The following is a 144,179-nucleotide window of genomic DNA, read 5'->3' as shown; positions in this document are numbered from 1 at the left end:
CATCTTAGTTCTAAATGGCCTACCCCTTATTCTTAAACTGTGGCCTCTGGTTCTGGACTCACCCATCAGCGGGAACATGCGTCCTGCCTCTAGCGTGTCCAATCCCTTAATAATCTTATTATTAAGGCGAGACAAGGCGAGGAGAAGCAAGGCTCCAGGCACAGTTTGCAGGGCAGGGCTTCAAGCGTAGGGAAGGAAGGGAACAGTTCTGCCTTAGGGTAACGGCAATGATGGCCTGACTTGCCCAACGGAGGCAAGGACCGGGAGGGACAGATCCCATCGTAGGGTAACGGCAAGGACGGCCTGACGTACCCCACGAAACCCTCACAGAGGCAAGGACAGGATACCGACGGCACGAAACCCACACAAAGGCAAGGACAGGATATTGACGACAGAAACCCCACAGAGAAAAGGACAGGATACTGACAAGACGAACCAGCCACCCGCCTCGAACCCAGGGCCACTTAAATTCCCGGCCACAAGACGAGAATCAGGTGCCTATGATGAAGCCCAAATGAGACAAGGGACAGCCGGAAGACGCGGAGTCTGGAGTCCACGGACCGTGCTGTGTGCCGGAACGCGAATTTCACGGACCGGACCATGACAGTTACAAAGTAGTGGGGCAGCTTTTTTTCCAGTAATCTGAATTCGTTTACCAGAATTTGATCAGGATTGGTCGTTGTCCCCCTATCCAGATACTTCTGACAGACTGTAAGGCTGCTTAGCTTCGCTAGGTGCTGAAAGGTTTATATGTTGAAAGGTCCAATTCAATTAAAAAATTGTATGCAATATACATCCTGAAACGTATTTCCTTCTCAAACATCCACAAAAACAGAGAAGTGCCCCAAAGAGTGAACGACGGTTAAACGTGAGAACTCCAAATCCCCCCTCCCCAGCTCCCCTCTCCCCGAGTGCGGCAGCGAGCAACAATCCCGGCAAAATGCGTCAACACCACCACCGAGCACAAACGTGAGGTAGGCAACACCAAAGACACAGACTTGCAGTTACCCCAAAGACTTCTCGTTACATCTGGCATTCGACAAACCACAGGTTATCTCTCCCCCTAATAAGGGAGAGGGAGGTGTCCCCCATTTTCACGGCGAGTGGGAGACATAACAGCAACCGAGATCCGTGCCTGAAAACAGTAAAGCTCTCGGGTCTTCTGGCCCACAGCAAAAGTGTTTCCGGCCTCACCGGTGACACACGGGTCTCTTGCCGTGACACCGACCCTCGACCCGGCCATCTCCAGAGCCCCGAGATCTCAGGCTTCCAAGTGCGGCCGAGACTCTCAGGCCGAACCCTTGGCATATCGGATAACGGACAGTTCTGATACTCCAGTCCCATTCCCGCAAAGAACCGAAGTCAGCGTGTAACTCCAGGTCAAGGTCTTCGAAAGAACCCTGAAAAAGAAAAATGAAAACATGAAAGATGTTAATAGAGCTGTTTCCGAAGATGCGTGCGAAGGAGTCATTTAGTGGCATCTTAACTCTGCCTCCACATCCGTGCATCTTGTTTCCGATCTGTGACCACTCTCCCTCTGAGGGGTAAATGCACATTTCCCACCCGATCACGGTGCTCTTCATAATAACACATGTCGGGCAAACGAATTTAGACCACAGCCTTTCCAGCAAAAAAATGGCTGCCTATCATTGGCTGATATTCGTGTCTCTCTGAGCCACAGTGTTCTGTTCTTGTTCCGTGCTGGGTCCTCTTTTGCAGCCCCTGTTATCATCTAGCATCTCAGAATTGTTCCCCAAAATGTCATAAACTTGGACAAAGTATTCTCTCCTCTTTCAGTCCACAAGCCTCACTCAGCCCCGCAGTTATTCTCATTTAAGTCCATTAGGATATCGGCTACATTTCTGGTGAGTCGCAGCAGAATTTTACCTTGCCTTTTTGAATCCGCCACTGCAAACCCCTTTTCGAATATGAATACCGGCGAAAATTATTAATTGGTGTCTCTACTATACATTCTTTCTCGCCGTCTACTTTATCTCGATTGTTCCTCTTAGTCCAAGCACTTTCTACGACAGGTCGATTGACCTCAGTATGTTCAGTGTCTGATAGTCGCTTGAACCAGTTTCAACCAAGTTGACCAGTGAACTGTCTTGATCACCTCTCTCCATCCTCATTCATTATTGAACATTCCTCTCAAATTTTAAATACACTTGACAGACCCCTATGACATATAACCCAGGAATTCTCTACTGAGGCGAAAGTTTCGAGACATTGGAAAAGTTTATCAACTTCTGCACTCAAAATTCTATCCTGAATTGTTACAGAATTTCAAATCTAGACAGACCTCCCCTCTTATCGGTGCATTAACATACCGCGTCAAAAAAACAGCAATTCACTAACATAATGAACTCACTTCCCTGTAATCCATTTGCCACTTGGTTCTCTCACTCAATATTTGGGAAATAAAAGCCCCCTGTACCTATAGCATCAATCTCAGAACTTGCCTGTTTTGTAATTGAGAAGAGGGTAACGCAAAGTCTCAGTGTGGAGACTCCACTGGTCATGGTGAATGAAGGAAAATAAAGAAGCTGTGATAAAGATTTGGATGATTATCCATGGGACAATGTGAGGCAAGGAGGGTAAACGAAACCAGAGAGAAAGGATGCTTAATTGAGAATTGGGTAGAATAGCGGCAGTAAACTGAAGTGCAGCGGGACCGATTATAAGAAGCAATAATGTTTTCCATGACGTGGAGACTCTTCTTGAAGAGAGGTTGTCCACCTTAAGGAGAGGGCAACATATTTGCGAGGAGGGCGGGTGCGAGGAGCGAGAAAATAATGCATTTGAATCAGTTTCTGATGGTTTGTGAAAGAAGAGTGAGTGATAAGAGGCAAATCAGCTTGTAGCGATGTGGAAGGATTGAGTGCAATGTATACTGATTTAAATCAGGAGTGGTGCAATTCCTCATGGTTATGACTATGATCGGCAGCCCACTTCCAAACATCTCCCGCCAGTACCCAGACAGGACTATGCTACCTTCTTCCATCCCCTTCCCCACATGCGACCAGTGAGAAAGTCGCAACGGAAGGAGACAGAGGCAGGAATCTGAAAGCAGAATATACCATGCAATGCACCCTTTCTGCCTCACCCAGAAGCTTTTGTGCCAGAACACTTAGCTGCCTTTTAAAGTCTCAGAATTACATTCTCCACACTGGACTGTGCGAAAATACATGGATAGGTGAGCAAGTGAAGAATTAAATAATCCGTTAAGTCACTTCTAGGTATTAACAGAGGATACCGCTAGACGTGCAAACCAGACAAGCGCCAAGCACCTGACCACATTTACGTCAGATCCATGAATGGTGGTCCAAGCGCTATAATTATTCAACATTACATCGAGAAATTTTAGAGCCAGAGGTCACATAAATTTCGTTCGGAACTTTACTGTGTCGCAGCACTGACAACATAGAAAATCCATGGTAATGTTTCATCGGTCTGTCATTACACCCACGGAGTGGAGACTCAGTATGGAGTATGGAGTACTCAGCATGGGGACTCAGTATGGAGTATGGAGTACTCAGCATGGAGACTCAGTATGGAGTATGGAGTACTCAGCATGGAGACTCAGTATGGAGTATGGAGTACTCAGCATGGAGACTCAGTATGGAGTATGGAGTACTCAGCATGGAGATTCAGTATGGAGTATGGAGTACTCAGCATTGAGACTCAGTATGGAGTATGGAGTACTCATCATGGAGACTCAGTATGGAGTATGGAGTACTCAGCATGGAGACTCAGTATGGAGTATGGAGTACTCAGCATGGACACTCAGTATGGAGTATGGAGTACTCAGCATGGAGACTCAGTATGGAGTATGGAGTACTCAGTATGGAGTATGGAGTACTCAGCATGGGGACTCAGTATGGAGTATGGAGCACTCAGCATGGAGACTCAGTATGGAGTATGGAGTACTCAGCATGGACACTCAGTATGGAGTATGGAGTACTCAGCATGGGGACTCAGTATGGAGTATGGAGTACTCAGCATGGAGACTCAGTATGGAGTATGGAGTACTCAGCATGGAGACTCAGAATGGAGTATGGAGTACTCAGCATGGAGACAGTATGGAGTATGGAGTACTCAGCATGGAGACTCAGTATGGAGTATGGAGTACTCAGCATGGAGATTCAGTATGGAGTATGGAGTACTCATCATGGAGACTCAGAATGGAGTATGGAGAACTCAGCATGGAGACAGTATGGAGTATGGAGTACTCAGCATGGAGACTCAGTATGGAGTATGGAGTACTCAGCATGGAGACTCAGTACAAAGTTATCGGCTGTGAATAAGTAAGTGCAGGAGTGAGTATATTAGGCAGGACACACACTAAAGTAATATACCTTTAATTAGGTGATAAAGGCGATAGTTCCGGACTGGATTTGGTAGGCAAATGTTCCCAGTAACACACACAAAATGCTGGTGGAACGCGGCCGGCCATGCAGCATCTATAGGGAGATGCGCTGTCGACGTTTCGGGCCGAGACCAGTACCCTGTTAAATATATATTCATTCAGCGGTGGTTATGGGGATTACTAAACATGCTTCTATACAGCAAAACTTTCAATTAAATTACATCCTATGTTTGAGCGGAATTTAGAGGCCAGAAAACGTGGAAGCCGCTAGGGATTCGGTGACGCGATGACTGCATGTTTTAAATTGTTGAATATCAACTTGAGACGATACATAGCCTCCAGCGTCCATATGCTTGAAACTCGAAAGGATTTCTTAAATGTTTGAATGATTCTAATTATTGCTTAGCTGTGAACTGTTCAACACTTAATAGTACGACGTGTTCTGCAAAAGTTTATAATGTGAATGCATTGAGATTGTAAAATATTGCACGAGGACAGGACGTTTGCGGGTCCCCTTGAAAAACAAGGAGAGGTAATTCGGTCGTAAATGAATGGAAAGCAGTCGTGTCTTTGTTAGGTTTGTATTGACAGGATGTTTTAATTAATCCTCTGTTTCATCACAGGATATGACTGTCTGGAAAAGTCTAGTTCGTTGAGTGAAATGCATTTCCAGGTATATGAGTTGAATTTCAGAGAGTGGGTCTTTCCGAAATTACATGAAGTGTTAGTGTATGTGGGCCGCAACCACCCCGATCTTTCTTTCCTCTGGTCCTTGGAATATCTGATAAGGGATTACAATCTGGTATTTAACTGTTTATTCTGTATGCGCCAATTATCTACAACGGGTTTGAACGCAGAAAAGGACATGCTTTCACTTTGTTTTGCATGTACCTGTGTACTTATATTGTGTTCTTTTACTTGTCTACCTTGTTATTGATTTCAGAGGGAGTCGCCGATTTCACACCGGCCAGGTGGAATCGTGGTAAAAAGGTATCCATGTATGATAAACCCACTGTTCAAAGGGAAATTGGTATTAGGATAAATGCATTTGTACTCGAATTAGAAATTTGATTTTGGCATGTTGGAATGCTGGTTCACTTGCCTGGTCAGACTTTAATTTGACCATCCTGCAGCACTTAGATAAACGCTGAGTCTCAGAATGCAACTGCACGTTATACTGTATCATCCGATATATTTGGATAGCACCACAAGATGCTGCTAAATGTCGACTTTGGGGCCTCCATTGGAAAAGGTTGTTCCGATGTTAATGTAGCATCCGCCCTGTTCTATGTAACGGGTGTTCAGATTATACAGTATAACGTGCGGTTCCATCCTGAAATTCACCATTTTGCTGACATCGGTAAATTATCCAAGTGCTGCAGGATGGTCAGATTACAGTCTGCCTCTCAGAGCACTGTAACAGCAGAGTCGAGACAAACTAGTATACTGTACTAAACTTTATACCCTCTTGCAGAACATCACTGGTCCCTGTCCTCCAGGCAGAATTCCCTCCAATTACTATCTAATCTGCCAATTTGCTAATTCTGAGTCCACGAAACCAGGTTTCCCGAGATGGAATGCCGTCTAGCTTTCTGAACGTGCCTACCATGCCTAGCCTGGTGAAACACATGACCAAGTTAATACATCCCACATCGGTATTTGTGGGACTTAAGCGGTATTTTTTTTTACAATTTCAAAGAAATCAGTCATGGGCATAAAGGATGACCATCCATTACAAAACCACGCTGCCTATCCCCAACTAGAATACGTTTCTCGAGATACTCAAACATTTCCACCTTAAAAATCCTCTCCAATAGCTTGCCAACAACTCACGGAAGACTCATTGGCCTGTAACACTCAGGACAATCCTCACGGAATTCTTAGAACAAAGAAAAAAACATTTGCCACCCTCCAATCCTCCGGTACTACTTCTGTGGATAGTGAGACCACAAATATCATGCCCAAATTCGCAGCAATATCTTCGCCCGCTTTCAACAGCGTATCTCCCTTCTAGAAAAGGCGAATGATTATTTTAATATTTTATAAGTTTCCAGCGCGTAATTGTTACCGTCGGTATATCTGTGTTTTGTTACGCTTAATCCTAATTAATCAAGGTCCCGCTCACTGTTGAATGTATAAGCAAAGTATCATTAAGGACCTTCACTGCTTCCTTGCACTTCAGACGAATGCTTACCATTTTATCTCTCAGCTCTCCCACCCTCTGTCTCGTCACCCTCCTGTTCTTCTCGTACCTTAATGCGATTTTCCAAAGTCGCCTCATGTCCCTTTCTAAGTTCATTGTTCGTTTCCGTCCAGGCTACATTGTGACATTCCACAGCCCTGCCTGATCGTTTCTTCCTGACCCTCAAATATCTTTCTTTCTTCTTCTTGACGAGGTGTTCAATATCGTTGTCAATCAGGTTTACTTTACACTACCGTCCTTACCTCGCCTCAATGAGACAAGTCTATACTGAACCCCAATGCAAGTCGATAAAGAATCACCTGTTGTGCAGATCAAGGAGCAAACCCTCTCCCGAATTCGGCTCCCAAGCTGTTACCCATTAGCACCAATTAAATACAGTCTGCATCTATCCCGGTGTATTTATCGGACATTTCGAATAGTTGACCCGCGAAGAGATCTATTACCTGATCCTTCTCCTTTTCTGGTGCAGGATCCAGGAGGGCCTGTTCTCCATTCCACCTGTCCGATAATTGTGCCAGGACTCATTTCTGGACACAAATGCGAAATTCAGTCATATCTATACCCTTTAACGCGAGGAAGTCCCGAAGAATTTTATTGAAATTTAAGCTGCCTGTGACAACAGCTTGTTAATATGGCACCTGTCCAAAATATATCTACGCATCTCCGCGCTGTTTCTGTATCTGTGTGTGTGTACACACACCACACACACACACACACACACACACACACACACACACACACACACACACACACACACACACACACACACCACACCATACACACACACACACACCACACACACACCTCCCGCACACACACGCACACATCACACTCAACACCCACACACACACACACCACCCACACAGACACACACACACACACACAAACACCACCCACACACACACACCCACACACACATACACCACCCCCCACACACGCACACACCACCCACACACACTCACACACACACAGCACACACACACACACACACCACCCACACACACACATACACACACACCACACATACCCACACACACACACACACACACATATATATTTTATTTTATTTATTTATTTATTTATTTATTTATTTATTTATAATTTTTGGTGATGGGGTGCGGGTCTGCGGTCTGTACAGAATGCTCACAAACTAGTGATTGCTCCCTTTCTGCTCTGAGATCTACTCCCAGTCTATCAATAGACAGTCACTCCACGGTTCCTTCCCTTTCGGACTCTGCGTGCTATCATACTCTCCCCGTGTTTCAGTGGGACTTCCTTTACTTTCTTTTACCTGATTCCATTTTGAAATATATGAACCCGGGAAAGTCCAGCAGCCATTCCTGCCCTTGCGGTCTGGCATAATCTCTCAGTTGTGTGCTGGAAGGATTCATGTCAATATAAAAAAGAAAGACAATCTATCGAACAGTCCATACCGGATCTAAAATTAGAATAGGGAACGGATGAGGTGATAGATCTCTCCGCAGGTCACATTTTTAGAACGACAGGACAAAGCTCCCCTCCATTTACCGTACACGGGGTTATGACCAGGGAGCATGAGATGTATTGAACTGGAGATCTGCGATGTGTGGTGCTAACTGGCCAGAACATGGAATGGTAAATAAGGAAATGATGTACTGAAGGAAATGCACAACAGATATGTGGAGATTATTCACTAAACACTTACATGGGTTCAGTATAGGCTTGTCTCATTGAGGCAAAGGATGATAGCGTAAAATAACCCTTGCTGACAAGAAATATGGAACAGCTCGTCAAGAAGAAGAAAGGAAGATACTTAAGGTTTAGGATCAGATAGGGTTATGGCGAGTCACAATGTAGACAGAAAAGAATTTAACAATGGACTTCAAAGTTAGAAGCGGAGTAAAGATGCACTAAGATAAGTAAAGAACAGGAGGAAACCTGATAGAGTGTAGGCAGATCAGAGGTAAAAGAGGAAAACTTGTGTCTGGAGTCCAAGGAGGCAGTGAAGCTCCTCACTGAATACATTGATCAATGTGAACACAGCTTAAAAAGACAGATATGCTCGAACATGCCGACGCTGAAAAGAGGATGCGATAGAAACTTGGAAAACATGATAGATGATTCCCCGATACCGGAAGGGATATACTCCAGGTAATAGATGATTCCCCGATACCGGAAGGGATATACCCCAGGTGATAGATGATTCCCCGATAGCGGAAGGGATATACTCCAGGTAATAGATGATTCCCCGATACCGGAAGGGATATATTCCAGGTGATAGATGATTCCCAGATACCGGAAGGGATATACTCCAGGTAATTTTGGAAGGCGAGCTCAGATATTGTTGTGCTTTTGGGCAGGATATTTGTGTCTTCGCAGGCCATGGAAGTAGAACTAGAAAATTGGAGGGTGGAAAATGTTATTCATTTGTTGACGAAAAATAATAGGGATACTTCTTGGAATTATTGACCAGGGAGTCTTACATCAGTAGTGGGTAAACTACTGGAGGGTATTATTGAAGAAGGAATTTATGAGTATTTAGAGAAACGTAGTCTGGTTAAGGACAGACAACATGATATGTTGTCCTTTATGAGTCAGATTGAATTATTTGAAAAAGTGAAAATAAAACAAACAGAAGAATCAGAACAGTCGATGTGGGTGCATTAATTACGGTCAAGTATTTGATCAGCTCCCCAAAGTGGACGCATTCAGAAAGTCAGAGGCATGGAATCGAGGGAAACCTGGTTGTGTTGATTCAGGATTGGCTTCCTAACAGAAGGCAGATGATGTCGTAGACAGAATGAATTCTGGATGGAAGACAGCGAGCAGCCGTGTTCCGCATGCAGAGTCGAAATTTCGGTACACTTCATAACTTTCTTTCGAGTTTGCAGTTAAACTGCTGAAATAGGGCTGACGGAAATAGTCGATTTAATCTGAACACAGAGCAGCAGCTGGATAATTTATGGAGTTAAGACTGACGACGTAAGCAAATCGCTGAACGATTGACTGGACCGGCACGTTGTCTAAACTGACCTGTCATTTACGTATTACAGGGCAAATGCAACATTGACTTCAAAGCACTACAACTCAAAACCAGCATTTCAATGTGTCCAGCAGCAGCTTTTGCTGCTCATTAAAATAACCAGCCTTTGCAAAATGCCAATTTCAAATTCCCAATTGAAGTACACACCATTTTATCATAATGCCAATTTACCTCTGAATCGTGGTTTTATCGCATCCAGTGCAGATACGCTCATATTTCGATCTATTTAACCCTGAATCCACATGGCCGGTGTGGAATCCGTGTCTCCATCTAAAATCATTAATATATGAAACACACAAATCTACACAAACTAAAATCGCAGCGAAAGCAAAGCAAATATCCAGGCTTACACTTGTCTTCCTTCAAAACCATCACAGGCAATTGGGGAATGCAGAATAAACAACTTCAAAAGTTTCCATCTTCTCATGCAATAACCATCCATTAACTCAGTCTCCATGCTTCAGTGTGTGCGAGGCCAGAGGGATCGAACAGTATCAAAGACTGTCTAGATGGTTCGGTGCTGTGAGACACTGAAGTTCTAACCCAGACATACAGTCAGTCAGCCATAGGAAACCACTGCACAGAAACAGGGTCTCCAGCCCGTCAGGACCGGGAGGAATTGTTTAAACTGCCTACTGCCATCGACCTCACCCGGACCGTGGCCATCCATATCCCTCTCATCCGTGGACTTCTCCAATCAACTCCTAAACGTTGACATCGGAATCTCAATTATCATTTGTGTTGGCAACACTCTGACCACCCTCTGAGTGAAGAGGTTTTCACTCATGTTTCCCTTAAACATTTCATATTTCACCCTTCACCTATGATTTCCAGTTGTATTCTCGCCCAACATCAGTGGATAAACCCCTCTTGCATTTACACTCTCTATACGCCTCATAATGTTGTATACCTCTATCAAATCTCCCATCTGTCTTCTACCCGCTCGGGAATAAAATGCTGACATATGTAATCTTTCCTTTTAATTAAAAAATATTCAGTCCGTCAAGGCACTAGCCGTGTAATTTTTTTTCTGCATTATTTTAAATTTATTTTCATTTTTCGCGCACACAGTATTCCAAATTAGGCCCCGATAAAGCCTTAAACAACAGCAAGGTAACGTCACAACTCCTGCACTCAGTACTTTGGTCTATGAAAGCCAATGTGCGAAAATCTTTTTTTTTATGACCCTGTCTTACTCTGGTGTAACTTTCATTGAATTATGGACCTGCATTCCCAGATTCGTTTGTCCTATCGTATTCCTCAGTGCCCTATTTCTCATTGTGTCAGACCAACCCTGACTGGTCCGCCAAAGTGCAAGATCTAACTCTTGTCTGTGTTAAATGCGATCTGACATTTTTCAACCCATTTTTCCAGCTGGTCCAGATTCCGTTTCATGCTCCGGTACTCTTCCTCGCTGTCGACTACACCCGCAATGTTGCTGTCATCGGCAAATTTGCTGATCTTGTTAACGACATTATCATCCAGATAGTTGATATAGATTACAAATAACAACGGGCACAAGAACGATCCCTGGGGCACTCCACTCATCACAGGTCCGCAGTCAGAGAGACAACCATCCATTACCACACTCTAGCTTCCCCAACGTATCCAATGGCGAATCCAATTTGCTACCTCATCGTAAAAGCCAAACGACTGATCCTTCTCGAACATCCTCCCATACGGAACCTTGAGAAATTCCTTGCTGAAGTCCCTGTTAGACGGCATCCACTGACTTGCCTTCCACACCATTCCTGGTAACTACCTCTTAAAGCTCTGTGAGATTGGTTAGACATGACCTACTACGCACGGGCCCATTCTGACTATCGCTAATGTTCTTGTTTGTCCAGTTACTTCCCTTCATACTCCATGACCAGCGTAGTCTGAACAACAAGGACAATTCATCATTACATAATACTGAGCGAGTCCCTTCCAAGCAAAGCTATCGAGATCATCCAGCGGTCGGGACTGATATTTATGGCCTAATATTTTTTTAATTCTCCTGCACTTTATTATCCGACGCATTGAGAGTAGTCTGGAAGAGCTAGGCGTTGTAGCTTTAAATAATTAATCGATTTACTTAACTATAGCAAGATACGGTACGCTCGGTCGAACGCAGAACATAGAATATTACAGCACAATACACAAGGTTCTGATAGGCTTTCAACTAATGTAAGTTCGATCTAACACATCCCCCCTGCATCTCCATCAGAATCAAAGGTTTCAAAGGTACATTTAAAGAATCAGAACAGATTTAATATCACAGACATACGTCGCGAAATTGTTAACTTTACGGTAGCAGTACAAAGAAATACTGGATAAATAAATATAGAGAAAACAAAACTGAGATACAGGTGGCGGCGGGGAAAAAAGCTGTTCCTGAATCGCTGAGCATGAGCTTTCAGGCTTCTGTATCTCCTTCCAACAAGTATTTTTTATTATTTCTACTAAAAGCACGTAGATTTACACACTGTCGCTGACAGCAACATTGCGGGTGTAGTCGACAGTGATGAAGAGTACAGAAGCATGAAGCGGAATCTGGACCAGCTGGAAAAATGGGTTGGAAACACTTGTCTTAACAAGTAGCTACTCTTCTGAGCATGGTCTCGGGTTTATTGCTCTGATTAGATTGTCCCAGAGTCAAGAATCAGTTCAGAGTCCACGCCCTTCACATAACAAATGGCGACTTGTTTGAGAATGGTCTCAGGTTTAGCAGATCATTACCTGAAGCTTCCTGTGTCCACATTCAGCTCCTGTGATTAAATTATTCCAGTGCAAGAATCAGTTCATAGCCAACAAAATGGGGGAAAACAGAGAGAACTGGTTTGTATGCTTCCCTGTCCTTGATCAGTCTGTAGTTTCTTCTGGCCAACAGTGATTTATGAGCCATTCAATCTGACACGACGGTATCTTTCTCGGGTCTGCTGTCGTCTGAATGCACAGGGGTGGATGATGGAGGTTTTGCAGAGATGCCGAGTGCTGTAGGGGTCGAAGGGGTTTACAGAAATGCGGTGTGATGTAGGGGTTTGAACGGTTTTGTTACGTACCCTGTAACGGGTTAAAAGAACCAGCAGAAATGGAACACACCTGGAGTCTGGTATTGTTACAAATAAAACACTACTTATCTGTATCCACGTAATCTCGTAATATAAAACCAGATAAATCAAACAGGTTAGCAGAGTTTATGCATATATAAGTGTGTAAATATAAAACCCCAAACTTCTTCAATCTTAGGTGGTAAATGATACAGTCTTACGATGGTATAGGCATGACGTCAGTTCAGTTCGTGATATTAAGTTGAGTAGAATTGAGGAGAGAAAGAGAGAGGTGATTGTTTTCCAAGTAAGCTGATGTCGTCGATCTTTCCGTTGCCTTCCAAAGTCCTGTTAAAGTTTTGTGATCACACAAAAGAGTACCGCCTTCACGCAGTAAAGCTATCAAAGGTTAAACACACCGATAACATTCCACCGGTCACCCCTTTGCCACACTGCGATCAAAACCCACACTTTCGTGGGCACTGAATGTTCATCCAGTGTCTATTTCTTCTGCATTTCTGTCCGTGTCTGTGTGTCTGTCTGAAAAGTCAGCTGACCTTGAATATATCCCAAACATGCTGAACGCCAGCTGCCCATTTATAGCTCCGCCCTTCCGTAACCATGGAGACTCACGGCCTGCTCGGTGCTCTCTCGCTGTCTCTCTCTCTCTCTCTCTCTCTCTCTCTCTCTGAATCGGTGTACACCAAATTTCTCTCTTTTTAAAGGCACAGTCCATATTGAATACACCTTAGCATCTCGTCACAGTTTTTACAGATAGTGAGGTGTGTCAGCACACTTCTCCACCAATGTGGAAATGCAGTTTACTTGTAGTACCAAACTGGCATTCCTGTCTGTAACAAAATGAAACGCGTCTTGTGTCGGAGTGTTTTGCTAATAATGTTCGTGCAACATTATGCTGAGTGATCCTGAGTACCTGACTGCAGACCGCAGTCCCTACACTATAATGGCAGAATATGGCATTAAAGGCAAAACTTTTGGCAGTGCGTAGGATCAGAGGGATCTTGGGGTCCGAGTCCACAGAACACACAAAGCTGCTACAAAGGTTGACTCTGTGGTTAAGATGGCATATAGTGCATTGGCCTTCATCAATTGTGGGATAGAGTTTAAGAGCTGAGAGGTAATGTTGCAGCTATATAGGACACTGGTCGGATCCCACTTGGAGTACTGTGCTCAATTATCGTTGCCTCACTACAGGAACGACATGGAAACCATAGAAAGGGTGCCGAGGAGATTTACAAGGATGTTGTCTGAATTGGGGAGCATGCCTTATGAGAATAGGTTGAGTGAACTCGGCCTTTTCTCCTTGGAGCGATGGAGGATGAGAGGTCGCCTGATAGAGGTGTACAAGATAATGAGAGGCATTGATCGTGTGGACAGTCAGAGGCTTTCCCCAGGGCTGAAATGGCTGGCATGAGAGGGCATAGTTTAAGGTGCTTGGAAGTAGGTACAGAGGAGATGTCAGGGGTAAGATTTTTTTACACAGAGAGAGGTGAGTGCGTGGAATGGACTGCCGGCGGCGGTGGTGGAGGCGGAAACGATACGGTCTTTTAAGAGACTCCTGGATGGTTACATGGAGCTTAGAAAAAGAGGGCTATGGGTAAAGCCTAGGTAGGTCTAAAGTAGGGACATGTTCGGCACAGCTCTGTGGGCCGAGGGGCCCATATTGGGCTGTAGGTTTTCTATGTTTCTACTCAGACGACGGCAAAAGGGTTTGTCCCACCTTCCTTTAATTTGCTCTTACTAATCAATCCCAAATGCCGATTGGCCACTAGTTGATTGGTCACCGATTGCTCTATTGCACTGCCGTGAGCTGCCCCTCGGACAATGAGCCTTATTGAAGTCCCCTCCTCTCCAGATTTCCGATGTCCTGGTTGGCCACTAGTCAAAGCTACCGGACTTACCTCTCAGTGATGGCCATGGCAATGACAGCAACATGACACTGGCAACCGAGTACATTGTCTCGGACAAGACACCTGCCAAATCTAATGCCACTCCCCTTCGCACTACATATGGACTGCCGTCTATGTATGCATATTGACCTGTTGTCCGCACATGTTCATTGATCTCTTTCCCTCTCTGCAATGTGAATACTCCAGTTAAAGCCATCTCCTGCGTGTGTGCTTCTATTTGATATGTAGTTACACAGACACAATGCAGGCTGACATTTGACTACAGAAGTGATGACCATAAGTTTCTCTATTCCTCCAACCCTGAGACAATTTTAGATCTAGATTCTTTGTTGTCCTCACAGTTCCAGTCCAAGAAACACATTTGTGTCTTTCATATTTTGCAAGGGACATGTAAGAAACGGCAAGAAAAAAATACACAGATATAACTGCTACTAAAAATTTTATTGGTGGCTTATTATACAAATGCCCCAAGTGAACATGCTGTACCTATCTGCACGCAATGCAACAAGGACTGCTCACTTGGAATAACTTTACAATTGACTTAAATTGTGGTGCGCCTATCAATATTGTAATGTCATTATGGGTGCAGTAAGAATTAGGCTGAGTGATGACACCTGACAGCTTTACAAACATTTGTGGAATGTAGAAAGGCACCAACCCTATGAATTAATGTATCCTCCAATATAATTTAGGAATTAACCTTCTTACATTGCATAAACAACTGATTAACACATGTTTACAAACTGCATTACATTCCAACAGTTGCTACATTCTCTCATGACTCATGCGGTCCTTTTCGTGGATGCAGACTTCTGGGCAGCATGAGCACAATTCAGATTAGCATCATGCACCGCATCCCACATCAGTAGCAGTTTGAAAGGCTGAAAACGGTGCACTAGCAGTAACTCACGGTAATAGCAAGGATTGAAAGAGTCCTCTTGGGTTGAAGGAACACTGATACCAGCTGCCCTGAATCCACTATGGGAGCGTGGGGCTAGTCCAGCCTTGGCCAGGCACATCCCCAAAAATACATCATCAATGGGGTATAGTTCAAGGTCTTGGGCTATGTGGTAAATGATATGAGCTGTATACACAGACATAAGTATGCCCCCTCCATTAACGTATGGTGGGTAAGACTTGATAGTGGTCACTATTTCTGGCACATAATACTTGCTCGACTTCTGGCGTTTGGGCCCAAACCCATAAATGAGACGGCCCACAAACAGGTGTTGGTGAACCTTCATGCCTAGCAAGTAATCAACCATGTTATCGGTGTTGGCAAAGACATCTTCATCTCCATTGAAGATGAATTTAGCACTGGGGCAAAATTCACAGACCCACTGCAGCAACTTGTATTGTTTGAGGGTGAGGTTGAAAAAGGTATCCAAGAAATCCCATTGTAGGACATCTCTGTGTTCTCTGTTTTCCATTGCTAACAGCTGATTCAATTTCCTACTTTCTTTTTGGTCAGGAGAGACACCAGAGATAAAGACTCTCTTAATTAGGACCCCATTGAATTCGCGTTCTTTGCCCCAGGTCTTCCTTACCACTTCCCGCCGATCCTGGTTGAAAGGGTGAGATTTGATCACCAGGAGCAGGAAGACATTCTGAGATCCTTCTCGACCACCACATTTGTCTGGGACATTTTGAATCATGTTAAATTCTCGACAGTGTTTATACATCAAGAAGTTTTTTATGTGCTCTTTCTCTTGATGAAATGAGGACAGGTGCAACAATGTCCTGTTCGCGTGGCACTTTGGCTTGAGCACTGATTTAGTTGCATCAGCAGTAACAACCTTGGGCAGATCTTTGCGATGAACAGTTTCTGCAACATCATCAGTCTCTCGACGTTTGTCATTATTCCAGAACATGAAGAACAATCCCAGAGTAATCAAAACACCCAGCAGTACTTTCACATAGAATTGCTGATGTCTTCTCATCTTTCACCTGAAATAGAGAAAAAATATGGAGTAATTCAAAGAAAACTTTACATTTACATGATGCTTGAGAAGAATGAGAAGTTTAAACTGTAATGAGGTTCACTAATGCTTTGTAATATTAACCTCAAAATGGTGGTGAGGTAAGGAATAGGCAAGGCCCTACAGAAAGTTTAATTGACCTGAAGCATTCCATCCCAGCAGAAAAACAAATCTACCTATAGGATACCATCTGTCATTAAACTGAAAATCGTATAGTTTCTTTCGGTGCATTAAAGATATATTATTCCAAAGGCTTTATTCCACCTCGCTTCAGAGCTTTCATCACTCCTCTCGGGGCTTAAACTGAGCTGGGCCAGACATAGAGCAATATAGCACAATGCAGGCATTTTGGCCCATGATGTTGCACCAACCTTTTAATCTGCTCCAAGATCAATGTACCCCTACTCTCTCAAATAGCTCTCCATTTTTTTATTTCATTCATGTGTCTATCTGGAAGCCTCTTAAATCTCAGTAATGCATCGACCCTTATCACCACCCAGGCTGTGCATTCCATACACCCACCATTTTCTTTTAAAAATTACTACTTCTGACAATCCCCTAAACTTTTCTCTAATCACCTTAACATTATGCCCCATCTTATTAGTCATTTCTGCTCTGGGAAAATGTTGCTGGCTGTCCACTCTATCTATGCATCTTATCAACTTATACGCCTCTATCAAATCACATCTCCTCCCCCTTTGCTCTAAAGAGGAAGGCCCCATCTCGGTCAACATTCAGTTTAAGTTCACAGGTTATTGATACTATGGAAGATGATCTATTATTGACCATTGATTAGTAACTGAATATATGGCAGTGCAGGGAAGGTAACGTGTTAGTACAGCTACTGAAAGCATCTGATTTTCAGGGCATTTCAACCTGGTCTATGTATGCCTACAATAGGAGAAACAAAGAGAAGTATACTCAAGGACCTTGGCTTTTTGCTTCTATTTTAACCAGAGAAGTGTATTCAAAGTTAAATTAGCAGTGGCCCACCCACCCTGCCATCCATTGGTCAAACCACTTTATGAAAGGCTACAACTAAGGCATAACTAGTCCCAATGGCAAGGCTGATTCCACCCAGACATTCAGTAGTAAGCAATTGTGACAAGACAGCGAAGCCATCGCAGGCCCATATCTATTGAAGGAAAACGGCACCAGCATCACCTATGGCAGGAATTTACGCTTCATGAAGAGCAGTGAACCTTGTAATCCAGGAGCCCAGAGAAAGCACAAGTAACTGATAGCAGAACAAGGCAGATAGATAGCATGATCCACAATGTGTATGAGTAAAACCTTGGATGCCAGGAGCCGTGGAAAGACACCAGTGACTGATAGCAGAACGATGTGTACAAGTAAAACTATTTGCACAGGGATGCAACTTGTGTCACTTTAGAATTATGGAATCCTAGAGTAATGCGATCTAAACAAGCCCTTCGGCTCAACTGGTCCATACCAACCACAGCATCCTCCCTGCTAGTCCCAGTTTTCTAGTTTGGCCCATAACTCTCCAAGCCTCTCCCTTCCATGTACCCGTCCAAATGCCTGTTAAATGTGGCAGTGGAACCCACTTCAACCACTTCCTCTGGTAGCTTCTTCCAGGTATTCACAATCCTCTGTGTACTGAAGTTAACCCATTGATCTCTTTTCAATTTTTTCCCTCCTCTCTTCTATCTGTGACCTCTCATTTCGGACTCTCCAACTCTCCAATAATGACAATCCACCTTATCAATACCCCTTATGATTTTAGACTTCTGAGGTCACCTCTCATTCTCCAAGGAATAAAGGTCCAGCATGGCTAACCTCTGTGTAATCCATGCCCTGTAGTCCAAAGAAACATCCTCCTAAATCTCTTCTGCACCCTCTCCAACTTGGCAGTGTCTTTCCTATAACAGGGTAACCAAAATTGTAGATAATATTCCAAAAGTGGTCTCAACAACAAATTATGTAACTGCAAATAATTCGCCGCTCCTGAACTGTACACCATAACTGATGAAGGCTAGCATGCTAAACGAGTTTTTTCACCATCCTGCCTTTCAGTGAACTGACTTGTCAGCGCCTTGCCATTCATTGTACAAGTTCTACTTCATTTGAATGTCCATCACCTCACAAATAACCATATAACAATTACAGCACGGAAACAGGCCATCTCAGCCCTTCTAGTCCGTGTCGAATGCTTACTCTCACGTAGTCCCACCGACCTGCTCTCAGCCCAGAACCCTCCATTCCTTTCCTCTCCATATACCTATCCAATTTTTTAAAAATAACAATATCGAACCTGCCTCTACCACTTCTACTGGAACCTTGTTCCACACAGCTACTACTCTCCGAGTAAAGAAGTTCCCCTTCGTGTTACCCCTAAACTTTTACTCTCTGTCTCTCAACTCATGTCCTGTTGTTTGAATCTCCCCTACTCTCAATGGAAAAAAGCCTATCCCCGTCAACTCTATCTATCCCCCTCATAATTTTAAATACCTCTATCAAGTCCCCCCTCAACCTTCTACGCTCCAAAGAATAAAGATCTAACTTGTTCAACCTTTCTCTGTTACTTAGGTGCTGAAACCCAGGTAACATTCTAGTAAATCTTCTCTGTACTCTCTCTATTTTGTTGACCTCTTTCCTATAAATCGGCGACCAGAACTGTACGCAATACTCCAAATTTGGCCTCAGCAATGCCTTGTACAATTTTAACATTACACCCCAAGTCGTATACTCAATGCTCTTATTTATAAAAGCCAGCATACCAAAAGCTTTCTTCACCACCCTATCCACGAGATTCCACCTTCAGGGAACTATGTACCATTATTCCCAGATCACTCTGTTCTACTGCATTCCTCAATGCCCTACCATTTAACATGATTGTCTTATTATGAATAGTTCTACCAAAATGTAGCCCCTCACACTTATCAGCATTAAACTCCATCTGCCATCTTTCAGTCTACTCTTCTAAATGGCCTAAATCTCTCTGTAAGCTTTGAAAATCTGCTTCATTATCCACAACGACACCTATCTTAGTATCATCAGCATACTTATTATTCCAATTTACCACCCCATCATCCAGATCATTAATGTATATGACAAATAACACTGGTCCCAGTACAGATCCCCGAGGCGCACCACTAGTCACCGGCTTCCAACGTGACAAACAGTTATCCACCACTACTCTCTGGCATCTCCCATCCAGCCACTGTCGAATCAATTTTACTACTTCAATATTAATACCTAACAGTTGAACCTTCCTAACTAACCAACCGTGTGGAACCTTGGCAAAGGCCTTACTGAACTCCATATAGACAACATCCACTGCTTTACCTTCGTCAACTTTCCTGGTAACCTCTTCAAAAATTCAATAAGATCTGTCAAACATGACCTTCTTCGCACAAATCCATGTTAACTGTTCTATCTAGATAATTATATAAACCATCTCTAAGAATACTTTCCATTAATTTACCCACCACTGACGTCAAACTGACTGGCCTATAATTGCTCGGTTTACCCTTAGAACTCTTTTTAAACAATGAAACCACATGAGCAATACGCCAATCCTCCGGCACAACCCCCTTTTCTAATGACATTTGAAATATTTCTGTCAGAGCCCCTGCTATTTCTACGCTAACTTCCCTCAAGGTCCTAGCAGATATCCTGTCAGGTCCCGGAGACTTATCCACTTTTATATTCCTTAATAGTGCCAGTACTTCTTCTTCTTTAAACAGCTAAGGTATTTGTAAAGTAAAGGAGATAGCGGGGTAACACACCGACGGGAGTAACTTAAATAGACCTTTTAGTCAGGAAAGTCATCTGATTGATAAGGTTATTTATTTCCAGTAAGTGAGCACTAATCTGATGGTGAAATATGTTGTATTCTTTTGGACGTGGTTATCTCCAGTTTGCAATCTCCACATAGTTGTTGCCCTTCAGTGTAATGGTCCAATTGTGGACAAATATTTAAGATTGCAGTATGAAGTTGTCTCTGAGATCAGTGCTGTTCCAGGTTGCCGGGGCACAGTTAAATCTGGCGAAAGGGAATGTCCAGTGTTCAAAAGAAAAGATTATTTCAAAATCATAACTTTTCACCAGAGTTCAGAAGTCCCATCCTGACTGCGTCTTTCCTACAAGCCCACAGCGATTTCTGCCCTCAGCTGTCACTGAAGTAAATTGGTCCCAAAGTAAAGAATAATTTCATGCGATGACACCACCCGATCTGAACCAGGATGCGGGTCGCGGTTGCTCCCTGGAGCAGATCGATTTGTCGTGAGATACTGTATGTAATCTTTGTCACCGTCTACTGAGGTGCAAAATTAAGCCTGGATCGAACAGCACATCAGAACCATTGGCTCGAAGGAGTTTTTGTGTCGTTTAGTTCTTGCGCTGTGGAGCAGGGTGTGGAGTTACGTGCTGATGAGTGTGACGTGCAGGCTTATGTGTGTGTTGTCAACTGAACATTACTCTGATTGTGTTCACTTACTGTTTGGTCCCACGGAACTCCGGTGCTCGGATTCGCTGGTAACAGAATCAGGAGCTCAGCACAGAGTAAACACAGAGACTGTAGTGGGTGGGCAACGTTACGATGAGTTAATACGCCCACTTGTGACGGCAGGTTTTCTAGTGTTTCTTGTTATGGTCCGGTCCGGAGCCCCTATTCCGGGTCTTGATCTGGTCCGCGGACTCCTGACTCCGGGTCTTGTAGCCGTCCCTCCTTTCACCCTTGAGCTAATTAGTCACACCTGTGGATCATTCTGGCTTGTTTGGACTCAAGGAGGCGCAACTGTTGCCCATCGGCTGGTAGGTGGATATAAGGGGCTCTGAGACTGAGTCTAGTTGGGGGTCGTCCTGCTCTGAACCTGTTTTGTCCTGCTTCCCTGGTAGGTGCTCGTCCCGCGGTTCCGTTCGGTTTGCCTTGCTCGCGCTGTCCGACTGTCCGACTGTCCATCCCGTTTTGACCTCCTCGTCCTGTGTTGCGCTGGTCGCCCTGTTTTCCCTGTGCAGACCCGTGCGTCATGTTTGTCCTGCTGGTGCTGTTCGCCTGGTCTTCGTTCCTGTTCGCCCCGGCTTGGTGTACCCATCGCTAATCAACTAGTTCTGTGAGTCAGTTTCAGAGTCACCCTGGACTTAGTCCCCTTCCTATCCCTTGCCTCCGTCGGGTAAGCCAGGCCAGATTGCCGTTGCCCGTCGGAGGACTTTGCTTCTTTCTTACCCCTCGCCTCCGTCGGGTAGGTCAGGCCAGATTGCCGTTACCTGGCGGAGGGCTCTGCCACTTTCCTACCCCTCGGTCCCGACGGGTGGTACCCCGCACCTGCCCAGTTTACCGCGTCTTGCCCAGGCCTCTGTGTTCACGCCTGGGAGGCGGCAGTGCCAATGAGTCATCCAAAGGTCTCTGCCCCTTACTTACCCCTCGCCTCCGTCGGGTAGGTCAGGTCAGATTGCCGTTACCTGGCGGAGGACTCTGCCTTGCCATGAACCCCAAGATCCTGCCTTGCCATGAACCCCAAGATCCTGCCTTGCCATGAACCCCAAGATCCTGCCTTGCCAGAATCCTCAGGATCCTCCTGCCTTGCCTGAGCTATCTCTGAACACCAGGATCACCTTTGAATGCCACGTTCCTCACGCCACGGTCACCCCAACTTGTTCTATCCTTTAGTTGTCCCTGTCCTGCCCCTAGTACTTCAGTGCCTGCGTCCTGCATTTGGGTCCATTCCATGTCCCCTTATGACATTTCTACCATTTCAATACTGTCTTTAACATTGAGTGGCTTTGCGGATCCGTCTGATTTTTTTGCAGGAGTGAGTGTGCTATTTTAGCAAAGACAACAAGTATGTGTCAGTGATATTAAAAATTAAACTTTATGAGTTAAATCTCATTGCTGATAACAAATATCGATGTGCACTGTGTTATGCTCCTCCGGTACCTAATAATACGGCCACTGATTGTATATCCATGGTCTTCTACTGCCGTTGCTCATTCAGTCCAATGTTCGACATGTTTCGCGTCCAGTGATGCCTCTCTGCACAGTGCAGTAGTTCGTGATTATTTGAGTTACTGTCTTCCTGGCAGATTGAATCAGTCCGCCTTTAACCACCGATCTCTCTCATTACCAAGGCGATTTTTCTCTCTCAGAATTGCCGCTACCTGATTTTTTTCACAGCATCATTCTCCGCAAACTGAGACTGTTGAACTTGACAATCCCAGGAGTTCAGCAGTTCCTGAGATATTCAAACTGCACCGTCTGGCAACGACAAACATTCCACTCTCAAAATCACTGAGATCACATTTCATCTCCATGGTGATGTTTGTTTGGAGACAGAACGTACCCTGTGCTAAGGAACAGGTCACGGAGTGACCCACTGATAATGCTGTGAGTTTAGTTAATGATTATCACCAGGAGCTGACTGAGCATTAACCAGCGTGTGTTCATTACTTACAGAACCCGTAACACAGCCTCACTGGGACAGGGTGGTAACAGAACCTGGAGCCGCGGTACACGGTAAGAAGCAGTATATACTGATATATAAACATCACAAAGGCAGTCAGCCACTTTTATGAACACGAATGGAATTGATAACGTTGATCGACATTAGAACTGTAGCGAATCGCTTTTAAGTAAATTAATAATTCCTTTCGTCTAATTGAATGCATCGACTTCCTGTGTATTTCCCGCGGGAAACCGGGGCAGTTGACAGTGTTATCGGAAACGCCGCACTTTCAACCCGGCTCCGAATCATCAGCAAAGACTCGGGAGCTGCGAGTTCCCCGCACCTCGGAACTGTCCGCGGGCTACTGCTTGCAGTAACAGGAAGACAGATCCGTCCATACTCGGGGCTTTACCGATCCCCGACCGAGGGAACTGAGGATTCGCTTTGTTTATTCCTTCACTGGCGGGATTGATACTATCTGTCCATCCTAAACGGCATTTCGGTTGGTGGACAAAAGTATGGAAACACCCACACTGGAGATTACAGCCGGGCGGGGGGTGGTCGTGGGGGGAGGCGGTGTAAGGAGTTGATGGTTCCATTATATAGTCGGTTGGTGAGATCTGTTGTGGATCACCGTCTGCAGTGTTGTTTCCCTTCTGTCAGATGTGAGTGGGTAGGTGGGAAACCAGAGGAAGGTTTACCAGACAGATATCTGCCCCTGCGAGTTTTTCTATGAGGAATATGTTGTGATCTTGACTTGTGGTGTTACATAAAACAGGGGAGACATGCTTATATACAGTACAGTTTTTTAAAAAAAAATAACAATGCATTGGATTTTATCCGCGGATATTTAATTTCATTGGCATCTTGCATTCACTGTGACCCACCCAGATCAGACTGTGATCTCGGCGCATCAATCCTGCCTCTCACCTGTAACATCTCACTCATTTGTGTATCACTACACTGCAGGATTACAATATTAAATGAAAGACTCTCCTTCTGCTGAATATTGAGGACGGTGATTACCATGACACACTAGACCCGGAGAGGGAGAGAGAAAAACATCTCGGCTGTCTTCAGCTGGCGGTGCTTGGTTTCAGACCCTCACAAAACAGGAACTATTTAGTCCACGTCCCTGTCAAACTCCGCAGCATACTTTATGTCTCATCGAAGTTCCCATTCATTTTACAAAATTTCCGCAGATACAATCAAGTAAATTGTTATAAAAAAATGTATACAAGCAGGTATACATTCCATCACCAACTACTGCTCTATACATGCTGGAATCTTTCCTGCCACACCCTGGGCTCGTAGCTTGTAACTCTTACCTCACCAGGTGTTGCATTCAACTAAACCTCTGGTAGTTCTACTAACAAAAATAAACAATTCCTGGGAAAACTCAGTGCAGGATAATACTTCACAATGATGTCAAATGTTACAGGAAACTTTACTGATATACTGTACATCATTGAGGTGGGTACACTGGGGCTGGAGAGAGGTTGCTCGAGATGTGAGTGAATGAGGAGATGGAACATTTGGGTGAGGGATCAAGGACAGTCACTGGTGGTCATTCAGCAATACACAGGGACTGAATAAAACGTTAGAAAAAGATTCTAAAATGACAAGCCTAGATCAAACAACAATGACTTTGGCTTAGGCACATTGCCCCTCCCCAAACCTTATCAAAGCGCCATAGAAAGTATCCCATCCGGATACATAACGCCTTCATAAGTCTACCGCTCTACCCTTGACTGCAAGGAACTGCAGGGAAATGTGGGCACAGCTGAGGACATGACAGAAACCAGACTCCCCTCCCTGGACTGTGACTGCACTTCCCATTGCATCAGTAAAGCAGGCAGCATCAAAGATCCTCAAAACCCTCGCTATTCTCTCTTCTCAGCCGGATCGAAGATTTAAAAAAAAAACATTGAAAACACACAGCACCAGGCTCCAGGAAACCGTCCAGGCTGCTGTTGTAAGCACATTGAATGTTCCCCGGTGATAAGTTGGACTCTTGATCTCCCAGTCTAACTCGATGTTCACTGCCCTCTCTCTGTAACCATAAGGATTTGTAACAATATGTTATCACCTCAATGTGCTGTTGTAATGTGCTGTACAAGTTTGAGAAACCCAGATCACTGGAAAAGGCTTATTTGTTGCATTTATTGGGGTTATAAAACCGGAAACATTGGCTGCGCTTCAGCAAGTCGGAACAGTGGCATGGATTCAACAAAAATAAACACAACGATGGCCACCCAAAACGAGAGGCCGTGAGAGATCTGGATCTCTCTGCCTTGTCTGAACGGGCGAAAGATGTATCTACTCAGACTGATGGAGCAGTGTCCCGAAGGTGCGATTACTCGGTTTAACCTTCTCTGTCTGCAAGAACACAACAGGGGGAAGGGCCGCTTCCCGTGCCCTGGAATAATGTAAAACAATTGTAGACACCGGCTATCGATCCAGGTGAAGTTTGGACCCGATGCGGGACTGGGTGACGAAGGTAAAGTTCCCGGGATAAACCTCAATGGATGAGTGCAGTCTCGGTATCACCACCCCATCACGCTCCTAGGACCAGGGCAAGAGGGACTGAGCGGCGGCTCATCTCAGTCGGTTTGTTGTGAAGGTCCCACAACACAGACCGACCCCGGCAGGTTCTGTCCAGCAAGCGCAGGGAGGCCACCAGATCGGGGAAGTTAACCTGGTGCATTACCTTACATCAGACGTCCACACTCGGGACTCACCGATGAGAACTTGTTTTCACGCCCGGACGGTGAACCCTCCCCCGGATTCCCGACTCTGGGGGTGATGGTCGTCTCCCAATCCGGATCCTACAGACGATCCGCCGCCGCCGCCGACCCGCTTCAACACAGAACTGAAGGAAGGCAGGACTGTAATTTATGTCATCAGAGCTGGGGGCGGAGCCTCGGAAACAAGGCAGATCTGCGGTAAAATGGGAGCGGGGAAAAGGTTCACGTGACTTACACATGCATGTACGTCCATGAAATGTTGCAAGGTTTTGAAATTTCCGCCATCAGCTGAGATTCAATCAATAAAGCTTTCTTAAAAAATATGCGAATATATCACAGATCTTGTAGCTATGTTTAGATTGTGACGAGATCCGAAAGATTATTGTAAAGTGGACTGTTCCTTTAAAAGAGAGAGGGGGGAGCGAACAGCTTGTGTGCTAAATCAGCAGCAGGGAGACAGAAAGTCTGTGAGTTGCCTTGGAAACTGAAAGGCGGAACTATGTGATGGACAGCTCGTGTTCAGCACTTGGAGATATATACAAGGTCAGTTGACTTTTTAATCAGACACACACCAGAGACACACAAGACACACCACAGGAGACACACACCAGAGACACACAAGACACACCACAGGAGACACACACCAGAGACACACAAGACACACCACAGGAGACACACACCAGAGACGCACAAGACACACCACAGGAGACACACACCAGAGACGCACAAGACACACCACAGGAGACACACACCAGAGACACACAAGACACACCACAGGAGACACACGACCCCTGAGGCAAGGAGGACACTGGTGAGCTTTGTGTGCCCACGACAAGGGTGGGGTTTTTGCTCGCAGTGTGGACAGAGGGGTGACGGGTCGGGAGCTATCAGTGTGTTTAACCCTGGTCTGGGGTTGATAAATTCACCACAGAAGACGGCAACCCTTTCTTGCGGTCACAGTCGGTGACTGTAAGCTTCGGGAGCAGGAGGAGGACGTGAGGATCGACATCGGCATTGGAAGACAAACCAACACCCTAACTCTCTCTCTCCAACTCTACTCAAACCAAATTCCTGAAATGAACTGATTACTTACCATCCCACCGTGAGACTGTATCACCCAATCACCTGAGCTGGGGAAGCTTATTTACTCACCTGTATATGTGCATAAGCTCTGCTAACATGTTTAATTTATCTCGTTTTATATTCCTTTATTCACGTACTTACTAATAAAATAGAGTTTATAACGGCAGACTCAGACTCCGTGTAGGCCCATTTCTGCTGGCTCTTTAACCCGTTACGGGGTACGTAACAGGCGTCCAAACCCAAAGGCAGTATTCCAAGTTCGGGCTCACCGACCTCGTCAATACCTGCTGCCTCCCGTCTGAGGTGTCTGACTTTGTCTGACTCGGTGGAAAAGGAATGCCGTCTTTTTCAGCCGGATGGTCTTGGTTCAGTGAATAAAGGGTTAACCTAGGTGCCGGTGGAAATTGAGGATTCTCAGTTATTTGTGTTGGACGGTGTTCTAAAAGTTGGTGATGAGTTGAAAGTTGGTGATGCGAATTTTATTGGAAATATGTAGAATGGCTGTTTCTGGATTTTTGAATAAAGAACTTGGGAGGTTTGGACCGGTTTCGCGACCTTTGTCCCTGCTTGCAGGGCAATGGCCTGTAAATTATGTGAATCTCTGTTGAATTTTGTTTTCGCAATAGGAAGTAAACACCTTCAAGGTTGTGGAGTTGTTTTTCACGATTGCAATATAGAGAGAAAGGATTGTTTTGGTTTTGAGAGACCACCTGACTGGGTTACTATGGAGACGAGTAAAGCTGAAAGTCGAAAGATCGGAATGGATGGGTTGTTTGGGAATTTTCATAATGTAAACATGATCTTCGTAAGCTTAGTAATGTTGCTGGGTTTGGTAAATATTAGGTTGGCACCTATCCAGGGTGAAGTTTATTCAACAATACAGCTAACAAGCAAGCTTGTGTCTGACGACACACGCACAGATACTGATGTGAACCTCACATGCGCAGTAGCCCGAACCCTGTCTAAAAAAGCTGCTGATGCAATTAGATAGATAGATAGATAGATAGATAGATAGATAGATAGATAGATAGATAGATAGATAGATAGATACTTTATTCATCCCCATGGGGAAATTCAACTTTTTTCCAGTGTCCCATACACTTGCTGTAGCAAAACTAATTACATACAATACTTAACTCAGTAAAAAAATATGATATGCATCTAAATCACCGTCTCAAAAAGCATTTAATAGCTTTTAAAAAGTTCTTAAGTCCTGGAGGTAGAATTGTAAAGCCTAATGGCATTGGGGAGTATTGACCTCTTCATCCTGTCTGAGGAGCATTGCATCGACAGTAACCTGTCGCTGAAACTGCTTCTCTGTCTCTGGATGGTGCTATGTAGAGGATGTTCAGAGTTATCCATTATTGACCGTAGCCTACTCAGCGCCCTTCGCTCAGCTACCGATGTTAAACTCTCCAGTCCTTTGCCCACGACAGAGCCCGCCTTCCTTACCAGCTTATTAAGACGTGAGGCGTCCCTCTTCTTAATGCTTCCTCCCCAACATGCCACCACAAAGAAGAGGGCGCTCTCCGCAACTGACCTATAGAACATCTTCAGCATCTCACTGCAGACATTGAATAACGCCAACCTTCTTAGGAAGTACATTCGACTCTGTGCCTTCCTGCACAAGGCATCTGTGTTGGCAGTCCAGTCAAGCTTCTCGTCTAACTGTACTCCCAGATACTTGTAGGTCTTAACCTGCTCCACACGTTCTCCATTAATGATCACTGGCTCCATATGGGGCCTAGACCTCCTAAATTCCACCACCATCTCCTTGGTCTGACAGTGGTTTAATTTATGAGAATTTTGTCAGAGACTTTTCTGCCTTCCACATTGCATCAGAATGTGGGTAGTAAGGAGGAGGAGAAAGGTTTGTCCTTGTCCTGGGATGAATTTTTAGCGGAACAAAGTCGAGATTCTGAAATTGCTGCGTTAAGGGAGACAGCTCTCACAGGAGAGGAGGTTCAGAGAGAGTCAGTAGGATATTATCTTAAGGATGGGGTGTTACTGAGAAAGCGGAGATCACCTACTGTGCCTGCAAGTGAGAATTGGGCCATTGAACATCAAGTTGGGGTCCCGAAAGACTACAGGGCTGAGATTTTAAACATGGCTCATAGCATGCCTTTAGGTGGACACTTTGGAGTGAGGAAGACAGTAAACAGCATTATGAAGGAATCCGACTGGCCTAATTTAAGGAAGCATGTTGTGAACATTTGCAGGACTTGCCATACCTGTCAGGCTGCGGGAAAACCTGATCAGGTGATCCCAGCGGCACCACTTAGACCAACACCTGCTTTTGGTGAACCTTTTTCTAGGGTCATAGTGGATTGTGTTGGCCCATTGCCAAGGACTGCAGCTGGTTATGAGTGTGTGTTAACCATCATGTGTGCGATGTCTAGGTTCCATGAAGCTGTGCCTCTCGGGACCGTCAAGGCCAAGACTGTGGTAAAAGCACTTATCAAACTTTTCACACTGGTATGTCTACCTAAAGAAATCCAATCTGAAGTAACTTTACTTCGAAAACATTCCAGGGGGTAGTTAAAGAATTGAGAGCTAAGCACATTATGTCACCTTTGACCCTACTCAGAGAGCATTGATCAGATCAGAATGTGAGTAGGAGCGGGCTCAGTTACGTTTCCGAATTCAGAGACAGACTTAACAAGGCTTGTGACCTTGTGAAGCAGAATTTACAGCACTCTCAGATAAACATGAAACAGAGGTATGACAGAAGAGCGAGGGAGCAGAAATATCGTGCTGAAGAAAGGGTCCTGATGCTGTTCCCTCTCCTTACCAACCCCCTTCAAGCGAGAGTTAGTGGACCATATGAAATAATTAAGAAAATTGATCCTTTAAATTATGTTATTAGGACCCCTGAGCGATGAAAGGCTACCAAGCTCGTCCACGTAAAAATGATCAAACGTTATCATGACCCCGACCCTGCACCAGTGAGTACGGCCGGTGTGTTTAACCCTGGTCTGGGGTTGATAAATCCACCACAGAAGATGGCATCCCCTTTTCTGTGGTCACAAGTTGGTGACTTTTAAATAGGTTTCGGAAGCAAGGAGGATGACTTGGAGGATCGGCATCGGCACTGGAAGATAAACCAACACTCTAACTCTCTCTCTCCAACTCTACTCAAACCAAATTCCAGAACTGAACTGATTACTTACCATCCCACCGTGAGACTGTATCACCCAATCACCTGAGCTGGGGAAGCTTGGGCACACACACACACACACACACACACACACACACACACACACACACACTCACACACACAAACACTCACACACACAAACACACACACACACACACACACAAACACACACACACACTCACACACACACACTCACACACACAAACACACACACACACACACAAACACACACACACACACGCACACACACACACACACAAACACGCACACACACACACACAAACACACACACACACACACACGCACACACACACGCACACACACACACACTCACACACACAAACACACACACACACACAAACACACACACACACACACACACACACACACACACACACACACACACACACACATATATATATAGATAGGTATGCGCACATATAAACTCTGCTAACCTGTTTACTTTATTTCCTTCTATATCACTTTATTCACGTAGTTACTAATAAAATAGAGTTTATAACGGAAGACTCAGACTCCAGGTGAATCTGCTGGTACTTTTTAACCCTGCCGGGTGATTGACTGGGTGAAGGAGGAGGTTAAACGCCGGAGTGGAAACATGAGGAGTGAAGCTGGTAAAAGGAGCCTCCTGAACACATTGCACTACCTGTTTGAGTCTCAGAATCGTGGACTGGCTCAGGCCGCACTGGGATCTGTGGAAACACTTTCATTCAGTGGAATGACACTGACTCCGATTGACTGCGCGGTCCTGTCTCATGTCATCGGACTCTGTGATACAATATAACATTTCGACCTGGGACACTGCCTCATTCAGTGTGAAGGAATCCTGCGGCTGGGACCCGGGCTGCACAAGTGCCAGGAGTTGAGGTAACTTGACTTGTCTCTTCCTTTGAACTGTGAAACCGTTCCATTGTGTTGGTTCAATGTAAAGGAATTTGGATAAAACTGTAGAAAATCAGATTAAGAAGAATTGTGACAAATGCCCAGGGGATCGATCAGTAAATCTCCAAGGCGGGAGGGTTCTGTGGTTCCTTGTGAAGGGATGTTGGAGACTTCATCAGATCAGTGAACAACGGCCATTGGTTTAATGGTAGTAAATCACAGGAATTACCGTGTTTCTCACTGCCTGTGACACTTCCATTGACAATATTCTTTCTCACTGTTACTGACACCCAGACCGACACTGACTGCAGCAGGTGGGTCAGAGATTCACACTCCCTTCCCGGTGAGGGACAAGAGACCGTCAGCAAACTGTCCCAGTGAGAAGGAAAGAAATAGCATTGTGAGATTGTACTCTCCTGCCCTTCCCCATGTGTGACTATCACCATCAGTCCACCTGTGTGACTGTGCTCACTACGAGATACCCAGAACCCATGCGCGCATCTCCTCTCCCGATTGTGGGACTTAAGTCACACCCACCCCTCCAGAAAAATCGGTTTCTGCGTCATCCGGTCTGTTGGATTAACTTCTCCCATCGGTTTACTGCTGTGGGACCGCTCTTCCCCATCCCCCTTCATCCTGCGGGATCTCTTTTCCCCATCCCCTTGCTCCTCTGTGGTCTCTCTTCCACTTCCCCCTTCCTGCTTTGGGATCTCTCTTCCCCATCCCGTTTCTCCTGTGGGATCTCTCTTCCCCATCTCCTATCCTCATGTGGAATATCTTGTCCGCATTTCCGTCCCACGTTCTTGTTCTGTCTTCCCCTATCTTTTCCTCAGATGTAGTCTTTTCTCATCGACAGTTCCACATTCATAAATCTTCCTCACTGTGGGCCTGCCCTTTTGACCATTTCACATCAGGAACACTTTTGTAACCATCGGGAAATGAGACAGAACATGAGGAGTTTACAAAATCACATTTGCCGACTAAATTGCTGCATTCGGTGAATAACCTGGATATGGACAGTGAGGGACATTGAGAGTGATGGGAACTCCGAATAGTGATTTACTGAAGTGCTTAACGTTCTTGAACTATCCGAATGAGAGAAATTCCCTCCGATGTACGGTTTGAATCACTTTGTTCTTCAATTTGTCTGTTTGTGTTTAGATTCGGAAAGAATGGACTGGGAGATTCAGGAGTGAAACTGGTGTCTGCGGCTCTGATAAACCCGGAGTGTAAAATACAGCAACTGTGCTAAGTACCAGACTGTGAGAGATTGTGTTTATGGTGACCGTCAGTTCCATAGTAACAAGATGAAAACACGGCGACCGCCTCTGAGAAGATCTTAGAAATTCTGTTCATTAATCAGTTGAATAATTGAAGTGAGCGGGTATTTCGCTGCGCTAATGAACTGCTCTCTGAACTTGGACTGAGTTACCCCATAAATAAACGTGTTTGTGCAGCAACTTAATATCATCAGCATGATTCCAGCGTGTTGAAGTATGTATTCCGAATCGTTGTAATTATATGGATCCAACCCGGCAATGATGTAATAAAGGAATTCGGCAACATACACCGACCACAGGATGATGAAGCTCCCGGAGATGGTGAGAAGTAAGATCACAGACCTCCTCCTGCTCTGCATCTCCGGGTCACTGCGGTTCTCCGCCTGGTTCAGACCCCTCAGACCCTTACGAACGCGACTGTTCACTAAAATATATCTGACTGTCAGAGCGTTGAACAGTAGTATTAACAGGAAAGGGAGTAATGGCGTTAGAACTGTGGCAAACCAGTCATATCCCACCCACCCGGGATCCGTATAGTAGCCCGGCTTTATAATACAGTCCCAGGGTATATTGTCAATCACTTTCACTGAGTGATATATGAAGAAGTCGGGCACATTTTTAACACAGATCAGGACGCCGGTTGTTGTCAGAACCACAGCCGCAGTTTTCCCGGTGCAATACTTCGCTTTCCGCTTCTGACAACAGATGGCGACAAACCGATCAAATGAAAACATGACGGTGAACCAGACAGAGCAGTCAGTGGCTGCCTGTCCCAGGGCACCGATCACACTGCACACGGGGGTGATGTCCAGGAAAGTCCCGGGGAAGTAGTAATAACTGAGCCGCCACAGTATGACATCAAAGATGATGGTTAGGAGATCCGCCGTTGCCATGGCCACCAGATAGCGAGTGGTGCAGGTGGAGAGGCCGCACTTTCCCCGGGACAGGATCACAATCGCCACTAAATTCACTTGGGGAACAGCAAACAGAATGAGTGAATTACTGGCTCACCGATCAGTGGGTCTCAGGGCAGAGACAAGCTGGAAATTGAGAACAATCAAACTGTGCAGACAACTCATTTCTGTGGGTTTAAAAGGAGTAATGCGGGAATCTCAGATCCCTCTCACGAATGTATGCGGGGTGAACGGAGAAGGTACTCGATACTGGAAAAGGAACAGGGTTTGGGAAGGAGGCGTTATCAACGGATCGCCGAGAACGCTTGAGAGAAATCAATATAAATCTCCCCCCGTCAGGTTTTGGACTAATGTGAAAACCTGGGTACCTCGGCAACTTTCTCAGCGATGCTGATTACCGCGTTCCTGTCACCTATGTCCTGGCACTCTCACTGTGCAGCGAAGTCCCGCTCCCTCCACCTCTGTCCATCCACAAAGTTCAAAGCAAATTCATTTCCACCGTTCCAATGCCTGCGTCTCCTTCTTGACTCCCGTTTATCACCCGCACACAGCACCCCCACCCCCCCACCCCCCACCTCCGCTTGGATGGCTTCTTTTAAAATCCGCAACTACCCTTGGCCGGGGCTCCTTCACACGCTCTCAACGAATCCGATCAGAAAGTTTCAATTTTCGTTTTTGAGGTTTATGCTTGACCCGCTGAACTTTAAAGTATTTTCACTTCATAAGCTAGTGCTTATGTAATCAACGACAGTGTAGGTACTCCAAAAGATCTGTCTCCTTTGGGGCCGCTCCGAATTACTTCAGCATTACTCTAAATGTTCCGAAGCATATTGTACAAGAACGGAGTATCGCGTGCACCTTACCCCATCTGACCCCTAACGGACACCGCTGGGCTTGCTCTTAACTCCTGTTTTACTTCACGGATAACAGGGCGTGGTAATAAACCCTGGCACAAAACACGCACACAGGTCCTTACTTAACTTATATTCGGAGTCTGACTTACAAATGAAATCGACCACGCTCCCCTGAATTTCAAAGTCCGTTCGCTTCCCGCGCTCCCTTCAAATTTGCAAGTATTTCTTTAATAGGAGCGCAATACCTTGAATTTTGAATTTAAAGCACGTTGCTCTAATGAAACGGTATAAAAGCAAATAGCCGTAAAGGTGGCCAGCGCGCTGGATTATCTGGGTTTACTTGACAGCGGCTTTGCATTGATAAATCACAACTGCCTGCTATGAATCTACAAAATGAATCCATCTACCCGATCTTCCTCTCTACGGCCGCTTCAGCTGCCGGTTTACTTCCAGCAGAAGCCATGAATTAAAAAGGAAGGGAACTTCTGAACGAACGCAGAGATTGGTCGCAATGTGAACACCGCACTCTCTGACACTCCGACATCGCAGCGCTGTCGGTCACTGAACGAGTCCACGGACCGCGCACACAATACTTAAAATGTTAATTTGCTTGTGTTCTTACCAGGAACACCGATCACGGCAATGACCAAGTACCATATCTTCCTCACACGGTAAAAGGTTTCACGCATGCTGTCTGAGATTCACCCTGTCTTCTAGCTGTCCGCGATCTGGCTGGAGAAACTTTGAGCTGACGAATCTCCACGCTCATTCATTTATACTCGCTCCATCACACGAACTATTTAATATCACACAAGGCTGACGTGTTTTCCAACAGCTGGGGTTAAAATAAACATGAAGAAGAGGGCCTTTAAAGATGGTGATCGGTTGGAGCTTAAAAGAGTTCAGAAGGAACTCAGAGTACAGGTAAGGGGGGCAAAGGAGCAGTATAGGAGGAAGCTAGAACAAAAGCTGCAGAAAAAAAGCATGAAGGAGGTGTGGGATGGGATGAAGATCATCACCAGATGCGGTGCAAAGCGGGGGGCAAACATAAGTGGAGATGTGGAGAAAGCGAACCAGCTGAATAACTTCTTCAATAGGTTCGACAGCACAATCTCATCCTCACCGCAGAACTCCACACCAGGCTTACTTCCCTCACAGGAAAATAGCCACTCACAGGAGACCTTGCCCACGCCCAGGATTACGGTTGCACAGGTGGAAGGTCAACTGAGGAAGATCTGTACCAGCAAGGCGGCTGGACCGGATGGAGTTTCCCCACGATTACTGAGGGTCTGTGCGACTGAGCTGGGAGAACCACTACAACGCATCTTCAACATGAGCCTAGATCAGAGAAGAGTACCCAGACAGTGGAAAACATCCTGTATTGTCCCGGTCCGAAGAAACCACAACCAAAGGAGTTGAATGACTTCAGACCTGTTGCCTTGACGTCGCACGTGATGAAGACCATGGAGCGGCTGATAATACAGAATCTGAGGCCACAAACCAGGCACGCCCGGGATCCGCTTCAGTTTGCGTATAAGGAGAAGGTGGGAGTGGAGGATGCTATCACGTATTTGCTGCACAAATCACTCTCTCACCTAGATGGGGTCAGTTGTGCTGTGAGGATCACATTCCTTGACTTCTCTAGTGCCTTTAACACCATCCAGCCCAAGATCGTAAGGCACAAACTAACGGATATGGGAGTAGACTCTCACATGGTGGATTGGATAGTGGACTACTTGACAGATAGACCTCAGTATGTGCGGTTGGGAGACTGTAGGTCTGACACGGTGGTCAGCAGCACAGGAGCGCCGCAGGGAACCGTACTCTCTCCGGTCCTGTTCACCCTGTACACATCAGACTTCCAATATAACTCGGAGTCCTGCCATGTGCAGAAGTTCGCTGATGACACGGCCATAGTGGGGTGTGTAAGGAATGGACAGGAGGAGGAGTATAGGAAACTGATACAGGACTTTGTGATATGGTGCAACTCAAACTACCTGCGTCTCAATATCACCAAGACCAAGGAGATGGTGGTGGACTTTAGGAGATCTAGGCCTCATATGGAGCCAGTGATCATTAATGGAGAATGTGTGGAGCAGGTTAAGACCTACAAGTATCTGGGAGTACAGTTAGACGAGAAGCTAGACTGGACTGCCAACACAGATGCCTTGTGCAGGAAGGCACAGAGTCGACTGTACTTCCTTAGAAGGTTGGCATCATTCAATGTCTGCAGTGAGATGCTGAAGATGTTCTATAGGTCAGTTGTGGAGAGCGCCCTCTTCTTTGTGGTGGCGTGTTGGGGAGGAAGCATTAAGAAGAGGGACGCCTCACGTCTTAATAAGCTGGTAAGGAAGGCGGGCTCTGTCGTGGGAAAAGTACTGGAGAGTTTAACATCGGTGGCTGAGCGAAGGGCGCTGAGTAGGCTACGGTCAATTATGGAAATCCCTGAACATCCTCTACATAGCACCATCCAGAGACAGAGAAGCAGTTTCAGCGACAGGTTACTATCGATGCAATGCTTCTCAGACAGGATGAAGAGGTCAATACTCCCCAATGCCATTAGGCTTTACAATTCAACTGCCAGGACTTAAGAACTTTTTAAAGCTATTATTAATGCTTTTCGAGTTAGTTCTTACTGAGTTAAGTATTGTATGTAATTAGTTTTTGCTACACCAAGTGTATGGGACATTGGAAAAAAGGTTGAATTTCCCCATGGGGATGAATAAAGTATCTATCTATCTATCTATCTATCTATCTATCTATCTATCTATCTATCTATCTATCTATCTATCTATCTATCTATCTATCTATCTATCTATCTATCTATCTATCTATCTATCTATCTATCTATCTTTCTATCTATCTATCTATCTATCTATCGTGAAGGGCCACCAGAAATGTCTCTTCAGAAGGGATAGAGTTCGATCGATCCCGGGATGGCAGGCGAAACGAGAAGTGCCCCCACTGGAGAACCTGAGACCGAACAGCGTCGGGCAGGAAGAGACGACCGGCGGGTCCATTCCCTGGGTCAGGATGAGTCCGTTGCGACTCGCTGACTATGGATTCCATCTCCCAGGTGAGGGCAGCCACCACACCGGATGGTGGAAGGATGGTCTCGGGGTTCGGAAGGCCCTACTCGGAGAAGATTGACGAGAGAGAGCTTCGGGCTTCCCGTTCTTGGACCTGGACGATAGGCGAGTGTGAATCTGAAACGGCCAAAAAGTAATGCTCAAATGGCTTGGCGGGAGGTCAGGCGTTTAGCGGTTTGGATGTATGCGAGGTTCCGGTGTTCCGTCCAGACGATGAATGGATGTTCCGTTCCCTCCAGTCAGCGTCTCCACTCCTCCAAAGCGAGTTTGACGGCCAGTGACTCCCGGTTCCCTACGTCGTAGTTCCGTTCTGCGGGGTTTAGGCGGCGAGAGAAGGAGGCGCAGGGATGGAGCTCTTGGTCTGGGCTGGAGCGATGAAAGAGGACCACTCCCACCCCAGAGTCGGAGGCGTCGACTTCCACAATGAATTGACCAGACGGGTCAGGTTGGACCAGGATGGGAGCGGAGGTGAAAGCATCTTTAGCTCCGAGAAGGCCGAGACGGCTTCGGGGGTCCAGTTTAAAGGTGTCGCAGGAGAGGTGAATCGAGTAAGGAGCGCTGCCACCCGGCTGTAATCCCTGATGAAGCGACGGTAGAAGTTTGCGAACCCCAGAAATCGCTGGAGTTGCTTAAGCGTCGTGGGGTTTGGCCACTCGGCCACCGCCCGGGTCTTTTCGGGATCCGCCCTCACTTGGCCGCCCTCAATGATGTACTCCAGCAAACTGACGGAACGGGCATGAAACTCGCACTTCTCTGCCTTAACGAATAGCTTGTTCTCCAAAAGCCTCTGAAGAACCTGACGGACATGGTGCGTGTGTTCCTGAAGACTGCGGGAGAAGATTGAGATGTCGTCCAAATAAAAGAAAACGAAACGGTTAATAAATTTCGTAAGGACATAGTTTATCAGGGCTTGGAAGACAGCGGGGGCATTGATGAGGCCGAATGGCATGATCAGGTATTCGAAATGACCAAGAGGGGTGTTACAAGCTGTTTTCCCACTCATCTCCCTCCCTTATCCTGACCAGGTGATAGGCACTCCGCAGGTCCAACTTAGAGAAAATTGTGGCTCCGTGAAGGGGCTCGAAGGCAGAGGTGATAAGGGGCAGTGGAGACTTATTCTTTATGGTGATGTTGTTCAGGCCACGGTAGACAATGCAGGGGCTCAGGGAGCTGTCCTTCTTCCGCACGAAGAAGAATCCTGCCTCTACAGGGGAAGATGAGGGTCGGATAATGCCCGCCGCGAAAGAGTCATTTAGGTAAGCCTCCATTGCTTCCCTTTCTGGTCGGGCAGGTTATACAGCCGACAGATGGGTAGAGGGGCGCCGGGGAGAAGGACCCACTTGTAAATTGTCCAGAATGTCCCGTTACTAACATGACTCAGTGTGTTTCATCATATTACTTTGCGGCGTTCGTAACAGGAGCCACCGGATGTGATCACAGAAACGGAGAGAAAGGGTGAAGACCGCGAAGACCAGTTTAGGAAAGCGAGATCGAGGATATGGTGTGGGAAGGAGAGTGGTTAAGCAGGCGGGGTGAGAGAGGTCAGCGAGATTACACGAGTTGCTTGTTTCTGAAGGACTTTAGAATGGAAGCGCTGTAATCCCAGAATTCCCTGCAGGACGAAAAGTCCTCTAATCGCTCAGTGCATTTATGGACAGTATTCTCTGACTCACACTTTCCGACCTAATCCCAGTCTCTCTCTCAACCCATAGTGTCTATTTCCCTCCCAAGTATTTTAATTTCGCGTCTCTCTGTATCCAGCAGTCTCCCCAACCCACCTTCCCCCCGGCCAATTTCTCTCCCTACCCGCTTTCACTCATATCTTACACCCCCCACCGCTGTCTTGGGCTCTCCCTTTCCGAGTTCTCTTCCAATCTTCCTCCTCACATTGATTTTTCCACATCACAAATTTCTGTTCTCACTCCAGATCTCTCGAGTTCCCCGGTCTCCCTCCCCCTGGTCTTTCTCTAAGCCCTCGGTCTCTCCCTCTACCCCGCCCCACCCGGTCTCGCTCAGTTTCTCTCCCCCACTGCCGTTTCTCCTCTCCTAAAATCTCGGCTGCGTCTCTCTCCCTCCCGTCCTTCTCAGATTCTCGCCACCGTCTCTTTACATTCCCCAGTCTCTTTCTCCTCAGTGAGGAAGACTAACGGAGCATTAAGCGGGATCTGGACCAATTTGAACAACGGGCTGAAAAATGGCGGGACGCATGTAACACATACACAAGTGTCAGATGTTGCACTTTGGGAAGACCAGCCAGGGTTGATCTGACACACTGAGAAACAGGGCACTGAGGAGTACGACAGAACAAATGAATCTGGGAATGCAGGTCCATATTCAATGGAAGTTGTGGCGCAGTTAGAAAGCTTTTCGTACATTGGCCCTCATAGACGAAAGTACTGAGTACAGGATTTGGGCTGTTATGTCGATGCTGCTTAAAAAATTATTGAGGCCTAATTTGGAATAATGTTGTGTTTTTGCTCAACTACCAACAGGGCAGAAATAAATACGTTTGAACGAATACAGAACAAAGTTACAAGGCTATTGCCGGGACAGGATGTTTTGAATTAAAAGGAACGATTAGGTATGTTAGCACTTTATTCCCGAGCGGGTGGAAGACTGAGGGGAGATTAAGATAGAGGTATACAACATTAAGACGCGTATAGAGAGTATAAATGCAAGCGGGCTTTCTCCACTGATGTTGGGCGAGAATACAACTAGAGATCATGGGTGAAGGGTGAAATGTGAAATGTTTAAGGAAAATAGGAGGGGAAGCTTCTTCACCCAGATGGACTCCAAAGTGTAGACAGTGCTGCCTACGTAAATGGTTATTGAGATTCCGATGTGAACGTTTAAGAGATGACTGGATAGGTACTGGTATATGAATGGCCACGGTCCGGGTGAGGTCGATGGCAGTAGGCAGTTTAAATAATTCCTCACTGACCGGACGGGCTGAAGACCCTGTTTCTGTGCAGTGGTTTCCTCTGGGTATCTCACTGGATATCTGGGTTAGAGCTTCAGTGTCTCACAGCACCGACCAATCTAGAAAGTCGTTGATACTGTTCGATTCCTCTGTCCTTGCACACACTGAAGCATGGAGACTGAGTTAATGGATGGTTACAGCATGAGAAGATGGAAGCGCAGATGTGAGATGATGATGGATGGAAGCTTTGGAAGTTGCTTATTCTGTATTCTCCAATAGCCTGCGATGGTTTTGAAGGAAGGCAAGTGTCAGCCCGAATATTTGCTTTGCCTTCGCTGCGTTTTTAGTTTGTGTAGTTTTGTGTGTTTCATTTATTATTGATTTCAGAGGGAGACACGGATTCCACACCGGCCATGTGGATTCAGGGTTAAATAGATCGAAATATGAGCGTATCTACACTCGATATGATAAAACCACGATTCAGAGGTAAATTTGCATTAGGATAAATTGATGCGTACTTGAACTGGGAATTTGGAATTGGAATTTTGGAAGGCTAGTTATTAAAACCTGCTGAACACTTTGAAATGCTGTTTTTAAGTTGTAGGGCTCCACTGTAAATGATTGCTTTGAAGTCATTGTAGCATCTGCCCTGTAATATGTAAATGACGGGTCAGATTAGATAACGTGGCGGTTCAGTCAATAGCTGAGCGATCTGTTTACGTCTTCGGCCTTATTTCCATAAATTAGCATCGTTACTGTAATATGTAAATGACGGGATAGTTAAGATAACGTGCCGGTGCCGTCAATAGTTCAGCGATTTGCTTACATCGTCACCCCTAATTCCATTAACTTTCCAGCTGTTGCTGGGTGGTCAAGTTAAATCGGTTATTTCACTCAGCCCTGTTTCGCGGAACACTGTAACTGCAGAGTCCAAAATAGAGTTGTAACTTGTACCACAATTTCGACCCTCCGTGCGGAACACGGTTGTCCGCTGTCTTCCAGCAGGAAGTCACCCTATCTACTACATGATCTACATTCTGTTAGGAAGCCAAATCTGAAGCAACGCAACCAGGTTTCCTTCGATCCCATGCCTCTGACTTTCTGAATGAGTCCACTATGGGGAACTGATCCAACATCTGACCAGAATTAATGCCCCCACATCGACTGTCCTGCGTCATCTGTTGGTATTATTTTCATTTTTTTTCCAAATAATTCAATCTGGCTCATAGAGGACAACATGCCATGTTGTCTCTCCGTAGCCAGACAACATTTCTCTAAATATTCATAATTTCCTTCTTCAATAATCCTCTCCAGTAGTTTACCCACTACTGATGTAAGGCTCCCTGGTCTGTAATTCCAAGAAGTATCCCTATTATCTTTCGTTAACAAATGAATAATATTCCCCCTCCCCAAGTCATCCAGTTCTACTTTCGTGGCCAGCGAAGACACAAAGATTCTGTCCAAAAGCTCACTAATATCTTCTCTCGCTTTCCCAAATTACCTGGACTATATCCCTTCTGGCACCGGGGAATCATCTATCATAATGTTTTCGAAGTTTCCCCCGAATCCTCTTTCTGAGCGTCTGCCGTTTTACGCTGTGTTCACATTCATCAATGTATTCAGTGAGGAGCTGCACTGCCTTTTGGGACTCCAGACACAAGTTGTCCTCTGATCTGCCCAGACTCTCTCCAGTCTCCGCCTGTTCTTCACAGTGCAATTCGCAAAAAACTTCTCAAGTCCCCTTCTACCTCTTCTAACTCGATTGTTTATTTTTTCCTTTCTACATTTTGACCCGTTATAGCCTTACCTGATTCTTTCTTCCTAATTTTTTACTATCGTTCTTTCTTCCTCTTGAAGAGTTGTTCCAACTTTCTTGTCACCCAGAGTTACTTTACGCTATCATCCTTTCCCTGCTTCAGGGAGACAAGCCTATACTGAACCCTATGTCAGTACTCCCAATAAAATCCCCTCATATTTGTTGCGCATTTCCCTGAGTGCATCATTTCCCAATTTACCTTCCCAAGTTGCTGTCAGGTCGCACCATAATTCGCTGATCCCCAATTAAATAGATCCCATGCTCCCTGATCAAGGTAAATGGAGGGGAGTTGTGCCCTGTTGTTCTGTAGTGCTGAGCCGCGGAAAGATCTGTCACCTGATCCGTTTCCTTTTCTAATATTAGATCCGGTACGAATTGTTCGCTAGACCACCTGTCTTCTTATAGTGACATTAATCCTTCCTGGTCACAACTGAGAAATTATGCTATAACGAAACATTTTTCCTTAGGGAGTTTCCAAAGAATATTATGGAAGTTTAAGTTACCCGTGCCAATAACATGACAAATGTCCATGTCCCGCTTCCTGATCGGTTCCTCACTGTTCCCGTTGCAGTTTTTTTTCTTTTGTTAGAGGGGCTGCTGTATAGAATAGTCCAAGTGAGCTGATCACATACCTCTGTTTGTCTCACTGCTGCCGTCCGTATCTGCAGCTGCGATACTATCCCTGGTTTCCCATCGCACTCACTTTCCACTTTGTTACCCGAACCTGCCCATTTTGAAACATCTAAACCCCGGAAATTCCTGAAGCCATCCCTGCCCTTGTGACAGTCGAGTGTCTGTGATAGTTTGGAAAATACTTCAACAAGTATAACAATCACGCCAGTAGCATTGAACGTTTGTATTGCTACCTACCTGAACTGTATGAAGTCAGCAATACTCCGCCAATTCTGCATTTTCCGGAACCCCAGGCATAAGATTGTTTGAATTAATGACATATTTGCCAAGCCTGTTCACTATAAAACGGCTTTATTTGAAAACTCCGCTGAATCGTCAGTAGACACGGGCATTATCTACACAGATGGCCATTTAAAGTAAACACATACTTCATTCCATTCCTCAGCTCCTCTCTGAATTTCCTCTGTGTTAGTGTATAGATACAAGTATTGGTGCACATGCTGAGCATTTGAAACATGAACCCAAATTGCTGTAGGATGTATACCGGGGAACTCAAATATCTGTCCTGGTAATAATAGTTTTGCGCTTGCCATTTCAGAGAATAGGCTACAGAGGGCATCGAAAATAATATGAAATTAACTGATATAGAAAACAACAAAATCATCGATTTTCTGCGTTTTTCCACCTCGGCATCTTTCTGATTGTCGCTGCTGTGCCGAAGCCTTCTGCGGACTCTATTTGCCACAACGATATGCCTTACGGTTAACCCGTTAAACACCAGGATTAAGCCTATTGGTATCAATGGCGTTAAAATACGGTCCAGTAATGCGTATCCTCTCCACACGGGTGAAGTAGCGTACTTATATGTAAGGGCGCAACGCCAGGGCATGTTATCAATGATGACGTAAGGTTCAATGGCAAAGTAAAAGGGGGCACATTTCCCGCAGCTCACTATAACAACGGTCACGATCACCAGCGTTGCTGTTCTGTCGTGCAGTATCTCTCCCGCAGCTTTCGGCAACATATTGCGATGAAGCGATCGAAGGTAAAACTGACCGTGAACCAGACAGAACAGTCCCTCGTTACAACCCGAAATACAAGTGTCAGTGCGCATACAGGAGTGATGAGCAGGGTTCTGGAATACATGTGGATATTGTTGGTTTGTTCCACTAAAGCAACAACGATAACCACCATTAGATCCGCTGCTGCCATTCCAACCAGGTAACGGGTGATGCATTTGGAGAGTCCGCATTTTCCTCGAGAAAGGATCACAATCGCCGTTAAATTAACTGCAAGAAATTTGGAAACAAAATAGAAATTTGATCAGCTCCCTGAATGCCCCCATTCTACCGATGCTATGCAGGTTATGGTCTGTTTGGAAGTGGAAAGCGGGAATCCAGTGTGTGCGGTCTCGGTCGCTGCACTCCGGCTGGAGGACAGTGACGGATGTGAGTGTCAGTGGATTGGCGACATTCCCACAGTTTCGAGCGAGGCATCCGAGTTCCACGACTCACGTACCGGTGAGCAGTCGATCGCTCCTGTAAACAACACCATTTCCATTATTAGAGGCGAAATAGCTGAAGGGATTGTTTGTAGCGGTGACAACGTGGCATCATGGAGATATAAAGCACGAGTGCTCCTTTACTGACTCACGGAAGAACAGTCTTACATGTTGGAAATATACTGGACCTTCATTTAAATAAACTCCCACGTTGTTATATGGTCGAAGAGTCTGCACTGATAGAGACTCGGACCTAGAAAAGCAGAGACCAGCATCACTTAAGAAAGCCTAGGATGGTTAAATTATGAAACTGTGGCAATGTCGGCACCAACATAATTGACAGAAGAAGAAAACACTTCGATCGAAGTACGGAAAATGGAAATAAAACCATTAGATGCCTGAATCCTCCATTCCGGAAACACGTTTCAGACGACGGTAGAAACTGTGCTCAGTAACAGTGCGGATACCGCAGCAGAGTAACGACGGCACCATACATAAAGTAACCAGCTCCGGCATCTTACCGGGGACACCAACCGCTACAAGTGTGGGATAGAAAATGGCCGCGATGTAGTAAATCGCCGCATATCCCATATTCCGTCAGAAGCAGCGTTCAGTTGTACGGAGCGTTTCAGCTGCTCAGATGGACTGGTGATCGGTTTAGCAGACTTTTATTGAGGAGAGAGCAATTCCACTGAGGCAATTAGCGTGGCGATCACGTCAGGGACATTAGTGTAAACCAACTGCAAAAATAATAACGTTAAACTATTTTTACTCAATGTCCCTGTGTCATTAATTTTACTCCTCAAGGGATATTGCAATCTATTTACTTTAAAACAAAATATGATGTGAATTTTCCATGTTAATTTCCATGATACATGGCTTCAGCTATTTAAATAGGACGTTTTTTGTATCTGTGTTACTTTTAAAGTCGGCATGCATATTGAAGTCGATTTATTTTGTAATATTTGACCGTGCACATTCGCTTCTGAAATTGAGGGAAGGAGTTTGTTCTGGCGGGTGAACTGGAGAACACTTCTTTATTAAAGGGGAACATCCGTTCATTCTTTTCTTTCGTTCATTCCGTCATTCCGGGCGGTGTGAGTGATGGAATTGACAATGCCAGCTGACATGTATTACAATAACACTGCACTTCTATTCCTCCAAATAATTCAAAAGATCGACAGCGATATTCCAGAGGCCTGTGATCAAAAAGGGAACGTGTCCTGGGAAATTAGCGAGGGCTGAGGACAGTTTGAAGAACAATGTTTTCCAGCGCACACATGGGCGGTTTGGCAGGAACCTGACCTCTGCCAGTGAATGACCTGACCACCACATACCCGTGACGTGCGATGCATTCTATTTAACTTTAAAGATATGCTCAAACCAGCTACAATTCTACCAGTATTTTGTCATCCATTCTATGTTTGAACAAAAGTAACAGGTAAAATCTGTGAACATTCCGCAGGTTTTCAGGATATTAATTGCCACGAAGTTGTCTGTTTTTCTCCTGATCTGCTTTCCGGTATATTGTCTTTCATACAAACATAGAAAACCTACAACACAATATAGGCTCTTCGGCCCACAACGTTGTGCCGAACATGTCCCTACCTTAGAAATTACTAGGTTTACCCATAGCTCTCCATTTTTCAAAGCTCGATGTACCTATGCAAAAGTATCTTAAAAGACCCTATCGTATCCGCCTCCACCACCGTTGTTGGCAGCCCATTCCACGCACTCGCCACTCTCTGCGTAAAAACACATACCCCTGACATCTCTGTACATACACCCAAGCACCTTAAACCTGTGTCCTCTTGCGTCAGCCATTTCAGCCCTGGGAAAAAGCCTTGAAACTTGGTTCGAAAAAAGAGGGATGTCTACAATAGATATAGGCAGCATGGAGTAAAGGAATTGCTCGAGGAATATAAAGAATGTAAAAGGAAACTTAAGAAAGAGATTAGAAAAGCTAAAAGAAGTTACGAGTTTGGTTTGGCAAATAAGGTGGAAGTAAATCCGAAAGGCTTCTACAGTTATATTAAAAGCAAGAGGATAGTGAGGGATAAAATTGGTCCCTTAGAGAATCAGGGTGGTCAGCTATGTGTGGAGCCGAGGGAGATGGGAGAGATTTTGAACGATTTCTTCTCTTCGGTATTCATTAAGGAGAAGGATATTGAATGGTGTAAGGTGTGGGTAACAAGTAAGGAAGTTATGGAACCTATGACAATTAAAGAGGTGGAAGTACTGGCGCTTTTAAGAAATTTAAAAGTGGATAAATCTCCAGGTCCTGACCGGATATTCCCCAGGACCTTGAGGGAAGTTTGTGTAGAGATAGCAGGAGCTCTGACGGAGATCTTTCAGATGTCATTAGAAACGGGGATTGTGCCGGAGGATTGGCGTATTGCTCATGTGGTTCCATTGTTTAAAAAGGGTTCTAGAAGTAAGCCTGGCAATTATAGACCTGTCAGTTTGACATCAGTGGTGGGTAAATTAATGGAAAGTATTCTTAGAGATAGTATTTATAATTATCTGGATAGACAGGATCTGATTAGGAGTAGCCAGCATGGATTTGTGCGTGGAAGGTCATGTTTGACAAAACTTATTGAATTTTTTGAAGTAGTTACGAGGAATGTTGACGAGGGTAAGGCAGTGGATGTAGTCTATATGGACTTCAGCAAGGCCTTTGACAAAGTTCCACATGGAAGGTTAGTTAAGAAGGTTCAGTCGTTAGGTATTAATGCTGGAGTAATAAAATGGATTCAACAGTGGCTAGATGGGAGATGCCAGAGAGTAGTGATGGATAATTGTTTATCGGGATGGAGGCCGGTGACTAGCGGGGTGCCTCAGGGATCTGTTTTGGACCCAATGTTGTTTGTAATATACATAAATGATCTGGATGATGGGGTGGTAAATTGGATTAGTAAGTATGTTGATGATACTAAGGTAGGAGGTGTTGTGGATAATGAGGTGGGTTTTCAAAGCTTGCAGGGAGATTTATGCCGGTTATAAGAATGGGCTGAACGTTAGCAGATGGAGTTTAATGCTGAGAAGTGTGAGGTTCTACATTTTGGCAGGAATAATCCAAATAGAACATACAGGGTAAATGGTAGGGCATTGAGGAATGCAGTGGAACAGAGAGATCTAGGAATAACTGTGCATAGTTCCCTGAAGGTGGAGTCTCATGTAGATAGGGTGGTGAAGAAGGCTTTTGGAACGCTGGCCTTTATAAATCAGAGCATTGAGTACAGAAGTTGGGATGTAATGTTAAAATTGTACAAGGCATTGGTAAGGCCAAATTTGGAATATTGTGTACAGTTCTGGTCACCGAATTATAGGAAAAATATCATTAAATTAGAGAGAGTGCAGAGACGATTTACTAGGATGTTACCTGGGTTTCAGCACTTAAGTTACAGAGAAAGGTTGAACAAGTTAGGTCTCTATTCATTGGAGCGTAGAAGGTTGAGGGGGGATTTGATCGAGGTATTTAAAATGTTGAGAGGGATAGATAGAGTTGACGTGAATAGGCTGTTTCCATTGAGAGTAGGGGAGATTCAAACGAGAGGACATGATTTGAGAGTTAGGGGGCAAAAGTTTCAGGGAAACACGAGGGGGTATTTCTTTACTCAGAGAGTGATAGCTGTGTGGAATGAGCTTCCTGTAGAAGTAGTAGAGGCCAGTTCAGTTGTGTCATTTAAGGTAAAATTGGATAGGTATATGGACAGGAAAGGAGTGGAGGGTTATGGGCTGAGTGCGGGTAGGTGGGACTAGGTGAGATTAAGAGTTCGGCACGGGCTAGGAGCGCCGGAATGGCCTGTTTCCGTGCTGTGATTGTTATATGGTTATATATGGTTATCCACACGATCAATGCCTCTCATTACCTTATACACCTGAATCAGCTCACATCTCATCCTCCGTCGCTCCTAGGATAAAAGGCCGAGTTCACTCAACTGTTTTCATAAAACAATCGTCACTATGAGTATGTACAGAACAGCGGATGTGTTCAAGCTCGCCTGTCAATCACACTTCCTTCTGCTCCTGCAGTGCACCGCTCCGTGCCGATTGTGGTTCTCGTACCGGTGAGCCACCCTCGGCTTATTGGAGAGAGTCTCACCACTCTGTTTCCATTGTGGAACTCGCACTAATGTGCGGCCGTCGGTGGATTCGAGCAAGTAGTACCTCTGCCTTCAAATGTATTCTCCCAAAGAGAAACACCTCGTAACATTCGGATTGAGCTCCATCTGTAATTTCTCAGGGCTGCTCTGCGTCCTGTCACTGTCCTGTTGAAATCGGTGACAACCTTCTAAAATCATTCATAAAAACCCAAAAGCCGGGGGTCTGAAACTGATCCGTGCAGGACACCACTGGTTACCGACATCCAGGGAGAAAACGCTTGATCTACAACTACAGTCTGCCTTCTGTGGGCGTCAGTCCTGAATCCACCAGCCAACTCTCCCTGGATAACAAGCCTTCTGACGCTATGAACGGTCCTACCATGTTTAACCGTTTCAAATGCCTTATTAAGATCTATTTATACCAGATAAAGTTTTCTACCTTTACCAATGTGTTTTGTTACATCCTCACCGAATTGAACCAGGCAGTGAGCTATGACCTGCCTCTCCCAAAGCCATTCTGATTCTCCGAAATCAAGTTCTCCCAAACCTTGCAAATTAGGTTTCTTGGAATGTTCTCCAATAATTTGCCCGTCACTGAAGTAGGATGCACTGGGCTATGATATACAATGGTATCTTTACTCCCTTTCCCGAGCAAAGAGATAATATTTCCATCTCCAATCCCCTGATAGTGCATGTGCGGCAGTGATAACGCAAAGGTAATCGCCAAGGGCGCAGCAATCTCTTCCTCCGCTTCCCACAGTAACCTGGGGTTTCTCGCAACTTCACAAGAGGACTTATCTATCCGAATGTTTTTCAATCGTTCCTGTGCATCCTCTTTTCTAACCTCGTCCAGTTGTCGCACGTAAGCCCGTTTGACGGTTCCTCACAAACGCCAGGATCTCTCACTGGTGAAAATTGAAGTGAAGTCCTCATTAAGGACCTGTCCCACCTCCACCAACTCCAGTCGTATCTTTCATCATTATCCCAGACCGGTCCTACTCTCACTCTACTCATCCACTTCTTCGCACACATCTAGAATGTCGCGGGATTTTCATTAATCCCGCTGTAGGCCTTCTGTAGAGGTTTCAAGTTCTCCTCATTCCATTCTTCAGTTCGTCCCTGGCTGCCTTGCAACTCTACAGCCGTGTCCGATCCTAGCTTTCTAAACCTGGTTAGTTTAATTCTTTCTCTTAACTAGATGAACATCTCTGTCAAACATAGTGGATTCACCTACCCAGAACCGTATGTATGTGCTGCCTAAAGTACCTCCTCATTTCTGTTGTGCATTTTCCAGGGTACATCCATTCCCAGTTTTAGCTCTGAGATTCCAGCCTAAACCATCGTAATTCCATTTAGCTAATTCATTAATTTGGAAATTTCGGTCCTGTGGAGAGATAGCAGGACAGTGTCGTCAGTTCGGGGACTGACATAGGTTCGTAGGGAGAGATCGTGGTAACGGGATTTGTTTGGGGACTGACAGGCGGGTGCGGGGACAGAGCTGGGCAGTGTGATTAATTCGGGGACTGACATAGGTTCGGGGGAGAGATCGCGGTAAGGGGATGCGATTGGGGACTGACACGCGGGTGTGGGGAGAGAGCAGGGCAGCGGGTTGGTTTGAGGACTGACTCAGGACTGTGGAGAATAAGCTGGGACTGAACGGGGCATTGGGGTTAGTTTGGGGTGACACGAGGCTGGGGAGATAGCGAGATGGTGGCATTATTTTGGTACTGGCACAGGTCTCTGGGATTAGTGTTGGTTTGTCCTTCAATGCCAATGCCAGTTCTCCACGCCGTCCTCCTTTATTTCGAAACTTATTTAAAGTCAACATCTTGTGGCCACAGAAAGGCGACCATTTCCACCGTAACGCTATCAACCCCGGCCAGGGTTTAACACACCGATAGCGTTCCACCGGTCACTCCTCTGTCCACACTGTGAGCAAAAGCCCCACCCTCGTCGTGGGCCCTCAAAGCTCACCAGTGTCCTTCTTTCCTCTGGCGTCGTGTGTCTCCTGTGTGTCCCGTGTGTCTGAGTAAAAAGTCGACTGACCTGGCATATATCTCCAAGTGCTGAACACCAGCTCTCCATCACATAACTCCGCCTTTCGTTGTCCAAGGCAACTCATAGACTTTCTCCCTGCTGCTGAAATAGCGCACAAACTGTTCTCTCTCTCTCTCTCTCTCTCTCTCTCTCTCTCTCTCTCTCTCTCTCTCTCTCTCTCTCGTTTAAAGGAAAAGTCCACTTTAGAATAATCCTTCAGGTCTCGTCACACCTCTCTTCTGTCAGGAAGAATTTTGATGAAACAGCAAAATTTGCGTCTTAACTATCGATTATGCAGCTTAAAGCAATACATGTGTAATTATTAGGTAACAGCAAAGCATTACAAACTTTAACTTCGCATCTAGTCAAACAATCTGCTGTATCACTGTCAGTGCCTTTCACGTGTTTTACTTACATGTCATACTCTTACAAGATCAGACTCCAGTTAAGCAACCTTCTATTCTTATCCTTCATTTTACACAGAAACACGAATGAATTATGGTCCGTGTAAACCACATGTGGTTTCCGCGCAGGACATATGTAGACATCGAAGCATTGCAATGCTAACATGAGCGCTAGCAACTCTTTTTCAACAGTGGAGTAATTTTCCTGATGCACATTAAATTTCTTTGAGAAATGAACTACGGGATGTTCAATTTCATCATCATGCTTTAACCATATAACAACTACAGCACGGAAACAGGCCATCGCGGCCCTTCTAGACCGTGCCGAACACTGACTCTCACCTAGTCCCACCGACCTGCACTTTTGCAACAATACCGCCCCAGCAGCTTCACCAAGAGCGTCTACCGCCATTGGAAATGGTTTAGTGAAATCAGGTGCTTTCAGTACAGGGTGACAACACAGAATGGTTTTCAGGAGGTCAAATGCCTCTTGGCAGAGGTCATTCCACACAAATCTTTCACTCTTCCCTAGGAGTTTCGTTAGAGGGAGAGCAATGTCTGCGAAGTTCTTACAAAACTTACGGTAATACCCAACCATTCCTAAAATCCTTCATAACGCTTTCCTGCCTGTCGGAACGGGAACCTCAGGAATAGTCTGAACCTTGGCCTGCATAGGTGTCAGCTGGCCCTGGCCTATTACATATCCAAGATACGTGACAGTGGCGCGGCCAAATTCACTTTCAGCGAGGTTTACAGTGCGATTTCCCTTTGACAGCCTTTCAAACAGTTTCTCTACTGCTGAGATATGCTCCTCCCAGGTGTTATTCCATACAGCCAAGTCATCAATATAAATCACTGTATTCTTTAAATCCTGAATCACTGAATTCATCATCCTTTGCATCATCCCTGGAGCAATTTTCATCCCACACGGTAAAACATTGTACTCATACAATCCAGATGGTGTCACAAATACAGATATTTCTTTCGCCCTTTCAGTTAATGGAACACACCAGTAACATTTCAACTGGTCAATCTTCGTAAGGTATTTAGCCTTCCCCACTCTGTCAATACAGTCATCCGCTCTTGGAATGGGATAAGCATCTGCCTTAGTTACTGCATTAACTTTCCTGTAATCAGTACAGAATCTCATACTCCCATCCGACGTAGGGACAATCACGCACGGTAACGCCCAGTCTGAAGTGGATGGCATAATTATGCCGGCTGTTAACATATATTCAATTCCTTGTTTAACCATTTTATTTTTGTCTTGGTTCATTCTGTAAGGGTGCTGCTTAATCGGATTAACTTCATCTACAATTACGTCATGCACCACAGCCGTACAGGGCCTTGGAATGTCAGGGAATAAATCTTTATACTTGGTAATTAAACTCTTCAGTTGTTTACGTTGCTTTGACTGCAAATGCTGAGTCTTTCCATCAAGATTTTTCAAAACATCAGAAGTTCTGAGTCTTGTGGAAACTACGCGGAGCTCTGGTATCCCAGTACCAGACACCACAATCTCCTCCGTTGTTATAACGGTACTCACTGGTGCAGGGTCTGGGTCATGATAACCCTTGATGATATTTACGTGGACGATCTGCGTAGCCTTTCATTGGTCAGGAGTTCTAATAACATAATTTAAAGAATCAATTTTCTTAATTATTTCACATGGTTCACTAAATCTCGCTAGCAGGGGGTTGGTAAGGAGAGGGAACATGATCAGGACCCTTTCTCCAGAACGATATCTCTGCTCCCTCGGTCTTCTGTCATAGCCCTGTTTCATGTTTATCTGGGAGTGTTGTAAATTCTGCTTCACAAAGTCACAAGCCTTGTTAAGTCTGTCTCTGAATTCCTAAACATAACTCAGCACGCACCTACACACATTCTGATCTGACCATTGCTGTCTGAGTAGGGTCGATGGTGACACAATGTGCTTATCTCTCAATTCTTTAACCAACCCCCGGAATGTTTTTGAAGTAACGTTACTTCAGATTGGATTTCTTTAGGTAGACATATCAGTGTGAAAAAATTTGATAAGTGATTTTACCACAGTCTTGGCCTTGATGTTCCCGAGAGGCACCGCTTCATGGAACCTAGACATCGCACACATGATGGTTAACAAATCCTCATAACCAGCTGCAGTCCTTGGCAATGGGTCAACACAATCCACTATGATCCCAGAAAAAGGTTCACCAAAAGCAGTTATTGGTCTAAGTGGTGACGCTGGGATCACCTGATTAGGTTTTCCTGCACCCTGACAGGTATGGCAAGTCCTGCAAAAGTTCACAACATGCTTCCTTAAATTAGGCCAGTAGAATTCCTTCCTAATGCTGTTTACTGTCTTCCTCACTCCAAAGTGTCCACCTAAAGACATACTATGAGCCATGTTTAAAATCTCAGCCCTGTAAACTTTCGGGACCACAACTTGATGTTCAATGTCACAATCCTCACTTGCAGGCACAGTAGGGGATCTCCACTTCCTCAGTGACACCCCATCCTTAAGATAATATTCTACTGACTCCTCTCTCTCTGAACCTACACTTCTGTGAGAGCTATCTCCTTTAAAGCAGCAGCTGATTTTTAGACATGCTTCGGGTCACTGCGCATGTGAGGTTCACATCAGTATCTGTGCGTGTGTCGTCAGACACAAGCTTGCTTGTTAGCTGTACTGCTGAATAAACTTCACCCTGGATAGGTGCCAACCTAATATTTACCAAACCCAGTACCATTACTAAGCTTGCGAAGACCACGTTTACATTATGAAAATTCCCAAACAACCCATCCATTCTGTTCTTTCGACTTTCAGCTTTACTCGTCTCTATAGCAACCCAGTCAGGTGGTCTCTCAAAACCAAAACAATCCTTTCTCTCCGCATTACAATCGTGAAAAACAACTCCACAACCTTGAATGTGTTTACTTCCTATTGCGAAAACAAAATTCAACAGAGATTCACATAATTTACAGGCCATTGCCCTGCAAGCAGGGACAAAGGTCGCGAAACCAGTCCAAACCTCCCAAGTTCTTTATTCAAAAATCCAGAAACAGCACCTTTCTCCATATTTCCAATAAGATTCACATCACCAACTTTCAACTCATCACCAACTTTTAGAACACCGTGTAACACAAATAACTGAGAATCCTCAATTTCCACTGGCACCTAGGTTAACCCTTTATTCGCTGAACCAAGTCCATCCGGCTGAAAAAGACGGCATTCCTTTTCCACCGCGTCAGACAAAGTCAGACACCTCAGACGGGAGGCAGCAGGTATTGAAGAGGTCGGTGAGCCCGAACTTGGAATACTGCCTTTGGGTTTGGACGCCTGTTAAGTACCTCGTAACGGGTTAAAGAGCCAGCAGAAATGGGCACACACGGAGTCTGTGTCTGCCGTTATAAACTCTATTTTATTAGTAACTACGTGAGTAAAGTAATATAAAACGAGATAAAGTAAACAGTTTAGCAGAGTTTATGCACATATATAGGTGAGTAAATAAGCTTCCCCAGCTCAGGTGATTGGGTGATACAGTCTCACGGTGGGATGGTAAGTAATCAGTTCAGTTCTGGAATTTGGTTTGAGTAGAGTTGGAGAGAGAGAGTTAGAGTGTTGGTTTGTCTTCCAATGCCGATGCCGATCCTCCACGTCGTCCTCCTGTTCCCGAAAGTTATTTAAAAGTCACCAACTTGTGACCACAGAAAAGGGGATGCCGTCTTCTGTGGTGGAGTTATCAACCCCAGACCAGGGTTAAACACACCGATATCTCCGCACCGGTCACCCCTCTGTCCTCACTGTGAGAAAAAACCCCACCCTTGTCGTGGGCACACAAAGCTCACCAGTGTCCTCCTTGCCTCAGGAGTCGTGTGTCTCCTGTGGTGTGTCTTGTGTGTCTCTGGTGTGTGTCTGCTGTGGTGTGTCTTGTGTGTCTCTGGTGTGTGTCTGATTAAAACGTCAACTGACCTTATATATATCTCCAAGTGCTGAACACGAGCTGTCCGTCATATAGCTCTGCCTCTCAGTTTCCAAGGCAACTCACAGACTTTCTGTCTCCCTGCTGCTGAATTAGTACACAAGCTGTTCGCTCCCTCTCTCTCTAGTTTAAAGGAACAGTCCACTTTAGAATAATCCTTCAAATCTCGTCACGATCTAAACATAGCTACAAGACCTGTGATATATTCGCATATTCTTAAGAAAGTTTTGTTGTTAGAATCTCAGCTGACGGCGGAAATTGCAAAATTTTGCACAATTTCATGGACGTACATGAATGTGTAAGTCACGTGAGTCCTTTTCCTGCTCCCATTTTACCGCAGATCTGCCTTGTTTTCGAGGCTCCGCCCCCAGCTCTGATGACATAAATTACAGTCCTGACTTCCCTTCAGTTCTGTTTTGAAGCGGGTCGGCGGCGGCGGCGGATCGTCTGTAGGATCCGGATTAGGGGACGACCATCACCGCCAGAATCGGGAATCCGGGGGAGAGTTCACTATCCCGGCGTGAAAACAAGTTCTCATCGGTGAGTACTGAGGCTGGTCCCGAGTGTGGACGTCTGATGTAAGGTAATGCACCCAGTTAACTTCCCCGATCTGGCGGCCTCTCTGCGCTTGCTGGACAGAACCTGCCGGGGTCGGTCTGTGTTGTGGGACCTTCACTACATACCGAATGAGATGAGCCGCCGCTCAGCCCCTCTTGCCCTGGTCCTGGGAGCGTGATGGGGTGGTGATACCGAGGCTGCACTCATCCATTGAGGTTTATCCCGCAAACTTTACCTTCGTCACCCAGTCCCGCATCGGGTCCAAACTTCACCTGGATCGATAGTCGGTGTCTACAATTGTTTTACATCATTCCAGGGCGCGGGAAGCGACCCTTCCACCTGTTGTGTCCTTGCAGACAAAGAAGGTTAAACCGAGTAATCGCACCTTCGGGACACTGCTCCATCTGTCTGAGTAGATCCATCTTTCACCCGTTCAGACAAGGCAGTGAGATCCAGATTTCTCACGGCCTCTCGTTCAGGGTGGCCATCGTTGTGTTTTCTGTTTTCTCTGCATGAGCTCTCTCTCTCTCTCTCTCTCTCTCTCTCTCTCTCTCTCTCTCCTCTCTCTCTCTCTCTCTCTCTCTCTCTCTCTCTCTCCTCTCTCTCTCTCTCTCTCTCTCTCTCTCTCTCTCTCTCTCTCTCTCTCTCTCTCTCACTGTAAAGATCAAAAATGGACTAAGCAATAACATGGATGGGAAGAAGGAGGAGGTCCTGCAAGGAGAGTTTAGGGAGTAAGGTGCAAAGTTGAAGAACAGGACCTCCAGGGTTGTAATCTCAGGATTTCTACCAGTGCCACGTGCTAGTGAGGCTAGAAATAAGGAGATAATGAAGCTAAATATGTGGCTAAGGAGCTGGTGTAGGAGGGACGGCTTCATGTTTCTGGACAATTGGGCCTCGTTCCAGGGAAGGTGGGACCTGTTCAGACGAGACAGGTTGCAACTGAACTGGAAGGGGACTAATATCCTTGCAGGAAGGTTGGCTAGGGCTGTTCCGGAGGTTTGAACTAGATTTGCAGGGGGAGGGGAGCCAGAGTATTAGGGCAGATAGTGAGGTGTAGAAGGATAAAGGTCATGCGAGAACTGCAAGCATAGTTCACGTAGTAAAGCCAGATCTAACATTTAAAAACATTTTGAGGAAAGAGAAGCAGAATAAAGGGTGTAAAGGTAGAAGGGCTTAAGTGAGTGTACTTCAATGCAAAAAGTATCAGCAACAAAGGTGATGAACTGAGAGCTTGGATACATGAATTATTACGGAGACCCGGCTGGCACCAGGGCAGGAATGGATTCTCAATATTTCTGGATTTCAGTGTTTTAAAAGGGATAGAGAGGGCGGAAAAAGGGCAGGACGGTAGCATTACAGGTCAGGGATATTATTAGAGCTAGAGAAAGGCTGGGTAATGTAGCAGGATCCTCTTCTGAGTCAGCATGGGTGGGTCAGGAACAGGAAGGGAGCAGTCACTCTATTTCGAGTATTCTATAGGCCCCCTGGTAGCAGCAAAGATACTGAGGAGCAGATTGGGGGGCAGATTTTGGAAAGGTGTTAAAATAATGGGTGACTTTAACTTCCCTAATACTGATTGGCACTTGATTAGTTCAATGGTTTGGATGGGGCAGAGTTTGCTAAGTGTGTCCAGGACGGATTCCTGTCACAGTATGTTGACAGGCCGACTAGGGGGAATGCCATACTGGATCTAGTATTAGGTACGAACCGGGTCAATCACAGATAACTCAGTGGGTGAGAATCTGCGGACAGCGACAACCGCTCCCTGGCCTTTAGCATTATCATGGAAAAGGACAGAATCAGAGAGGACAGGATTTTTTTTTTAATTGGGGAAGGGCAAATTGTGAGGCTATAAGGCTAGAACTTGCGGGTGTGAATTGGGATGATGTTTTTGCAGGGAAATGTACTATCGACATGTGGTCGATGTTTAGGGATCTCTTGTAGGATGTTAGGGATAAATTTGTCCCAGTGAGGAAGGTAAAGAATGGTAGGGTGAAGGAACTATGGGTGACAAGTGAGGTGGAAAATCTAGTCAGGTGGAAGAAGGCAGCATACATGAGGTTCAGTAAGCAAGGATCAGATGGTTCTACTGAATATAGGGTAGTAAGAAAGGAGCTGAAGAAGGGGCTGAGGAGAACAAGAAGGGGATATGAGAAAGCCTTGGCGAGTAGGGTAAAGGAAAACCCCAAGGCATTCTTCAACTATGAGAAGAGCAAAAGGATGACAGGAGGGAAGGTAGGACAGATTAGAGATAAAGGTGGGAAATGTGCCTGGAGGCTGTGGAAATGAGCAAGGTCCTCAATGAATACTTCTCTTCAGTATTCACCAATGAGAGGGAATGTGAAGACGGTGAGGACAATATGAGTGAGGTTCAAGATCTGGAACATGTTGATATTAAGGGAGAGGAGGTGTTGGAGTTGTTAAAATACATTAGGACGGATAAGTCCCCGGGGTCTCACGGAATATTCCCCAGGTTGCTCCACGAAGCGAAGGAAGAGATTGCTGAGGATCTTTCTGTCCTCGTTGTCCACGGGAATAGTAGCGGAGGATTGGAGGGAGGCGAATGTTGTCCCCTTCTTCAAAAAAGGTAGTAGGGATAGTCCGGGTAATTATAGACCAGTGAGCCTTACGTCTGTGGTGGGAAAGCTATTGGAAAAGATTCTTAGAGATAGCAGCTATCGGCATTTAGAGTATCATGATCTGATCAGGGACAGTCAGCATGTCTCTGTGAAGGATCGTGTCTAACAAGCCTGATAGAGTTTTTTTTCAGGAGATAATCAGGCATATAGATGAGGGTAGTGTAGTGGATGCGATCTACATGGACTTTAGTAAGGCATTTGACAAGGTACCACAAGGTAGGCTCATACAGAAAGTCAAAAGGGAGGTGATCCAGGGAAGGTTGGCCGGTTGGATTCAGAATTGGCTTCCCTGCAGAAAGCAGAGTGCCGTGGTGGAGTAAGTACATTCGGAATGGAGGGTTGTGACTTCTGGTGTCCCGCAAGAATCGGTTCTGGGACCTCTAATTTTCGTGATTTTTATTAACGACCTGGATGTAGGAGTTAAAGGGTGATTTGGCAAGTTTACAGACAACATAAAATCTGGTGGTGTTGTGGATAGTTTTGAGGATTGTCGAAGACTGCAGAGAGACATTGTTAGGATGCAGAACTGGGCTGAGAAGTGGCAGACGGAGTTCAACCCGGAGAAGTGTGAGGTGGTTCATTTTGGAAGGACAAACTCCAAGGCAGAGTACAAAGTAAAGGGCAGGATACTTGGGAGTGTGGAGGAGCAGGGAGATCTGTGGGTACATGTCCACAAATCCTTGAAAGTTGCCTCACAGCTAGATAGGGTAGTTAAGAAAGCTTATGGGGTGTTAGCTTTCATAGGTCGAGGGATAGAGTTTAAGAGTTGCGGAGTAATGATGCAGCTCTATAAAGCTCTGGTTAGGCCACACTTAGAGTACTGTGTCCAGTTGTGGTCGCCTCACTATAGGAAGGATGTGGAAGCATTGGAAAGGGTACAGAGGAGATTTTACAGGATGCTGCCTGGTTTAGAGAGTATGCATTATTATCAGAGATTAAGGGATCTAGGTATTTACTCTCTGGAGAGAAGTAGGATGAGAGGAGACATGATAGAGATTTTAAGAGGAATAGATAGAGTGGATAACCAGCGCCTCTTCCCCAGGACACCACTGCTCAATACAAGAGGCTGTGGCTTTAAGGTAAGGCGAGGACACTTCAACGAGAATATTAGGAGGTTTTTTACTCAGAGAGTGGTTGGTGCGTGGAATGCACCGACTGAGTCAGTGGTGGAGGCAGATACACTATTGAAATTTACGAGACGACTAGACAGGTATATGAAGGAATTTAAGGTGGAGGGTATTATGGGGGCAGGGCTTAAAGGTCGGCACAACATTGTGGGCTGAATGACCTGTACTGTGCAGTATTGTTCTATGTTCTATTATCAAACCTTTCCCACAAAAATGAGAATATTTAGTTCTCCTCTGGTCGGCTGGCACATCACCTATAACTATGACCGTTTTGTATGTCTCTGCCAGCGTTCGCGCAGTTTCAACACTAGCGTCCCAAATGTTTCCAGGGAATATGTTGTCAGGCCTGGCGATTTATCCATCTATACTCACTTCAAGCGAGCAAGCACATGTTTCGTAAACTGGACATAACCCATGACCTGACGAACGTTTCCTCATTTCTATGTCTCTATATCTGTCTCTCAAGTACATGCACACCCAGATAAATCATTGAAGATCTCCCCTATTTCTTTCGGCTCCATGCGTACATGAGCACGCTGATCTTCAGAAGTTCGTATAACCAGTTAACGGGCCAGTAAGGAAACAACGGGTTTTCTTAAATAAATATACTGCCACCAAAGAGTTTGTTATTCGTGGAAATGTGCTTACCACAGTAATTGTTTATAATAACGATTCCTGGAATGAGAAGCCTTATGTATTTGGAGCATTCGCTGTCCCTGGGCCTGTTCTCAAATGGCTGATGGGGGCACGCTGGGACGGGGAAACTCACTGAAACGTGGCAAATACTGACGTCTGCATCTAGTGGACGGATAAAGATGTTTTCATCAGGAGAGATGTCTTGGAACAGATAGCACAACCTCACAAATCACTGCGATGTATCTACAAACCTTCTCCTCCATCATTCTATCCATTAGTAGGGTCAGAAACTTGCCTGTATTGTCAACTGTACTTTTACGTTATTCGAAGCTACAAAAATTTGATTGAAAACTTTTAATCGCTTAACTAAGCAAAGAAGGAAATTTCATGACTATCACCACAATGTATTGTGTAATGTATTTTGTAAATAACAGATAACCGACTTTTGAAGCAGACTGACCGTATTTAATGACCAGCTTCAGCACTGCTGCAAGTGTTGTGGAGAAGGAACTGACAGCAGATTTACTTGATACTGGTATTTTAGTTTGAGCATTTCAACATTTCTGAGTGTTCAGTATTCATTCTGTTCATAAGCAAACTCAAAACATGTGAGGTTGAGACAGTTACTTCCTTTTTGCTTTGCTTCTGGTGAGCCTCTTCCTCAGTCACCGGGGTAACAGGACACCAGAACTTCAAGGAGGGAAGATTTTATCCAACTGTAATTACTGTGGAGGCACAGTGACCTCAGGAACCGGTGTGGATTCCAGGATGCTTTGAGCATTTACTGTATGGAATATATGACGCCTGTATTGCAATGAAGAGATGAGCAATGAATGTTGGGATTGCATCTTGCAACCAGTCAACATTTGTGCATTAAAAGAAAAGAAAAATCTACTCTACTCAGCTTCCAGGACTATAATAACTATTTAATATTTAAACAGATTGTTCCTGTTCCACTACAGGAAATAAGGCTAACTAACTAACCTGGTCTAGGTCTCACTCAACGATAAAATAATCACCAAGTATGCTCAGTTTAGATTAGTTGAAATATATCCGCGTCCGCGTTGTGACACAAGACCCGGAATTCAACACCGATCCCCGTCCAGACAAAGCTTCCTCTATGTTACTATTCCGTCATGGGTTGGTTCAGGAGTGTTATATTTGAACTGGGAATAGCTGAGACACTGCAGCACGTTACTGGGCAGTAAAGAATCCTGGGCCATGGGTTATAAGGCTAGGATGGGGAGACAAGGAATATAGTATTTGCAGTGTTTGGGCTTCGCCCGAGCTTATTGCTTCAACAGATGGGACTGACCGTTCCTCCTTCCGCAATGAAGCAAAAGTTTCGGTCAGATTGACATGGGTTGCGGGGCAATTTAATTACACTGTCTTGTGTGAGACGTCGGGAAGATGTGCGAATGTTTTGGCATGGATTAGGACCCCGTGAGGTTGGGTCCTGGGCTATCACAGAGGTTTTGACCTATATATAATGGACCCGTCGATCAAGCTGCTCGGGCACATAAAGTGATGAGTTAGTAGTTATGTTCTGTGCTCAGATGTTTTCTTCTGGAGGTCCTTTGGAATCAGTGAAGAAAATGAGTTACCCTTCCTTCCCTCACAGTGAGAGGCTGTGAATTAATGGGCTGCTCCATGTTTGCCAGTAAACACGATCCGGTGTTTAGTGTTCAATCCGTGTTTGGAAAGTCCCTCTCACTGTTCCCTGCGGTCAGCTAGTGCGAGTCAAATAGAAACTCCAGAGGGAGAAGCTAAAGACAGGCGCATCGATATTGCAGAAGTACTATCATTGCAGTGGTGTACAGGGAATTACCGAGGCAGGAGAGGGGAATTGGCCAGAATCACTCGCAGGGATGGCAGCAGAGCAGCAATTTGTGGGAAGATGGAGGACTGGTGAGGTTGTAAAAACAAACAAAAAGTCATTGGGAAGGTAAAGGTGAAATAACAAAGATAACGAACCAATATTAAAGATGTTACTAAACGTTTCTTCAGATTTATGAAGTGTAAAAGAGAGGCTCGACTGGATATCAGAACGCTGGAAAAGGACACAGGAGTGGTAGTAAAGGGGGGGGGGGCAGCAATGGCGGCCGAACTGAAGATACATTTTACACCAGTCTTCATAGAGGAAGACACTAGGACTGTATTGGAAGCTCCTGGTGTCAGGGGGCATGAAGTGTGTGAAGTTAGCATATTTAGAGAGAGAGATTTCTTGGGAAACTGAAAGGTCTGAAGTTAGATATGTCACCTGGACTAGATGGTGTGTACCCCAGAGTTCTAAAAGTGGTGGCTGAATGGATCGTGAGACATTAATAATGTTCTTTCAAGAATCACTAGCTTCTGTAATGGTTCCGGAAGACTTAAAAATTGCAAATGTCACTTCACTCCTCAAGAAAGGAATGGGGCAGAAGGGAGTCCATATGTCAGTTTGTTTGACCTCAGTATTTAGGACGATATAGAAGTTGATTATTAAGGATGTGGTCTCAGGGTACTTTGAGATCCGTCAGAAAATAGGCCGTAGTCTTGCCTGATAAATCTAATGGGGAGTTCTTTGAAGAAATAATAAGCATGATAGACAAAGGAGAATCTGTTGATGCTGTGTATTGGATTCTCAGAACACATGTTGCTTAACAAGCTGCGAGATCATGGCGTTACCAGACAGATTCTGAAATGGATAACGCAGTGTTTGATTGGAAACCACTCCCAGTGACTCGTGATACTCCACAGGAGTCTGCTTTTGGACCGATGATCTTCCGTCATATGTTAATGATTTTGACAATTGAAATGATGACTTTGTTGCAATGATTGCAGGTGGTATGAAGATAGTTGGAGGAGCATGTGGTTTTGAGGATTTAGAAAGGTTACAGAAGGACAAAGAATAATTAGGAAACTGGGCAATGAAATGGAATACAGTGTCGAGAAGTGTATGGTCATGCACTTTGGTAACGTAATTAAAGTGTTAAATATTTTCTAGATAGAAAAGAAAACTGAGGTGCAAAGGGACTTGGGAATCCTTGTGCAGGATTCCCTAAAGTTTAATTTGCAGGTTAAGTCTGTGGTGGGGAAGTCAAATGCGATGTTAGCATTCATCTCAAGAAGAATAGAATATAAAAGCAGGGATGTAATGTTGAAACTTCATAAAGCACCGCTGAGGCCGCACTGGGAGCGTTTTGAGCAGGTTTGGGCCTCTTAACTTCGAAAGGAATGTGTTGTAATTATATAGGATTCAAAGGTTGTTCACGGAAGTGATTCATATGTCATATGACCCGCGTTTGATGCCTCTGGGCCAGTATTCACTAGAATTCAAAAGCATGAGGGGTGACCTTATTGAAACCTAACGAATGGTGAAAATAACTTTGATAGAGTTGCTATGGAGATGATGGTTCCTCTGATGGGCTAGTCTACAAGCAGCTGACCGTACCTCAGAATAGAGGGGTGCCCTATTAGAATGGGGTGAGCAGGAATTTATTTTGCCATAGAATGTTGAATCTGTGGAAGTTTAGCTTTTGCCACAGGCAGCTGTGGTGGCCAAATCTTTGTGAATATTTAAGAGAGAGGTTGATAGATTCCTGATTGGTCAGAGCATGAATGGATATGGTGAAAAGGCAGGAGACTGGGAATGAGAGGAAACTTGGATCAGTCATGATGAAATTGTGGAGTAAACTCAATGAGCCAAATGGCCCTAATTCTGCTCCTATATCGTATGGTCGAGTGGAGATAGAACATAGAATAGTACATCACTGGAACACGCTCTTTGGGAGCAAACTTGGAATCATTTTCCTGAACCGCCTTTTAATCCTCTCCATTGTTAATGCATCCTTTCTTATGTTAGGGGCCCAAAGGTGCTAAGAATGCTCTAAGTGTTGCCTCATCAGGACTTTATAAATTCTCAACAGTACATCCTTTCTTTTATATTACAGTCCTCTAGAAATGAGTCCAAAGATCGCATTTGCCCTCCTCATCACCGACGTATCCTGTACATTAAGCTGCAGGAAAACTACACAAGCCTTCCCAAGTCTCTTTGCACCCTTTTAAAATAATTTTGGCCCAGTTTGTCCATTATCACACAATTAAAATGGGGAATCTTCTTATTATTCTCATGTAACGAGGTGCAATGAAAATCCTGTTGAGTATACCGTCCATACAGAACAACAGAACAGAACAGTACATTGAGCTGATATCAGATAAACAATAACAGAGAGTAGCAATGCATTATTGTTTCACAGAAACAGCAGGGCAGGTAGACAAATGGTGCAAGGTCATAACAAGTTATATTGTGAGGTTAAAGTCCACCTTATCTTGCTGTGGACCGTTCTTTTTTCTTACAGCAGAATGGAAGCCGTTCTTAACCTTGGTTGTAGTGTTTTCTAGTTTTTTAATCTTCTACCCAAGTAGGACTGACTGTCCAGCGCTGCGAGGTGATGCTGTGCCTGTTTTATCGATCACACAGGAAGCTACAGGCACAGTCCATGGTGGGCAGACAGCTTTCCACGATGTCCTCAGCTGTCCACAGCTCTCTGAAGTTCCTTGCAGTCATGAGTAAAGCGGGAGCCGTACGAACGCCTAAGGTATCTTGTTGGGATAATCCCTATGGTAGGTTGATGAAATTTAGTGAGGGACAAAGGTCACAATTCAAAGTTCCTGTTGTTTGTGTTACGGATTCAGCAACAATAAATATATGAGTGAGGCACGGGTTTTTATAACAAATAAAACATTTATTAATCACTGAAAAACAAACCCCCTAAAACGACTAACGCAACCGGAAATCAACTGCTGTGCGGCAGCTTAAACAGTTCTTAAAGGGTTAAAGCTTAAACAGTTCTTAAAGGAAAAAAGCGAAAACAGTTCTTAAAAGTAGTACTGCAAAAGTCCGAAATGCTTACAGTCCATTAAAGAAGAGACTTTTTAGTCGATTTAAATTCTCTTTCACGTCGTGTTGTTGCGGTTCCCAGTCGAACTATACTTTTCCCGGAGAATTTACGAAGATGAAAATGAAACGGCTTAAAGTCACTGACCTTTCCTTTACAAAACTGTACCCAACCCTTTCTGCTATTATTCGCAGGGGTTAACACGGGGACAGCCAACGAATTCCTTCCGAATGAGGATCAAACAAGGTCAAACCTGTTTCACTGACGAAATCGAATTTCCTCGATCTTTTAATTCCCGAACTCCGATCTTCACTCTCCACTGATTTTTAACTGGCTGTATTATAAAGAAACTGCCAGCAATGACCTTTTAAACTTTAGGCATTAAATAAAACTACACCTTTCAACTAAACTGCGTCATAATATTGGACCACGCAGTGGCATGGAGTCAAAATGGCAAATCCAGCCACGAACTGCCAATCTTCACAGGGAGGGATCCTCTTTTTATACCCTGTTAAAAAAACCTGTCACATGACCTCTACTGGCGGGAAAATGACGTCACTCCACCATCACAAGACCATTACCTTAAGTCCAGTATAGCTTCAACACCACTGTCACGTGACAAGAACAAAGATACCCACGGGTACGTAACATTTGTTCCAACTTCATCATCTGAGAATCTTTTCATTCAATATTAATTTAGTATCTGCGTGTTGCTGGTGGACCACCTGTGATTTTCATTGATTCCTTCTCCCACCTGGTTCCATCAGCTTACTCCATGTCGATTTTGTTCAACATTTTTCCAGCTTGTATCCCGTCAAGTTAATGATACATATCAACCATCTTGTTCAACCTCTGTCCAGTCTGTATCCCATCACCTCAATGCTATATATCAACCACCTAGTTTAACCTTTGTCCAGTCTGTATCCCACCACCTCAATGATATATATCAACCACCTTGTTCAACCTCTTCCCAGCCTGTATCCGACCACCTCAATGATATATATCAATCATCTTGTTCAATCTCTGTCCAGTCTGTATCCCACCACCTCAATGATATATATCAACCATCTTGTTCAACCTCTGTCCAGCCTGTATCCCACCACCTCAATGATATACATCAACCATCTTGTTCAACCTCTGTCCAGCCTGTATCCCACCACCTCAATGATATATATCAATCATCTTGTTCAACCTCTGCCCAGCCTGTATCCCACCACCTCAATGATATATATCAACCATCTTGTTCAACCTCTGCCCAGCCTGTATCCCAGCACCACAATGATATATATCAATCATCTTGTTCAACCTCTGTCCAGCCTGTATCCCACCACTTCAATGATATATATCAACCATCTTGTTCAACCTCTGTCCAGTCTGTTATCTTCCACTTCAATGATATATATCAATCATCTTGTTTAACCTATGTTCAGTCTGTATCCTTCCACCTTAATCATATATATCAACAAACTTTTTCAGCCTCTGTCCAGCCTGCATCACAACAACTCAATTATTATTTTCCCTTTCGTTTATTTTCGGTTCTTTATCTCTTGAGTGCGCCTTGCATTTATAGCTTGTAAATACATCTAACTGTGTGGTCATTTTCAAGGAATCTTTTACCTGTATTCCCATGTAAGTTCATCTTTTGACGTACCACAGACCATTGCCAATACCTGTGCAAGTCATACCCCGGTTCATCTTGCCAAATTGCAACAGCTCGCTGTTCTTTGCATTAAATTCCCCCGCTAGTCTGTAACCTGACTTCCCAGCTGCTCAAGATTACAACGCACCTTTGGTAGCCTTTCTCACTGCCTGCTACATTCCATCTCAGTGTAATCAAACTGTTTGCTGCTCTAGTTTGCCACATTTTCATCTGTTATCTCAATCATTACTATCAGTACCAGGCACCCAGTCGCTTTCCCTGCAGCACCTCGCGAGTTTCATGACTCCATTCAGAGCACTCTCTGGCTTTTCCGCTTGCTTCATCCTGAGTACTACGTACCTTTCCCTTTTGGGCCAGCCTCCCATGCAGAATAACTTGATAAGACATGACCTGCCAGTCTGACTGTCCCTCATCAAGCCCAGTATTTCGAAAAATGATAAATTCCATTTCTTAAAATACCTTCCACAGACATACTCAAGGCTGATGTCAGGATCACGTGCATATAGTATCCCTTCTTTTTTTTCTCGCCTTTCTAACACAAATGAGCAAAACCATCTATCGTCCCATCCTCTGGCATATCACCTGTAGCTCTATGTATTCTATATGTCTCTGACAGTGTTCGAGCAGTTTGTGCACTGGCCTCCCACAGGGTCCGAAGGAACACCATCTTAGGCCCGGGGTGTTTGTCCATTCTAATTCATCAAGCACCTGTTCTGTAATCTACATACAATCTATAACAAGACTAACGTTTCCCGATTTCTATAGTCTGTGTATCTGTCTGCCAAGTAAATACAGGCAAACAAAAATCATTGAACATGTACCCCATCTCTTTCGGTTCATTGACTAGATAGCACACTCATCTTTTTTGACTGTTAATCGGGCACTAAGAAACAATACATGTCGCTTAATAAATTATTCCGCCACCAAATTGTCTCTATCCGAGGGAATGTGTTCATTACAGTTGTTGTTTACAAAGTTCACAAGATTGATTCTAGAATGAAAAGTTTTATGTCTGAGGAGCATTTGGTCTTTCTGGGCCTGATCTCAGTGGAGGGGTGGTGACTCTGGAAACAGAAACGTCAATGAAATCCTGAGGTCTGGATAGAGTGCTAGGGACAGGATGTTTTCACCAATAGGGGAGTCTAGGATCTGAGATCACAAGCTCACTCTATTCAGTTGTATCTGGGGACTTTCTCTTCCATCATTCTGTCCAGTAGCAGGATCTGAATATCACCTGGATCAATGCCTGGGGTAGATCGTAGTTATTTGCAGACACAAGAATATGATGGAATTTTTAACAACTTAATTGAACAAAGAAGGACACTTAATGGTTATCAGCACAGTGTATTGTGTGATGTCTTTTGTAAATATCCCATAGTTGCCATTTGAAGCAGATAGGCCACATCCAACAACGTGTTTGATTTTGGAACAGCTTCTGCACTGCTGGAAGTTCTGTGGAGATGAAACTACCAACAGATTTACTGGAGGCACCTCGAGACAGGGTTAAAACAGCCATTTGAATTTTATCTTCCACATTACAAAATGGCTGAGAGCCCAGTATTCATTTTTGTCATAATGAAACTCAGAGCATGTGAATTCCTTATTTCCTATTTTTAGTTAGTTCTGCTGAGACACTTCCTCCATCACCAGGGTAACAGCTCACTGGAGTTGCAAGGAGTGTTGAACATTTTATTGCTCTCTCCACAACGTCCTTCAGTGGCCTCAGGAGCCGGTGTGGAGGCCCGGATGCCTTGAGCATTCACTGTATGGAATTTATCATGTTTATATTGGAATAAAGAGAAAAAGAATGCATTTAGATATTTATTTATTTATGCACATCCCTTCAGGATGCCACAAACATCTTGCAGTCAGCCTATGTCTGTGCATAAGAAAGACAATAACCTGTACTAAGTTTCCAGTGATTTATTTTCAGTTTTATATTAAAAGCATTTTCTTATTGTTTCATTATGGGAGATGTGGCGGCGAATTGCAGTGATCCTTGTCCCGCTCCGCAGTTCGATAACGATAATAAACAGAAGCGCTCAATTAACCTTCTGCAGACAAGTTAAAATATATTCCCACCAACTGGCGACCCATGGCCCGGGTTCCCCGCCCAGTTAAAGCATCATCAGGCTCTAGTTCTATTATGAGATGGAGCGGTGTGTTAATTTTAGAACTGGGATTAGACCAGATACTGCTGAATATTACCGACAGGAAAGAGTCCTGGGAGTGTTGGTTATTGGTCTATAATCCTGGGATGGGACTCCAGGATTACGGAACTGACAGTGTTCTCCTGAGAGATATTACAACTAAACATATCATTACCTTCCTCGCTCGCACCCCGCCTTCTTCTTTCAACAGGGATCACTCAACAATTGCCTTGTTCATTCTTCCCTCCTCATTAATCTCCCTCCAGCCATTTATCCCTGCAAGCGGACTAAATGCTACACCTCCCCGTACACCTCCGCCCTCACCTCCATTCAGACACAAAACAGTCCTTCCAGGTGAGGCAACACTTCATCTGCGAATTTGCTGGGGTCATTTTTTGTGTCCCGAGCTCCCGATGCGGCCTCCTTTGCTTTGGTGAGACCCACCATAAACTGGGAGACTGTTTTGTCGAGTATCTCTGTATCATCTGCCGCAAGGGGTACTTCCCAGTGGCTGAAGTTTTTCCTCTTGTACCAAAATGAGACCACCCCCAGGGTGGAGGAGCAACACCTTATATTCCATCTGGTACCCTCCAACCTGATTGTACGAATATTGAATTCTCCTTCCAGTAAACAAACTCCCCCACTCCCACTTCTCTATTCTCCACTCTGAACTTTCATTTCTGCTCACCAGCCTATAATTTCCCCGGGTTCCTCCTTCCCGTTCCCCTATTGACAACTCTCGGATTCTTTTATCTCCAGCCCTTGACCAGTCCATCACTTGACTTCACCTATCACCTTCCAGCTCGCCTCTTTCCCCTCCTCTACCTTTTTATTCAGATATCTTCCCCTTCCCCCCCATAGCAATGAAGAAGGTTCTTTTCACAGAATGTCGAACTACTCTTTCCATAGATACTGCCTGATGTGCTGAGTTCCTCCAACATTTTGTGTGTGTTGCTTTGGATTTCCAGCGTTTGCAAGCTTTCTCCTGTTTAAGTGTGGTAATTACCGTAACAATTATTTGGGTTTCGTTGAGATTATATCGGGATTACGTTGTAAAATCCCGCTCCCCATACTAACACGGGTTACATAGACCAAAGAACAAACTGCCAGAGGAACTCAGTGGGTCGGGCAGCATCTATGGAGGGAAATGGACCGTCAACATTTCGGGCCGAGCCCCTCCCTCTGGACTGAGATTGGACAGGAACTAGTCAGAGAAAAGAGGTGAGGGGTGGGGATGGGGCAAGAGCTGGGGAGTGAGTGGTGGATACAGGTGAGGTTCAGTTGGAAGACAGTCTGTACGTCACGGGATCCCCTTTCTCCCTACCATTTCGTTTTTTGCTTGAGGCCCCGCCCATGCTCTGATGACGCAGCTATCAGCGTAAAATACACACAGTCTTCGGATGGGCGGTGGTTTTCTTTCCGTTCTGTGTTGAAACGTATCAGCGGCGTGAAGCCGGGGGTCGAAACACTGTCTACGGGGCAGATGAATCAAGTTCCCATCGATGAGTATTGAGGCCGGTCGCGATGCGGGAACGAGACCGACAATTTCCTATCGGTGAGTCCTGAGTCCGATCCGGAGGGGGGAAGCCCGATGCGATGAGCGGGATGAGGTGGTGATGCCGGACTAAACCCATCCGTTAAGTTGTACCTCGGGCACTTCATCTCCATCACCCGGCCCGGTATCAGATCCAAGCTTCGGCCGGATCGATGCCTGGGGTCGATAATTTTCCCAGTACACTGGAAGGGGCCATTCGTCCTGTTGTGTTCTTGCAGACAGAGAAGATTAAACAGATTAATTGCACCGTCTGGACACTGATTATCTCATTGTTACAGTCAGGAAGGAGGTACAGAAGCCTAAAGACATACACTCAGTGATTCAGGAACAGTTTCTTCCCCTCTGCCATCCGATTCCTAAATGGACATTGACGCTTTAGATATTACCTCACTTACTTAATATACAGTGTTTCTGATTTCGCACATTCTTTTAAATCTATTCAATTCATGTAATTGATTTACTTATTTATTTGTTAGTACGTTCAAGTAAAATAATAACAGAGTGTAAGAAAGCATTATGCTTACAGTTTGCGAATGGAAACCGTCATTGAGCCCGTTGGAATGTTTCTGTTTTATTTTATCTTCGACCCGATGGGAGGGTGAGAAGTGAGAACGTTCAGGGTTGTGGTGATCGTTTATTTTTCGGCTGCTTTACTGAGGCAGCGGGAAGTATAGACAGATCAGTGGAGTGGATCAATGATTTGTTCTGCTGGGTCCACAGCCCTCTGCATTTTCTTAGTCACGGGCAGAGCAGTATCCATACGAAGGTGTCAGGGATATGGATGGGATACTTTTCATGGTGCGTTGATAAAGCTTGTTGAGTGGAAAACAACATATACCGAACTTCTTATTGTTTGTTCTGGCTTTGTTATTTTAGAACCTGTTAGCTAGTATCTAGTGGTATGTGTGTTGGCGCGTGTTCTAGTGGACAAGGTATTGGACTACTAACCTGAAGGTCACTGGTTCGAGCCTCAGCTGAGGCAGCAGGTTTGTGTCCTTGAGCAAGGCACTTAACCACACATTGCTCTGTGACGACACCGGTGCCAAGCTGCTTGGGTCCTCGTGCCCTTCGTTTGGACAACATCGGTGGCGTGGAGAGGGGAAGTCTTGCAGCCTGGGCAACTGTCGGTCTCCCATACAACCCTGCCCAGGCCTGCCAATTGTCCTGTTATTCCTGGAAATGTGTTCAGTACACTTGTTGCTAAGGAATGATCAGTTTTATGCATGAGGAGCATCTGATGACCCTGGGCCTGTGTTCAGTGGAGTTCAGTGGGATGGTGCTTGGGGGCTGGGGGTGTGAGCGGCGGTAATGATTTTCACAACTGAATAACGACAAGCCTGGATACAGTGGGAATGGAGAGGATGTCTCGATTAGACGGAGAGTCTGAGATCTAAGAGTTTAGATTCAGAATAAAGAAGCTTCACTTTAAAAAAGTCAACTAAATAGAGAGAGTACAGAGGAGATTTACTAGAATGTTACCTCGGTTTCAGCACCTAAGTTACAGAGAAAGGTTGAACAAGTTAGGTATTTATGCTTTGGAGTTTAGAAGGCTGAGGGGGGACTTGATAGCGGTATTTAAACTTATGAGGGGGATAGATAGAGTTGACGTGGATAGTCTTTTTCCATTCAGAGTAGGGGAGATTCAAACAAGAGGACATGAGTTGAGAGTTAGGGGGCAAACGTTTAATGGTAACACGAGGGGGAATGTCATTAATCAGGGAATGGTAGCTGTGTGGAACGTGCTACCAGTAGAAGTGGTAGAGGCAGGTTCGATTTTGTCATTTAAAAAAATTGGAAAGGTATATGGACAGGAAAGGAATGAAGGGTTATGGCCTGAGTGCAGTTAGGTGGGACTAGGTGAGACAAGCTTTCGGCACAGACTAGAAGGGCCAAAATGGCCTGTTTCCATGCTGTAATTGTTATATGGTTATAAAACTGTGATGAGAGAAATTACTTTAGTCAAATGGTTGATCTGTGGAATTTGTTACCGCAGAGGGTGGTGGAGACTGCCGATGGTTATATTCATGTTCTGGATTGCTAAATAGGTTGAGTGTTATAGCAGGGAAGCAAGAATATGGTGTTGGAAAAAAATCCTCCAAGATTGATTATAGAGCATGACCAAATCACCTAATTCTACTCCTATGTATTGTGATCTGTATCTTATACCATGACAGAACAATGACTTCATTGTATCCCATCATAAATAAGAGAAAATCTGCAGTTGGTGGAAATACAAGCAACACACACAAAATGCTGGAGGAACTCAGCAGGTCAGGCAGCATCTATGAAAGAGGGTAGAATCGACCTGGCCTGATGAGTTCCTTCAGCCCTTTGTGTGTGTTCTTTTGTATCCCATGTCTGGTTTTGAAACGTGTGAGGGACAGTTACAGATTCCTTCACTCGGATCATTATATATGCGTTCAAGATTTAAATTTTCGTTTAATGCTTTGTTCTCCTTTGTATTGTTAACATGCTTCATTATCTCTCTGGTTAAAGTTAGCCCTGGTCTGCGAGATTTACAGGAAGAAAAGTCCACGACTGGAAGCAACCCGCAACTGAAGACAAGGGAACAACAACAATGAACCAGCCCGAGGACTGAGAGCACCAATTCGAGAGAACCCATCTGACTCGGAGTTTCCATTGATTTAGTCAGGAGAAAGTTTGCTGAGTCTCATTTACCCAAACACTGGTTCTTTAGACATTACATTTCTGTACCAAGGAATAGAGGAAATAGCTGGAGTGGGACTGAATGAGCCTAGCAATACCAGTTATGACTCTATCAGACCCAGTTGCAATCATTCCAGATTTACAAATGTGCTGTCTGCATTAGCTCTGTGAAGCCACGCATATTCCCTTATTTTGTTTGCTCATTTCAAACGTCATCTCTGCAGTTTCTTTGCTTGTCTGTGCTCGGTCACAATGTTCTCAAAATGCGTTGAGAATTTCCTCCCTTTATAAGAGGCCGCAGTTGTTTCCAGCTGTAGTGATTGCAGAAATGTGGAATTACTATGAACTACAGCAACATGTCATTGACTCCTCTGTCTATTGCAAGCTGCAATGATATACTTGCCCTCGAGTATATCGTCGTGCAAGCCTCTGCTAACAGCAAACCCTCTTGAAGCCAAATGTCCCGGCACCACATTTCTTTCAGTCCGAACTAGAAAATGCCAAACAATATTTTACATTTACATACCCTGTCGTCATCAAGTGCTTTTCTACTAATAAATTGTCAGAACCTACGAATCTGTGATTAAGCAGAATTGGGTTTTACAATGAAGTTATTTTCCCATTTGACTCTGTACCAAAGGCATGGGTTAAATCTGTTCTTGAGATGAACAAATGTTCTTGCAGCAGAACTGCTGGAGCTGGCAAGGTCGGATTAAACTCAGTCGTTGCGGAATGGGAACCAGTGTGTTTGGTCAGATGATAGAAGAGTTGATATAAAGGCAGATGCAATGTTCAGAGAGACTGTGGAAGGATCGGTTGTGGACAGGGCATCATGTAGTCAGTTGGAAATATGTTTAATTCAATACAATAAGTATTAAGAGTAAGAGTAACTTAGAACATGGATGGTACATGTTATCACCATTACACAGACCTGACTGTTACAAGGGCAGGATTGGTGCTTGATGCTCCAGGTCTTAGTTATTTCATAATACGCATGGGGGGAGGGGGGTGAAAAGGGGAGAATTGTCTTTACTAATTAGGGATGGTATCACAGCAACATAAACAGAGGACATCAATGTAAGTGAAATTCAGAAACGGGAAGGGGGCTATCATTCAGGGAGTATTCAATAGGCCTCCCCCAAAGCCACAGGGATAATGTGAGAAAATAAGTTGACAGTTTTGGGAAAGGTGCAAAAACAACAAGGTTATTATCATTATTGACCTCAAGTTTCCTGATGTTGATCCCACCTCCTTGTTCCAAAAGGTGTCAGTGGGGCAGAATGCGTTGCGTGTCCAGGAGGGATTCTTGACATAGTATGTGGATGGGCTAACTGGAGGAGTTGCCCTACTGCATCTAGTATGAGGCAATGATGTTGGTCAAATGACAGATGTCACGATGGGTGACCTTTTTAGATAGTGACCACAACACCATAACTTTTATCATGGTCATGGACAAGGATAGTAGCAGACGATACAAGGCAGTATTGAATTAGTGGATGGATAGTTACAATGGTATGAGGAGCAACTTGGGAGTGTAAATTAGGAAAACATTTTCAAAGGGAAATGTACAATGGAACTGTGAAGGTTGTTTCAGGAACACTTGAGTGCGGTCGGGGTAGATTTGCTGCAGACGCAGTTAAAGAATTTTTATATAAACGAACCATGGTTCACAACAGATTAGAGCATTTAAGCATTTGGAGAAGCATAATCTTATTACAGGTTGCCATTTTGGCTTTTTGATGGTGAGTGGAGAAAATGGAAGGGGAGGTGCCGGAGATAATTTTCCGCAGGATGGACCAGTCACACACAGAATATCTACTAACATTTGTATCGACAGAGACTGATCAGGAGTCACCATGGCATGGTGCATGGAAAGTTGTGTTCAACAACACTTCTTAAAGTTTTTCAAGATGATTGTCAATAAGGGTGGTGGAGTGGATGTTGTACATTGAAGTCCACTAAAGCCTTTGGCAAGGTACCTCATGACAGCTTGGTCTGGAAGATAAGGTCCCATGCGGTACAGAGAGTGGAAGTTAGATGGATTCAAAAGTTCCCTCGAAGGTAGCAAGCAAAGAGTGATGGTTGAAGGTTTCTCCTCAGAATGGAGGCGGGTAACTAGTGGTGTACCGCAAAGCTACAAATTGGGACATTTGATATTCGTTATTTGATAGCAATGATTTGAATGCAAGTGCACAAGGCTTCACTGGTAAGTTCACGGATGACACAAAATTAGTAGATGGTACTCACGGTGAAGATGATCGTAGCTTAGAGGAGTTGTAAATAGATTGCAAGACCAACACGAGCAGCAACAGTTTCATAGAGAGGCTGGTGATTATGTGGAGGGACCTGCCAGAGGAAGTGGATGAGGCAGGCACAATGGTATAATTCAAGAAGTGGTTGGGATGTGAAGATAGAATGAAGAGGCCAGGAGGGAAATGGGCCAAATACAGGAAATTGGGGCCATCTCTGTGTGCACTGTGGTCAGCATTGTATCGATGGGCTGAATGGTTTGTACCTGTGCTCTTGCTCTGTGACTCTATCAGTAGGATGCCTCAGATATCACTGGACAGACGTACAACGTGGCGTAGGAGTTGATGTTTGGTCTCTAAGTGAAATGCTGTTGGGATACAGAGGACGGCGATACTGTCACATTTGCAAAGTAATCCTGCTCTCTCTGACTCACAGTCTGTTTGTTTTGTGTAATTCAGGACATCACCAGCAGGTGGGGCTGTCATGCACAGCGATCAAAGTGTAAACAAGACGACGACAATCAAAACAACCGTCAGTCGGAATCAGAATGGCTGCAGGTATGTTCACGGGGATCTTTATAATGAATCTTCTGCCCTGTTGGTGCACAATAGTTCAGACGAAGAAACTTACACAGGCGCTAACAGGGCTGAGAAAAGTTTCATCAAGCAGTATCATTGATCCCACTGGTATAGCGGCTTTGTGTAATCGATCAATCCAACAGTTCCAGTGTAGGGACCTGACTGACACCAGGCAAATGACTCCGCTCACCAGGCAAAGCTTCACCTGAGTGAAAGAAGCAGGAGACCCTGAATCAGCAGGTTGAGAGTGAAACACTAACAGGAATGTGACAGCGGTGTTGTTTGTTTCGTAAAAGTCCAGTTTCAAGGTTTGTTGCACATCAGGGCCTGTTTAGAGTTGAAAGACATCTCCAACTTTCGTTTATAAAATTTAGAGGCAGGAGGTAAGAACATTTCCGGGATTTCAGAGATTTTGTGATAATACAACATTTCAGGTGTTGTCAGGGCAGATATCAACTCCCCCCTCGCTGCACAAAGTAGATGAGGGGAATTTTCCGAACGGTGTTTTCTGTAGCCAAGCCGTGAACGTTGCCAGCCTTGGAAACGGCTGAGGATCAGGAGACACTTCATTTTAGATAGACTTGTTGTCTGCTTTGGTGCATCACTGTCTGAAATGGAGGGGCTACTGCACAGGACCGAGAGAAGCTGCAGAAGTTTGTAAGTCTAGTCAGCTCCATCTTGGGCACTAGCCTACAAAGTACCCAGGTCATCTTCAGGGAGCAGTGCATCAGAAAGGCAGCGTCCATTATTAAGAACCCCCAGCACACTGGGCATGCCCTTTCCTCACTGTTAGCATCAGGTAGGAGGTACAGAAGCCTGAAGGCAGACACTCAGCGATTCAGGAACAGATTTGTCTCCTCTGCCATCGGATTCCTAAGTGAATTTTGAATCTTTGGACACTACCTTACCTTTTTTTTTAACGTTTTTTTTGATGTGCACTCTTTCTGATTCTGCACGTTTTTAAAAAATCTATTCAATATAAGTAATTGGTTTATTTGTTTATTATTATTATTATTTTATTTTATTCATTAATATTTTTCCCTGCTAGATTATGTTTTGCATTGAACTTCTGCTGCTGAGTTAACGAATTTCACGTCACATGTCAGTGATAATAAACCTGATTCTGATTCTGTTTTAATACCCCAATCCATGTCTGGTTAGTGGCCAAATGGTGAACGTGAGCTCTCTGTATTTCTCTCGTGAGATGATCTGCTACCTGAATTTAAATTCCCAGTATCTGTGATGAGAGACCTGGTACAACCAATGACCAGCTGTCTCTGTTTCCTGTAGGCATTGTGATGGTGCTCAACTCTGTAATTCCGGGTGGAATAAAACACAGATTACAGCCTGGACACAGGTCCCAGCTAATTCATACTGTTTTAAATGTCTCTGAGCTTGCCCGATTTCCCAGCCACTTTTCCCAGATTTCCCTTGCAGACTTCTTCGATCCTTTTTCCTGCTTACGTCTTCTCAACTTTGTAATTTTATTTGTGTTCACAGCCTCCTCTGGCTACACATAATTAATACACATCACCCACCTCGTGGAAAAAATGCCCCTTCAATCCCTTTTGAATGAATGAATGAAAGAAATTTTATTTCTGTCAGTACAAGCATAACCAAAAAAAAAACAAACATCATGTTCAACGATGATTTCATAAGACAAAACTAAATAATAAAAAACAACAAGAAAACATAGATATTCTTTAAAACTGACCGAAAGGGCGGAGGCTGAAGCTACAGCTTGTTATACAAAAAGCAGATTTGCAGACAATCGTCACATCAAAAAAAAATCATCATCTTTTAACACGAAATCCAATTCCAAGTGTCACAAGGTGGGTGTTGGGAGTGGACCCAAAAGCAAGACACAGACACTGAACTTCCAGGAACGGGAGTAGGCGTGAGAAGGAAGCAAGGGAAGTGAGGAAGAAAGGACGCTGGACATGACACAGGGTTCTGGTCCTGGGCTAGGACTTAACTAGGATAGCGGAACCGACATAGAACTGGGAACCAGGAGCCTGGGCTTGAACTCCGTGCCAGAGACGGTACAAGAACCCAGAACCTGGGTCTTGACTCGGGCTCGGACTCCAGAACCAGGCGAGAACAAGACGTGGCTACAGGGCAAGGCACATGACAAGATGAGAACACAAAGCCGTGGCTAGGATGGGACAAGGACCTTGGACGTGACTGGGACTGTAGGAGACCCCGAAGCCTTGACTTGGCCGAGGAAGAGACAGGAACGTAGAGCCTTAGTCGAGGAAGAACAGGAACGCAGATCACTGAGCCTTGCTCGAGGGCGAGCAGGAAAGCAGAACACAGAGTCGAAGGAGAGACAGGAACATGGTACACCGAGCCGGGACCCCTCCTTGGGTACAGGACGTAGTGCAGGGACTCATTACACAGAACGCTGAACACGGCAAGACAGTTCCCAACGCTAGGTAGCGGCCAAACGGTCGGACCTACCTAGCGAATGCGTGAAAATGGACAGTCTGTTCCATACAGGGCGAGACCCCAGGCAGAGGCAGAGGCGAGGCTCCAGGCAGGGCGTCGGAGGGAAGGAAGGAAACAGTACAGCCTCAGGGTAACGGCAATGACAACCTGACTTACCCAACGGAGGCAAGGACCGGGAGGGTCAGATCCCACCGTAGGGTAACGGCAAGGAAGAGAGGACCGGATACCGATGGGACGAACCCACACAGAGGCAAGTACAGGATACTGACGAGACGGACCACACAGAGATAAGGACTGGATACTGACAAAACGAACCAGCACCTAAACTCGAACTCAGGGCCACTTAAATTCCCGGATCAATGACGAGAATCAGGTGCCTACGATAAAGCCCCAAATGAGACAAGGGACAGCCTGAAGATTCGGAGTCTGGAGTCCACGGACCGGACCGTGAGCCGAAACGCGGACTTCACGGACTGGACTATGACACAAGTATCATTTATTTACATTACTCCCATTCATTTAAAATCACGTATTTTTATATTTGTTCATTAAATTATTTTTAAATAGTTTTTTAAACTTGTTGAATGTGGTGAATGTTTTTTTTTTTAATTCTTACTGCAACTGTTGCCCCCTCCGACTGAAATACAATGATTTTTTTACATTTGGACTTATCCTTTGTTTTTGAAATATACATGTTCCTCTTAAATCATGACGACTTTTTTTCATTTTAAACAACCTTTGGATACCTTGTGGTAACTGCCAATTTTTCACTTTATACATAATTTTAAATTTCTGCCCTCGAGTCTCAGACTCCCCTAACCTGGGAAAAAAGACTGTGACTATCTGCCCTACCTACACCATGATTTTTTTTATGTACGTGTGTAAGGGCACCGTTAAAGCTCCCATGATCCGGTGCAAACTGTCCCAGCCGAACCATATAACACAAAAACCAAACAACCCCATCCAGTAATGTTCTTGTCAATCTCCTCTACACTCTTTCCAGCTGAGTCACGTCCATCCTATAGATTAGCAACTGCAAAAGCGAGATTTTAAGTTTAGCTACTAGAACTGCACGCAAGACTCTCCATTTGCCAATAATTTGTACGGTTGTTCCCTGACGATCATTATCCAGGAGACGGGATGGGACCCAGGGGACCAGGCATCATGGACTTCAAGGTTATGGTCAGTCTGTAACCCAGGAGACTGGACATTGTTCGTTTCAAGGCAATAGTCATTCTGTGACCCAGGGGATAAGACAGTGTGTGACAAAGCAAACGGAGAACATTTAATCTGGAGTATTTGACCATGAGTAATCCAGTGGCTTGTCTGTGAGTGACACAGGTGACTGGACATTTTGTGATCCAGAGAGATTCATGTATGGGAAAGATAATCCCAGTGATAATTCCCGCTATCACCTGATGCCGTTCCAGTAATAACCTCTGGTTATCAGTCTGTTCAACTAATGTGTATTCGGTGATCAGTGTTACTGTGTCTGTCCAGTTCTTTTTCTGGGAGTGGATGTGTCCAGACACCGGCTTATCAGGATGGTCACCTGGCAGGAGGTGTGGTTCACATTCACCAGCACAGTCCCACTCCAACTCTGGTTTTGCGGAGTCTCGACTCTATTGCAGACACCCATTGTGAATGCTTGTTCGAGTATAAATCACTCTAAACCTGCTATTCATCATTTACTTCAGGTGGGAAATTAAATCGGGTACAGAAAGTACTCAAGCGGTTTTTACCAGGCGGATCATCGAGGGAAGATGATCGGGACACGGGAAACAAGGTACCAAAGCAGGGTCAGATTGAGAGCAATGTCCCAATGGAATGCGGTCCGGCCGCAGAGGAGGAGGAGCAAATTCAGCCCAGAGACAGTGACGTCAGAGACACCAATCAGGACCCTGGAACCAGCACAAGTGAGGCGACTGACGGTCAGCTGGGAAGCTCATTAAACACGGAATTGTCAAGTGCCCAACAAGGAGCAGGTGAGTGAAATATGAGGGTGATGTGTTCAAAGAATGAGGTAGGAAGCGGGTAAATGTGATTCCTTGTTGGAGGGCTGGTCAGAGAGGGAAAATGTGTTGATGTGGTGCATGTGGTGTAGTGAGGCACCTGTTACCCCACTACAGGAAATGTGCTACCTGCTCTGAGGATTTCCAAGATGTGTATCGGAGGAAATGCAGCTGTCTGGATAAAAGAGTATTTCTAGGATATGAGTTATGGGAAAAGTACTCACCAGGATGGAGAGAGTATCTCTGGGAAGCGACTATCATTGACAGTCCCAACATTTGTTGCCCATTTTAAACTGAAATCAGCAAGTGGGTGGGACGGTGGTAGAGACAGGTTTCTAGTGAATGTGGTCCTTCTGGTAACGTCATGCCCAGCGCATTGATGGGTCGGTTTTTATATTCGCAGAGCCGGTGTTTACAATCTCCGACCTCCTGGCACAGGGGGAGGAGTATCGACTGTACCAACTGACAAAGTACTACAGAGACAGACTCAAACAGGCGATTGAAGAAAAGGTTGAAAGACTCGGTTGGATGTTGACAAAGGAGGGACATCTCAGCAGAGAAGAAAATGAGGTGAGTGTATTTAGTGTATTGTTACTGAACTGCTGATATCAGAGGGAATAGTGATCAATATTAATCTCCTGCACGTTCTAGGAGTTCGACATGACAATGGAGACTTTGATCTCTGACTTGACTCCAACAGATCTGGTTTCAGCTGTTAAGGTGGGGAGCACTGGAAACTGCAGGTTCAGCGTCACCTTTTCCTCTCATACCTGCTGTATTTATCAGTGTGATATAAGAACAGTGACTGCATATCTGGACTGTTGAACAGGCAGTCAGTCTAAAATTAATTTTGTATTTTACCTGTACCGTCGGTCAAATTCACCTCAGTTCATTAATCCAGGATGAATATTAAACTGTCGGATTGTAAATTGGGCAAAATGGCTTCACTGCTGTACTTGAGCGAGGGAAACCTGCTAACCACAGCACAGCTTGTCTGAATTCCCAAGCAATGAGTGGCTGACTTGTCATAGTCATAGAAAAGTACAGTACAGAAATAGGCCCTTTGGCCCATCTATTCCATGCCGGACTACTGAAACTGCCTATTCCCAATGACCTGCACTGGGCCATGGCGCTCTACACCCTTATCATTCATATATCTATCCAGACTTCTCTTAACCGCTTGTACCACTTGCGCTGCTAGCCGCTTCCACACTCTCGCCACCCTCTGAGTGAAGAAGTTTCCCCTCATTTACCCTATCTGTGACCCTCATAATTTTGTGTACCTCTATCAAATCACCCTTTCATCTTCTGCATTCCAAGGTATAAAGCCCGACTTGTTCAGTCTTTTCTTATACCTCAGGTCCTCCAGTCCCGGCAACATCCCTGTGAATTTTCTCTCCACTCTTCCAACCTTCTTTACATCTGTCTTATAAGTAGATGATCGGGTCTGCACACAATACTGAAAAATAGGCCTCTCCAACGCTTTATACACGTTCAACATGATATCTCATCTCCTGTACTCACTATTTTCATTTATGAAGGTTAGTGTGCCAAATCCTTTCTGATCTATCTACCTTTGTCGCCACTTTTAATGAATTATGGACCTGTATTCCGGATATATTGTTCTACCACACTCCTTAGTGCCCTACCGGTTACTGTATGTTGTGCTTGTCTGCATTAAATTGCATCGGTCATTTTACAGCCCATTTTTTAGCTGGTTTCGACACCACTGCAAGCTTTGGTCGTCTTCCTCACTCTCCACCACACGTCCCCACTCTTGGTGTCATCCGCAAATTTACTGATCCAGTTAACCACATTTTCATCCAGATCATCGATATAGATGACAAACAACAACGGACTCAGCACTGATCCCTGTAGCACCACACGAGTTACAAACTCCCAGTCAGAGATGCAACAGTCTCTCACCACTCTCTGCCTTCTTCAGAAAAGCCATTGTCCAATCCAGTTTACCAGTTTACCTTGAATGCTGAGGAACTGAGCTTTCTTGCCCACACTCCTTTGCGGAACCTTGTCAAATGCCGTGCTAAAGTCCATGTAGACAACACACACATCCTTCGGTTCAACAACTTTCCCGGTAACTTCCTGGGAAAACATTAAGATTGCTTACACATGAACTACCACTCACAAAGCTGATATCTCATGACACCAAAAATCAATAGGTTGTCCTAAAAGGACATATATATCCAAAAAATGGTAAGCTATTTTACATTATTAGCCAGGCTACATTCATATTCTCTCTACGTACGGCTTTTTAGTTGCTTTCTGCTGTCTAGTAAAAGCTACCCAGTCCTCCAGCTTTCTACTATATTTTTCTATATTCTATGCCCTCTCCTTTGCTTTTGTCCTGGCATTGACTTCCTCGTCAGCCACGGTTGATCATCCTCCCTCTGGTATAATGTTTCATCTTTGGGATTATGTACCTCTACCTGCGCCTTCCGAATCGCTCCCAGAATCCTCATCTATCCCTGCTCTGCTGTTGCCTCTGCTAGTGTCCTCTTCCATTTTTGTTTTGCCCAGCTCCTCTCTCATGCCTCTGTAATTCCTTTATTCCACTGTAATACGGATACCTCTAACTTTTACCTTCTCCTCTCAAACTGCAGTGTGAGTTCTGCTATATTATGATCACTGCCTCTTTATTTACCTTAAGCTCCCCAATTAAATATGGTGCAATACACAACAGAGACTCCAGAGCTGCCTTTCTTATAGTGGGTTCAACCACAGGCTTTTCTCAAAAGCCATCTCAGAGGCATTCTGTGAAGTCCCTCACTTGGCATTGACCTGATTTTCCAAAGCTACCTGCATATTGAAATTCCCCATGACTATTTTAACATTGACCTCTTTACATGCCTCTTCAAATTCCCACTGGAATTTGTAGCCGACAACCTGGTTACTGTTCCATCAGAGTAATTTTTCCTGTGCAGTTTCTTCACAGCTACATCGTCCAGTCCGATGTCACCTCTTTATAAGGACTTTTATTTTTCTAAGAGAACAGAGTCAACCCAACCATTTAAGTATGTATCCATAGATGTAAGCACCCAACAATGATCTTATTTCAGCAACGATACAGTGATGCCCGCCATCCATTTCTTTTCCTCTCTCACTCTCCCCCTCTTCCGTTCTTGTTGTGGCATCGTTTTGCCGTAATGTTGCACATTGATGGACAAGTAAATTAATCATGTTGAATATACTGCAGGGTGTCAGTAAATCCCTATTCTTACACAATATAGATTTAGAGTTTCATTCAGTTACTGTTTCCTGCACATTCTCTATATCTGTCTGTCTGCTCCACAATAAGTCCATTGTTTCCTTTTGTAGAAAGTCACTGAACTGACAGAGAAAGGAAACCGGACAGAGGGTTCCAGACTCTTCCTCAGTTTGGTAAATGGCAAAGGCTCCCAGGCCCGGAGGGCGATGTGGGAATCCTTTGTGACATGGAGGTCTGAGTTACCAAAGTTGGACAGAATACTGAGGGAAATACAGGAGCTCGGTACGTTAAAAACACACACTGAACACAAAGACACATTGTAATAAACAGTTTTAATTATATTAGTTCTATTTTCATGGACATTATTTTGATTTAAACAGGTCCTGATCCACAAGAATACATGAACATTGCCCAAGGGTTATCTGAATTACCCTCTGGCCTGATAGGTGAGTGATGTTCAAACTCAGTTTGAACCAGTTCAAATCAGATCTGAAATGTTTGACTGTGACTTGATAGAACCTGGGAATCAAAGTTCACCAGTAATCATTCGCTGATCTCTGGTTCAGGGTACAATATCCCGTTGCAGCCTGAATATTCTACCATGCATATTTCCACTAATCCAGCTGGTGGCCCTGGTGAAGCCTTCACTCCATGTCCTAACGCTCTGGGAATGCCCACACACCCCAAGCAGGGTCTTGATATACTGTATCGTTCAGTCCAGGGGACTTTTCTATCTTCAGATACTTCACCTTCTCCTTCGTAATAGCAGTTGCAATCAATTCTGTCCGCTGATGCTCTTTACATTTTGTAATTTCGCTAGTGACTTCCACAGAGTTTGTCTGGCATTTCCTCTTCACCCGTTACTATATCTGCAACATCATTTTCCAGCTATCCGATAGCGACCCTCTCAATTTTACGAAACTACTTTGGTGTTCTCTTCTATATTATTGACCGTACCCTTACATTTCCTGCACATTTCATGTGTACATCTAGAAGAATGTATATCATAGTTGCCTCCGACATGACCCAGAAAATAAATTACAGGAACCCACTGCACTGTGAAAAAAATACCCACGTTTTGTAAGTTTACCCCATCTCATCCTAACCAAATGCCCTTTGGTATTAGATACCTGTCATATGTGAAAAAAACAACAACAAAATACAGGCTGTGTACACAAACTCTTATCTCTCAAACTTGTACACCTCTGTCAGATCTCTATTCTATCAACAGATAAATAAAGTAAACAGAGTAAACAAAGCAAGTTTATCAAACCTCTACTTGTAGCACATGCCACCGAATCCAGGCAACACCCTGATGAATCTGTTCTGCACCCTCTCCAATCCTTCCAAGAGCTGGACAATCAGAAGTGAGTACAATACTCCAGATGCTCCAACAAACCAGAAGACCTTGGAGCAGAACTAAGCCATTCGGCTCAGTGAATTTGCTCTTCAATTCCTCTCTACCCCATTATCCCAGTAAACGTTGACAATCTTCCTAATCAGGAAAATATCGACCTGCATTTTAAATACACTCAATTACTTGTCATCTTCAGCTGTTTATGACAATAATTTCACAGATTCACCACCGCCAGTGAAAGAAGTTTCTCCCAGTGTGGTTCCCCGTCAGCAAGGGCTATTCCCCGCATTTATCAAGCATGTTAATTTTCTGTATGAGCCTCCCATGTGGGACCTTGTCAAACACCCAAATAATATCCAAGCAGACAATATCCATGTGTAACTTCATCCATCACCTTTGGCACCTCCTCGAAGAACACAATCAGGTTGGCAAAATGCTACTTCCCCCGCCCAAAACCTCGCTGCTGAACCCCAAACCACCTCAAACATTCTCTCTTTCATATTCCCATGGGGCAGAAGATATAAAAGGCTGAATGTATGTACCACTAGCCTCAAGGACAGCTTGAATTCTGCATTTATAAGACGATTGAAAGGTCACCTACTATGTTATTATTGGCTTCTCAATGACAAGACAATTTTACATATAATATTGTAATATCATACATCTCGTAACTAATTACCACACACAGATAGCCACAACAAACATACAGAAGTGTAGTAAGAATACAGTTTGGGTGTGAACGGATTTAAGGAACAACTGATAATAGATTATGCAATTCTATAGCAAGCCCTGGGGAAAGCCGAAATCTTTCAATATTATATTGTCTATCAAAAACCATTTGATTCTGTCCCTCGCGTGTATAAGAGAAGTTCCTAATATATATAAGATGCACCCAATCTTTGTGAAGTTTCTACAACATCTGATGAAGCAGTGACTTATAATAATCGCCATATTAACAACCACCGGGGAACAACCACTGTTATCAAAATAAATGGAGACATTTTCCAGAGCGAATTACAAAGCCCACTATGGTTGTCTAATTTACTGAAATGGGCACAAAGCAGGTATCAAATCAGAAAAAAATAATGAACAGATTATACTTTGACACAGCTATTCAGGGATGATCGGAAATTAGTTCTTGCATCACTAAAGCTAACACAATTAATTCAAATAATGGTACTAATTTCCAAAGAAACCATATACAGCATAGCTACGCATATTTGTGTGATTCTATAAAATTAAATTAAATAAGTTGTGTAGAAATAGAAATAAAAAAAGAGATTAGTGAGTCACTATCGATGGGTTCAATATCCATTCGGAGACTGGATGGCAGAGGAGAAGTTGTTCCTGAATTGTTGAGTGTGCGTTTTACTCCGATGCTGTACAGTAGTCCCCATGAACCAGACGGTGATGCAGCCAGTTACAATGCACTCCGTTACACCTGTAGAAATATTCGAGTGATGTTGGAAACTCCTGATGAAATATAGCCGCTTTTGTGCCTTCTTTGTAGCTGCCTCGATATATTGGGGCCAGGTTAGACACTCGGAGATATTGACAGCCAGGAATTTGAAATTGCTTACTCTTTCCATATCAGATCTCTCTGAGGACTGGTGTGTCGTGTTCCCTCATCTTGCCATTACTGAAATCCACAATTAGCTCTAAGGATATATTTTCATCAACGCAAGGAGGATTCAGCACTCCGTACAAGCATATGTAATTCTGATAAGGGGTACACATCACTGAACAGAAATGAAAACATAAGCCATAAAAATGAAGAAACTATCATAAGAAAAGAAAGTTAACAAATGGAAGAGTGTCCTGTCTTGCGTATCCAGTCAGCTGGGACACAATATCCATGGTCGACTCTGATAGGCGGAGGCATCATAATACAGTGCCCCACACTCCACCGGCCAGACTGATCAGTAACAGTTGCCAAGACTTCACCACCCTCTCGACACACACACGACGCTTATGGTCTTTGCCATTCACGGAGATTCCTTTCCATCTTTCCTCCGCTCCTCCATCACTGAGACTGAAAAATATGCATTTTCATTCTTGTCGTTCCGATGGGCTATCGATCCGAATCTTCACTGTGATCCTGTCCACAGATGATGCCCGACTTGAGTATTTCCAACATATTCTGCTCCAATTTTCATACAAGAGCAGTGGACATCTGTAACCCCCTAGTGTGCAGCTTTGCCAAAATGCAGAGTGTCCTGCTCTCCATATTTCCCCACCAGATTAACATTAACCTATCGTCTGTTAATGATGCAAACAATGCTTTAAATACAGTGAAATGTTGTTGTAACGGGAGTGCAGTCAGGATTGGAATAGGATATCAGGGGAATGTTCACCTTCACAAATAATTCATGCCAGAATATGAGGACTGGACATTTTCTGGGACATCCATCACTGTCAGTTCCGGTGTCTGTGAACAGAGTTTTACTTTCTGTCCTAATATCCATGGAAGCATTGAATTACTCCATGCAATTTCAAACACTGAATGTTGGAATGTAGTTATAAAGTTCTTTATCAGATGAGCTATTTAACATTTTCACAATGTTCTCTCTTCCCATGGAAGATGTTCAACAGAAACACAAGGAGACTCTGCGGGCACAAACTGAAACGCTGAGAGTGAACACGATCCTGATGAGGGAGAAGGTGAAGGTTTTCCAGCTGGTTGATCGATACGCTGAGCTCACGGTCATTTCTACTGTTCGAGATCGGAGAATGGTGGAACATGAGCTGCTGGCAAGAGGCAGAGACCACGAGGAGTGGAGAGAGAAACATCTCCGCAGAGAGCTGGAGAAAATCCGGATTGATCAGTTCTTCCAGAGCAGCTTTTCCCGGAGTAAATCCAAATCTGGGAGTTCGTCAGCAGTGGCCGGAGTCCCGGGGATCGGAAAAACAACAATGGTACAAAAGATTGTTTATGACTGGGCAACGGGGAAAATATATCAACAGTTCCAGTTTGTCTTCAGTTTCAAATTCCGCGATTTAAACAGTATTAACTGTCGAATTAACCTGAAGGAACTGATTCTGGATCAGTATCCTTACTTTGGGAATATCCTGAGAGAGGTCTGGAAGAACCCAGAGGGGTTGCTGTTCATATTCGATGGTTTGGATGAATTCAATGACAATATTAATTTTGCCAACAGTCGGAGAGGCACAGAACTTCAGTACGCATGCACAGACCCTGAATTCAAGTGCAAGGTGTCTGACATTGTGTACAGTTTAATCCAGCACAAGCTGCTCCCAGGGTGTTCAGTGCTGGTGACCACCCGTCCCAGTGCGTTACATTTATTGGAAAAGGCGGAGATCGGGATCTGGGCTGAAATTCTGGGATTTGTTGGTGAGGAACGGAAGGGATATTTTGAAAGCCATTTTGAAGATCAGACAGTGGCAGCAGCTGTTTTCAGACACGTAGAGGAGAACGATATTCTGTATACCATGAGCTACAACCCCTCCTACTGCTGGATCCTCGCTCTGGCACTGGGTCCCTTCTTCACACAAAGAGTCAGGGATCCGCAGAGACTTCCCAAGACCATCACTCAGTTATATGCCTATTATATTTATAACATCCTGAAAAATCACGGCCGTGAGATTGAGAACCCCCGTGATGTGTTACACAGGGTAGGTCAGATGGCCTTCAGAGGAGTGTTTGATAAGAAGATTGTGTTTACAGATGGAGATTTGATCAACTACAATCTGCAGCCTTCCCAGTTCCTGTCCGGGTTCCTGATGGAGCTTTTGGAGAGAGAGGATTCTGCCCGGAGCGTGGTGTACACATTCCCACACCTCACCATCCAAGAGTTTGTAGCTGCCATCGCACAATTCCTGAATCCACATCCCGGAGATATCCTGAAATTCCTCATCACAGCCCACAGCATGACAGATGGTCGATTTGACGTATTTCTCCGTTTTGTTGCTGGTCTCTCCTCCCCAATGACAGCTCGGGGCCTGGAGAAGTTTCTGGGTCCATTTCCTCATCAAGCAACCTGCCGGGTGATTGACTGGGTGAAGGAGGAGGTTAAACGCCAGATTGGAAACACAGAGTGTGAAGCTGGTAAAAGGAGACTCCTCAACACATTGCACTACCTGTTTGAGTCTCAGAATCATGGACTGGCTCACGAAACTCTGGGGTCTGTGAAATCACTTTCATTCAGTGGAATGACGATGTCCCCGATTGACTGCGCGGTCCTGTCTCATGTCATCGGTCTCTGTAATACAATAAAACACCTCAATCTGCAGGGCTGCCAAATTCAATGTGAAGGAATCCAGCGGCTGGGACCCGGGCTGCATAAGTGCCAGGAGTTGAGGTAACTTGATTTATCTCTCACTCTGATCTATGAAACTGTTCCATTCTCTTGTTTCAATGTTAAGGAATTTGTGTAAAACTGTAGTAAATCAGATAGTGAAGAATTGTGACAAATGCCCAGGGGATCAGTCAGTAACTCCCCAAGGAAGGGAATCTTCTGTGGTTCATTGTGAAGGGATGTTGGAGACTTCATCAGATCAGTGAACAACGGCCATTGGTTTAATGGTGGTAAATCGCAGGAATGACCGTGTTTCTCGCTGCCTGTGACACGTCCATTGACAATGTTCCTTCTCACTGTTACTGACACCCAGACCGACACTGAATACAGCAGGTGGGTCAGAGATTCACACCCCCTTCCTGGTGAGGGACAAGAGATCGTCAGTAGTCCGTTTCAGTGAGAAGGAAAGAAATACCATTGTGTGATAGTCCTCTCCTGCCCTTCTCTATCACCATCAATCCATCTGAGTGACTATGCTCACTACCAGATACCCAGCCCCATGGGCGCACCTTCTCTCCAGATTGTGGGCATCAGTTCCCTTCCCGTGCAATCTATTTCTGCATCCTCTCATCTTGTGGGATTATCATTTCCCATCAGTATCCTCCTGTGGGATCTCAATTCCCCAATCCCCTTCCTCCTGATAGATCTCTCTTCCCCATCCCCTTTCCTCCTGTGGGATCTCTTTTCCCAATTCCCATTCCTCCTCTGGAATGTTTGTTCCCTATCCCACTTCCTCCAGTGGGATCTCTCATACTCATCCTCCTTCCTTCAAACCCCCTTCCTCATGTGGGATCAATCTTCCCGCGGGAGCTCTCTTCCCCATCCTGTATAATTCTCTGGGATCTCTCCTCCCCATCCAGTGTTCTGTCACTTCCCCATTCACATTCCTCCTGTCGGATCTCTCTTCTTCATTCCATTTCCTCCAGTGAGATCTCTCTTCCCCATCCCCCTTCCTCCTGTGGGATGGTTCTTCCTCTTCCCCCTTCTTCCTGTGGGATATTTCTTCCTGATCCCTTTCCTCCTGTGGGATCTCTCTTTCACAACCTCCTTCTTCCTGTGGGATCTCTCTTCCCCATCCCTCTTCGTCCTTCATGTTTTGTCTCCCTATCCCTTTTCCACAGGTGGTGTCTCTTCCACCATCTCCAATTGGCATTTCCCCAGTTACTCACTGACCCTCTCACATCAGGAACATTTTTCTAACCAACTGGGAACGTGACAGAATTTGTGGAGTTTACAGGGTCACACCGACAGACTATATTACTGACATTCGGTTAATACCCTGGAGCTGGGCATTGAGGGACATTGACTGTGATGGGAACTCCGATCAGTGATTTACTGGAGGGTTTAATGTTTGCTGAAATAGCCGAGTGAGAGACATTCCCTCAGACCCACAGTTTAAAACATGTTCTTCATCAATTTGTCTGTTTATGTTTAGACTTGGGGCGAATAAACTGGGAGATTCAGGAGTGAAACTGGTGTCTGCGGCTGTGAGGAACCTGGAGTGTAAAATACAGAAACTGGGGTAAGTACCAGACTGTGGGAGATTGTGTTTACAATCACTGGGTGTCTGACACTGAACATTAATGTGATGTGATCAGTAATTGTGTTACTGATAAACACTGGGGATTTGTACCGTCTCCTGTCTCTCTGTGCCCTTCACCCTCACTCTCTCTCATCTCCAGGCTGGAGAATGTCGGTCTCACAGATTCTGGTGTCGAGGATCTCGCCTCCGCTCTCAGTACGAACCCATCACTGACGGAGCTGGATCTGAGTGTTAATAAACTGGGAGATTCAGGAGTGAAACTGGTGTCTGCGGCTCTGAGGAACCCGGAGTGTAAAATACAGACACTGTGGTAAGTACTAGACAGTGGGAGATTGTGTTTACAGTCACTGGGTGTCTAACACTGAACATTAATGTGATCAGTAACTGTGTTACTGATAAACACTGGGGATTTGTACCGTCTCCTGTCTCTCTGTGTCCTTCACCCTCACTCTCTCTCTCAACTCCAGGCTGCACAATATCGGTCTCACAGATTCTGGTGTCGAGGATCTCGCCTCCGCTCTCAGTACGAACCCATCACTGATGGAGCTGAACCTGAGCTATAACTCTCTGACAGACCGATCTGTCCCCGCCCTCCGCCGCCTCATACTGACCCTCCGGAGTCTGGAGCGGATCCAGTGAGTGTTTGTGTTAATGTTCAATCTGATAAAATATCAGCGGATCCGCGGGTTTTCTGGTGATATTTGTCTGTGAGTGTTGTTCAAATATTAACCCAGGGGTGTCAAACTTATCTTAGGTCTCAGACCGGATTGGGCAAAATGCGACTTCATGCGGGCCGGATCAGCTGTGAATACGCGAGTGCTCCCACAGCTTTCGTTGCCTCCGTTTTTTCAACCTGCTCTCATGTGCCTCAGTCTCTGCGAGAACTACAAAGTGTTTCACTTTACGAATTTCGTTTCTTATGAAGAAGATTTCTTAGCAAGCATTATTTTTATTATTGGTATTAACTTACAGTCATAGGCTGCAAGAAAGTTGTGACGAGAGAGAGAAAAAAACGATGCTCTTTTAGCTAAGATTGTTTTGGGAGCCACACCCTTGCCATTAATAAACCTTTTGAAATCGAACATTAGCAGACACAAAAGTAGACCTAACGAAACAAACTGTTAATGTAGGCTACACAACTGCAGCTAATTTTTTATTAGCCTGCTTCCAGCAATCAAACTTAGACAATGAGCACAGTTAGCCTCTAATTTTTATTGAAGTAATCACATTTACAATAATAGAATAGTCAAAAAATGAATGAGTCACAATATTATGACACTCAATATTTATAATTTTTCACTTGCTGCTTCCAGACACCTGACATCTCTTGGCTTTAACCGGCCTCTCAATATTAGGGACCAGTTTCTGGGCAGTTGTGATTATCATAATGTCATTTAGATGTCTGTGTGTCAGCTGCAAGCGCAGCTTGAATTTGTTAATCTTCATTATGGAGCTGCCTACTCACAGATATATCTTGTCCCGAACATGCAAAGGATCTTTGAGACAAAGTCTGTCATCTCGGGGTACATCGGTCCCAGATATTGATAGAATGAGTCCAGATCCACAGTCTCAAATCTGTATTTCAAAGTTGAGTTACACTGAATTTTAATTAGTTCCATTTGGAGTTCCTCCGGCACATCTGATGCTGTGTTGACGGCAAACGGCGAGCAAAATAGTGAGAATTCCTTCTCGAGCTGAGGGAAGGCTTGGAAGCGATTCTGAAATTCACTTTTCGACCGTGATATTTTGTCCTTGTACCTGTCCATATTGTCATTATTCCCATGAGCGACACGCACAAACTGCAAAGAGGATAAATGAACTGAGTTGCTCCGGACAGCTACATCCCCCACAGGCCTAATTTAATTTGAAAGGCATGAATGCTGTCGTAGTATTCCATAAAAAAATTGTTGCGGCCTTGCATGTTAACATTAAGCACAGATAAGTGCTCTGTTATATGCAACAAAAATGCAAGATCATGAAGCCAGTCTGGGTCATCCAGCTCTGCCACTGGCTTCCCTTTCTCGTTCATGAATAGTCCAATTTCCGCACGTAATTGAAAATAAAAACTTTTGAGCACAGCCCCTCTGCTCAACCAGCGGACTTCTGTGTGGTAGGGGAGGCCGTGTCCAATATTACTTTCGGACAAATGAGTTTCAAATTGCCGATTGTTGAGTCCCTTGGCTCTAATAACATTAACTGCTTTGATAACTACATCCATGACGTTGTCCATTTTAAGGCTCCTGCTACATAATGCCCCTTGGTGTAAACTACAAAGAAAATTCCAGAATTTCTGCTCTGGATTCTCTCTGAGTTTCACAACAACACCTGCCGTTTTCCCGACCATGGACGGTGTATCATCTGCTGCCATGCTGACAGCGTGGCTCCAGTCAACCCCCAGTCTGCCCAAGGCCTCGTCGAGGCTGGAGAAAACGTCTTTCGCCGTTGTAGTGTTTGCGATGGGCACCATCTCCACAAACTCCTCGGTGACGGTCAAAGACGCATCAACACCACGAATAAATATTCCAAATAGAGCTACATCAGTCACGTTGGTGCTCTCATCAATTGCAACAGAGAAGGCAATAAGTGACTTCACTTTGTCTTTTAGTTGACTGTTCAAATCTCCTGCAAGGTTCCTGATTCTCTCTGCCGCAGTATTTCTTGACAAGCTGATATTACCAAAAGCCTGTCTCTTCTCAGGGCACACCAGCTCAGCCGCCGTCAGCATGCGTGCTTTGATGAATTGGCCCTTTGAGTATGGCTTCGACGCAGCAGCTATTTTGTTGGTAATGATATAGCTGGCCTTGACAGCTCCATCATGAGTCTCTCGACTTTTGTTGGCAATAATATAGCCGGCCTTGACGGCTCCATCATGAGTCTCTCGACTTTTGTTGGCAATAATATAGCCGGCCTTGACGGCTCCATCATGAGTCTCTCGACTTTTGTTGAACACTGACTGTTGGTGGTAGGTGCTTATGCACAGCGGGTGGTTAACTGCCGCCTATAGTTTTATAATTACACACAGTAAGCTGCCGGTGCAGCAAGCGACACACACCGCGGTGGAAAAGAGGGCGGCTGCCGTACAGATGCATATAACTGGTGGTGAATATACTTCTTTATTCCCCCAAATCATCCCGCGGGACGGTAGTTTGACACCCCTGAATTAACTCCAGTCCCCTGCTATTGATACTGTTGTCTGATCTGTTTATTTCATCGTTATTCTTCCATCTGTTTCAGGCTGTACGGGAATCAGTTCAGTCGGACCGGGGAGAAGGAACTGAGATCTCTGCAGGAACCCAGACCCAGACCGACAGTGGAGCTGTGAACATCTGAATATGTGAACATCCCCGCCCGCGGGATGGGGACATTTTAGCCGATTCCCCGCCCTCCCCTTTAACGTCCAACCTTACTTTTAATGGCCGAGCGCCAGGTTTAATTCCGAACGGTTCAAATGAAACTGGCTTCACTCTCTTGCTCTCTGACATCGGAAGCGTTCCTGCAGTGACGTATTTCCGCCTGCTGTCCAGCAGTGCGGCCTCCGTCGGATGTGCGCGTTTGAGGCTTCCCCACGTAAGATCCGGGAATTCACACAAACAGGAAGAGCCCGGGGCCGGGGCTCAGTCTGGGAAACCGGTGTCCTAGGATGGGATTATCCCAGGAGATAATCCTTTTGTTCACATTGGGTTGAGGACCGTGCATTTGGTAGACTGGCCAATGTAATGGTGTTAATTTGACAAATACCTTAGATATGACACTAGATCCAGGACACAGCCCCCAAATGTAATTTTAATGATTATCGGTTCCCCGGTATGGAGCGAAGGTGAGATCATTCAATCTGTCACCGGTTGTCGTCGGTCAGTTAATTGTATGTGACTGTGAGTGAGTCGGGAGCAGTTTATTAATTCCCGCACGTCAGCAGCTCACACATTGTTTAATTTACATTTGTCATGATGAAATCAATAAACCACTGTAACTTCCTGTCTTGGTGTGGGATTTGAGTCTCATTAGAGGAGATACAGTGACCTGGGGGATACTGCTGCCCGGTGAACTGCAATAATGGGTCTGAGCTCCTCATACAGGTACAGCAGCGTCTCAGCTCCAGGCTGAGGGATGTCAGTCTGGTGGTGTTTGGTCCCCAGGATCTCCTCACGCCCCATCCCCATCCAGGCTGTCCACCGTTTCCCCGCACCCATACGTGTACTATCCTGACCCCTACAGTCCTGCGCACTCTCCTTGCTCTCACAGCCAAAAACGACAAAAGAGATTGGAAGCTAATATACTGTATAATATCTGACCTGCGCCCACAGAGGTCGTGAAAAAGAGAATGGAACAGAAGCAAACAGCTTGGGGTGTCAGAGTGAAGCTCCGTCTGCATCGTCCCATCAATCTCTCCTTTGGTCAGACACAGATCAAAGTACTCTCCACAAAGAGACATCAGATATTTCTGGGGTCAGAAATAAAGTGAAGCCTCCTCCTCAAAATATCATCACACTCTCCCAGGGTTAAAGCACAGAGTGAAGCTCCATCTGCATCTACACAATTCCAGGGACAGAACCACACTGCAGCTCGTTCCACCACCATCTCGCCCCGACTAACTCCTCGACACCTACCTATCAAATAGTCCCCCGTCAGAAACTCAGAGAAGCTCCCTCCGCAGCATCATATCACACACTCCCCGGATCAGACACAGAGTGAATCACCCTCCACACCGTCCCAGCACACACTCCCGGGGTCAGACACAAAGTGAATCTCCCTCCACACCGTCCCATCACACACTCCCGGGGTCAGACACAGAGTCAATCTCCCTCTAGACTGTCCCATCACACACTCCCCGGATCAGGCATAGAGTCAATCTCCCTCCACACCGTCCCATCACGCACTCCCGGGGTCAGACACAGAGTCAATCTCCCTCCACACCGTCCCATCACGCACTCCCGGGGTCAGACACAGAGTCAATCTCACTCAATACCGTCCCATCACACACTCCCAATATAAAACACACATTGAAACTCCCTCTGCAACATTCCATCGCTCACACACAAGGGCAGACACAGAGTGAAACTTCCTTCACATATCCTTTCACACGATCTCCCTCCGCACCACCCTACCTCACACTCCCTGGAGAATGCTCTCTCATCGTCTTTCCATTAAACACTACAGTTGTTGGCCACAGAGTGAATCTCCCACCAGCCCAACCCATTACACATTCCCTGAATCAGACACAGAATGCATCTCCCTCCAAAGCTTCTCATCAGACACACGCCGGCTCAGACGCAGAGTGCAGATCCATCCATACCATCTCATCACAGAATCCCTGGATAAGTCAAATTAATCTCCCTCCAGACTGTCCCATCACACACTCCTGGGGTCAGACACAGAATGAAGCTCCTTCCTCACCGACCCATCACAAACTGCCTGGATCAGACACAGAGTGATCTCCCTCCCCAACGTCCGATCAATCACTCCAGTGTTTAGACACGGGGTGAAGTTCCCTTCATTACGTCACATCACATACTTCCCAAATCAGACACAGTGTTAAGTCCTCCACACCATCCCATCACACACTCAGGGGTCAGACACAGAGAATTCCCTCCACACCATCCCATGATACTCTCCCAGGGTCATTATTGAGAACATTTCACTCTGGCCTGTGCCATTACAAAAATCCTGTGTCAGACACAGAGTCACATCACAGTCACAGGGTCAGATGTTGAGAGAATCTCACTCTGCACCGCTCTACATCACACACTCCTAGGGTCAAACACACAGTGAAGCTCCCTCTGCACCGTCGGATCACACACTCACCAGGAACAGACACAGAACGAAGCTCCTTCCACACTGTCCCATCACACACTCCCGGGGTCAGACTGATGCACCATCAATAACTCTCTGAGACGTGAGGCGAGATATCGACTTTAATTGAATGGAAGAAAGAACAAGCAGCAATTGACCACCATGCTACATCCTGGAGACTGAGGGCAGGGTTCAGGCTTCAATCGCCTTTCTACCGGGGCCTGTGGGAGGAGCCACGGTCAGTGGGAGGAGCCACAGGAGCAGTCAGCGGGGGGGGGGGGGGGGGGGGCGTATCCAGACAGGTATATGTAGTTCACCACACAGACACAGCGTGGAGCCGTTCTGAATCATTTGGGAGAAATCGAGGAAAAACTGCTATACGAAGTTCGTGAGATCTTTGGAAGTGGCTCGAAATGTCTCTTGGACATCTGAGAGAGTGGCTGGGTGAGTGTGGAAGCATCGTTTGAAGTTTTCTGCCAGATTGGGCTGGGTTTCTCGACGGCTAACTGCGTAGCACCCAGCTGTGACCGCTGGCAACTCCCCAGGAAGCCGATTCGTGTTTTAAAACCGGAGACAAACACTGTTGTTCCCCCACTGACATCGGGACAACCTCCTTTCACCTTTATCGTCGTGACTCCCGTTCGGTGTAGGAGCCGAAACATCGTTTGAGACGTCTCGACCTCTCACGGCCTGGAAGTTCTGCAGGACTAACGGAGCCTTTCCTGGCGTTGGAATTTCTGGCGCCGGGCCAGCAAGGTACTGTCGAGTACAAACTTTTCCGGCCAGTTACTCAACTCGCTCCAGGACTTTATAAGCAGCAGCGGCATATAATTCTCGATTCGGACACAGAAGCAACATGCCGGACAGGTCTCCAGTGAGTCGCAGGCCTTCGGGGAGTTATGCAAAGGTGGCTGCCTCTCCAGCCTCGGACAACGTTTCAGTCGGTGAAAGTGGAACGTGGGGTGCAATGTATTTTGCGAACTGGAACTACCCTGGAAAAGTGCGCGAAGGCTATGGAGGACTTGTTGGGGAGAGATGGTATTTTGGCCACCGAGAAAGAGTTCGGGAAGGCAGTGTTTTATCTGATGAGTTGGTGCATCGGGCCCTCAGTAGGGGGATCACGGTGGAAAACATCTTTTTACAGATGGAGCTGGTGACAGCTCCCACACAACGCATCGTCCTCGGTCACGTTAAGCCTTTCATCCCCAACGAGGACCTACTTCCCACACTAGCACGCTTGGGGCAAGTAAGGTCAGAAATATCTGCCATCAGACACAAATTTAAGAGAGGCACCCTCCGTACCATAATCTCTTTCCGGCGTCAGGTATTCATGCTGGAACAAGAGGACGACGTTGAGGGCCGGTTTACTGTCCAGCACGAGGGATAGACTATCAGGTGTATTGGAGCTCTGAGCGCCCACGGTGCCATGCGTGCTGGGAGGTGGGGCACTTTCGGAGGGACTGTCCTAACACCCGAAACCCTAGGGAGTCCACTTCCGGCACCAATGCCCAGATACCTCTGCCCCTGATCCTATTTCTGCGCCTGCCCCTATTCCTCCATCTGTTCCAGTCTCTGCTCCTCCCCTGTGGTTCAGGCGAGTGTTCCTGAGGCTACGTGCAGGGAGGTTCAGGAGAGGGACGGGGTGGAGCCTGTGCGGAGCAAGAAAGCGAATAAGAAGTCCAAGCACCTTAAGAAGTCTTCTCCCGGGACCGCAGAGCTCACGCCCATTTGCCCTGAAGTGGAGCGGGAGGCTCGGGGAAGTGCGCAGTTGGACGGGGTGATGGAAGCAGAGAGTACCGCTCCATCGGTGAATCCCGCACCTGTGTGCTCCTCCGGCTTTAAGAGGAGAAGGGAATGTTCCCCCAAGGGGGCATGGAATATACATGCGGGGGAGTCGCAGGAAGGGTGGGAATCCGGGTAAAGGTTGGTTCTACCTGAATCCCCAGATGTAGCCACCAGTCCTGTGGTAGGTGGAATGGCTGTACCGGAAGCTAGTGCTAGCCCTGTTTGCACAACTAAGTCATACTTGGAGTACTTCACCCAGGACTTAGCAGTAAGCGCCTCCCTGGAGGCAAGTGTATTAAACAGTATGAGCGGAGAGGAGACCAAGCTCTCTCACTGTCAGCATCAGGCTGCCAGTGAATCCCTTAGATCAGAGCTGCTGGGGTCCCCTTCATACCTGTCTCCTGGGGAGGGTGATATAACCTGCATGCGGACCTCATCAACTAATGGCCTGCAGGGAGTCTCTGGGGATTATCCCTCCATCGTCGTAACTGTGGATAAGACTGATGCGCTGGTGGAGCGGGAAGGTTTGAGTGAGGTACCCGCTGCGCAGTGTGGGTTACAAGTGCAGCCACCTATTAGAACACATGAGGAGAAAGATGGGGGATCTGTCTGCAGTGAGGGGTTGGAGGGAGACTCTTTTGATAACGAGACAATGGACATCCTCACCATTCCTGAGAAATCGCCGTTGATACCTGTGGAGGAAATCAGAGAGTTCATTCACTCCTCTGTGGGTGCAAAGCATCGGCCTAAACTAGCATCGCTTCGCTGGCCGAGTCATCCTCAGACGGAAGGGGAAGAGGAATGCAGTGTCAAGGAATGACAGGCGGCAGCTGAAATCCTTCCTGGATGACCTGGTGAGGGACATCAGAGTGGAAAGCAGCCTCGCTCCTTCCGGAGACGGTGGGTCACAGGGTGACGTTGGCATCACTGGGGCCCGGAAAGCAAACAGCATTCTTGCTTCTTTTTCGGAATAGTGTGGTTGAGGGCGCCTCCGCTCTCACCGGGAAGGGTACTGGTGCTGAGGCCTAGTATACTCCCGACATGAAGCTCACTGTAGCTGGTCTAAATTTTAATGGTAGCAGGGGTTCTCTCCGCAGATAAAACAATCTCGCAGTCCTCAGGCATGGGAGATATGCGGTGAATGACCTGTAGGGAAACCATACCATCCCGGGAGACGAGTCCGCTTGGCTCCTGGAGTGGCCGGGAGGGGTCTACATGAGCCTCCTCAGCTCCAACTCTAGCGGGGTGGTGATCCTGTTGGCCTCGACCTTCCAGCCGGAAATGGTAAAAGCTCAGGATGACGTGCCCGGCCGCCTGCTCCATCTGGCTGTGCGCCTGGATGGTGAACCTCTGCATTTCATTAACGTGTATTCCCTGAGGATCGGGGTGATCTGGGGGAGCACCCGACACACAGCGGCCACCGGGACAAGAGGGCCATCATGGAGGCGGAGAGCTTCTGGATGATAGCCTCTCCCAGATAGGGCACGGCCAGAATGTCCCGTGAGTTGATCCAGATGACCAGTGTGCTCGGGACGCCGGCCAACGAGACGGCAGTGACACTGCCACACACCGAAGATGCCCTCACCCGAACGGCGGCAGAGCGGGCGGCCGTCAGGATGGTCACCCTGCAGAATCGACAGGCCCCGGATTACCTACTGGCGGCCGTCAGGATGGTCACCCTGCAGAATCGACAGGCCCCGGATTACCTACTGGCGGCTGTCAGGATGGTCACCCTGCAGAATCGACAGGCCCCGGATTACCTACTGGCGGCCGTCAGGATGGTCACCCTGCAGAATCGACAGGCCCCGGATTACTTACTGGCGGCCGCCAGGATGGTCACCCTGCAGCATCGACAGGCCCCGGATTACCTACTGGCGGCCGCCAGGATGGTCACCCTGCAGCATCGACAGGCCCCGGATTACCTACTGGCGGCTGTCAGGATGGTCACCCTGCAGAATCGACAGGCCCCGGATTACCTACTGGCGGCCGCCAGGATGGTCACCCTGCAGTATCGACAGGCCCCGGATTACCTACTGGCGGCCGCCAGGATGGTCACCCTGCAGTATCGACAGGCCCCGGATTACCTACTGGCGGCTGTCAGGATGGTCACCCTGCAGCATCGACAGGCCCCGGATTACCTACTGGCGGCTGATGGTGGTACCTGTGCAGTCATTGGTAAGGGGTGCTGCACGTTTACCCCTGACGTCTGGAGCAACATCACCCACTGGGCTGCTCACATTCGGGACTCGGTGGCAAAAATTCAAAAATCGAGGGACAAGCTCCTCCGGCACGACACCTCATGGGGAAACTGGTGGCCGTTTGGGTCCTCAGTGGGGTGGTGGGCAACTGTCATTCACTGATCGATTGCACTCAAACTCGTTATCATTCTGTGTGTATATTATGCTGTGCTTGTCAAACTATTCAGAGCACGTCTGCCTTTCTTTAGAAATAGTTAAGTGTAAGACTTACATTAAGATATGTTACTTTCCTTCTCACTGCGTTACATGTAATGAATTGGGAGATTCAGGAGTGAAACTGGTGTCTGCGGCTCTGAGGAACCCGGAGTGTAAAATACGGAAACTGGAGTAAGTACCAGACTGTGGGAGATTGTGTTTACAGTCACTGGGTGTCTGACACTGAACATTAAAGTGATCAGTAATTGTGTTACTGATAAACACTGGGGATTTGTACCGTCTCCTGTCTCTCTGTGTCCTTCAGCCTCCCTCTCTCTCATCTCCAGGCTGTGGGATGTCGGTCTCACAGATTTTGGCGTGGATCCGACGGGTAGACTGTATTGGAGGGGTCGTGACTGTCACGTGACGGAACTGCCCACTACCTGGTCGGAAGGCACACCACCTGCCAATCAAAGTTTGACCCCTCCTCGCCCATCAATGCGCACCTCACCATTGGTCCCTTTAATTAGCCTTCCTTGTACTTGGCCTCGAGCAATTGGCCTTTGTAATCGGCTTAATTCTGCTGGCACCCACCCATTGCCCCCACTGTGAATTACCAGGGCAGGACCCTCCAGCCCTGCTGCACTATAAGGGATGCCACGTGTGCTGGACCCTTTCCCTTTGCCAACTCCGAGGGGCCACCCTGCTTCACCCCAGGCTGAGAACCGTGGAACGGAGCTGGAGGAATTGTTGGTGAGCTGTGTATTGAATACTGTTGGGAGCGTTGATTACTGTCCCTAATAACATAGAGCCGAGCCTTCACAGAGTCAAGGGGTGGAAAGTATCGTATTGACTTTTCCCTTGGTTGTGCATGTGTGCGTGTACTTTGTTCCCAGGCGATTTTCCCACGTTCGATAGTAATTGTCGGTATGTGTTTTATTGCCGATCTGACTTTCCCCACGACTGCTGTAAATTGTGTGCGTGTTGCTTCTGTTGCCATTTTCCCACGCTTGACTTCTGTAAATAAAATCCTTTACTACCATTACTGTGTGTGTCCGAAGTCCTTGCCTTTGAGACCTACCGAATCTGTTTCCCCACTTAAACAATTGCTCAGCCAATTTACACTTTACTGTGTTCATGCGATATGGGTGTTGTTTAATCGGTTTGGCTTGACCAATATCTATGTCATGTACTGCGACCGTGGTTTGCTTGGGAACATCGGGAAATAAATCTTTAAACTTCAGAATTAATTCCTTCAGCTGATGTTCTTGCTTTGGCTGCAGGTGAGCCAACTTGTTCTCAATGTTTTCTAGAACAACCGAGTTCATTAGCCTAACTGGGACCACGTTTGGCTTGTGAAATGTCTCAGACGAGTCAATTGTTTCATTCTCAGGGTTGCCAGATTCATATGATTTGACAACAACACTCACTGCCTGTCAAAAAAAAAGGCTTTATCATATTATCTGTAACACCTGTGTTAGTTTACGTCGGTCGGGTGTTTTAATAACATAATTCACATCATTAATTTGAGAGACTATTTCATACAGTCTGTTGAATTTCGCCTGAGGTGGATTCGTCAACATTGGAGAAAAAATAAGTTAAGATAAGATAAGATATCCCCCACCTGGTATTTTCTTTCGCAAGCCCGCTTATCAAACCAACACTTCATTTTGTTTTGAGAAATCTTTAAGTTTTGTCTTGCTAGAGTACAGGCCTGGTGTAGTTTATTTTTGAACTTCAAAACATAGTCTAACAAGTTAACATGTACATTCCCATCAACCCACTGTCCCTTTAACAAGGTCAAAGGTCACCTCACTCTGCGACCAAATACAAGTTCAAATGGACTAAAGCCCAGTGATTCCTGTACCGACTCTTACTGCGAACAAAAGCAAATATATTCCTTCATCCTAGTCTTTTCCATTTTCAACACAGTATGTCTTTTGTTGGCGTGTGCGTGCGTGCCTCCGATTATGTATTTTTCAAGCCTTTACAAGGCACGGAGCGAGAGAGAGAGATTGTGTGGTACACATTATGTCTTAATCATTGTTTTGAGGGTAGAATGAAATCTTTCTAGAACCGACTGTGATTCCGGATGGTACGCGGACGATGTAATTTGTTTAGCTCCCAGTTCATAAACTACCTGCTGGAATAATCCAGATGTAAAATTACTTCCTTGATCAGACTGGATTTCTTTAGACAAACCAAATAAAGTAAAAAAACTTGGTAACAGCCTTCACCACAGTTTTAACTTTAATATTTCTGAGAGGTATTGCCTTTGGGAATCTGGATGCAGTACACACAATAGTTAGCAAATACTGATGGCCAGCTTTAGTCTTTGGCAATGGGCAAACTCAATCCAGGATAACTTTAGAAAAGGGTTCACCGAATGCAGGTTTAGACCACAGTGGGGCCACTGGGATGACCTGATTAGGTTTACCCACAACTTGACAAGTGTTACAGGTTCTGCAAAAGGTCACAACATCTTTCCTCAAATTAGGCCAGTAAAATTATTTCATAATCCTGTTTACAGTTTTATTCACTCGAAAATGTCGACCTAATGGCATACTATGGGCCAAAGTTAAAATTTCAGCCCTATAAACTTTAGGAACTACAACTTTGTGAAAAATTGCCCATTCCTCACTCGCTGGTATAGCAGGTGGCCTCCACTTCCTCATTATCACTCCATCCTTGTGATAATACCTTACTGGCACTTCCTTAATCTCATCATCTGAGAGAGCTGTTTCTTTCAAAGCTTCAATCTCAGGGTCTTCGTTCTGTTCTGCTATAAACTCCTTCCTAGACAGGGATAAATCTTTCTCATCAGACTTACTACCTGAATCCTGTTGAAACAATGAAGGCAGAAAAGTCCCTGACAAGTCATCATAACCTGAATCCCGATTTTGGCTATCATGGGTAGGTATCAGAATCATTCTGCACAGAACTGTCTGTGTCGGCAGACATTTTAGCCATACTTCGAGTTACTTTGAGTTACTGCGTAGGAAGGATAAATGTTAAAATTATCTGTGGGTCGTCAGTGGTTGGCTTAGTTGTCAACTACACTACAGGAACAACTTTACCATCTGCCAGGTCATTCCCTAACAGCAAAGTAACATCTTCACTGTGTCATAATTAGCTGCATTTTCAATTGATAGGGCAGAATGAGCTTGTTGAGCCTTACCCTTAATTATACATTGTAACTAAAGAGTCCAGCTTCCTTTCGGCCACTTTTGACTTTGAGCCACTTTATCAAAATGCTGTAAGTATTTACCAACCTCAGTCTCATCAAATGGAGGGACCAATTTAACTTCCTGGCTGGCAATAAACGGTGCAACCAACTCCTTTGAGACAGCAACTTCTTTCTCGAGCCTTAACTTCTCTATCACAAACTGCCTCTGTCTTTCTCCTTCTTCCCTCTGTTTTTCTGCTTCCTCAGCTTCAAAACTTTATGCTTCTTCTGTCTGTTTGTATGCCTCTTGAGCATCAAACCCCCTCTTTCTCTCGTTCTCTTCAGCCTCTAATTTAAGTACATCAATCTTCAATTGTTCCAGTCGTAACTGGATCTCCTCTTTACTCACAGGAAACCTCTTTAACACTTCTTTATCAAATACCTTCATAGATATATAGTGCTCAACTATTTTCCTCTGAATTTCTGGCTTTCTCATAGTCCCCTATGGTGGCTGCAATTCCCAGCCGCACCATCAACTGGGCATATTAATGTGTCCTGTAGCCGACCGTCCTCCTGATAATCTGGGAAACGACTGATGGGGCTGGGGCTGGATAATTGGATTGTGCCATTCTACTACAGCCAGAGGGGTGTTCTCTGGAGCTACTTCATTTATGGCATATCTTTTTAAGGAGAGGAATGTTTTCTCTCCCATGCAATTTACTATTGAATGGCCAGCATCCAATATAAGCCCACAGCCAGGAGCTGAGTGGTGTCTCTAGGTCTGAGGAGTATTTCGCTATGTTGTTGTAACCCAGTTTTGTTCCGTTTAGCTGATTCAAGTTTGGACTGTAGAACAGTTCTGTTGAGATTATAAACATTTTGGGTAATAAAACCCCTATTTTTTTCACCTGTACCTGCTCTCCCAGTTTTATGCTTCCCCTGGTCCTTCACACATTCTTTCCTCCTTAAGGTTCTGCCCATTTGCAATAGTCAGCAATTCATTCTTTTTTGCTTTTCCTAATGCCTCAGGGGGTTGGCGCTTCCAGACATATATAAATATCCATTGCTGCTGATTTCCACACACAAATAAATCAAAAGGGATTTTCCCCAATCAGATTGATAATTATTTGATCAATAAGCCCCCAAATTTGTTCATATCCCAGACGCAGGCCCCAATTTTGTTATGAACCATAATGCTTTAGAAACAAACCAGCAGCAATAGACTACACCTGGAGTCCAGTTTTGATGATAAAACCACTGTCTTTATTTGTAACTACTTATAAAATTGTTACTTAAACAATTTAAACAAAAGTTACCGTAGATTCCGGACTACAGAGCGCACCTGATTTTAAGCCGCTGGCACTAATTTTAGAAATAAAATCATTTTTTTAAATGTAAACGCCGCACCGGATTTTAGGCCGCACCGGATTTTCGGCCGCAGGTGTCCCACGTTGTAATATGAGATATTTACACAGAAAGATATTACACGTGAGGATTTTTTTAACTTTTAATTAAATCCATATGGTAACAAAAACAAATACATATTGCAAATGCTTTTTTTCGAACCGTGCCTGTACGCGGCTACTTTTAAATATACGTTGCGTATACTTCTTTACTGAACAACATTCCAATATCTCCTAACGACTGGTAAAAAATATATATACTGCAGCCTACCAGGAAAAGTTATTGATACCTTTAACTTAAAAGCAGAGTTCGCTCAGATCCAAAGCCGCTCGCGTAATCCGCTCCCCCCCTCCTTTCCGTTTCATCGCAAACGGCATTTAAAAGCAGAGTTCGCTCGGATCCAAAGCCGCTCGCGTAATGCCGCTCCCCCCTCCTTTCCGTTTCATCGCAAACCGGCATTTAAAAGCAGAGTTCGCTCGGATCCAAAGCCGCTCGCGTAATGCCGCTCCCCCCTCCTTTCCGTTTCATCGCAAACCGGCATTTTCCCACAAGACGCCGCGAAACCGGGTGTGACGTCATAGCATCCCGCGATGTAGTACAGAAAACAAATATAGTTTAAACTAAGTAGGGTAGGTAGCACAATGCTTCGAGTGTTTTCCATGTTGATGAGGGTGAGTACAAATGACTGATTTACAATAATTTAATTGTGAAAGTGCGCTTGATTTATCGTACAATTTCATTGGACCTCTGTGAACTACTCATCAATTTTATTGGTCTACTGTTACGAGGCAAAATGTTTACGAGGCGGCATGAAAAAAACCTTGCATTAGCCGCTTTGGATTATTGGCCGCAAAGTTCAAAGCTGTTCAAAATGTGGGAAAAAAGTAGCGGCTTAAAATCCGGAATCTACGGTAAGTGTTATGTGTATAAATGTGTGTAAATATAACTCCCAAACTACTGAGCTCGGGGGAAACAAGGCTTTGAGTCTTGAGATGGTAAAGTTCAGTTCATCCACAGAATAGGTGATCAGAGAGAGATAGTTGTAATCCAGGGTAAATGTCGAGAGAAGGCAATTATGTCGAATTCCACAGGTTCCACGGCGGTAAAATGAGAGAACAGTCGCTGTAGATTTTATCCGTCGTTCCAAATCCACATACAAATTATCACCGAAAGCGAATTGTCACAAGAGGTATCGTCGTCACACCCAGGAAAGGGTAAGACATAAGTGGTCTCCACAGGATACGCCAAATCCGATCCAAACCTATGGATCAAACGAGGTGACAACCACACATTCGATATACGGTGAATTGATAATTAACTCGCCCTTGTGGGCATAGGAAATTTCTGAAAAATGACCCTTGGCCACGAGCTCCCTGGTTTCGATCCTTCCATTTTTCCTCCATCTCCGTCTGACTCTGAGCGTCCATGTCCTCGGTTAAAACTAAACAAGCTGCAAGTCAAACTGATTCACCTTCTTAACCTCACACTTTCTCTCTAATAATGACAGTCCACAGCAAACGAAACCTAGGGATTCATAACAACGGCCACTCCCTGTTGTGATCTGACTGGTGTGCCAGTAGTTGAGATGACTGATTGAATCCTATCCCACATTCTGAGCAGGTGAACAGCTTCTCCCAGTGTGAACTCGCTGATGTCTCTGTAGGTAGGATGACTCAGTGAACCCCTTCCCACAGACTGAGCAGGTGAATGGCTTCTCCCCAGTGTGAACGCTCTGATGTACCTTCAGTTTAGATGAGGTAGTGAATCCTTTCCCGCACAGTGAGCAGGTGAACGGCTTCTCTCCAGTGTGAACTCACTGGTGCACCAGTAGGTTGGATGACTGAGTGAATCACTTCCCACAGACTCAGAAGGTGAATGGCTTCTCCCCAGTATGAACTGACTGGTGTGCCAGTAGTTGGGATGACCCAGTGAAACTCTTCCCACGGTCTGAGCAGGTGAACGGCTTCCCCCCAATGTGAACTTGCTGATGACTCTGTAGGTGGGATGACTGAGTGAATCCCTTCCCACAGACTGAGCAGGTGAACGGCTTCTCCCCAGTGTGAATTCGCTGATGTCTCTGTAGGTTAAATGACTCAGTGAATCTCTTCCCACAGACTGAGCAGGTGAACAGCTTCTCCCCAGTGTGAACTCGCTGGTGTCTCTGTAGGTTGGATGACTCAGTGAATCCCTTCCCACAGACTGAGCAGGTGAATGGCCTCTCCCCAGTGTGAACTCGCTGATGTCTCTGTAGGTAGGATGATTCAGTGAATCCCTTCTCACAGACTGAACAGGTGAATGGCTTCTCCCCAGTGTGAACTCGCTGATGTCTCTGTAGGTTGGATGAATCAGTGAATCTCTTCCCACAGACTGAGCAGGTGAACGGCTTCTCCCCCGTGTGAAATCGCTGATGACTCTGTAGGCTAGATGACTCAGTGAATCTCTTCCCACAGACTGAGCAGGTGAACGGCCTCTCCCCAGTGTGAAATCGCTGATGTCTCTGTAGGCTGGATGACTCAGTGAATCTCTTCCCACAGACTAAGCAGGTGAACGGCTTCTCCCCAGTGTGAACTCTCTGATGACTCTGTAGTCTGAATGACTGAGTGAATCCCCTCCCACAGACTGAGCAGGTGAATGGCCTCTCCCCAGTGTGATCTCGCTGATGTACCAGTAGGTTGGATGATGCAGTGAATCTCTTCCCACAGACAGAGCAGGTGAATGGCTTCTCCCCAGTGTGAACTCGCTGATGGACCAGTAGGCGGGATGACAGTGTGAATCCCTTCCCACATTCTGAGCAGGTGAACGGCTTTTCTCCAGTGTGAACAAACTGGTGTGCCAGTAGTTGGGATGACCAAGTGAATCTCTTCCCACAGACAGAGCAGGTGAATGGCTTCTCCCCGGTGTGAACTTGCTGATGTACCAGTAGTTGGGATGACACAGTGAATCTCCTTCCACATTCTGAGCAGGTGAACGGCTTCTCTCCAGTGTGAACTCGCTGATGACTCTGTAGGTTGGATGACTCAGTGAATCCCTTCCCACAGGCTGAGCAAGTGAACGGCTTCTCCCCAGTGTGAACTCGCTGATGGCTCAGTAGGTGGGATGACTGAGTGTATCCCTTCCCACAGACTATGCAGGTGAACGGCCGCCCCCTGGTGTGAAGTCGCTGGTGAGCCATTAGATCAGATAACCGAGAGAATCCCTTCCCCGAAATTCAGCAGATGACAGCCTGTGCCCAATGTGATCTAACTGATTGGTGTGTCCACAGGTGGGATGACCAACAGAATCATTTCCCACACACAGAATGGCCTTGCCCAGTGTGAACCTGCTGATGTACCTTCAGTTGAGATAACCGAGTGAATCCATTCCCACTGTCTGAGCAGGTGAAAGGCCTTTCTCCTGTGTAAAATGACGGGCGTGCCAGTTGGTCAAATGACCAAGTGAATCCCCCCCCCACAGTCTGAGCAGGAAGGATGGTCGATTGAATTCCTTGCTCCACTTCTTAAATATCTAGACAGAGACAACAAAACTGGTGTGCCGTGTTTGAGCTTCATGGAGACAAATTCCTTCTTGTTTTTAACCTGTAAAAAGATTTACAAAATCCATCAATGGGTGTAGGACAATATTTCAGATGAGATTACATGAGTTGCCAAGGATTGATCTGGTATCACACTGTTACAGTGAGGTCCTACCCAAGTTGGACAGAGAAATCATCTCCTGACTGGGCAGAGTGCTGGTATCTGGAATGACCATCACTTCCCTGATGCTCTTCCTGTCTCTATAAGAATGGGGCATTTCTGCCGTCTCCAATCTGTGACCTGGCTCAGTTTGACTCTCCATTGGTATTATTCCCTGCTCCTGCTGAGCAGCATGGGTGCCTGGCCCCACAGTAACTGAAACAGTATCACACAAATAGTCTTTCTTGACGTGCAACTGGGATGTTCTCTTATGTATTATTAACTTAAAGTGCCACAATTTTAACGCCATATAAAAAATTCCTGCTGAGATGAATGGTTGGTCCGCACAGCTGTTAAAAGGGCTTAGAGTGAATGTTTGTAATATTTCAGGTTCGTGTAGAAAAGTACAACACAGAAACAGGCCCTTTGGGCCATCTAGTTTGTGCTGAACTATTTAAATAGCCCACTCTCATATATCCCTACCATCCAGGTACCTACACGAACCTCTTAAATGTTGAAATTGAGCTCACATGCACCACTTGTGATGGCTGCTCATTCCAAACCCAGATGACCATCAGTGTGAAGAAGTTTCCCCTCATGTTCCCCTTAACATTTCACCTTTCACCCTTAACCAATGGCCATTGGTTGTAGTCCCACACCAATCAGTGGTAAAAGCCAGCTTGAATTTACACCTTCCCTTTAGTTGAATATACTCAAACGGCGCTTTCTAAATGGTCACCTATGTCGATGTCATTGATAGGTCGAATAAATGCTATAAAAATGGCTATTCTACCAAAATTTTATATATATTTCAAGCAGTTCCCTCTTTTGTTCCAAAAACATTATTTGATAAAATAGATTCTTTGATTTTATCTTATGTTTGGAATAATAAAGGCTCTAGAGTGAATAAACTTTTATTGCAAAAATCAAAAAAAGATGGAGGACTGGCTTTACCAAACTTTAGATGTTATTATTGGGCAATTAATATTCGTTATATTACTTTTTGGATTTATGATACAGACGACCAAGATCGCCCTTCATGGTTACAGTTGGAGGAAAATCCAGTAATGGGGTTTTCGTTAGCTTCTTTATTAGGAGCTCCTCTTCCGTTTTCGTTCTCCAGAATAGGTAGACAAGTTCTTAACACTATTGTTAAACATACTTTTAAAATCTGGTTTCAATTTCATAGATTTTTTGAATTAAATTATTTTTTACTTTCTAGTAATGTTTATTCTAATTTCTTTTTTAAACCATCAACTTTGGATAAGGCTTTTTTAACATGGAAAATTAAGGGAATAAAGACTTTCTTAGATTTGTTTTTACAAGATTGTTTAATGTCTTTCTCACAGTTAATGGATAAGTATGATATCTCTAATACACATTTTTTCAGGTATTTACAGGTTAGGAATTTCTTACATGATTTTTTACCGAATTACTCCTTGGCCTGCTCTTCAAATTTGGCTTACGTTATTTTTCAGTTTAAACCTTTTCAAAAACAATTAATAGCTATCATGTATAAACAGTTAATGAATGCTCACATGTCGCCTAATGATAGGGTTCAACGTACCTGGGAAGTAGAACTTCAACATTCACTTTCAGATAATCAACGGAGTAAAATTTATTACTTAGTCAATAATTCATCTATCTGGTCATGCTATATCTTAATTCAGTTTAACATAGTACATAGGGCTCATATGTCCAAAGATAAATTGGCGCATATTTTACTGAATATAAGCCCTATTTGAGACAGATGTAACACAGAAATGGCCACTTTAACTCATATGTTTTGGTCATGTGTAAGTTTAAATAATTTTTGGAGGAATGTGTTTGGAATATTATCTGAAGTTATAGATATGGATGTTTAACCTAATCCACTTACAGCAATTTTTGGGATTATTCCAGAGGAAGCAAGCAAAGTGTCTGCTTCCACCCAACATGTGATAGCTTTTTCAACTTTACCGGCTAGGAGAGCTATTTTGCTACATTGGAAAGAATCTAACCCACCTACTGTTTTCTATTGGCTCTCCTCCATTATGTCATGTCCAAGCTTGGAGAAAATTAGAAGCCGAACATTTGATACATCCTTTAATTTTGAACAAGCCTGGCGACCTTTCATTCAAAATTTTCACATGATTTAAATTTATTATTTTTTTTAAAATTCTCTTCGGGGAAAATCCTTATCCATGAAGGTTTGGAGATGACTGGAAGGATGTATTTTTTTTCTCTCTGTTTTCTTTAATTTTATCCTCAATTGGACTGCCCAATCTTTCTTTTTCTTTCCTTTTTTTCTCTTTCTTTTTTTTTGTTTTTTGTTTCAGTTTAGTTAGTGGGTTTTTTTCCTTATCAATAAAATCTCCAATCTTTTTTTATGATTATTATGAGTTATAGTTTTTTTTGACCATTGTATATATAACAGGATAATATTTTACTTATTTGATTTTGATATTATATACTTTTTGTTTTTACTGTTGCTGTTTATATGTCTTTTATATTATCTACTTGTTAAACTCCTCTTCCGATTTGTATATTCTTTATTTGGAAATCAATAAAAAAGATTGAAAAATGAATTTACACCATCTATGCCCCTCTTTCACAATCAAATCTCACCTCAATCTTCGACATTCCAAGGAATAAAGTCCTGAGAAGATGAACTGATCTCCAAAAGTCATGAAGTTAAAGATGAAACATTCTTTTCAACATTTTAAGCAAGATTAGAGTATTATTTTTGTTTTTACAATTTCAGAGTGGAAAAAAAAGGAAAGGAGCACCATGCAAAAGTTTGGGAACCCCAAGAGATTTGAGCTCTCAGATAACTGTTACCAAGGTCCAGCCCTTAATTAGCTTGTTAGAGCAATGGCTTGTTCACAGTCTTTTTTTTTATTAAACTTTTTTTTATTGTGTTTTCAAATAATTACAGTCTTCATTAGGAAAAGCCAGATGTTGCAAATTTCAAAGCTCTATAAATACCCTGACTCCACAAACTTCGTCCCAACAATCAGAGCCATGGGCTCCTCTAAGTCCCTGCCTAGCACTCTGAAAATTAAAATACATGATGCCCACGAAGCTGGAGAAGGCTATAAGAAGATAGCAAAGCGTTTTCAGGTAGCCATTCCCTTAGTTCGTAATGTAATTAAGAAATGCCAGTTAACAGGAATGGTGGAGGTCAAGTTGAGGCCTGGAAGACCAAGAAATCCTTCCAAGAGAACTGCTCATAGGATGTCCAGAAAGGGAAATCAAAACCCCCGTTTGACTGCAAAAGACCTTCAGGAATATTTAGCTGACTGAAGTGGTGGTGCACTGTTTTACTGTGCAGGGACACCTACACAAATATGACTTTCATGGAAGAAACATCAGAAGAAAACCTTTCCTGTGCCCTCGCCACAAAATTCAGCTTCAGATATTTGCAAAGGAACATCTAAACAAGCCTTATGCATTTTGGAAACAAGTCCTCTGGACTGATGAAGTTAAAAAAGAACTGTTTGGCTGCAATGAGCAAAGGTATGTTTGGAGAAAAAAGGGAGCAGAATTTTATGAAAAGAACACCTCTCCAACTGTTTAGCATGGGGGTAGATTTGGGCTTGTGTTGCAGCCAGTGACACGGGGAACATTTCACTGGTAGAGGGAAGACTGAAATCCATTCAATACCTGCAAATTCTGGAAGCAAAGATCACACCGTCTGTAAAAAAGCTGAAAATTAAAAGAGGATGGCTTCTACAACAGGATAATCCTAAATGCACTTCAAAATCCACAATGGACTACCTCAGGAAGCGCAAGCTGAACATTTTGCCATGGACCTCACAGTCCCCTGGCCTAAACATCATCAAAAATCTGTGGATAGACCTCAAAAGAGCAGTGCATGCAAGACGGCCCAAGAATCTCACAGAACTAGAAGCCTTTTGCAAGGAAGAATGGGCAAAAATCCCCAAACAAGAATTGAAAGATTCTTAGCTGGCTACAGAAAGCATTTAGAAGCTGTGATACTTGCCAAAGGGGTTGCTACTAAGTACTGACCATGCAGGGTGCCCAAACTTTCACTTCAGGCCCTTTTCCTTTTTTATTATTTTGAAACTGTAAATGATGGATACAAAAGAGTAATCTTGCTTAAAATATTAAAGAGTGTGTCATCTTTAACTTTATGCCTTTTGGAAATCAGGTCATTGTTTTACTCGCTTAGCTATTCACAGGAACAGAAAGGTGCCCAAATTTTTGCATGTCACTGTATGCAATTTTCTTGCTAAATGATGCTTTAAAAAGCCGGACTTCCAAATATCACTCCCCTTCTTTCCACTTGCAAATTCTCCAGCAATTCTTGCATCACCACAATACACACAGGTAACACCAGTTTCTGTATTGGGCATAAATATTTCCCCTGAACCCTCCCTCAGGTGACTGACGGTGATGAACTTGGTGATGCCAATGAATATGAAGGGAAGGGCAGTAGTCTGTCTCATTGGAGTCTGGCACATTTGTGATGTGAAAGCTACTTGTTGCCCAGGGCAAAGTTGTTTGATATCATTATGTACCCAGACAGAATAGGTCAAAACATATCCTCACGTGTAGAAAACTCCAGAACAAGCAACACACACAAAATGCTGGAGGAACTTAGCAGGCCGGGCAGCATCTATGGGAAAGAGTACTAATGCTGAGTTCCTCCGGCATTTTGAGTGAAATTCCTCCGGATTTCAAGCAGCTGCAGGTTTTCTCTTGCTGCGGTTGGAGGCAGAACAAAGGTGATTTTCTCAACAGCTGATAGAAAGATTTTGTTCTCCTTTTCAGAGTTCCTAATCCTTGCATTCAGATTGCTCGAGCTCAGCTCCGTCTGTGAGATCTATCTGCTCCCATTCCCTGATTAGCCGGAAGCTTCCCGGGGCCCGCGTACGGATCCTGGGGCTGAGAGAGAGGAAAAAGACCTGCCTGTGCCGAGTTTGCGGGCTACAGTCTCCGGTTCTCACAGCAATTGTCACTCAATTAGAGTGGAAAATGCCCTTACCTTTCCGCTCCTCCCGACATTTTGTATACTGCGCGCATGCGTAATTATCGGAGACGGCAGCAATCCTGACGCCTGCGCATTTGATCGGTGCTTCAAACGACAGCGAAATTTTAACCGCGGGGCTTTATGGGTAATCATGGTGCCATTAAAAATTTCTGCAAGCGTCGGTTCCATGTCCATATCTCAGGTCTTTTTTGTGTGTAGAAAACTCAGCAGCTTTCTTAACGCAGAAAGCGGCGCCCATAAACGATACACTCAATATCAACAAGCACTTCGTGTATCTCATGCCAAAGTACAATCCTCTTACAAATGCAGATGTGAAACAAAAGCGATTTTGCAGTTGCTGGAAATACAGACAGACAGACAGACAGACACACACACACACACACACACACACACACACACACACACACACACACACACACACAATACTGGAGGAACTCTGCAGTTCAGGCAGCAACTAAGCAGAGGAGTGCACAGTCTAGACATGCAGAAGGGGCTCGGCTTAAATGCTGCCCATTTATTCCTCTCCACATTTGCTGCCTGATCTGCTGATTACCTGCAATGTTTTGTAGAAATTAACCATTTTGTTTTTCAATTAACCAGTTTCCAAATGTTTCTCATCTTTCATTCATAGCCACATCCTGCTGGTCTGGTTCCTCTTCCTCCTCCTGCTCGTAACCTCCAGACCCCGTCTCTTTCCTGAGCCCCAAAGCCCTGACTCAGGCTGGCAACTCTTCGGTTTCTGACTCTGCTCCACTGAAGATTCACTCGCTAGTCTGCTGTTAGGCTTTAGAGGTGCATTGCAACAACCCAGCTGTCTGAAGCACAGTCCTTTGAAATTGGTGAAAATGACACAAAATTTGAAAAGAGCAGGGAAAAAGGAGTTTAACCACCTTAGTCCAGAGCCCTGGGGAAGGTCAAATACTCAGCGAGCTCATCGTGTTAATTAGCCTGGGGGAAATCATGCAGGAAATTCATGCAGGTGTACAAGATGATGAGAGGCATTGATCGTGTGAAAAGTCAAAGGCTTTTTTCCCAGGACTGAGATGGCTAACACGTGAGGGGCATAGTTACGTACACAACGCTGGAAGAACTCAGCAAAAGGGGGGGAGGGCATAGTTAAGGTGCTTGGAAGTAGTTCAAGGGAGATGTCAGAGATATATTTTTTTATACAGAGAGTGATGGGTGGGTGGACTGCACTGCCAGTGACGGTGGTAGAGACGGGTACAATAGAGTCTTTTAAGAGAATCTTAGAGAGGTACATGGCCCTTAGGAAAGTAGAGGGTTCTGTGGTAGGGTAATTCTAGGCATTTTCTAGAGTTGGTTACATGGTCGGAACAACATTGTGGGCCGAAGGGCCTGTAATTTGCAGCAGATTGCTCTGATTCTAAGAAATTCAAGGGAAATCTCTTCTCCCACAGAGCGGTGACAAGTTGCAACAGGGAGAGTGAGACATAAATTTTAAAATACTGATATGGAACAGAAACCTGGGCAGAGAGCAGATAGACCGAGTGGCCTCTCTAGTGTACATTGTGAGTTTGGCAGTGACAGTAAGTACCTGCGACATGGGATTTGATACAGAACTGATTTATCTTTCACAGCTCCACAATATTAAACACCAGTCTAGTTTAAGGCTAACATCAGCAGAACAGACTCCTCCAATGCTCAGTGACCAGGGTTCAGTCCTGGGTGCGATGAGCAGCCACAAGAACTGCAGAATCTGACAGTAACAGTCCCTCATGAACCTGCAGCTGCCTTCAGTCACCGTGATGGTTAAACATTTAACACGGAGCTGATTTGAACTTCCTCCCTGATGTGAAGTTGCTGGTGTTGCAGCAGCTGGGATGATTGAGTAAAACTCTTTGCTCACTCCGGACAGAAATGTCGCCTCTATTTATTGTGAACTCACCGGAGCATCACAAGGTGGGTTAACTGAATGAGTCTCTTCGCACACACGGAGCAGGTGAACGGCCGCTTCCCAGTGCAAAGCTGTAGATCTCGGTCTTCGGTCTCGGCTCGAAACGTTGACTGCTCATTTACACGGATGCTGCCCGACCTGCTGAGTTCCTCCAGCATTTTGTACGTGTTGCTTTGACCACAGCATCTGCAGTTTACTTTGTCTTCAAGCTCTGGTGAACTGAGAGATAGAGCGGAACTAACGTGCTGTTATGTTTGAGATTCCCATACACAAATCCTTTGAATTTTCTATACTGTTAAAAGTTTATACAGCACGTCAGTGGGTGAAGGACAACATTTCAACTCAGGTCAGCAATGGTCTTGAACATCGGGAGTAGGTGATTAGGCTTTTTCGTTGGAGATCGATAAACTGCCGGTAGTGTGTGTCTGGATGAGTGGGTTGTTTTCAGACTGGAAGGAGGTAGCGTTTGGAGTACCCCAGAGATCAGTCCCTGACCACAGTTGTTCACAGTTTAATGTCCTGGCGGAGGCAGCGAGATGTGAGATGTCCCAGTCTGCTGGTGACGCAGAAAGAGTGGAGTTGGGGGAGGGGAGGCTATTCACATGCAATTTCGTAGCTTTGCAATCAGTACATAGTGCACTGTGGGGCTGCAGTGGCGGGTTCCAATCTGCTAATGACATTTGCTGACCACACTACATTGATCGGCCGAATCCCAAGTAACGAGGCAGCCTGCAGAGAAGAAGTCATCACCCCGACACACGTTGAGTTTCTTTTCCTTCTCCAGAGAGCCACGAAACAAAGAAAGAGCACGAAAGTCGTTCGATAGAAAAATCAAACTCCCACCACAACCCCAGCATAAAAAAGAACGACATCCCGATCATCAATCCACAACCCCCCCCCCCACACACACACACAAAAGGGAACAATAACATCGAGCCCCCGCAAATAAACACCCCTACCCCGCACAACTGCGGAGGAGCCGGTGTCACCAGTGCAGAGGAGGCCGCATCGGGAGCAGCGGACACAATAGGCGACCCTGGAAGATTCACAGGTGAAGCGTCGCCTCACCTGGAAGGATGTTTGGACAACGGAGAGAGTTCGGCAGTCCGGCCCTTTCACTGTGACACCCCGAACTCCACATCAAATCCGTCCAAACGAATCTGGGCGAACTTTAATGACCAATAAATATAATTCCTCTCAGCGATCATCTGTCTGAATGATTCCCTGACTCTGAGAGGAAGGGGTATCTATGGTCCACACTGTCAGGGTGTTGAGTTTACCAGGAGACAAAGACTGCAGGGACGAGAGGTTTTCTGTTGACTAATACACTGTGTGTGGACCCCGCTGGCAATTCTGGTGTTGTGTCCCGAATCGAGACAAACACCACGCTGCCTACTCCACCAACAACACGGCACAGCCGGACACATAACAGGGGACTTCACATCCCACAACACTGGATTCAGTGATGAAACCCGTCATTAATGTTGTTGTCCTACTGAAAACTCCATTAAGGTGCTTTTAAATGCCAGCGCTCGCCCACAGGTGACGTCAGACACAGCTCCCCACGCGCCTGACGTCACACATGGGCTTCCCACACCGGGATCTGCCCTGACGTGCGCGGTGTCTTACGTCACCCACGCGCTGCTGTGCTCGAGCTTTATCGGTTTAACGGCTGGACTAATAATCATGTGACCAGCCCCTCCCCCACCGCTTTCAACAGAGGATTCAGGGGCTGCGCTATTCCCATTGGTGCGAAGCGATGTCAATCACCGGTTACAGCCAATCGCGGAGGTGGACAAGCCGAGTGGGCGTTACCCCGCTGAGTTCGTCTCCCGCTCAAGCGCCGACCGCCTCCTCAGAGCGGAGAAAACCTCAAAGTAAATGTCCGCTTTCTGATTTATTTCCATTTCCCTCCGAGGGAAGTTGGGGCGTTTGTGAAGCGTCTCCTACGGCCGAAGTCTGATGTATCGCCGAAAGGTAGGAGGAGACCGCTCGGCCCGTCGGTTTGATGCCGGTTCCCCGGGGAGGGAGGGAGAGGGGGATTTTATTGAAAGGATGAAAATGGTGAGAGAGGGGGCGGACAGGATGTTTGTCCCGGCGGGGACAGGAGGGGCTCATCTGTGGAAATGTCTGAGCCGACGGTGGCGTCGAGCAGAGGGATTCTCCACATTAGGGGGCAAACACCGGCAGACTGTTGCCCTGCAAGCGGGGCCGATGGTCCGGACAAAGTGACAATTATTTGTGCTTTGTTGAGATTGTACCTGGAATATGGTGTAAAATCCCGCTCCCCACACTAACACGGGTTATACAGACCAAAGGACAAACTGCCGGAGCAACTCAGTGGGTCGGGCAGCATCTGTGGAGGGAAATGGACCGTCAACATTTCGGGCCGAGACCCTCCCTCTGGACTGAGAGTGGACGGGAAATAGTCAGAGAAAAGAGGTGAGGGGTGGGGATGGGGCAAGAGCTGGGGAGAGAGAGGTGGATCCAGGTGAGGGGGGAGGTGGGAAGGTGGAAATAGTGACAGGGGTGGGAGGTGAGTAGTTGGGGCAACACGGGGCTTCAGAAGATGGAAATTAATTCCATAGAGGATTAACAAAGAGGTTAGAGAGTATTTGTTATAGAGAGTGCAATGAAGATTCACCTGACTGATCCCTGGAGTGGTGGGGTCATCATATGAAGAAAGATCAAATGTGATAACCCTTTCATTTAGAGAATCGAGGACTGAGAGGTGAACACATTGAAATGTTCAACATCATTACCAGTTGAACCAGGGATCCCAGTCTCTGAAACAGGGATGGACTGTCCGGGACTGAGATGAGGGGAAACGTCTCCACTCCGAGGGTGTTGAATGTCCGTAAATCCCCACCACAGAGAGCTGTGAAGACTCAGTGATCGTCCTCACATAAGACAGAGGCCGCCAGATGTGTGGAGACCGAAGGGATTGAGGAAATGAGGATCGGACAGAAACATGTGGCTGAGATGGGAGAGCAGCCGCCACCTTGCTGATGGTTAGAGGGGCTGAATGGCCTCCTGCTGTTTCTCACTTGATGTTTCAGTGTTCTTGTCCAGCAAGGCTCCGGAGGAATGTGAATAGAAATTAGTGTTTATAAACACAGAACTGATTTAAATGAAACGTGAACATTTCCTGTTTGGGTCTGAATTATGTTTTGGACCTGGATGGGAATTGAGCCGGTGACTCTGTGAACAGGGGGTGGAGGGAAAGGGATCGGGGAAGATATGGTGTGGAAAAATAATCATGTATCTGGGGTAAATATGGAATAATGTGGGGAATGCGGTGGATGGGTCGGGCAGTGTGTGAGGGGCAAGGAGCAGAATCATCAGTTCAGGAGGGAGACCCTCCACCCGTCACCTGATCCCGTTTCCCATTCATGTTTTTCTGCAGATCTGCAGCATCTGCGGGTCACTGCTCTACGTGTACGTGTAGCTTCACCTTTCGCCCGTTCAGACAAGGCAGTGAGATCCGGATTGGTCACATCCTCTCATTGTGGGTGGACAATGTTTTTTTTCTCTGCAATAGTTTCTGCATGTTTCATTTCACTGTTTCAACGTGCTGAAGTGCAGCCGATGTTTCTGGGTGTCTGACCCGTTTATGTGAGAATTTAGTCTTTTCTATTTCTCTGAGCTTCTCATAAATGTGTAAAGTTCAGTTCAGCTTCACTTCAGAATTTCCAAAGCATCAGCCAGTCAGTCAAATTGCTCCACACAATTAAAATAGCTTATTACATTTTTTTCCATTTTTGTACTATATATATGTATATTCTTATTTTAAATCACAATTGTTAAAATCTATTGTTATGAATTAGGTTCTACTGCTGCCTCAGGGTCAACGAATTTCATGTCATATGCCGGTGTTATTAAACCTGATTCTGATATTGATATGGGAGACACACCACCAGTCACCTGATCCCAGTTACGGCAGATCGTAATGTGAGATTGAAGCATTTTCCATATATTTGTTTATCACTGAAATGACAACAGTTCAGCTTCCTTCTGTGGTTCCAGAGCAGAAGCTCAGTCTGTCTAATATTTCCACACAATTAAAATGGGGAATTTGTTTATTATCATCATGTACTGAGCTACAGTGAAAGTCTTGCCTGATGTACCATCCACACAGATCGATATATTACAACACTACATTGAGCTGATATATGACAAAACACTCACTGTAACTAAGCATTGTGGCTGCAGTTACGTACCCCGTAACTGAGGCACTTACCAGCAAAGATAGAGAGGTCTGTTGAAGTCTGATGGTACTATTTTTAGAAGTCTTTATTCATAAAGGGGCACAAAAATAGGATTAATACAAACAATCAGATAATATATGTCGTCAATACTCAATCTAAAGCGCGGGTATATTCATAATCATCAATAAGAAATAACTCTATCGTTTGTCTCGGGGTTACTGTATTGTCCGATGAAGAAGTAAAAGTCAATTGTCATTAAAGATTCAGCTCTTTTTCGGGTTGGGGAGAGAGACAGTCTTAAACTTGCCCGGGTCTTTTGATGAGGCCAATCCGTTGCGTCGGGGGAGTTGGTTCCCCGTTGTTAGTTCAAAGTCGTTTTCTGTGGTATCAGCCACCGGTTCCCAGACAAGGGACAAGCTTATGGCTTCCTTCAAATGGCCTCCCGCTATTACGGGATCGCTAGCGTTTCTTCTGGTGCGTCTGAGGGGCCGTCTCTACAGCCCCTCTTTTATCTTGACTCACAGGGTAGTAGATGTCAATCAGGATGGGGGTGATGCAATCTCTCTCTCAACCAGCCCACTTTGCCTGAGGACTTGCACGTAGCAGTCCCCAATCCACAAATACGTCTCCAAGAGACAATGGCCAATGTCGCGTCATTTTGCATCGTCGGGGAACGAGGCATTCGGCACGTCTCTCTCCCATTTCCTGGGTCCACTGACCCAACCCACTAGTGCCCTTGCGATTCTCACAAAGGAGGGGGCTGCGGGCATAACACTGCAGAGAAACTGCAGTGCAGATAGACATATGGTGCAGGGTCACGTCGAGTTACATTGTGAGGCCGAGACCATTTTATCATTCATTTGGCTTATAACTGCAGACAGGAAGCCATCCTTTAGCCTGGTGTTACGCACTTTAAGGCTTTTGTATCTCTTCCCCGATGGGGGAGCGGGTTTGCAGCAAGAATGTCCAGGTTGTGAGGATCTTTGAGTACATGGCCTGCTTTTCCGAGGGAGGGGAAGTGTAGGAAGAGTCCATGGAGGGGAGGCTTGTTTCTCTGATGTTCTCTGCTCTCCAAAGTTCTCTGCAGTTCCTTGCAGTCATGGGCAGAGCAGTAGCCATACAAAGGCATGAAGTATCGACATGGAGCTCAGAGACCTCGGCCTTCACCCTGCCTTGTGTAGCTGGATCCTGGACTTCCTGTCAGATCGCCGGCAGGTGGTAACAGTGGGCTCCATCTCCTCTGTCTCTCTGACCCTCAGCACACATAACTCACAGGGTTGTTTTTTTGGCCCTCTCCAATACTCTCTGTGCACCCATGACTTGTGCTGCCACCCACAGCTCAAAATCTGCTAATTACATTTGCTGACAGCACTACATTGATTGACCTAATCTCAAATAATAACTTTCAATCGATCAAATGCCACCTGACAAGGCTCGGTCCTAACAAACTTTTCACCCTTCTTCAGGAGATTAGTCAGAGGAAGAGCGATAGCAGCAAAGTGCTTACAGAACTTAAGATAACATCCATCCATTCCCAGAAACCTTCTAACAGCCTTCTTCGCAGTCAGAATAGGAACTTGAGAAATTGCTTGGATTTTTGCCCGAACAGGAGCCAACTTGCATTGACCTACAACATAGCCAGGACAGGTCACAGTGGCATTGTCAAATTCACTCTTAGCTAAGTTAACTGTCAGGTTGTCCTAGGAAAGCCTGTTAAAAAGCTTTTCTACTGCAGAGATATGCTCTTCCCAAGTGTCACTCCCTGTGACTAAGTCATCAATATAGGCATCTGTGTGTTCTAACCCTCGAATTACAAAATCCATCATTCTCTGGGATGTTCCTGGAGCATTTTTCCTTCCAAAAGGCAAAACATTGTATTCATACAACCCAAATGGTGTCACAAATGCAGAAATTTCTCTACCTCTGTCCATCAATGGAACACACCAATACCCTATCAACAGATCAATCTTTGTAAGAAATTAGCTATTCCAACCTTATTGATGCAATCATCCACCCTAGGGATAGGATAGGCATCTGTTTTTGTTACTGCATTTACCTTCCTATAATCAGTGCAAAATCTAACACTACCATCAGGTTTGGGCACATTAACGGGGGGTGACTCCAATCTGATGCTGAAGGACTAATAATACCATTTTCCAGCATTTTCAATTTCTTGCTCAGCCAATTTACACTTGTCTACATTCATGCGATATGAGTGTTTAATCGGTTTGGCTTGACCAATATCTACATCATGTACTGCGACCCTGGTTTGCCTGGGAATATCAGGGAATAAATCTTTAAACTTCAGAATTAATTCCTTCAGCTGTTGTTGTTGCTTTGGCTGCAGGTGAGCCAAACTGTTATCAGTATTTTCTAGAACAACCGAGTTCATTAGCCTAACTGGGACAATGTTTGGCTTGTGAAAAGTCTCAGACGAGTCAATTGTACCATTCTCAGGGTTGCCAGATTCATATGTTTTGACAACAACACTCACAGATGGTGCCTGCTTGTCAAAATAAGGCTTTATCATATTTATCTGTACCACCTGTGTTAGTGTACGTCGGTCGGGTGTTTTGATAACATAATTCACATCATTAATTTGAGAGACTATTTCATATGGTCCATTGAGATTCGCCTGAAGTGGATTTGTCAACATTCTTCAACATAAGGTAAGCACCTTATCCCCTACCTGCTATTTTCTTTAGAAACCCTATCAAACCAACACTTCATTTTGTTTTGAGAAATCTTTAAGTTTTGTCACACTAGACTACAGGCGTGGAGTAGTTTATCATTGATCTTTAAAACATAGTCTGACAAGTTAACATGTACATCCCCATCAATCCACTGTTCCTTTAACAAGGTCAAAGGTCCCCTCTCTCTATGACCAAATACAAATTCAAATGGAGTAAAGCCCAGTTAATCCTGTACCAACTCTCTTATTGGGAACAAAAGCAAATATATTCCTTCATCCTAGACTTTTCCATTTTCAACACAGTATGTCTTTTTTTTGGCATGTGCGTGCGTGCGTCCGATGATGTCTTTTTCAAGCCTTTACAAGGCATGGAGCGAGAGAGAGAGAGAGAGAGAGAGAGATTGTGTGGTACACAGTTTGTGTTAATCATTGTTTTGAGGGTAGAATGAAATCTTTCTAGAGCCCCTCGTGATTCTGGATGGTATGCAGACGATGTAATTTGTTTAGCTCCCAGTTCATAAATTACCTGCTGGAGTAATCCAAATGTAAAATTGCTTCCTTGATCAGACTGGATTTCTTTAGGAAAACCAAATAAAATAACTCGGTAAAGCCTTTGCCACAGTTTTAGCTTTAATATTTCCGAGAGGTATTGCCTCTGGGAATCTGGATGCAGTACACATAATAGTTAGCAAATACTGATGGCCAGCTTTAGTCTTTGGCAATGGGCCAGCACAATCCACTATAACTTTTGGAAAGGTTTCACCAAATGCAGGTATAGGCCGCAGTGGGGCCTCCTATCTAACTGACACCGACTTGACAAGTGTGACAGGTTCTGCAAAAGGTCACAACATCTTTCCCCAAATTAGGCATGTAGAAGTATTTCATAATCCTGTTTACAGTTTTATTCACTCCAAAATGTCGTCCTAAGGGCATACTGTGGTCAAAGTTAACATTTCAGTCCTATAAACCTTAGGAATTACAACTTGGCGAACAATTGCTCATTCATCACTCGCAGGTATAGCCAGTGGCCTCCACTTCCTTATTGACACTCCATCCCTGAGATAATACCCTACTGGCACTTTCTTAATCTCATCATCTGAGAGAGTTGTTTCTTTTAAAGCTTCAATCTCAGGGTCTCGGTTCTGTTCTGCTATAAACTCCTTCCTAGACAGGGATAGATCTTTCTCATCAGACTTACTACCTGAATCCTGTTGAAACAATGAAGGCAGAAAAGTCCCTGACAAGTCATCATAACCTGAATCCCGATTTTGGCTATCATGGGTATCAGAGTCATGCTGCACAGAACCGTCTGCATCGGCAGACTTTTTAGCCATACTTCAAGTTACTGCGGAGGAAGGATAAATGTTAAAATCCATCGGTGGGTCGTCAGTGGTTGGCTTAGTTGTCAACAGCACTGCAGGAACAACGTTACCATCTGCCAGGTCATTCCCTAATAGCAAGGTAACATCTTCCACCAGTAAACTGGAGAATAATCCAATTTTAACAGGTCCCGAAACCAACCCTGACTGTAAAGTTACCTTGTACAATGGCACGAAAACCATACCACCCCCAATGCCTTTAATAAGATTTACCTCACCATTTTCAGTCTCATCACCAAATTTCTAAACTTTTGTCTGTATGATTCTGGGACGAACTCATAAGCTTTGAGCACAGCCTGTTTCACTATGTCATAATCAGCTGCTTCATCAACTGTCAAAGCAGAATAGGCTTGCTGAGCCTTCCCCTTAATTACACTTTTGAAGAGAATAGGCCTATTTTTTTATTTGTTAAGAGGAGTTGTGGTTTCTTGATTATATTTATAACAGCATAACATTCTACTTCAAGTCCAGTCAAGTCACTGTTATTGTCATTTCGAACATAACTGCTGGCACAGTACATAGTAAAAATGAAACAACATTTTTGAGGACCATGGTGTTACATGACACAGTAAAAAGAAACTTATCTGATTTTCACAATATATACTTTTTTTTGCTGTTTACATGTCTTTTGTGTTATCGCCTCTGATTTGTATTTTTTTATTGGAAAATCAATAAAAAGATTGAAAAAGAATGAAATGAGAATAGGCCACTTTAAACTCTGAGCAACCTTCTCAAAACGCTGAAAATATTTAACAACCTCTGCCTCGTCAAACGCAGGTACCAATTTAACTTCCCGACTGGCCTCAAACATCACCAGAGTACCTTTCCTGCAATTTTTCTATCCTTTCCAGCTCGAGCAGCCTCTTTCTTTCTGCTTCCTTGCTGTTTTTCTGCCTCTCTACCCTCAAATTGCCTCTGTCTTACTGTAGCTTCCATCTTTAATTTTTCTAACTTCTACAGGAGCTCAAGCTCATGAGGTTTACTTTCAGGAAACACCTCCAACTCCTCCACTTTAAGCACACCCTCAGATACATAATGTTCCGCTATTATCCTCTGCATCTGTGCCCTCCTCATTGTCAATTTCACCTTACAAGTTTTAACGTTTTAGCAATACTCAACAACTCAATCCGTCTGGCATCCTCTAATGCCTCAGAGGTTGGCGCTTCCACAAACCTATCAGCATCCGCTGCTGATTTTCCACACACAAATAAATCAAACGGGATTTCCCCAATGAAATTGATCATAAATCAATCAAAACGCCCCAAATTTGTTCATATTTCAGATGCAGGCCCCAATTTCATTACGAACCATAACACTTTAGAAACAAACCAGCAGCAAATAGAGTTCACACTGGAGTCTGGCTTTGATGTGAAAACCCCCCTCTTTATTAGTACCTACTTACTATGTAGAAACTTGTGCAAGATAAACAAAAGTTAACAGAGTAATGTGTATATATGTGTATAAATGTAACTCTAAAACTATTGAGTTTAGGGGAAACAATGGTCTTGAGATGGTAAAATATGAAAGTTCAGTTCATTCATGGAATAGGTGATGAGAGAGAGATATTTGTAATCCAGGCTAAATGTTGAGAGAAGGCAATTATGTTGAATTCCACAGGTTCCATGGTGGTAAAATGAGAGAACAGTCACTGTAGATTTTATCCATCGTAATTCCAAATCCACATACAAATTATCACCGAAAGGGACTTGTCACAAGGAGTATTGTCTTCAAGTGAATTACCTCACCACAGCCATGCAAGGGTTAACACATCAGTTGTCTTCACAGGATATCCCAAATCAGATTGACTCCCATGGATCAAACGAGGTGACAAACACACATTCGATGTACAGTGAATCGATAATTAACCCACCCTTGTGGGCATAGGGAAGCTCCAAACAGTGACCCTTGGGCACCAGTTCCCTGGTTTCAATCCTTCCATTTTTCCTCCTTCATCTCCGTCTGACTCTGAGTGTCTGTGTCCTCGATTAAAACTAAACAAGCTGTGAGCGATGTAAACAAGCTGCAAGTCCAACTGATTTGACTTCTTTATCTCTCTCTCTTAAAATGACAGTCCACGGCAAACGAAACCTCGGGATTCATAACAACGGCAACTCCCCATTGTGAACTGACTGATGTGCCAGTAGTTGGGATGACCGAGTGAATCGCTTCCCACATTCTGAGCAGGTGAACGGCTTCTCCTCAGTGTGAACTCGCTGATGACATTGTTGGTTGGATGACTGAGTGAATCCCTTCCCACAGACTGAGCAGGTGAATGGCTTCTTCCCGGTGTGAACTCGCTGATGTCTCTGTAGGGTGGAAGATTGAGTGAATCGCTTCCCACATTCTGAGCAAGTGAACGGCTTCTCCCCAGTGTGAACTCGCAAGTGACTCTGTAGGTTGGATGACTGAGTGAATCCCTTCCCACAGTCTTGGCAGAGGAACGGCTTCTCCCCAGTGTGAACTCGCTGATGTCTATGTAGGTGGGATGACTGAGTGTATCCCTTCCCACAGTCTTGGCAGAGGAACAGCTTCTCCCCAGTGTGAACACGCTGATGTACCAATAGAGTGGATGACTCAGTGAATCCCTTCCCACAGTCTGAGCAGGTGAACGGCTTCTCCCCAGTGTGAACTTGCTGGTGTCTCTGCAGATGGTGTGACCGAATGAATCCCTTCCCACACTCTGAGCAGGTGAATGGCCTCTCTCCAGTGTGAATTCGCTGATGAATCTGTAGTATGGATGACTGAGTGAATCTCTTCCCGCAGACTGAGCAGGTGAACGGCTTCTCCCCAGTGTGAACTCGCTGGTGTCTCCATAGTGTGGAAGAGTGAGTGAATCCCTTCCCACAGTCTGAGCAGGTGAATGGCTTCTCCCCAGTGTGAACTGACTTGTGTACCAGTAGGACGGATGACCGAGTGAATCCCTTCCCACAGTCTGAGCAGGTAAACTGCCTCTCCCCAGTGTGAACTCCCTGATGTACTTTTAATTTAGATGAGCAAGTGAATCCCTTCCCACAGTCCAAGCAGGTGAACGGCTGCTCCCCGGTGTGAACTCGCAGGTCAGCCATTATGTCAGATGGCCGAGTGAATCATTCCCCACAAATTCAGCAGATGACCAGCCTCTGACTGGTGTGTCCACAGGTGGGAAGACTGACTGAATCCTTTCTCACACACAAAACAGGTGAATGGCCTTGCCCAGTGTGAATTTGACTGATGTATCTTCAGTTGAGATAACCGAGTGAATCCACCCCCACTGTCTGAGCAGGTGAACGACCTTTCTCCTGTCTAAAATGACGAGTGTGCCAGTTGGTCAAATGACCAACCTAATCCCTCTCCACAGTCTGAGCAGGAAGGATGGATGATTGAATCCCTTGCCACACTTCTTAAATATCTAGACAGAGACAGCAAAACTGGTCTACCGCGTTTGAGATTCCCAGCGACAGATTCCTTCTCATTTGTATCCTGTGAAAAGATTTACATAATTCATCAATGGGTGTAGGGCAACATTTCAGATGAGATTACTTGAGCTGCCAAGGTTTGATCTGGTATCACACTGTTACAGTGAGGTACAACCCAACTTGGAGAGAGAAATCATCTCTCATCTGGACTGCCAACACAGATGCCTTGTGCAGGAAGGCACAGAGTCGACTGTACTTCCTAAGAAGGTTGGCGTCATTCAATGTCTGTAGTGAGATGCTGAAGATGTTCTATAGGTCAGTTGTGGAGAGCGCCCTCTTCTTTGTGGTGGCGTGTTGGGGAGGGAGCATTAAGAAGAGGGACGCCTCACGTCTTAATAAGCTGGTAAGGAAGGCGGGCTCTGTCGTGGGCAAAGTACTGGAGAGTTTAACATCGGTAGCTGAGCGAAGGGCGCTGAGTAGGCTACGGTCAATTATGGATAACTCTGAACATCCTCTACATAGCACCATCCAGAGACAGAGAAGCAGTTTCAGCGACAGGTTACTATCGATGCAATGCTCCTCAGACAGGATGAAGAGGTCAATACTCCCCAATGCCATTAGGCTTTACAATTCTACCGCCAGGACTTAAGAACTTTTTAAAAGCTATTATTAATGCTTTTTGAGATAGTGATTTAGATGCATATCATATTCTTTACTGAGTTAAGTATTGTATGTAATTAGTTTTGCTACAACAAGTGTATGGGACATTGGAAAAAAAGTTGAATTTCCCCATGGGGATGAATAAAGTATCTATCTATCTATCTATCTATCTATCTATCTATCTATCTATCTATCTATCTATCTATCTATCTATCTATCTATCTATCTATCTATCCATCCATCCATCCTGACTGGGCAGAGTGCTGGTATCTGGAATGACCATCAATTCTCTGATGCTCTTCCTGTCTCTATAAGAATGGGGCATTTCTGCCATCTCCAATCTGTGACCTGGCTCAGTTTGACTCTCTCCAGTGGTATTATTCCCTGTTCCTCCTGAGATGCATGGGTGCCTGGCCACACAGTAACTGAAACAGTCTCACGCAAATTGTCTTTCTTGACGTGCAGCTGGGATTTTCTTTTATGTCTTATTAACTTAAAGTGCCACAATTCTAACACCATATAAAAAAATCCTGTTGATGTGAATTGCTGGTCCACACAGCTGTTAAAAGGACAGAGTAAATTTTTCTATTATTTCAGGTTCTTGTCACAGTTATAGAAAATTACAACACAGAAACAGACCCTTTGGGCCATCTGGTTTGTGGTGATCTATTTAAACTGCCCACTCCCATACCCCTATCTTCCAGGTACCTGTACAAGCTTCTTAAATTTTGAAATCCAGCTCACATGCACCACTTGTGCTGGCTGCTCATTCCACACCCGGATGACCATCTGTGTGAAGAAGATTCCCCTCATGTTTCCCTTAACATTTCACCTTTCACCCTTAACCCATGGCCTCTGGTTGTAGTCCCATCCCCAGCTCAGTGGAGAAAGCCAGCTTGGATTTACACTATCTATGCCGCTCTATCACAATCAAATCTCCCCTCAATCTCCTACAGTCAAAGGAATAAAGTCCTGACCTGTTCAATCTTTCCTTATAACCCAGTACTCCAGACCTGGCAACATCCTTGTGAATTTTCTCTGAACTCTTTCAAAGTCCTTACATCTTTCCTGTAGGTTGGTGACCAAAACTGCACTTAGTACTCCAAATTAGGCCTCACCAATGTCTTGTACAAAGTCAACATAACATCCATCTCCTGTACTCAGAACTTTGGTTCAAGAAGGCCAATATGTCAAAATCTTTCTTTCCGTCCCTATCGAACTGTGACACCACTTTCAGTGAAATATAGACCTGTATGTCCAGATTCCTTTACTCTACAACACTCCTCCATGTCCGACCAGTCACTGTGTAAGATCTACCCTGGTAGTTCCTACCAAACTGCAACCCCTCACAAGTTTCTGCTTTAAGTTCTACCTTCCATTTCTCAAACCATTTTTCCCGCTGGTCCAGATCTCACTGCAAGCCATGATAGTCTTCCTTGCTGTCCATTAGACCACCAATCTTGGTGCTACCCACAAATTTGCTGATCCAGTTAACCACACTATCATCCACATTACTGATATAGATGACAAACAACAACAGATCCTGCACTGATCCCTGTGGCAACCACTAGTCACAGGCCTCCAGTCAGAGAGGCAACCATCTGCTACCACTCTATGGCTTCTCCCAAAGACAGTGTCTCATCCAATTTACTGTCTCATCTTGAATGCTGAGTGACTGAACCTTCTTGACCAACCTCCCATATGAGACTTTGTCAAGTGCCTTGCTAAAGTCCATGTAGACAACACCTACTGCCTTGCCTTCATCCACTGTCCTGATAACTTCCTCGAGAGACTCTCTAAGACTGGTTAGACATGACCTACCATGCACAAGGCCATGCTGTCTATCCTTAATCAGTCCACATCTATCCAAATACTTATATATCAGGTTCCTGCACACACATTCCAGTAACTTTTCCACTACTGTTGCCAAGCTCACAAATGTAAAACCACCTCCACCTCTGTAATCTGTACAGGATCCATGAATCTGATGCTGCATTGCCTCACTTCTACAGACTGTGTTCATCTACTGCAATAATAGGAAGCAAAAAAAAAATCTCCCCCATCTATGTTGTCTCCTCATATGGATTACCATTCTGATCTTGCAAAGGATTAATTTCATCCCTTGCAATCTTTTTGCTCTTAACATATCAGCAGAATCCCTGAGGATTCTCCTTCACCTTGTCTGCTGGGGCAAACTCATGCCTTCTCTTATTTCTTCATAAGTGTTCACTTGAATTTCCTGTATTTCATAAGGACCCCATTTGTTCCTATCTGCCTGTACCTGGTATGCATCTCCTTTTTATTGATCTGGGAGAGGAAAGCCAAAGGGGTGATAGAGCTGCATGGTGGGAGGTCGGGGTAGAGGGGTTAATCGAAAGTTGCAGGGGGAACGGGAGCCTGAATAATGCGAAGTTAACCAAAGTTGTTTTGCTCCTAAACATACAACAGTGATACCTACAGCACATTACAGGCACTTTGGCCCACAGTCCTGTGCCGACCATGTAACCTACTCTAGAAGCTGCCTGGAACTTCCCCAGCACACAGACCTCTATTGTTCTGTGTACCTATCTAAGAGGCTGTTAAAAGACCCTATTGTATCTGCCTCGAACAATGCTGCTGGCAGTGCATTACGCACATCCAGCACGCTCTGTGTAATAAACTTACCCCTGACATCCCCTCGGTATCAATTTCCAAGCACCTTAAAAGACTGTATGCCCCCCATATTAGCCATTTCTGCCCTGGGGAAAAAACCTCTGGCTATCCACACAATCAATGCCCCTCATCATCTGATACACGTAAAAAAAGGCTCTGAACATAAACAAGGAAATAATACATTGCTTTGAGGATTTGTTTGAGGTATAGAAGATAGTTTTTTCTCTCTCACACAGAGAGTGGTGAGTGCATGGAATGGGCTGCCAGCAGCCGTGGTGGAGGCGGAAATGAAAGGGTCTTTAAGAGACTCCTGGATGGATACATGGAGTTTAGAAAGTTAGAGGTCTAGGGGTAAGCCTAGGTAGATCTAAGGTAAGGATATGTTTGAGCCAAAAGGTCTGTATTGTGCTGTAGTTTTCCTATGTTTCTGTGTAGACAAAATATAAGGGTATAGAATGGGTAAATGCAAGCAGACTTTTCCAACTGATTTTAAGTGTGACAACAACCAGAGGTGATGGTTAAGTGGGGAGGTGAAAATTTATGGGGAATATGAGGAAAACCTCTCACTGAATTGACCGTGAGAGTGTGGAATGATATGCCAGCACAAGTGGTGTATGGTAGCTCGATTTCACCATTTAAGAGAAGTTTGGATGGGTATCTGGATGGTAGGTGTATGGAGTGCTATGGCCCAGTGCAGGTGATTGCATTCCACAGCTTGAATGTTTTTCCAGCATTGAGAAGATGGGCCAAATGGCATGTTTCTGTACTGAACTTCTCCATGTTTCAATGACAGAGAAGCTGGCCAGACTCGATTGGAAGGGATACTGGCAGCAGTGACAATGGAGCAGCAATGGCTGGAGTTTCTGGAGCAATTTGGGAGCTCAGTGATGGATACATCCCCAAGTAGTGGAAGCATTGGAAAGGCAGGAGGACACAACTGTGGCGAAATGACAAGCCAAACACAACATAAAAGCCAAACAGAGGGCAAACAAAAGAGCAAATATTATTGGCAAGCTTTTAGAAGCCAACAGATGACAACTAAAAAAAAGGTCAGATATGCTATGGGCATGGAATGATGATATTGTAGCCATTAATGCATCTTGGTTGCACCCAACAGCCTGAGGCATTTAGAGGAACAAAATATCTGGGGCCTCGATTCCTCTTGAAAACCAAGGTTCCCTGCACCATTTGCATCTCAACTTTTATTTTGACAGGCACACACAAACTCTACACCCTTAAAATTTCACTTCTGAAGGCCTTCCACTTACTAAGTACTCCTTTGCCAAAAAAGATTCTGTCCCAAACCACACTTGTCAGATCCTTTCTGATACCATCAAAATTGACCTTTCTCCAATTTAGAATCTCAACCTGTGTTCCAGACCTCTCTTTTTCCTTATTTACTTTGAATGTCATGGCAGTATGATCACTCATTTCTGTCACCAGCCCTGGATCATTTCCTAACTGATTATTTCACACTTCTACATCAGAAATTCTACATCCTGAAGAAGGGCACATTTGACAAACTCTACCCCATCTAGTCCTTTTACAGTATGGGAGTCCCAGTCAATATATGGGAAGGTAAAATCGCTTACAATCTCAGCCTTTGTTTCTTGGCATAGTCTGTGATATCTCTACAAATTTGTTCCTCTAAATCCCTCGGATTGCTTTGTGTAACCAACTCCCAGTAATAGCAACAATATCAGAATTCCCTGTCCTGAGCTCATCTGGCTTTCCTACGATGCTTCTTGCATTGTGATATTCACAGCTCAGCTCATTCATCACACCATGCTCAACCTTTTGATTGCTGACTCTATCTGAGGTCTGAACAACATCTTGGCAGATGGCGTTTAATGTGAATAAGTGTGAGATTATCCACTTTGGGAGTAAGAACAGGAAGGCAGATTATTATCTGAATGGTATAGAGTTGGGTAAGGGAGTAATACAAAGAGATCTCGGAGTCCTTGTTCATCAGTCACTGAAGGTGAATGAGCAAGTGCAGCAGGCAGTGAAGAAGGCTAATGGAATGTTGGCCTTTATTACAAAGGGAATTGAGTACAAGAGCAAGGAAATCCTCTTGCATTTGTACAGAGCCCTGGTGAGACCACACCTGGAGTATTGTGTGCAGTTTTGGTCTCCAGGGTTAAGGAAGGACATCCTGGCTGTAGAGGAAGTGCAGTGTAGATTCACGAGGTTAATTCCTGGGATGTCTGGACTGTCTTACGCAGAGAGGTTAGAGAGACTGGGCTTGTACACGCTGGAATTAAGGAGATTGAGAGGGGATCTGATTGAAACATATAAGATTATTAAGGGATTGGACAAGATAGAGGCAGGAAATATGTTCCAGACACACACAAACACCACACCCTTAAAATTTCACTTCTGAAGGCGTCCCACTGACTTCTTTGCCAAAAAACATTCTGTCCGAAATCACACTTGTGAAATCCTTTCTGATACCGTAAAAATTGACCTTTCTCCAACTTAGAATCTCAACCTGTGTTCCAGACCTCTCTTTTTCCATATTTACTTGGAATCTAATAGCATTATGACCTCTGGATACAAAGTGTTCCCATACACTAATTACAGTCACTAGCCCTGGATCGTTTCTACATCAGGAATTCTATGTACTGATTAAGGGCACATTTGACAAACTTTACCCCATTTAGTCCTTTGACAGTATGGGAGTCCCAGTCAATATATGGAAAGGTAAAATCGCTTACAATCTCAACTTTTGTTTCTTGAGATAGTTTCATGTTTCTTGGTAAAGTCTGTGATCTCTCTACAAATTTGTTCCTCTAAATCCCTCAGATAGTTGGGTGTACTCTGCTCCCTGTAATGGCTATAACATCATAACATAACATGCCCTGGGTTAATCTGGCTTTCCTACAATGCTTCTTGCATTGTGATATACACAGCTCAGCACATTCATATCACCATGCCCAACCTTTTAATTGCTGACTCTGTCTGCAGTCTGAACAACATCTCTCTGGTGTCTAGAAAACAACCTCTCCCTCATTGTCACAAAAACAAAGGAGCAGGTTGTGGACAACAGAAAGAATGGATACAGGATAAACCCTTCTAACATCAATGGATCTGCTGTTCAGAGGGTGAACAGCTTTAAGTTCCTCAGCATACACCTTACCGAGGATCTCACCAAGTCTGTACATACCGGCTGTCTGGTGAAAAAGGCACAACAGAGACTCTTTCACCTCAGACGGTTGAAGAAGTTTGGAATGTTTCCCCAAATCCCAAGAACTTTCTACAGGGGCAACTTGAGAACATCCTGAGAATTTGCATCACTGCCTGGTATGGGAACTGTAAGGTCTCTGCAGAGAGTGGTGTGGACAGTCCAGCCCATCTGTATATGTGGATTTCCCACTATCCAGGATATTTACATTATTGTGTAAAGAGGACCTGCAGGATCATTGGGGAGCTCAGTCACCCCAACCACAGACTGTTGCAGCTGCTACCATCCGGGAAACGGTACCGCAGCATAAAAGCCAGGACACCAGGATCCGGGACAGCCTCTTCCACCAGGCCATCAGACTGATTCATTCATGCTGATACAATTGTATTTCTGTTATCTTGAATGCCCTGTTGTACATATTAATTATTATAAATTGCTAGAAATTGCACATTTAGATGGAGACATAACTTAAAGATCTCTACTCTTTAAAGAGTATGAAGGATGTACATAATCCTCTCCACTATCTGTTCTGTCATTCTGGCTCCAATCCTCCCTGCAACTTTAGTTTAACCACCCACCCCACAGGGGAGCACAGGCAAGCCTTGCCACTAGGATATTAGTCACCTTCTAGTTCTGTTCTCCTAACTAACAAATCCCCCATCTCCCCTTTGACTTTCCCCCATCAGGTAATCCACCCCCCCCCCCCCCACAGCAGTTTCTAAAGTAGTCCACCTATTCTTGTGGGGGATGGCCACAACAGTACTCTGTGATGGCTATTTAACCTCATTCACCTTCTTGACTCTCACCCAATTTCCGGTGTCCTGCACCCTGGGTGGAACTCACATCTCTACATTTCATATCCAACTGCCAGATGATCTGGAATTCATCCATTTCAAGTTCCAGCTCCTTAACGTGCAGGGTTACAAGCTGCAGCTGGATGCACATCTTGTTGGTGAGGGCATCAGGGACACTGCAGTCTCCCCTCATTCCCATCAATTTCCCCTCTAATTTGAAATATGTGCACAAAAACCTTGTGCTGTGCAATGTTTACCCAGTGACAACAATATGGTCTGCACTGAATTTTACATTTTGAGGTATTCATTCAACAGCTAGCAAATCACTGAAAGTAAGAACTTTGATCTCCTCTCAGTTCAATCGAGTTCATCTGCACTGTCACACAGCCTATGTAGCAAGCCTGTAGCTGGTAATGAACGATGTTCTCGTCAGAGCTTTTGCATACTATCCATATCTGATTTGTTTGCTAAATGATGATTTTAAAAGTCACAATTCCAAAGATTACTCGACTTCTTCCCACTTGCAAATTCTCCAGCAACTTTTGCTTCATCACAATACACACAGGGGACTCCACTTTCTGTATTGTACATATATATTCCCCCTGAACCCTCCCCCAGGGGACTGACGGTGATGAACTCAGTGATGGTAATCCCAATGAATATGAAGGGAAGGGCAGTAGACTGTCTCATTGGAGCCTGGCAAATTTGTGATCTGAAAGCTACTTGTTGGCCAGGGCATAGGTGTTTGATATCATTATGTAACCAGAGAGAATGGGTTGAAGCATGTTCTCACCGGTAGAAAATTCCAGAACAAGAGGTGGTAGAACAAGGCACACACACAAAATGCTGGAGGAACTCAGCAGGCCTGGCAGCATCTATGGAAAAGAATATTATTGCAGTAGTGATATCACGTGTCAGAACGTAATATTTCAGAGTTCCAAGCATGCACAGTAATGAAAAATGATCGAAAAGCATGGTAGCGTAAAACGTGGTTTTGTTTCTGTTAAATAGAAGGTCAACTCTTCCAGAATATTATTTGTTATGAGTAACCCACTGTACATATACAGCACACAACACCCCTGACATCTCCTTCCAACCGGCTTCCAAGCACCCTAAAACTGTGCCCTCTCCACAGATTTTCTCTTTTATGATTGGAGGTAGAACAAAGGTGATTTTCTCAACTGCTGCTGTAAAAGATTTTGTTCCCGTTCTCCGAGTTCCTAATCCTTGCATTTAGATAGCTGGAGCTCAGCTCTGTCTGAGAGATCCATCGGTTCCCATTCCCTCATCGGCCGGAATCTCCCCGGGGCTGAGAGAGAGGGAAGAGAGCATAACTGTGCCGGGATTGCGGGTCACAGTGTCCGAAGCTCAGAGAAATTTCCCTAAATCGGTGTTGCAAACTTCACGTGGCGAACACTCTTACCTTATGCTGATCCTTCCGTTTGTGCACTGCGCGCATGCGTGATATCCGGGTAAGTGAACAACGCAGACACCTGCGCATTCAATCGGTCCTTCAGTGAAAGCAAGATTTCTAACGCACGGATTTATGGGTAATTACCGTGCCATTGAAAGTTTCTGCAAACACCGGTTCCATGACAATACTTGTTTTTTTTTTGTGTGGCGGCTCCCATAAACAATATACTCCATATCAGCAGGCACTTTGTGTAAGAAAAAAAACCCACCACATTAGTGCTGTCATCATCTCTGTACCAACTTCCACGCAACTTAAACTTAAACCTATGCTCCCTCATGTTAGCTGTTCCAGCCCTGGGGAAAAGCCTCTGACTATCCACACGACCAATGCCTCTCATCATCTTATACACTTGCATGTTTTTCTCCAGACTGAATAAGATGATGGCCAAACTGTGGTTCTCAAGTTCTTCAGTGCTCCGGGCTAAGGTGGTTAAACTCCTTCTTCCCTGCTCTTTTGAACGGTTTGGGTCACTTCACTAATTTCAAAGGATTGTGCCTCAGACAGTTGGACTGTTGCAATGCACCTCTAAAGCCTGACAGCAGACTAGCAAGTCAATCTTCGATGGAGAAGAGTCGGAAACTAGAGTTGCCAGGCTGAGTCAGGGCTTTGGGGCTCCAGAAACAAATGAGGCCTGGAGTTTACGATGAGTAGGAGGAAGAGGAATCACACCAGCAGGATGTGGCTGCAAATGAAAGATCAGAAACATTGTGAAACTGTTTGATTGAAAAAAGGTGGTTAATTTCTGCAAAGTACTGGAGGAAATCAACAGATCAGACCGCAAATGTGGAGAGGAATAAATAGATTACGTTTATACCCGAGCCCCTTCAGCATGCCTAGACTGTGTGCTCCTCTGCTTAGTTGCTCTCTGAATTGCAGAGTTCCTCCAGCATTGTGTCTGTGCATCTCTCTATCTCCAGCAACTGCAGAATCTCTTCTGTTTCATATCTGAATTTGCAAAAGGATTCTACTTTGGCATTAGATACACAGATTTCCTGTTAGTATTGACGTTTTTGTTTATGGGAACCGCCAAACCAAACAAAACTGAGCTGTGGACATGCAACTGGTACTGCAGAAACTTTCAATGGCACCGTGATTACCTATAAATCCATGCGTCAAAAATTTTGTGGTCGCCGAAGCACCGATGTAATGCGCAGGCGTCAGCGTTGTTAATGTACCCGAACATCACGCATGCGCGCAGTGCACAAACGGAAGTATCAGCATCCGGTAAGAGTGTTCGCCACGTGGAGTTTGCAACACCGTTTTAGGGATATTTCTCTGAGCTTCGGACACCGTAGTCCGCAATTCCAGCACAGTCCTGCTCTCTTCCCTCTCTCTCAGTCCCATGATCCGTACACGGGCCCCGGGGAGATTCCGGCCGATGAGGGAATGGGAACCGATGGATCTCTCAGACAGAGCTGAGCTCCAGCTATCTAAATGCAAGGATTAGGAACTCGGAGAAAGGGAACAAAATCTTTTACATCAGCAGTTGAGAAAATCACCTTTTTTTCTACCTCCAATCACAAACAAGAGAAAACCTCTAGGGAGGGCACAGTTTTAAGGTGCTTGGAAGCCTGTTGGAAGGAGCTGTCAGGGGTGTTGTGTTCTTTATACGTACCGTGGGTTACTCATAACAACCATATTCTGGAAGAATTGACCTTTTATTTAACAGCAACAAAACCACGTTTTACACTGCCATGCTTTTCGATCATTCTTCATTTCTGCGCATGCTCGGTACTCTGTACCATCCCTTTCTGACACGTGATATCACAACGAGGGGGGAGTTTTTTTTACGCAGAGTGGCGAGTGTGTAGAATGGACTGCCGGCGACTGTGATGAAGGCAGATACGATAGGGTCTTTTAAGAGGCTCCTGGATAAAAACATGGCACGTAGAAAAATAGGAGGTTATGGGGAACTCTAGGTAATCTCTAAAATAAGTAATGTTCAGCAGAGCATTGTGCACCAGGCCTGTATTATGCTGTAGGTGTTTTCCAGGGGGGGTGGTTTCTATGTTGGAGATCCAAGAAACACAAATGCTGGAGGAACTCAACAATAATATTCTTTTCCATAGATACTGCCCGGCCTGCTGAGTTCATCCAGCATTTTGTGTGTGTTCCTTGTTGTTCTGGAACCTCTTGTTCTGGAATTTTCTACCAGTGAGAACATGCTTCAAGCCATTCTCTCTGGCTACACAATGATATCAAACACCTTTGCCCTGGCAACAAGTAGCTTTCACATCACAAATGTGCCAGATCCCAATGAGACAGACTACTGCCCTTCCCTTCATATTCATTGGCATTGCCATCAATCAGTTCACCACCTTCAGTCCCCTGGGGGAGGGTTCAGGGGGAATAATTATGTACAACACAGAAGCTGGTGTTACCTGTGTGTATTGTGGTGATGCAAAAGTTGCTGGAGAATTTGCAAGTGGGAAGAAATTGAGTAATACTTAGAAATCTGACTTTTCAAAGCATCATTTAGCAAGCCAATCAGATATGGACAGTATGCAAAAGTTCTGGTAAGAAAATCCTTCATCACCTGCTACATAGGTTGTGTGAGAGTGCAGATGAACTCGATCAATCCCAGAGGAGATCATAGTTCTTATCGACAGTGATTTGCTAGCTGTTGAAATGAATACCTCAAAATATAAAATTCAGTGCACACAATATTGCTGACACGGGGTAAACATTGCACAGCAGAAGGTATTTGCGCACATATTTCAAATTGGAGGGGACATTAATGGGTAGATGGGGAGACCTCCAGTGTCCCTGATGTCTTCACCTACAAGATGTGCATCCAGCTGCAGCTTGTAATCCAGCACTTTAAGGAGTTGCAACTTGAAATGGATGAATTCTGGATCATCCAGCAGTTGAATGGGGTGGTAGGTATGACATGAAGAGAGGTGAGTTCCACCCAAGGTGCAGGACACAGGAAGGAAGGAAGAGTCAGGAAGGGGAATGAGGTTAAATAGCCATCACAGAGTACTGTTGTGGCCATCCCCCACGAGAATAGGTGGACTATCTTAGAAACTGTTGGTGGGAATTACCTGGCAGAGGAAAGTCAAAGGGGGTGATAGGGGATTTGTTAGTTAGTGGAACAGAACTAGAAGGTGACTACTATCCTAGTGATAAGGTTTGCTTGTTTTTCCCTGTGGGGTGGGTGGTTAAACTAAAGTTGCAGGGAGGATTGGAGCCAGAATGACAGAACAGATAGTGAAGAGGGTGAATTGAATTGAATTGATTTTATTACTTACATCCTTCATATACTTAAAGGGTACAAAATCTTTACGTTATCTCTCCATCTAAATGTGCAATTGATAGTAATTTATAATAATTAATATGTACAACAGGACATTCAATTGTATCACCATGAATTAATCAGTCCAATGGCCTGGTGAAAGAAGCTGTCCCGGATCCTGTTGGTCATGGCTTTTACGCTGAGGTATCGTTTCCCGGATGGTAGCAGTGGCAACAGTCTGTGGTTGGGGTGACTGAGCTCCACAATGATCCTACGGGTCCTTTTTACACAATAATGTAGATAAATAGATAGATAGATAGATACTTTATTCATCCCCATGGGGAAATTCAACTTTTTTTCCAATGTCCCATACACTTGTTGTAGCAAAACTAATTACATACAATACTTAACTCAGTAAAAAAAAAAATAATACCCTGTAGTAATGTAAATGTAAATACCCTGGGTAGTGGGAAGTTCACATCTACAGATGAACTGAGCTGTCCACACCACTCTCTCAGTTCCCTCAGACTCTCAGGATGTTCTCAAGTGTGCCCCTGTAGAAAGTTCTTGGGATTTCGGGAACCATTCCAAACCTCTTCAACCGTCTGAGGTGAAAGAGGTGCTGTTAAATCGAGGGATAGACTTTAAGAAATGTGATGTAATGATGCAGCTCTGTAAAGCTCAGGTTAGGCCACACTTGGAGTACTGTGTCCAGTTCTGGTCGCCTCACTATAGGAAGTATCTGGAAGCATTGGAAAGGGTACAGAGGAGATTTATCAGGATGCTGCCTGCTTTAGAGAGTATGGATTATGATCAGAGATGAAGGGAGCTAGGGCTTTACTCTTTGCAGAGAAGGAGGATGAGAGGAGATATGATAGAGGTGTACAAGATATTAAGAGGAATAGACAGAGTGGACAGCCAGCACCTCTTCCCCAGGGCACCACTGCTCAGTACAAGAGGACATGGCCTTAAGATAAGGGTAGGGAAATTCAAGGGGGATATTAGAGGAAGGTTTTTCACTCAGAGAGTGGTTGGTGCGTGGAATGCACTGCCTGAGTCAGTGGTGGAGGCAGATACACTAGTGAAGTTTAAGAGACTACTAGATTTAAGGTGTTTAAGGAATTTAAGGTGGGGGGTTATATGGGAGGCAGGGTTTGAGGGTCGGCACAACATTGTGGGCTGAAGGGCCTGCAATGTGCTGTGCTATTCTATGTTTTATGTACACGTGTATTGTGATGATAGAGTTTTAGTGAGAAAGAGCCCAGTGAACATACCTGTGTCTATTATGACTCTGACTGTTGTTGGTCGATTGTTGTCTTCTTGTCTGCCCTCCGGGTAGAAGAAAGCACCACCTGCTGGCGATGACCTGAATTACACAATAAACCAGAGCGTGTCAGTTACTCTGCCCTTCATAATTTAAAACACTTCTGTAAGATTGCTGCTCAGTCTCCGACATTCCAGGGAGTAAAAACATAGAGTGGACATTCTCTCCCCAGAACGGACATCTCTGACCCTGACAACAGACTCACAAATCCCTGCACTCTTTCCACTTTAACCAAGCCTTTTCAAACATATAGCGGCCAGAACCATACTTTGTACTCCAAACACAGTCTCACCAACGACTTATACAACGGCCCAAGCCTTTACAGTTTGAACGACCTGGATGCAATCCCCGCCGCTGCCAGTAAGAGTTTGCAGGTTCTCACTGTGATCGCATGGGTTTCCTCCGGGTGATCCGGATGCCTCCGTCCCCACACAGTAGGCAGGTTATTTGGCCATTGTAAATTGTCCTGTGACAAGACCAGGATCAAATCGGGGGACTTAATAAGCAGCATGGCAATAGTCGGGCCATAGCATCACCGCAAATCCTTACAAACGTGCTGTGTCTCCAGTGCTACCTAATGCCATGATCGGGCTGGAGATAACCGGAGGCCCCGTGACTCAGCCCCATTCGGCGGAGCCTGATCCCGCTTCCAACGGCATGGGGCCACTCACAATGTTTCTTATGAATCCGTATTTGTTGCACAAAAGGAGAAAACCAAAAATAAAATTTTCCCGCAGAGGGCTATAATGTACACTCTAAAAATATTGTGACATATTGCGATAGCCTTGTCAATTGGCTCGTCTCTCAATACGTAGCTGCAAAACTTCAAAAGATACTTACCTTCACCCAATTGACAGATCTTATTCTGGGGTCTATGACACTGTACCCATAACAACCACAAAATGCTGGCAGAAATCATAGGTCACACAGCATCTATGGGGAGGAATAGACAGACGACGTTTCAGGTCGAGGGATTCCTCTCCATCGGTTATGCCAGGCCTGCGGACTTCCTCCGGCATTTCGCGTGCGAATCTCTTTTTTCCACATCTGCTGGATCTCTATTGTTTACTATCTCCGTATCCCCCTTTTCCCTGCAGTTAAGTATTTAAAATCACAGTTATTTTGCATTAATACTACCTCTATATCTTGATTAAAGAACATTCAGATTCCTTAGTTAACATCTACACCAATTGAGCCCTTTGAGCTGTTGTTCTTTCACAGCACCGTGTAATCTGTAATAATGAGCATCTAGACCCGGTCTTACAGTCACATCTCTGTAGCGCTATTAGGCAGGCCTCAGTTATGATGCTTTCAGAGTAGTAAAGAAAACAATATTAAAGTTTTCCTTTGGATACCTGAAGGGCTTAGACAACAGATATCATTTACTTGGATTTTCAGAAGGCGTTTGATAAGGTGCCACACACTAGACAGGATAAAATCCAATTGCGTTATAGAAAAGATACTGACATGGAGAGTGGAATGCCTGCCAGGCAAGAGACAACGTGCGGGAATAAAAGGGGCCTTTTCTGGCTGCCTGCCCGTGATTAGCGGTGTTCCTCAGGGGTCAGTATTGGGACCACTGCTTTTCACATTGTTAGTGATTTGGATAATAGAATTGATGGCTTGGTGGCAATGTTCGTAGATGGAATATAGCTGGAAGGGTAGGAAGCAATGCGATTGCAGCAGGAATTAGACAAATTGGAAGGATGGGCAAAAAAGTGGCAGATGGAAGAAAATGTTGGGAAATGTATGACAATGCGTTTTTGGTAAAAGAAACAATAGCGCAGACTATTATCTAAATAGGGAGAATTTTCAAACATCAGTGGTGTAGGGGGATTTAGGCGTCCTCGTGCAAGACTCCCAGTAGCTTAATTTACAGGTTGCGTCTTAGGGAAAAGGGAAATGCAATGTTGGCATTTATTTAAATAGGAATAGAATATCAAAGCAAGGAGGTAATGCTGAGCCTTTATAAGATACTAGTCAGCCACACTTGTAGTATTTCCAACAGTTTTAGAAACAGTTTTCAGCATGGATGTGTTGTTTTGGAGAGTCCAGAGGAAGTTCACGAGCATGATTCCGGGAATGAAGGAGTTAACATACGAGGATCATTTGGCAACTTTGGGCCTGTACTCACTGTAATTTAGAAGAATGCGTGGGGATCCGATTGAAACCTACTGGAAGGATTAGATAGATGGCTGTTGAGGGGATGTTTCCGATGGTGGCGGTATCCAGAACTGGAGGGCACAGCCTCAAAATTGAGGGATAACACTTTAGAACAAAAGTAAGGAAGAGTTTTTTTTTAATACTCTGCCACGGACTGCACAGGAGGCGAAGTCCGTGCGTATGTTAAAGGAAGAAGTTGATCGTTTTGCTGTTCCTTCTGGGCATTAAAGGATACGGCGAGAAGGCAGGTGTATGGGGGTTGAGTGGGATCTGGGATCAGCTATGATGGACTAGCAGAGCGGACTCGATGGGCTGAATGGCCTGCTCCTGCTCCTCTGTCTTATGGTCTGAGGTTCAGGGGCTTGGAGATGCTGGATGTGGTGATACATTGGTTTGGCCATCGGCTTCGCGGGAGAAGCCAGCAAATGCTGAAAGATGGTTTAACCCTCTGACTGGAGACCAATGGGTAGTGGGATGCCCCAGGGACCGGTGCTGGATCTATTGTTGCTTATCATCTATGTCAACGCCCTGGATGATTTAATTGCGGCTTTAGTTTGGCGACAGGTAATTTACATGTGTTATGGGCCGTTTGCATTAAATTGATTTACAATGACTGTAGTCAGAGCTTTTGTTGTGAACATACCACGCAGAAATTGACCACTCAGCCCATCGGGCTTTCTGCGCACACACTGAAATCATGGTTTTCGTTCTGTAATACCACCTGCCGCTTTCTGTAACTGTTTCCCCATCCCCACCTCCAACTGTTCTCTATGTATCGAGGCCTGAAGCAAAATCAAAGTCTTTGCTTCTACATGACGCTGAGGAGATCAGCTCGAAACACCCAGAATAAACACAGTCACAAACAGGAAAGAACACACATTCATCTGAAACGACAAGTTTGGAAACGGAACCCGTGTTGGCAAAACAGCTTTTCACACGCTGGCTTTGAAATCGTAACCTCTGGTTCGAGAACTGTTTTTAACCTTGACATAAATTGTGGAAAATCTCACCCGTGCGGACGGTAAACTGCAGGATCACTGACACCACCACCGCCAGATGAGGTTACTATAGAACTGATGACTTCTTGATCACTGACCCAAAACACAGACAACGTGCTGATTGGGAATAAAGATCCGGAAAAAAAAATCAGAAGCTGAGTTAGTCTCACCTCAATTCACCAAGAATGTTCTATCTCCGTGTCGGTATATTTTCAAGTCGTTTTCTGCTAACTTCAGTCCAACCAGTCCAGCGACAGATATTTAGAAGCTGCGGGGGAGGGGCTGGTGTTGCTGTTCTGTGAGACTCACAGCGCGATTTTCCCTGTACAAGCTGCTGCCAGTCCGCAGGGCGGATTCTCTGCTAAAACCAAACAGACCAGTTCGACACTCCTCTTCAACTGTGCACAAAGGTGGATTAATGTTGTATTTAAGTATTTCTGTTACAGGAAAATAAAACAATAAACACCCGTTGATATATAAAAGAAACTTCCCCAGTGTCTGCAATCTGAATGACTACTGGTTATAATTGCTACCAGACTTTGTGAGATTCCAATATTTAATTTTACTCCAAACTCTCTACATTTATAGTTTTAATATCATTTTTTTGCAATTTATTTAAATAAATTGATCTTTGACATTCTCCAGAGCGACTGTCCGAGTAGTAAAACAGCAAAATCTCACGGTCGCTCTGTTATTCTGAGTAGTTAGTTTTTATTTTGTGTGAGTGCGTGTGTGTCTCTGCGTGACAGAGTGAGAGAGAGAGGGCGGGAGGGGGAGAGAGGGAGAGAGGGAGACAGGGGGAGAGGGGGAGAGGCAGAGAGTGAGAGAAATCGAAGAAGGGACCTGTGGGACATTTTAGATGTCATTCTCCGTGGGCAAGGTTCATCTGCACTGACTCAGTAGAAACCACCGTAGAAAATGTGTATGACAGAAGGGAACGTCGTCGTTTCTTG

At 45.0% G+C, this 144,179-nt stretch overlaps 2 protein-coding genes and 1 pseudogene across 2 annotated transcripts; 1 reads left to right on the top strand and 2 right to left on the bottom strand.

The window, feature by feature from the left end:
- Window positions 1-14,902: 14,902 nt before the first annotated feature.
- LOC140724281 (N-acetyllactosaminide beta-1,3-N-acetylglucosaminyltransferase 3 pseudogene) lies at window positions 14,903-25,810 on the bottom strand (annotated as a pseudogene).
- An 11,476-nt stretch (window positions 25,811-37,286) lies between these two features.
- Window positions 37,287-41,931, bottom strand: LOC140724286 (uncharacterized). The gene is made up of 2 exons (XM_073038749.1): window positions 41,903-41,931; window positions 37,287-37,794 (listed from the first exon to the last, which is right to left on the bottom strand). Exons 1-2 carry the CDS (start codon window positions 41,929-41,931, stop codon window positions 37,287-37,289), a joined length of 537 nt encoding a protein of 178 aa, XP_072894850.1.
- Window positions 41,932-54,771: 12,840 nt separating this feature from the next.
- On the top strand, window positions 54,772-93,923 carry LOC140724284 (NACHT, LRR and PYD domains-containing protein 3-like). Its single transcript, XM_073038744.1, has 11 exons — window positions 54,772-54,886; window positions 74,927-75,025; window positions 79,192-79,479; window positions 79,910-80,076; window positions 82,843-83,014; window positions 83,113-83,178; window positions 86,671-88,408; window positions 89,841-89,927; window positions 90,088-90,258; window positions 90,416-90,583; window positions 93,183-93,923. Exons 2-11 carry the CDS (start codon window positions 75,016-75,018, stop codon window positions 93,268-93,270), a joined length of 2,955 nt encoding a protein of 984 aa, XP_072894845.1. The 5' UTR covers window positions 54,772-54,886; window positions 74,927-75,015; the 3' UTR covers window positions 93,271-93,923.
- The last annotated feature ends 50,256 nt before the right edge of the window (window positions 93,924-144,179 follow it).

The sequence above is a fragment of the Hemitrygon akajei genome, unplaced genomic scaffold (genome assembly GCF_048418815.1).
Source record: "Hemitrygon akajei unplaced genomic scaffold, sHemAka1.3 Scf000183, whole genome shotgun sequence".
In the NCBI taxonomy this organism is placed as follows: domain Eukaryota; kingdom Metazoa; phylum Chordata; class Chondrichthyes; order Myliobatiformes; family Dasyatidae; genus Hemitrygon; species Hemitrygon akajei.
The sequence above is the reverse complement of the archived record's forward strand: the minus strand, read 5'-3'. Positions and strand labels throughout refer to the sequence as shown.

What these genes read in the sequence shown, in the direction of transcription:
- LOC140724286 (XM_073038749.1), bottom strand. Translation starts at nt 41,931, where the DNA reads ATGGTGCGACCTGACAGCAACTTGGGAAG. An exon ending in CCTGACAGCAACTTGGGAAG is followed by an intron (nt 37,795 to 41,902) that starts GTAAATTGGGAA and finishes CTTCTCCCGCAG; the next exon opens with TCTTCAGGAACACACGCACC.
- LOC140724284 (XM_073038744.1), top strand. An exon ending in AAGTGCCCAACAAGGAGCAG is followed by an intron (nt 79,480 to 79,909) that starts GTGAGTGAAATA and finishes TTATATTCGCAG; the next exon opens with AGCCGGTGTTTACAATCTCC. An exon ending in CATAAGTGCCAGGAGTTGAG is followed by an intron (nt 88,409 to 89,840) that starts GTAACTTGATTT and finishes GTTTATGTTTAG; the next exon opens with ACTTGGGGCGAATAAACTGG.